At 39.4% G+C, this 104412-nt stretch overlaps 10 protein-coding genes across 20 annotated transcripts; 4 read left to right on the top strand and 6 right to left on the bottom strand.

Moving 5' to 3' along the window:
• Window positions 1-411: 411 nt before the first annotated feature.
• Window positions 412-4146, top strand: lhfpl5a (LHFPL tetraspan subfamily member 5a). Its single transcript, XM_042405793.1, has 3 exons — window positions 412-1216; window positions 3185-3421; window positions 3774-4146. The coding sequence occupies exons 1-3, from the start codon at window positions 814-816 to the stop codon at window positions 3782-3784; spliced, it is 651 nt and encodes a 216-aa protein (XP_042261727.1). The 5' UTR covers window positions 412-813; the 3' UTR covers window positions 3785-4146.
• A 262-nt stretch (window positions 4147-4408) lies between these two features.
• On the bottom strand, window positions 4409-28128 carry srpk1b (SRSF protein kinase 1b). Of its 4 annotated transcripts, none has more exons than XM_042405788.1 (16): window positions 28028-28128; window positions 27316-27370; window positions 13501-13628; window positions 13065-13173; window positions 12556-12643; window positions 12386-12473; window positions 11130-11236; window positions 10662-10827; window positions 9196-9221; window positions 8866-9094; window positions 8265-8696; window positions 7406-7500; window positions 7178-7285; window positions 6530-6599; window positions 6216-6308; window positions 4409-5935 (listed from the first exon to the last, which is right to left on the bottom strand). In XM_042405788.1, exons 1-16 carry the CDS (start codon window positions 28038-28040, stop codon window positions 5751-5753), a joined length of 1992 nt encoding a protein of 663 aa, XP_042261722.1. In that variant the 5' UTR covers window positions 28041-28128; the 3' UTR covers window positions 4409-5750. The 4 variants fall into 4 exon arrangements, with proteins under 4 accessions (XP_042261722.1, XP_042261720.1, XP_042261724.1 ...); XM_042405786.1 differs by lacking the exon at window positions 28028-28128 and adding an exon at window positions 27844-28014; XM_042405790.1 differs by lacking the exon at window positions 28028-28128 and adding an exon at window positions 27848-28014.
• Window positions 28129-29875: 1747 nt separating this feature from the next.
• On the bottom strand, window positions 29876-52417 carry mapk14b (mitogen-activated protein kinase 14b). 2 transcript variants are annotated; one of them, XM_042405792.1, is made up of 12 exons: window positions 51752-52417; window positions 44325-44454; window positions 38864-38922; window positions 37634-37745; window positions 36961-36990; window positions 36698-36745; window positions 36450-36564; window positions 35287-35358; window positions 33762-33841; window positions 32564-32642; window positions 32111-32284; window positions 29876-31993 (listed from the first exon to the last, which is right to left on the bottom strand). In XM_042405792.1, the coding sequence occupies exons 1-12, from the start codon at window positions 51868-51870 to the stop codon at window positions 31926-31928; spliced, it is 1086 nt and encodes a 361-aa protein (XP_042261726.1). In that variant the 5' UTR covers window positions 51871-52417; the 3' UTR covers window positions 29876-31925. The 2 variants fall into 2 exon arrangements, with proteins under 2 accessions (XP_042261726.1, XP_042261725.1); XM_042405791.1 differs by lacking the exon at window positions 33762-33841 and adding an exon at window positions 33217-33296 and having other exon boundaries at window positions 51752-52409.
• Window positions 52418-55624: 3207 nt separating this feature from the next.
• tmem167b (transmembrane protein 167B) lies at window positions 55625-59315 on the bottom strand. Its single transcript, XM_042406452.1, has 3 exons — window positions 59157-59315; window positions 57824-57955; window positions 55625-56858 (listed from the first exon to the last, which is right to left on the bottom strand). The coding sequence occupies exons 1-3, from the start codon at window positions 59164-59166 to the stop codon at window positions 56776-56778; spliced, it is 225 nt and encodes a 74-aa protein (XP_042262386.1). The 5' UTR covers window positions 59167-59315; the 3' UTR covers window positions 55625-56775.
• Window positions 59316-60741: 1426 nt separating this feature from the next.
• Window positions 60742-64390, top strand: LOC121894782 (protein FAM107B). Of its 3 annotated transcripts, none has more exons than XM_042407627.1 (6): window positions 60742-60862; window positions 61704-61840; window positions 62592-62625; window positions 62844-63000; window positions 63807-63951; window positions 64108-64390. In XM_042407627.1, exons 2-6 carry the CDS (start codon window positions 61739-61741, stop codon window positions 64207-64209), a joined length of 540 nt encoding a protein of 179 aa, XP_042263561.1. In that variant the 5' UTR covers window positions 60742-60862; window positions 61704-61738; the 3' UTR covers window positions 64210-64390. The 3 variants fall into 3 exon arrangements, with proteins under 3 accessions (XP_042263561.1, XP_042263559.1, XP_042263560.1); XM_042407625.1 differs by having other exon boundaries at window positions 60744-60862; window positions 61704-61924; XM_042407626.1 differs by having other exon boundaries at window positions 60752-60811; window positions 61704-61924.
• Window positions 64391-64634: 244 nt separating this feature from the next.
• On the bottom strand, window positions 64635-68457 carry b3galt6 (UDP-Gal:betaGal beta 1,3-galactosyltransferase polypeptide 6). Of its 2 annotated transcripts, none has more exons than XM_042407622.1 (2): window positions 68237-68457; window positions 64635-67266 (listed from the first exon to the last, which is right to left on the bottom strand). In XM_042407622.1, coding segments are annotated over exons 1-2 (1032 nt in total). In that variant the 5' UTR covers window positions 68239-68457; the 3' UTR covers window positions 64635-66236. The 2 variants fall into 2 exon arrangements, with proteins under 2 accessions (XP_042263556.1, XP_042263557.1); XM_042407623.1 differs by lacking the exon at window positions 68237-68457 and adding an exon at window positions 67837-68221.
• A 986-nt stretch (window positions 68458-69443) lies between these two features.
• dnajc16l (DnaJ (Hsp40) homolog, subfamily C, member 16 like) lies at window positions 69444-94080 on the top strand. 3 transcript variants are annotated; one of them, XM_042405710.1, is made up of 16 exons: window positions 69444-69719; window positions 84452-84555; window positions 84780-84846; window positions 85040-85185; window positions 85719-85894; window positions 87199-87383; window positions 87789-87893; window positions 88024-88182; window positions 88307-88437; window positions 88642-88819; window positions 89319-89501; window positions 89609-89685; window positions 90308-90388; window positions 91088-91177; window positions 91463-91633; window positions 91973-94080. In XM_042405710.1, exons 1-16 carry the CDS (start codon window positions 69648-69650, stop codon window positions 92469-92471), a joined length of 2424 nt encoding a protein of 807 aa, XP_042261644.1. In that variant the 5' UTR covers window positions 69444-69647; the 3' UTR covers window positions 92472-94080. The 3 variants fall into 3 exon arrangements, with proteins under 3 accessions (XP_042261644.1, XP_042261643.1, XP_042261642.1); XM_042405709.1 differs by lacking the exon at window positions 69444-69719 and having other exon boundaries at window positions 84063-84555; window positions 91973-92478; window positions 92638-94080; XM_042405708.1 differs by lacking the exon at window positions 69444-69719 and having other exon boundaries at window positions 84064-84555.
• LOC121893730 lies at window positions 77966-82646 on the top strand. 2 transcript variants are annotated; one of them, XM_042405712.1, is made up of 7 exons: window positions 77966-78132; window positions 78449-78635; window positions 79707-79767; window positions 80068-80196; window positions 80386-80451; window positions 81089-81151; window positions 81479-82646. In XM_042405712.1, exons 2-7 carry the CDS (start codon window positions 78633-78635, stop codon window positions 81826-81828), a joined length of 672 nt encoding a protein of 223 aa, XP_042261646.1. In that variant the 5' UTR covers window positions 77966-78132; window positions 78449-78632; the 3' UTR covers window positions 81829-82646. The 2 variants fall into 2 exon arrangements, with proteins under 2 accessions (XP_042261646.1, XP_042261645.1); XM_042405711.1 differs by having other exon boundaries at window positions 80050-80196.
• On the bottom strand, window positions 94068-97868 carry LOC121893731 (cytidine deaminase-like). The gene is made up of 4 exons (XM_042405713.1): window positions 97692-97868; window positions 95399-95510; window positions 94835-94892; window positions 94068-94544 (listed from the first exon to the last, which is right to left on the bottom strand). Exons 1-4 carry the CDS (start codon window positions 97858-97860, stop codon window positions 94422-94424), a joined length of 462 nt encoding a protein of 153 aa, XP_042261647.1. The 5' UTR covers window positions 97861-97868; the 3' UTR covers window positions 94068-94421.
• A 2549-nt stretch (window positions 97869-100417) lies between these two features.
• On the bottom strand, window positions 100418-104170 carry LOC121894337 (anionic trypsin-2-like). The gene is made up of 5 exons (XM_042406867.1): window positions 104110-104170; window positions 103740-103890; window positions 103360-103501; window positions 102369-102626; window positions 100418-100643 (listed from the first exon to the last, which is right to left on the bottom strand). The coding sequence occupies exons 1-5, from the start codon at window positions 104168-104170 to the stop codon at window positions 100494-100496; spliced, it is 762 nt and encodes a 253-aa protein (XP_042262801.1). The 3' UTR covers window positions 100418-100493.
• Between the last annotated feature and the right edge of the window lie 242 nt (window positions 104171-104412).

Here is a 104412-nt window from a genome sequence, read left to right as displayed (position 1 = left end):
ATATTCAGGGCCGGACCTGGATGAATGTAGATGTTTTGTTGTTGAGTTTTCTGATTTGTTAATGTGTTTTGTTTTTTCGTTTTCTAAAATGTGTTTTTGTTTTGTTGTTGTTTCTGACTTGTTAATGAGTTTCTGTTGTGTTTTGCACATCAGGGCCAATGTAGAATAGCCAACGTTTTATATCAAAGAGACAACAAAAAATAAAAGAAAGAAAAACAATAAAATCTCACTAAAACAAAAGAAAGTGATGAAGTCATCTATACCCTTACGAGTGAAAGGAGACCTGGTTGCCATCTGTCCAGGCTCGCACTGTGTCACTCTATTCTGCGGATCTTTTAACCATTAATCATTCATTATATGAGGACCGCAGCCTCCCCTGGAGAGAAAACACTCTGCCTGCTGATACAGAGGTTATAAATAACCATCCACTCCCCTGAACACTAGAGAAAAACATCAGTGCTGCTGGTATCCAACAGTTTATAGACTATTGGCTTCTGTGGGGCAGAGAAAGGGGAGCGCGCTTCTCTCACACAGGTGTGTTTTCAGGAGCTGTCCGTGGTTCTGAATACAACGAGACTTCAGAGAAACTTATTCAACGTCTCATTCGTATTTGATCCAGCACTCCACCACAGTAAAATGGCTTATTTTTAAATGACTACTAGGTAAACAGGGGGGTGAAAGGCTGTTTGGTCACTTTTTCACTCTTTAACAGGAAAGGAAGAGAGTAAATCCAGGCAAAGGAGTTTTTTTGTTCACTTCTTTAACTTTTTAGACTATCCAGGAGGTGACAGTTAAAGGTCCCTCTCTCTCGCCATGCTCCCTGCTCAGGAAGCAGCCAAAATCTACCACACCAACTACGTGCGCAACGCCCGGGCTGTGGGCGTGCTGTGGACGGTTTTCACCATCACCTTCGCCGTCATCACCGTGGTGGTGTTCATCCAGCCCTACTGGATCGGAGACAGCGTCAACACCCCGCAGGCCGGATACTTCGGCCTCTTCCACTACTGCATCGGGAACGCGCTCACCTCGGAGCTCACCTGCAAAGGGAGCGCGCTGGACTTCGGCTCCATCCCGTCCGGCGCCTTCAAGACTGCCATGTTCTTCGTGGGGATCTCTATGCTGCTGGTGGTGGGCAGCATCGTCTGCTTCAGCCTCTTCTTCTTCTGCAACGCGGGCAGCGTCTATAAGATCTGCGCCTGGATGCAGCTGGCCTCCAGTGAGCACAGTCTGACCAAAGTTTGGCAGCAGCTGCACATTAGGAAGTTACTGCAAGATGTGGCTTACATACCTTAGACCTATGAGAACATACTATGCTTGTGCATGTTATCTTACATTATGGCACCTTCTATAACATTATAACTAGGCATTATATGCTTATGCGTTATAATCCTACAGTATGCTGTGTTTTTGTACATAAAATGAATGGGAAATGTCAAATGCAAAACTTAAGTATGCAATTCACTAATTATAAACAAATACATAGCCTAAACGTTGTATATTCAAAAAACAAAGCATTATGACAATGGATAGGTTATAGGTTGTATCTGTGTCTGTTCTGCATGCCCAAAAAATTCCAGGACCCCAGCATACAATAATATATGTAATATCACACTAGGAGGAGGAGTTTTATTCCTAGACTACACTAGTTCATTTAACCTTTAACCTTTCCCAATATACCTAATTTTATTTTTTTTTAAAAGCATGGTCTCTCACTAAATTCAAATGACTTTATTGACCAAAAGCAAGTTTTAAAGGACTTCACATAGACAAAAAAGGTCTATTTTATTATAGGTCAAACCAATTACAAATCCTGCGGCAGAAAAATTAAAAGAGCATTATGCAGGAAAGATATAACGCCAAACAAAATCTAAGCAGGGTGAGGACACCAACACTAACCTTATACCCCAGCCTTAATTTGCTCTCCTTTCTATCTTCTTGAGGACACTTGAGAGGTGGGAAGAGGTGTGCAGTTGCATAATAAAAGTTGGACGGTGCACTGAAAAATCCAAGAAACACCAAGTCTAAATTAAGTAAAAAAGAAAGAAACATTTCAATGTTTTCCTCTAACAGACAGAAATGAAACTCTCATCGTGTGTACTGAGGAAACGTAGGGACCCAGAACACAATCCTCAAAAGGCTCCAGTTATTAGACCTGAAACATGAGGCAGCTTGTGAACAGATGTAGCTAGAAGTGAAAGGTCGAGCCTGTATGAAAGAAATAATGAGATTAACCTGGAGGTGTGCTGTTACACCTTCACTGTCCCTTCCTCCTCTTCGTACGCCTCACATCTGCTGTTCAGTGTGTGTCTGTATATTAAAGAAATACTTAAATACTCATTTTTGATCATGTACAGTTTGACCTATGCTTGACCTATATTTGTTTTTGGATGGTATCAACATTTTACTTGCTGATTTCTTAGTAAGCTCATGAGAAGCTGCAGTTTAATTATTTTCTATCTTGAAATGAGACTTGGAGAAAGTGAGCGTGAGAACTTTGGGAGTCAGTGAAGGTAAACCAGTGTGTGAGGCTCAGAAAGTGAAAGTGAGACGTGTGTGATTGTGTGTTAATGTTTCACCTTGTCACCTGATAGTTCACATGGCTCTAAACAGGGTGGCGGGATGGCACGAGGCCGGCTGTCAGTCTGAGGAGTCAATAATGGATGAACAAGTTAATCTCATGGAGTTGGGATGCTCTGGAGTTGCTAGGCAACACACTTGAATGAGTGCAGTGTGTAGACTTTATTTCTCTGGTGGCTCCTCTGTCTGTTTGGTTGGTTGTTTGTGATTTTACCCAAACAGAGCTGCAAGATGCTCTTTTCCCAGTTAACATGTCACTAATAAAAATCAAACACACAGTTTGACAGGTTTACCACATCAAAATTGTGGAGTTTGTGGATTTGAAAAAATCAAAGCCTAAAATGTTTTTAAAATGAATGACTGATGAAAGAAGTCCTTGATTTAAACTAAAATATAGCACCAGAAGTTCTTAGTGTGCCTCTATGACCTTCTCTCCACCCTACAATCAACATTTAATATCATAAAGAAAACATTGTGATAGAAATTTTAATTAAAATACATTTCACTACATCATCAGATATCTTATCCTTAAACACTTTAAAAAAAAAAAAAAGCCCTTAAATTTGAGCATCACCACCCTGTTCCTCTCTCTCTCTCCCTCTCTCAGGTACGTGCATGGTGATTGGCTGTATGATCTATCCTGACGGCTGGGACTCAGAGCCAGTGAAGCGCATGTGTGGCCAGCGGACAGACAAATACACGCTGGGCAACTGCACGGTGCGCTGGGCCTACATCCTAGCCATCATCAGCATCATGGACTCGCTCGTCCTCTCCTTCCTGGCCTTCAGCCTGGGCAACCGGCAGGACAAGCTGCTGCCCGAGGACTTCCAGGTGGAGGGAAAAGGTACCAGATTGGAGGGATGGTGGCAAAACGGTGGGACGTGGGAGGAGGAGACAGGCTGGACAATGATATTTAGATGGAGAGAAGTAAAAGAGATACAGATTCAGATGAGAGGTGGACAGCAGGGAGTTAGCAGGAGGAGAGTTAAAGGTTTCAGTGGGGGTGGTGTAAGAGTTGTCTGGGGGTAAAATGAGGTGAAGCAAAGACTGGGCAACCTTGAAATGTCAAGGACCTCTGTGTTGAAGCTCTGAGGTTTGAATAAACTAAGAGCAAAATGATCAAAAACATTGCCTGAGCTGATGATTACATCACCTCATCTTTTTTCTTAGTAATGCTGTTTTTCTCTCAACTACAGATAATGCCTAGACCCCCTGTGGACAGCAGAGGGAAGAGATGGATCAGACTTTAAGAGGACTGACAAGGCTTCAGGACGATTAATCAGAATCTACAAATAATTTACAAGAAGTTCATCCTGTTCTCAAAACATCTCCACCTCCAGCCTTAAGTCTTATCTAAATGTTATTTTGAATGAAAACAACTGGATTCATATTCTGTGGACTTTGGTTTCAGGCATTTTCTCATTAGAAGTTACCCATGCAGAGCAGAAGCACACTGTCCTAACTGACAGCATTACATTTTTTTTTTTAATAATCATGTCAATATTTGTATGTATTTGACAGGCAAATAAATAGTGTTGTGTTCAAGGACTATTGGAGAGCATTTTGGTGCAACATCCCAAAACATGATTTCATCAGCCCTCAAAATAACCTGATGAATCTGTTGCCTCTAAATATGAATAAAATCTTCCTGTCGAATATCTGACATCACTATTTTACTCCTACTGTATCTGCTTTCTGGATTTTCTTATAATGTATTAGGTAAATGATGTGTTAAAAAAAAAAAAAAAATCATCTCAGGGGATTTCTATCCAAACCTGTCCACGCTGAGTTGCTCCAACAATGATGATTCATGAGGCAAAAACAATCCAAATAGATTTTGAAAAATGTTTATTCTTGTTACCTACAGAAAAAAACAATCAAAGGAAGAGGGGGAGACATGGACAGAAAAGGAGACTTTATAGAAAAAGAGCTGGGCAACATTACTTTGAGAGGAATGAAAGCAGTATTACAGCATCCGTATTAATACAATCTATTATTTTCAAATCCAATGCCTTAATGTGCAGTAGAAACACCTGAAACAGAGCTTCAGCTTTCATACACCTGGAAATCACCTGAATATTCTTCAAGGAATTTCCAAAAAAAAAAAAAAAAGCCTTCAATCATTACTGACAGTCTCTTCTGGACACTGTACAAAGCTTATGCTGCAGAGAGGGAGAGATTAAAGGCCAACTCTTTGGTGCCAACTACTGTACACACTGGACCTGGATCCACATATAGTTTGACTGTTAATGCGAGAAATGATACATCAAGCCTTTCTTACTGGGCAAAAAGTAAACCAAGTATGAAACAGCAAGTTTTCTTTTGCCAGCTTGTGCATGAAGCAGAGAAGGAATCTGCATGTTGTTCACATTATCATGTTCCAAGTGCTTTTTTTCCCCAGGACAACATAAAACAATGTTGAAACGAAGAATACCTGTAATATGACAAATCTGCAATTTCTGAGTGTGATTTCAGATCAGTCTCCTTTCTTCCTGTCCAGCCTGTATACAAATGTACAAAAGTGTTTTTTTCCCCAAGGACAAAGCTTACTTAGTGCTAAGAATGATACTAGTTTCTCTTCATGCCTGTTAGCATTACACAGCTATTAATTCGAAGAATTAACAAAGCTAAAGGCATAAAAGCTGGCATGGCAAACTAGAGTACACACAGATTTGGCTTTATCAATGATCTAAAAGATAATGGTATGTGATTTTCATGGCAATGTTTGAGTTTTCATTGACATCTTGTCAACTTCCTTTTAAATCCATCCATTAACTATCTAAAAGTACCACAAGATCGGACAAAATAACGTGCTGCAGAGAAAGAGCTGGAAAAAGAAGAGAAATAACAAAAGGAAAAAAAAGTAGATAAGTATGCAGCCAGTAAAAAAGAGCCATAAATACAGGAAGAAGACGACCTTGGGTTCCCTCTATAACCAGTGTAATCCATCATTTTCTGGACAAAGACTCAGCAGCAGTCTCTCTCTTTATTATGTGTAGTTAAGTGTGTGTTGGAGCATCTGAGAGCCATGACAGGAGGATGCAGGCACGATGCAGTCACAGGCTCTTGCAGACATGAATGTGTTTTGTTTACTGTATGTTTTTGAGGCCAGAATCTTCAAACCAAATGGATCCTTTCACAATATTAGGGGTAAAGGTGTGCATGGGCGGCCTCTAGGATGTGAGCCATGGATGGGAGAGGCACTGGGCTGCTGTGGCCCTCCTTTCAGGCACCAGGTCCAGCATGGGCAGCAGGAAGCTGCTGAAGTTGTAGGCCTCCTCTTTAGACCACTCGTACTTTTCTACCAACACGTCGAGCAGACCCCACGGCTTCAGTTTGGTAATGTGACGCAGGTCGCCTGGGAGAAAAGGCATTCAAAATACATTTCAATAATTACAGCGATGAATGTTAGGGTATTATGTAGTATTTAAAGATAGTTATTGACTCTCTGGGATTGAAATAGCTGAACTGGATTTAATTTGCAAGTTCTGTCCTCAAACGGAGCAGGTGGTTGTTCCCTTGAGCCATCAGGTGCTCAGTCTGAAACAGTAACTTTTGCACTGAATACCTGAGTTTATTTTAAGGACACTCTGGATTTAGCGACAGCAGACAGCTGGTGGCGAGGCGGGTGTGTTTACCTTTCTTGGTGAAAAACTCCTTGGAGTATTTGCCTGACAAGATCAGCTTCCGAGGAACTTTACCCAGCAGCTCGATGATCAGCGCTATGTGATCTACAGGGAGACAAGACAAACACACAGAGGAAAATGAGAGAATTTAGTCCTTTCCGACTAATGTACTCAGTCACCATTGTCACAAGTATTTGGTCTTCGCTCTGTAGATTTTTCAGTCTATGATGCCTCAGATAAATGTGTCATTAACAATCACTTCAGCATGTCTAGTCATTATTATCCTGTAGTTAGAGCCTGTAATCTTACATTTTGATGGCACTAACCTTCATCTCTGGAGTAGTCTTCTCCAGAGTGGGGTTCAAACAGATAGTCTCCAGTGGCAAGTTCAAAGGCCTGAGGAAAAAAAACACACATGAACTCAACAAGAGGTAGATACAGAGTAGTATTTGAATAAACCTAAGTATGGATTTAAAGCATGTGTGTTTGTGCATCTTGTCATGATTCTTCAAAATCCTTTCAGAGGATTGTAGATTCAGTCTGAGGGTCAGTGACCATCTCCTCTCCATTAACAATGAAGGCTTCTCTGTCTTTTTATACTTCCCTCCAACAACAGCCATGTGTCTGTGTGTTTGAAGGCTGTTTTTAAGGAAAAGTTTTCCAACTCCTGATCTACAATCAGGCTTTAATTAATTCAAATATTCCTGTGTAGGCAGCAAGGTCAAACTTGAGGTCAAACTCAGTTAGTGGCGGTCAAGCTCCTCAAGAGGTACAAATGAGCCAATAAAGGAGGAGACGAAGAAACTCTTAAGGCTAGACACATTATGTTTTGGTGCAAGGTGTGAGGTGAACATGGTGTAACAGTTTAATTACTCCACAGGGTACCTTAAAAAGTTTAAAAGTTTCCAGCAGGTGTTTATGGCATCAGTTCCTTACAGTTCTGCAGGCATTTGTATGTGTTTGTATCTGTTTACCATGCAGGCTGTGCTCCAGATGTCTGCTGGTGTGCTGTAGCCGGATCCTATCAGCACCTCAAGCGAACGATACTGCCGTGTCTGGATGTCATCTGTGAAATGCTTATGCTGTGGAATGGAGGGAGGAAAAGGAAAAGGAGAGCCATTTTTTTTTTAATTGTTTTTTATTATTCAAATAGGTCATATTTAAAGCACAGGGAAAATTTGCTACTGTATATTTGTACTCACCACCCAACAGGCGTTGCCCAGGTCAGCAATTTTAACCTGCAGCTTGTCAGCATTGATAGGCTCCAGCGGGTTTACCAACATACTGCCTGATGCTCCTGTTAAAGAGAGGAGAGGAGGGAGACAGAGACAGAAGAGGATGATGTGGAAAAGAAGGGGGAAGGATGATGGAAACAATTAGACACATGGGAGAAAACAAAGACAGTATGAGCTAATTGGTTTTGTTTTGTTTTTTGTCCTTCCTGTTAAGGGAGATGCTTTTGTTTGTCTGAGTCACTGTCATTGTTTTTTGTTGGTGGTGTTCTACTTGGTTAACAAAAAACAAGCATAAATAACAAAACCCATCTTTGGGGTGGGCATTTTGTGAATCATAAATATAAACCAAAACTTGAGGCTGCTACTTTGCAAGTATGAGAGCTTACAGTTCACAGTAGAGGGTTTCTCCACCAAGTAATCGGTTAGCGAAAACAATGTATGTACTGCCTCTCTTAGCTTTACTAACAACCTTTGTTTTCTAATACAGCCTGCTCACCTCCGTCTCTTTCTGTAAACTGTACAGCTGGTTGGTGGGATACTACAGCTGAAGCTATACTGGATTTTTTTCCCCCTCAGTGTAATGGATATTGAACTGATGTGCATACTGAAACACATTATGATTTACACTGGACTGTATGTGCTGTTATACACCTTTAATAAACTCATGTTGTTGAATATGACATCAAATAATTCCTGAAGTATCCCTATCCGTAATTCTGCAGAATTCCTGGAGTGGCCACATATTAAAACAAGATTGTTAGTTAGGGGAAATGTGTAGAAACATGCATAAGACATCCAAAACCCAAAACATTGTCTTTAAACCAACCATTTTGGCCGTCTTCCTCATCATCCTTTCTTTTGTTTTCCCCTAGAGTATCCATCTCCTCCTCCTTCTTCTCTGCCTTGTCTCCCTCCTTTAGCTCTACAGTGACAGAGTCTGGGCTGAGAGAAGCTGGGAGCTGCGGTGGGTCGAGGTTGGGGTCCATGGATGAACCGTTACAGGTCTGGCGGTCTTCTTTGTTAGGTAATGTGTCGTCTGCCTCTGTTTTGGTTTCTGGTTGGTTTGCGTTCTGTTGGTCCTCCAGTTCCTCTGTGGACTTCTTGGTCCTGTGTACCTGGCTCTCCGGGCTGGCCTCGCTCTCCTGTGTGGAGGCGTGGCCATTGCAGTTCACTTCCATTCTGTTCTCCTCCTCGGCTGCATCCTCTCTCTGTTCATTTCCCTCAGACATCTGCTGGGGCTGCTCGTCGGGAGTCGAGTCTATAGCAGAGAGAAGCGTGGATTATTTAACTCAATTTCATTCTTTATCAAGACACACGTAATGATTATTGATTAGAGCTTATCCCAGATATTATCTGTTCTTTCTAAATGGTTTTTAATCCATAAATTCAATCAAAATCTTTAAATTAAATTGAATCCAGTCAATCACCTGTGATAGTATGGTTAACGATGTCCTGCAGTGTGGCAGACATAGAGAGGGTAGTAGAGGAAGTTGTATCTTCTGTGGTCTCTGTCGTCGTCTCCTCATCCTCCTCCTCCTCTCCTCCTTCGGGTGTTGCTCCTCCCTCCATCTCCTGGATCCTTTTCTCCAGCAGCTCCGCCTGCTTCTTCTGCTTTTTCTTCATCTTCTTCTTTTTGTTCTTTGACATTTTGGCCACCTTGGCAAAAAGAACAAGAGGAGAGAAGTTTTTATTCTGACCTGACTCGCAAATGTATTTTGCACAAAGTCCTTGTATCACTTGATGACAACATAACTTACTGGTTTGGGTGCTGGGGCTGTGCTCACTGTAGGAAACAGGAAAAACAAGAGGATTACATTAGTGAACGACATATGTGGCATATCCATTGCCTCTCTATAATTAGTATTCTGCTCGGGTGGCTGAGTTGATTCACACCAAGCTGTACTAATAGACTGTGTCTGCGGCGACACCGGGCTCAGCGGGAGTCACACACTCCTCTGAGCAAGCTGGTAATTTCCATAACCAATCTAGTGGTGACTCATAGCAACACACAGTGAACCGCTCCTCTTTTATTAGCAACTTAAACATGCTTTTAAGTCAGAATCCTCAAGTTTATGAACACTTACTATATATCACACACACAGGATTAGACCATAGAGCTGGAAAATCATCTTATTCCCAATTTATGGCCCATTTGTGCCTCTTGACAACACTATATTGAAAACATTTTAGGGCTGCCCCCTAAAAGTCGCTGAGACGATAAATCAGTTGATAAATCCCTGAGTCATCTGGCATTTTTTCAGTCGAGTCGCTGCCTTTTTTTTGACACGTCATTATACACAGAGTAACACAGCGTGACAGCATGACAGGCTGCAAACTTTTACAGATTCTTGTCACTAAATGACCTAAATACACAACTGTGATGGAAACAGAGAGAAATAATGGAGACAGAGGACAGTGTGATGCAGAGCGACTGTTTCCTGCTCCAAGCTCTCAGCTCCGGTGTTAAATGCAGTGATGTCGGCTAAACTCCTGTTTAAAAAGACATAACAAGCGTCTCTTCCGTCTCCTCCTCTACCATCCAGTGTGATTGACTCATCAGCTGACAGCGCTGTCAGCAGCCGGCAGGAGAGACACTCTGTGCTGCGCTTGGATTTTATAACTGCACTGATACCAGGACACACATGTTTTATTTCTCTGATTGGAAATCTGATGTTTTCACATCAGAGATGATGAACAACAGCATTAAAACACGAGTCTTACAGATAAAACATGAGACTCATGTTGGCTGTGTGCCTGATTGTACTGTAACTGCAGTAACTGGGCGGAGACATGAATAATATTCTCATAGGAGGCTGTATTGAAAAAAATAAATTTATAATGTAATGCTGTTTAGTATGTAGAAAAAAAATAACAGCTACAACAAGTATAGAGAAATATACACGTCACTGTCCCTCCTGCCTTCCGAGTCGATGCATTGGTCTAAAGTGCCGACTGTGAAAATCCTGAGATGGGGACAGCCCTAAAATATTTATTAATTAAATGAACAGTTTGAGTCATGTTTAAGTATGTTAACAATTATTGATGATAAGGGCTTATATTTGAGCAGTGAACCACTGAATAAGTAAAATGTCAATCAATCTATGGAAAGCACTGGACCAGCTGAAAAATCTAAACAGCAAACCTTGTCAGAAAGTTGTCAGAAAAATGCAGACGAAAGCACAAAACTTGCTTAGAGGAGCACTGAGAAGGGAAAGGTTGTGACCTGCAGAACCGGAGGGAGGTGCAGCGCCAGTCTTCTGCCACTGTGTCGCTTCGGCGGCCATTTTCTTGATGTAGGGCTCATTGACAGTCAGAAGAATATTCTCTGGTTTGATGTCTGTGTGGATGATCTTACACTTAGTGTGGAGGTAGTCTAAACCCTGAAGAACCTGCAGGGACAGACCATAAGAGTAAAGCATGTCATGACAACCGTAGAATTCCTCAACCCATCAGATGTGTTGTGGTTTTAGACTACACCCAAATAAGTGAAATACTTCTCAAGTGTTATTATTATAAAAATACAGTTAATACTGTCTCGCAAAGATGCACTCGTATTTTATTTTTGCCAGTGTTTGATAGCACTGACCTGTCTGACACTGCACCAAAACCAAAGCATGAAAAGACTATTTTCCCATTTGAAGGGTGATTAATGATTTAAGTGATAACTTGTTTTCGTGCAGCTTTACAGTACCTGTCGTATGATGCTTTTCACACAGGGCAGCGGCAGGCCTTGATAATTTGACTTGATGATCCACTTCAGTAGGTGGTATCCCAGCACCTCAAACACCATGCACACATCTGAGATCCAAAGTCAAGGACTAATGGAACAGGACTTCTAATCTGACTTTAAATCTGAGCAAATTAGAGTTTTCGCAACCAACAGTGGACCTAAGCCAGTAAAACTGATAAAGCACACACACACACACACACACAACATACACACAACATATACATATCTACATCATTTTTTGTTGGGCAGCTGATTTAAAGTACAAATGCTTGTATTTGATACACAGATAACTAGATTTTGCAGAAGCCAAGCTTGACATGGACTGTTTTCCAGGCACATACTTTGACTTTAATAACCTTTCATGGTTTTTCCATGACTGTGGTAACAATTTTTCTATATACGCCACAAAAGTTAACTTTGATTTCCAGAGGATGCTTGGGCGTACTGCCTGAACACACAGCTGTAGACTGGATGGCGTGGGAGAGAAAGGGATGGCACGAGTGTCAGTGCATCAGGGACTGTGACACTTAAGGACGTGCCAAAGCACACAGCTAGATGCACATCTGTGAACCACAAATAGCAGAGCAGGGTGTGAATCTGGGGGTGTACTAAAACTGAAGTAGACTTTAGAGAGCCAGATAGAGGACTCAATAATTCTGGCAGATCTTTGGCTCATCTTTTAAAGTAATGCGGACAAATGTTGCCCTCGAGGTGATGCAGTCTTACCCTTGGATACTCAACACTAAAGTAGCTATTTGGCCTGGAATGAGTGTAATCAGTATGTCCAAGCTGTCACATTAAGACAGCAACAGTGGGAAAGACAAAAATGGAAAGACGCCAAGCAATTAAGTTGCTATTGTTGCACTGTTTCCTTCCTTCACAGAATGACGGGTCACGACAGCTCCTGCAAACCCTCCACCATGTTAACTAACAGTTAGCAAACTGGTCAGTATGCACCATCTTAAAGGCACTCAATTTAGTGCATTTTGTATACAGTCATTTGTGTCAAATGTTATCTTTATTCAGTTTATGAACAAGATATCTCTTTGCAATAGCTGCAACTTAAAACTGTGGACAATAATATTGTATATATTACTGTATTGCTGTATGATTAGATGTGGTGAAGAATGTAATGCATGTTAGGAAAACTACATAGTAGATTTTTGTATTTTAGGAAGACGTGAGATGTCACTTTTTCACAAAACAACAGAGGATACGAGTGCCATTCATGCCAGAAATTTTGAAGTCGTCTAGAAGCTGCACCACTTTCTCTCTGCTGGGGTCACTGGGATCTGTGTTTCTCACCTGGAAAACACAGACACACATACACACAATTGTAGGAGTTGTGGGGTTTGAATATAGTAGTCTTGATGACTGAGTGTCTTACAGATTTGAGCAGCTTGATCTCATCCAGGGCCGTCTCTGTATAATGTTCAGCACTTTTCACAACCTTCATGGCCACAAAGCGCTTGTCCCTGAAAATTACACACAAACACACACAATCAGTAATTTCACTCATCACGACCACATAAGCTTCTTACAAGAAAGACGACACCAGGCATTTAGAAACCATTATACCATATATTATACCATCATTTCCTACAGGTGCATGATACTCAGTTGTTGCTGATCAAGTTTTATATAATTCTCATGCATATAATCTATAAATATTACATATGTAGGCGACAACATGGCTGAAATTCCTGGCTCTTTCTGTAACTTACTTATGAATACACACAGCAACCCTTAGCTCTACATGCTAGTCGGTCACTTCAACACTATTGAGAGAACACACTTCTTTGCTATCAGCAACTATGGCTTCATGAAGTCCACCAATTCTGTACATTTCTGTCCAACTTCCACATAGTTAAGCGGAGTCAAGAGGAGCCAACTTACTGGATGTCCCAGGCCAGCCACACAGTGGAGAAGTGCCCCCAGCCCAGTTTACGGATCACATGATATCTCCCGTTGAACAGATCTCCAATCTTCACATGATGATATCCACCTGTCCCAAGAAAGATATACACAGATCTGCTCATAAATGTTTTTTATTATTGTATATTGTGTGTGTGTGTGTGTGTGTGTTAAAATGAAGGTAGACTGCAGCAGGGTTTGAGTCCCACACATAAATATGCACACAGCTGTTTTGCAAGAGCATATTTCAGTCTTCTCATAATTTTAATCAGGTTTAGTCCAAGTTCATCTGTATATTATTACTAAAATATATTTCAATCCTGATAACAATGAACTATGTGAATCAATGCACTAAATGGACTCAAACATACACAAACACATTAGATATCTGAAGAGAAAACTGGAATGAGATTCGTACCCCTGCAGTAGTCGTTGGGGTCCTCCTGCTCATCGTCATCAGAGCCCAGGATCTCCTCGTCCTGCTCTGGGAGGGGAGAGTCTGCCTGACCCGGCTGAGAGCCGCCTCCACGACCATGAGGCTCTGGTCTGGGAGAGGAAGAGATATGGTGAGATTAAGAGAAAGAAATTGGAAAGGCAGGCGAGGAATGTAAAAGACAGGAAGGAAGGAGGGAAGTGCAAAGGGTGACAGTGGGACAAAGGGTTAAAGACGTTGTTGGAAAGGCCCAGAGAGGAAAAGAGTGATGCTGAGACGACAGAGTTACAGATTCGAGAACGTGGTTTCCATATCTCATTTTCAGAGGCAACGCACCCTACGCTTTAATCCAAAGAAACTCATAAGCGATATAGTAGATAAGGATCAATTCTAATTTCACCAAAATCACAAGCAAGCAAAGATCCCATTTGATATTTCTGTGAAAACAGAACAGTCGTGTAAGCACAAAAGGACCAAAACGAAGAGCAGTGAACATTGTATTTAAAAAAAAAAAGAGAAAAAAAAGTAAAAAAAGAGTACTGTAATGCTATGAGCTGCTACTCTGACTCTGAGATATCAATACTGAGAAGATCTGAAGATCAATCAGCATCTAGCATTGATACGGGAAAGTTTCTGTTACAAAACTATGTCCAGAAATCACAGCAGCCATGTCTGAACAAGACTAAAAGTCTACGGCCACACTAGCAGCTCTGTAAATGCTAACAAGCTGATGTTCAGCAGGTATAGTGTTTACCATGTTCACCATCTTATTAGCATATTAGCATGCTAACATTTGCTACACCAAATACAGCTGAGGCTGATGGGAATGTCATTAGTTCTGTAGGTTTCGGGCTAGCGTGGCTAAAAAATATGCATCAAGTTAAAGTGACACATTTTTTGGAAGTTATGATGGATGTTTAGATATTTCCAGCAGCTTCGAGAATATAACTGCAGATCATTTTAAATCGTGTCCGACTCTGTAAATGACACCAGTAACACCTTAATTGAAGTGGTGGCTTTAAGGGTATCTTACACAGCAGCTTTCTGTAAACATGTTTAAATACCAGAGCCATTTGTTGATGGTTTCAGCCCTAAGAAGGCCGACAGGAGCATCCCTATTATTTAGTCACTCTAAATTAGTCAGCATTTGGGGTAAACTGCTGAAAAATACTGATAAGTTTAGTTAGATGTGTGTTTTAAGAACAAATCAAAGTGTCAAAATGCATGTACATACAAGAAATGTATACATGAAGCTACAGTTTTCTTTTTGACTGGCTATTCACTACATTTTGTTGAAAACACTGACGTTATAAGGCTGCAGGTTTGCACACATAAACTCAGAAAGGTTCAGACAGAGACATCACGTCACCTGTGGAGGCCACAGAAACAGTGCAGTAGTAAAGTGGATCAGACCAGCTAAGTGACCTGGTTATGAGAGCTGCTGCAGCGCTGGACATTTTCAACTCATAAATCGTTTCTCACCTCTCCTGCTCTCTTCGGTCGAGAAAGTCATTTTAAGCTGTGGCAAAAATAGCAGACACTGGACTCGGGAACTGCATATTTTTCCCTCGAGCAGCTCCTTAATTGTAACAACAGTGAGCAATAAAAGCTTCATAACATTTTAGTACCACCAAATATTAGGAAATCTGAGGGGTTGTTTTCAAAATGTGTCTATATATTACTTTTGCTACATCACGCGATGTCATTTGATAGGTTGTTATAAAAACGATTATGGCCGCTTTGAATCCAGCTTGTAGTCCTTATGCTTTCAAGTATTAGTAAGAATGAATTAATATTTGGTCTAGAACTTCCGTCTGACACACATTATCATTATTAAAAAGTGAATTTTGAATGAAATTAAAACAAATCAGCTAACGATAAGCAACATTTTTTCTTTCAAACCCACCAACTGAGGCTGGAGCATCACCACAAAGAGTCCTTCGACCAAGACCTAATATCATTAAACATTAATTGCTGAATAACTGATGGTGATTCAACAATGCTTAAATGAGCAGATTGTGTTGTGTGAAACTGAACATGGTGGATTAAATTATTAAAGCTAATTCTCCAGTTGCTCATAGAGGACAGCTCACTGGAAGCTGACAGAGACTGTGTGTGTTTCCCTAAAAAAAAACCACAGGGTTGGAAATCAAACAAGTAAAACAAGCAGCCTGTGTAGATGGTGAAGGTGTAGCATGTCACTACTATCAGCACTCCAGAGGAAAGCATCCAGCTGCTCCAGCTGCACGTAGCTGCGTCAGTCAATAGAACATACCATGAAGGACTTGTACACAAGTCCAATTACTGTCCCACATAATCATCTTTAGAGCTCAAACAATTAATCTATGAATCAATTGATGCAAAATTAATTCACAACTATTGTGATAAATGATTAAGTCCTTTTTTTCAAGTAAACATTCACTGTTTCCAGCTTTTCACTGTTTTATATCATTGTAAACTGAGTGTATTTGTGTTTGAACTGCTGATTTCAAGACGTCACCCCAGGCAGGCAGGAAACTGCGATGTGCATTTTTCACCATTTTCTGACATTTTATGGAGCAACCAATAATTGAGAAAATAATGGCCAGACTACTTTATAATAAAATAATCATTAGTTGTCCTTGTTTTTGTGATGTGTTTGGCTGATTATTCACTTTTGGATCAACTGAACACTGTTTGGTGTGTTGAAGCAGCTGCACACTTGGTGCTGTCCATGGTGCTGAAGGAAGTGACTGAACTGTCACCAGACCTTCACCATCAAGTCACAAAGACACATGACCAATGAACAACACAGACACAGATCAACCAATCAGTAACAGCTATAGCCACACCCCCCCCCTCTTTAGGCCAACCAGTATGAAGCTATTACATGTATCATCTAAACCAAATGCAATTTCATACAAATTCCTCTTCATCTTTCAGCAAAATAAGCTCAACTTCTGCTTGGCTTGTTGCTTGCTGCTTAATGTTGTCTTAACACAAACAGCTGCACAAAAACTAAATTTAGATTTGATAAAAATGCTAAATCAGGAAACAAGACTAGGAATCTGGGCCAGCATTCCTGCACAGAAGGCATTATTATCCATTTCTTTATGTTTGAGTCCTAATAATGCTTTACTGTATTACTGCAGAGGATGGCTGTGCAGGTAAGAATGGCCAACAGCTTCCAGCAAGAAATCATGTTATGTCTATGCAGCATGAACAGATGTTGTCTTCACAGGAAACACTGTTTTTCTTAACAGCATTTCAATCCTCAAATGAACTCTCAGTGGTCTTCCATACAAACTGCATATGCACATTTGGACTTGAGTTATTGAGTCAAATGGAAAACACTGGAGATGGTGCTGAGGAGGATTTACAGCTAATTAAAGCAAGTTAGATATGATCTCTTAAGCTATGAGAGGGTCTAAGCAGCTGACTTTGCCGTACATCCAATCGAAGAAAACAGTTCACTGGGAACTGTCACTGCCTCTAAAACAGTAATTTAACGGTGGAGGCAACAAATTCAGTTTGATTATTTCGGTTGAGGGTACTTTGTTGTGATCTGCCTGCAAACAGTGTAAAAGTCATTAGGATTAGCATGGCTAGCTAATCAGTTCATTGGCTTAAGCCTGAGTAGAAGGACCACTTTGGATGCATCTTAGCAAAAACATGCTTACAAAGCTGCGTCATGTTCAGCTGCCTGCTGAACTCTACTGTTTGTGTTACTATTCCTGAGGGGAAACAGGGCAATTATGATGCTGAGATGAAGTCAGAGGTGTAGTGATTAATTAATAAATTAGGTTAGGCTTTGCTACGAGTTAAGCCCATCAGTAAATAATCAGTGTTTGTTAATTCTTCAGAGCAAGGTTTTTGTTTAGATAAGGATTTATGTTGTTATGCTGTGACCGATATGAAAGAAAATCTAAGAATGCAGTTAACATAGTTATGTCCTGCAACATACAAACCAATAATGATGTATCAGTGATAATCAAAATATCATCCAATAATATGGGCCTGCTGATATTGATTATCTGGTTCATGTGTGTAGGAGGCAACCAAAAAGATTCAGATTTATATTCATGCTTCTACATATTCACCCATCTGCTGTGAGATTTTTCTCTTGATTCTTCAAAAGAAAAAAAAAAGAAGGTGTCACTGATGTGGGAAAACTCACATTATTTGATTTGGTCAGAATATTTAAAAAAATGTTTGGGTCTTTTATTCAGTGTGTTTAGATTTGAAAAAGGTAGATCATGCTCTCATTATAGATCGTTGTTACAAAACACAACATTTGTGTGTTTACATTTACGCACACATGGTATACGAATTTATTCAAACACTACCTGGGTCAATCTCCTCCTTGTTTTTCACTTGCACTTAAAGTAAAAGACAATTTTCCATTTTCTCTCCTGCTTGCTGTCCCTCAAATCCTCAAACACAAAAGCGTTTGAGTAACAATAACTTCCTGATGAATATTAAAAAAAAGGACTAAAACTGCGCTTTGATGTGCTGGCTAATTTCTGTAATTAAAGCTGTGACCAAATGTATTTTCCAACAACCTTTTTTCTCCTGGCAGAGATGATGACAAGATGAAATTAATATTAGCCAACAAAAACTGACTAAATCTCTTCATGTTAAAGCTGTTGAAAACAGACATACGAGCGTTTTAAAAGACTGAAGATAAAACACACAAAATATCTTAACATTATTGATGAATGAGATTGACATATATTGTTTAAAATCTGGCTCACAAAGTTTTTATTAACTAATATATTGACCTAAAATAAGACATTTAAAATACAAACTGTTTTCATTGACTAAAAATAGATTTAAATGTTGGTGATTCTTCATGGCTATGACCAAAACATCCAGTTTTTTTCTGTTGAATTTATTAGTAAATATTTAAGATAAAGCAACATGAACATATGTACCTTCAAGGACTAGATCTAAAAACAGCTTCCAAAATTAACACTATGTTCAGTAAGTAGAGGGCAAAAAGACATGAAGAAGAAAGAGAGAGAAGAAGAAATACAGAGTTATGTATGACTTAAAAACAACATTTTGAATTCAACAGGAGCATTCCCACATTCAAAGCCAACACACTGTGCCTTTCAAGTTCGTGCAGGCGAGTGTTTTTTCTCACCGCGGTACACTGACAGTTAGACAGAGACAGTTCAATGCCCTCTGTCCACCAGATAACAACAACATGAACAATCAGGATACTTCAAGGACTACTGCAACAATCAAAACACCTGGACCTAGTGAGCAATATATCAATAAGACATCGATATCATGATATGAGACTGTTCCAGCTGTTCTATTATTTACCTTTTCCCACTTAGTCATTGTATCCACAGTACTGATGATCATTTATCAAAAATCTCATGGTGTAAATATTTTGAGAAAGCACAAATAGTCATCTCTACAATATTGTCGCAATATCAATATTGAGGTATTTGGTCCAACATATTGTGACATTTGATTTTGACCGTATCACCCAGCCCTTCCTGGATCAGGATGACCTGAAAACGTCTCTGGCTGTCACGACTGCCCACACACACCCACAGCACTCTTACCTGCAAGATGCACGGATGCCCATGGGACGTGATGAAAAGAGGACAGGAGAGGAGGAGAGGAGAAAGTGCAGGTGTTAAAAAAATCCTCTCACTCCATCCGCTGGGTGAAAAAAGAAAGAGGGCTCAGAAGAGGACCAGGAGAGTGAAAAGTAGAGTGGAGGAGGAGAGAGCGATCACTGGTGATAACTGAAAAAGCAGAGATTACAGAGGAAGGGGGGTGGCAAACAGAATGAGAAAAGGAGGGAAGAAAGATGAAAGAGAAAGAGGATGGAAAGGAGCAGAGAGTGGGGGAGTACAAGTGAAGAGGGGAGAGGAAGAGGAGACAGAGGAGGAGGAACGTAGAGGCTCTGCTGCAGGCTCTGAGTCCTGGAGCTCAGGGCAACACACTCGCCGACTCTCTCGCTCACTTTTTCCTCTCACAAACACTGCCTCTCTCTCTCTCTCTCTCTCTGTGTCTCTGACCGAGAACTCTCCTTGGCTGTCGTCAGCCTCTGGTCCGGCCCCCTTTACTGACAGCTGGGAGATGATTGGGTGATGCGGCACAGCACTGCATTGCAGGTGAGGGACGACATCAGCACCCCCCTCCTCCTCCTCTGACCAAAACAACACCATTCCTTCTTTCTCCTCTTCATCTGTCCATCATCGTCACCCTCCCAATCTTATATGCCAGCCACTGTTTCACTCCTTTTTTTTTTTTTTTTTGCACTGAAACAGCAATGCTACTGAGACAGTTTGTTGCACACTCATTATGCCCCAGCCTCTGCAGTTGTTGCTCTTCATACTGAAGTGCTAGAAGCCTGTGTGAGGTGTTTCAGCATTTCTCTGCATCTACTCAAAGTATTTTTAAGAAATGTGTGCCAGAATTTTTCTGTTTTTTCTATCTGTACACAACGCCTATCTAACAAATCAAGTTGCACACTGGAGAAGCTTCAGAGAACACCAGAGGCATGAGCCCAAATGTTTGACTGCCATTTCCACTGAATCACTGTCAAATAACTCTTTGGCTTTATCTATATAATGTTTTATAACATTTTTTCACTCTGAAATGTATTATTTGACCTTTTAACTCTTGGAAAGAGTTTGTCATGGCAGTATGTGACTTTCATCTCACCCTTATTTTTATTTTTTCCCATCTGTGACTTATTAATATAATCTTCTCTTTCACAGATTATGTTCCTTTATTTTTGCTGATTGTACAGTACTCAAGTTTTGGTTTGACAAATGATAAGTAACACATCTGTTCTCAGGTCTGAGCTGTCAAAGATTTACACAAACATGTCCTCATTCAGAGCCAATGACGAATAATGAAGTACTTCATTATGTGGATCAAGTACAGAAGTGAGTCCTTGTAAGTCATCCGTGCTTCCATCAGTAATGAATATTATCACTATGCAGCAGCAACGGATATCAGTATTGGTGCACCTCCAGATGTTGAGCTAATAGATTTTAACATCCCATTGCCAAATAATACTTTATTTAATTTTGTCAATAACAAAAAAAAATTCTACATTTTATTCAGTGAGTCAAACATCTCCACAGTTATCTTATATCAATGTTGTGTGTTTAACATATTTAGAAACAAAAAAAAGAGGCTTAAATAGCAATTACACATGTGAGGTATTTACTAACCACCCTGCTGGGCTCAGTGGTGACACGCAGCACCTCAGAGGCTCGCTCCTCCTCACAGCACAGTTGGCACAGTTTTGTAACTCTGAACAAATCCTGGTGATTCTTGCACGTATTAGTGGCTTGTTTCATATTTTCTAACAAAGATACAACATGTAACATATATCACATGTTAGACAATAGACCTTTTTCCACAGCAGACTTTTTTTGCATTGCATAGCACGAGAAGCACAGGTGTAATTAATAACATCAATAATGAGCTGCATCCCATTTCAGGGAAATGCTATTGTGCACGCCCTGTTACTGACATGACTTACTGGGAGCTTTAACAGAACTGAGCCATCGTTAACGTGATTAGTGACACCTGTGCTTTTCCTGCTATAATATAAAAAGGTCTTTTTGGTGGCTGTTGGAGGGCGTTTTTCTGCTGTCAGTGGATGAAAACTCTTATTATTTTTACAATTAGTCGACCAAGAAAAAATTAAACTGCAACTTGCAACTATTTTGATAATCGAATAAATAGTTTAATTATATTTTCAAGCAGAATTGCCAAGAGTTTTCTTTTTCCAGCTCCTTAAATGTAACAGTGTGCTAATATATTTGGATTTTGGACTGAAGATTAGACAAAAAGACATGTGAAGATGTCACCTTGAGCTCTGGGAAGCTGTGATTGACATTTTTTCACCATTTTCAAACATTTCATCAGATTCATCGCTAATGAAAATAATCATTAGCTGGAGCCTAAGTGACATCAAAAACGAATTAAATAACTACCTTTTTTCACAGGATCACAAGCTAATCCCTTATTTGAAGTGACTTTATCAGACATTAGATTAGATTCATTAGATTAGAGTTGATGGTCTCAGTTTTCATTTTATGATGAAGGAAACTTGTGAACTTCACTTCAAAATAGAAAAACACATGCAAGAAAGCTTCTGTCTCTCTCTAAAAGATGAACACTTGATGATAAAGTAACACAATGTGTACAATGACACTAATGAGAAAAATAAAGTCCAACAACAATCCCCAATCCAATATTTAACAAACTTGTACACCTCTTTAAACCTTTTCACATTAGCTGGTGCTGAAGCTGTCCTGCACAGAGTCTCTAACGGTCAGTTTTAGTGCGGCCTGGACCACATTTCCCTATGGGCCATAGTGATTGTGCCAATGAGGGCTGAAATCTAATACAGACCCACCACCACTTGACATCTCCATCACTCCTGTGCACACATCTGACGTGACAGCATGTGTCAGCGTCTCCTGGTTTCTCGACCCATCCAGCCCTATCAGATCTCCAGAGCAAAAAGAAACAGGGGCACAGAGGAAGAAAGAGTTCTTGGGGGATGGAATGTGGCCAAAACGTTATATCCTCTCCTCCTCCCCTCCTCACCAACCCTTCAGATATAATCAATGCCAAGTGCCTGGGCAGCAGAATGAAACAGCAGCACTAGGTGACTGTACTTAGGAGCTGAGGGTGCATTGCACAGAAATTGTGTATGTGTGCTGCAGTGTTTTCACTTCAGCACTCCAACACCTGCTTTTTAAGGCATACAAGTGTTTCTGTGTATAGAAATGATGCCTTTTCATTTTTTTTAGCTCCTGAAATGTTCTTAGGTAGCTTTTATTTTCATGTTTGATGCTACACCATTTACACATTGCAGAGCTATGTATGAAGGAAAGTATAATTTTAAGGAACACTATTAAAATGTTTCAGTGATTGCATGACTAATCATACTGAGAGAAAGACACACAGCTGTGTATACCACAAACCCAGTTAGACTAATGCAGGTTTTTCTTGTACTTCACAAAAATTAGTCTCTTTGCACAAAAACCTGAAAACCCATCATCTTCATGGCCTGAAGCCACCTGCGTCCCCTTTACATATTTTTTGCCACTGACTTGATGGTTAGTTAACCTGCAGGGTGAGGACAGAGAGCAAGAGAGAGAAATAGAGGGACACAGAGCTGTAGTGGGCTGCAGATGATAAAAGATTTGAAGGCTTATGTAATGAACTGCAGCTATGGCTGAGAGAAAACACAGAGAGAGAGAGAGAGAGAGAGTGAGAGATGAAAGCAAAATACAACAGAGAGCAGCAGTGCTGGTAAATACTCTGCAATACAGGCTACTCCTTTTCAGTCTCCTGAATGCACATTTAGTCCTAAAATTACATCTGAGGCACTGAAACAAGTGGTTTCATGTCTGAAGTGATGCAAAAAAAAAGATACTGTAAATCACACAAGTGAAAAGGATGAGCTCTTTCAACAGATGCCTGCAAAAATCCACCAGGGACATCATCAATCCCGTCCCTGCTCACACACACACACACACACACACACACACACACACACACACACACACACACACACACACACACACTAAGCAAAACACATGAGCAGGTAGTCAGGTACCTCATAGAGCGACAACAGTCAGCATCTGCTCCTTAATGAAAAATGGATCAGCCCATCAATAAGTCAGCCAAGCTCTGTTTAAACTGGCATCTTTAACACACACACATTCAAACTAAAACACTACTACCCTGACTCCCTACATCACACATTCAACCAGCGGTGCAGACATGAGCAAAGCCTCAAACTTGCTTTCTCTTTCAAGCACACACGCACAAGATTTGTTGTGCTACTCACTTGCATGTGAGACCACTGGCTAGCTTCACCACAGCTGTATTGATGGAGAAGATCCAGTCCAGGAGCCACATGACCCGGGTGACACTATGCTTACAGCTATGTTACAACCAGTCTATAAATGGGCTAAACTGGGTCGAGTGGCACATCAAAGCTAACCAAAGACTGCTGTGACCTGGGTCCAGGTCTGCGCTCAGCTCTCCTCTCCCCTGGCTGTTCAGCTCAACAGTAGCTGCTGCGTCCTCTCAGCACGGCAGCCACAACAGAGCGACTGACACGAAAGAGTGGGAGGGAAGGAACGTGATGGGTGCAAGGGCAAGAGAGAGCGAGACAGAGGAGCGAAGATATTGATTTATGCTTGGATGCTTGTCGCTTGCTTGATGGTAATCGACTGAAATGATGCATTTTCAACTGAACACTGTATGTAAAATTTGACGTGTAACATTTGGTAGTTTTGCGAAAATGTCAACTTGTCACACAGCGGTGTTTGTTGAGTAGGAGAATAATCCAAGTGGAGCCATACTGTCATCAAAAATTAACGTTAATTCACATTTTGAGTCAGAATGCTGTGAAGACTATGTTGGTGCCATTTTTGTTGTCCCAGAAATAAACTTAAAATTACCACAACAAGTAGGAGAAACCGTAGCCTAGTAACAACAGAAAAGATTAGTCCAGCTATGAGCATCAATTTAGGACGTGATGAGGCTGCTGTATTAAAGTCAAGCAATTATCTAAAAATGCTAAGTTTTTTTAGATGATTGCATGACCTTTGGTCAACCAAGTATGTTAGTCATTAATTACTGTAAAAAAAAAAAAAAAGGCAGGAGAGGAAATAAGAATGTTATTTATCATCAACATAGACATAACATTTAATATTCAGGGTTTGTGCCAGAGTGAACCATCTTAAAACATATACCAATACATAAGTAGACAACTATACAGCATTCACCACTAAATATAACTACTTTTACCTGTAATGATTAGAATAATTAAAAAGTAACTTCAGTTACTGAGTAATATGGCTATTATCACTAAATGTGAGCTAAAGTAAATTATTGTGGTTTTCTACATAATTCACAGATGAATTATCAAGTTCTTTGAAGTTGATTAAAATAAAGGGGTGCCCCTTTCTCGACTGTCCAATTTTTGCATCATATGATTTTATAATTTTCTATAAATTCTCTTCTGTAAATTCTCAGAGTAATCGAAAAACAAAACATGTCTGAAATATATCTAATATCAATTCTCATATCATTTTGTCACACTCACAGTATGAACAATTTTCATGGCATGTTTATTCATGGGTGAATGACCGGGTGGGAGTCGGGTTGAAAAGGTTAATAATGTGATGGCTTTATTTGGCCAGAGATAACTGTCAAGACTGCTGAGCGACTAAACATAAATGAATCTTTATAAAAAAAGAGGTAGGTGGACTGGCGTGTTGGCAGAGAGCAGGGAGATGGGTAACGGTGTGATTAGAGGGATAAGAGCACAGAGGTTCAGTATATTTATATAGCTCACCCAGGAGGAAGGAGATGAAAAGTGAGGTGAAGCCCAAACAGGTTGAAGGTTGAGTCTTCAGAGATGTGGAGAAGCGGGACGGAGGGCTGTCTTGCAAATTTACGAGATTATCAGTCGTTATTATTAGTGGTTGGTGATACTGTGGTCGGCAATGATGGAGAGAGTTGATGGAGACAGAGGGGTGAAATAGAGGACGAGGACTGATGAGGAGAATAGAAGAGATACTCTTATCTAACAAGACAAAAATCACATCATGATTTGCAGGTGCAGCGATCAAATATCTTTACTCAGGTAAAGCAAGTAGGTGACTTAAGCACAGAGAACACAGTGGCTTTATGTTAGACTGGCTCCTTTCAATTATCCACATCTTTATCTTTTTTTTTTGCTTCTTGTTTTTAGCAGTGTTGTCCTGCATGGGGATCTAATGGTGTTTGTTCATTTCAGCACACAACATTTTTTCAAAGGATGTTCATATGGAATAAATTTGCTGTTCTTACAAGCTGCTGGACAATCAGCATATTTCTGACAGCATTTAGCCTCAGGTAATGTCGACACATCGATAGTGACTAACTATACCTTCGAGTGTCATAAGATAAATAGTTTAACTAAATTTCTAAGTGACTAGGTGCCATTGCCATCAGCTCATGGACATTTTATTAATAACTCAATTTTCTTGTTGTTTTTTCGTTTAATAATTTAATCATCCATACTTCTTTGTTTAAACATTTATTTTTGAACAATAGCGAATTGTTTCGAAAGACATGGAAAGCTCCAAAAACGGAGTGGAGTATTTCTCTTCCCTGGGCATCGCCTGTAATGTGTAACCAATAAATGTTTATTCTAATTATCTAATTAGTTGAGAGAACGGTGAAATGCTGGCCTAAACAATGCAACAACTATTACAAAAGAAAACATAAAAAAATCCAAGCAGCTATTCCAAGCGAGGCCATTTAAGACATTCCTTACAGTTCTTCAATAACTGACATTTCAGTCAGATACACACAACAAACTGAGCTTCACAAATCTGATTTAGTGCAAGACATGTAACATTAAACATCTTACAGACATTGCTGAATTAACTCTCATTAGGTTGTTGGAGTGTTGAATTGATTTGGATCTCATCTCTCAGGTTTATTGATACTCTGTCAGCGTTCAGCATAAACAAACAACCTTTCCATTTTACATGTTGGGCTGAACATAACGAGGCTGGTCTGTTGTTTTTGCTGTTGATGTTATTAAAAGCTCAGTTGGCACAAATACACAGTTGGCTCTGTTACCTTTACAGTGTACTCCATGGTTTACACATTGTCATAATAACTTCAGCCACATGGAGTTGTTGTTGTGTGGTGCCTTGGGGTCGTTTGCATTTTTTTAAACATCATTCTTAGTTTAATTTGCATATAACAGAAATGCCCCCTACCATCCTGAAGTCAAAGCAGAATACACAACAACAGTTATTGAATGATTTGTCTAACCTCAGATACATTTCACAATACATCACGTGTACCTACAGTACCAGTCAAAAGTTTGGACACACTAATGGGGAGTATACATACCACAAAAACACACACACACACACACACACACACACACACACACACAAGTCTATATCAGGGTTCCTGTATCTTTCATGTTTTATATGTCAAGTCAAATCCACTTAAAGGGAATCATTAAAAGTACTGATTGGGATTAAATGACTGCCATAACCTAAATAATAAACTACTTCAGCACTTGAATGTCAAGATCATTTGTTTGTATTGATGTAGTTAATTTACTCGTCCTTTAAAGGACCAGTGTGTAGGATTTAGTGTCATCTAGTGGTGAGGTTGCAGATTGCCAACAAATGAATCACCCTCCCCTTCCAAGTGTGTAGGAGAACCTATGGTGGCGGTGAAACTTGCACAAAATGTGAAAGGCCCTCTCTAGACCCAGTGTTTGGTTTGTCCATTCTGGGCTACTTTAGAAACCTGGCGGTACAACATAGTGGCCTCCGTGGAAGGGAGGCCATTCCCTCTGTAGATATAAAGGGCTCATTCTAAGGTCACGGAACCACAATTATTCTTATTTTTGTGGGATTATACACTAATTAAAACACACTTATGAATATTATATCCCTATATTTCTGCCAGGTCTGTTCTGCAAGATGCCACTAAATTCAGACTGCACCTTTACATCATACAAAGTGTTGCAACTCACAAACTTGCTCATAGGTACACTGTGATGCTGCATCTCCCAAAACCTCCAACAACACGCACCTTCACCTGCATGCTGCAAGCAGGGCAACTGCATATCACATCATTTCATGTCAGCAAGTCATTACTAGGAGCAAAGTTTTTCAGCCAAGTGAGAAAAAGCAGTTTAGCAGTGCTCCTGAGTGAACCTCCTGCTGTGTGCTTTCTAGCCAGTAAGTAAACTGTGAGATGAAAACAAACAGGGAGAGCTTTACAACTTACTTTTTGCCAGGTTTTCTGGGCCTTATCCTCTTCTTCCTTGCTTGCATTGCGAGTACTGCAAAGTAGAGGCGAAAAAAATAATAAGGCTTAACACAACAACTCAACGCCCAACCTCACCCATATACCTCTGTTTCTCCACCTGCTTTAGCTATTTTGTGCTTTTAGAGAAACGTCCGGCCTGCAGGTGCAAAAAAACAACTCGTAGTTACGGGTTATATTAGCCACTATATGTCTGGCAGGTTACTGAGCTGAAATAAAAGCCTCTCAAACAGCTCAGTAAACCGGCCTCGGCGGTGTGTTGCCCCTTATAAGAAGGCATTTTAAGTTAGCTGCTAACAGTAACTTGGTGCTTTTCATTGTAAATACCACACATAGTTTGTCCAGTATCTTGTGGAGCACTGCTACATTTGTTAATAACGCTGAGGACCCTGTTTCTTATTTATTTCACCCAAACCTGTATGAAAGTTTTGGCGCAGACGATCACATGCTAGTCTGATGCTAGAGCTAGCATGCCGTTAACACACTCACTCACACACTCCGCAGAGCGCATGGTCCACTTTTACTTTTCATCAACTGTTACGTGGCTTGTTGAGACATTAGTTGTTACAATCCTTATGAGAATTAATCTGCCAGAGAAATGTCTAGGAAAACAGCGAATGTGTTACAAGTAGTGGGTGTAAAAAAAGCGATTCAGAGTTGTTAGCAACGTTACCTTTTCTTTCCATGCTGATAACAGGCAGGAGAAGAGTTGCGTTCACGGACTGTTGGAAATGTCGAAAGTCTGAAGTGCGCGAAAATGAACGACCCAACAAACAGAGTGGAATGAGCTACACGGGGCGGAGTGAATAGAAATATGCTGTATTTATTGCATGTATACTCTGTCTGTTGTATTTGTATAGTATCTTTTTGTGAACCGAATATTACCCATTTGGTCATATTGGTTATTTTATAGCTGCAGCACAGCAAACCTTTGAGACGTTCACTTCCTAGAAAGAGTTATGTAGTTAACTAGTTATATGCTGTCATATATTATTTCATCATGTATTATTTGCACTGCAAGTAAAAGGATTGAGTTCACAGTTTTTCACGTGTCCTAAAACAATAGTCAGGAGCCCAAATGAACACTGAAACAGGTTTTTCTTGCTGCAATCATTCCTCCTGTTCATACTGACCATTAGAAGATCCCTTCATAATGCACTTACAATGTTAGTGATAGAGGGGACAAAATCCACAGTCCTCATTCTGTGCAAAAATGTATGTAGTTTTTTTGAAGCTAATATGAAGCTTCAGCCATCCAAATTAGTCAAATCAAGTCGATATCTTTCAATCTTACAGTCTTTTTAGTGCTAAATTCTCTCTTTTTGTTACTGTACTTCCACTGCAGCTCAACAGGAAAACACTGTCCATTGAGACACTGAGGGCTTTTTTTCACTAAAAAGACTGTAACTGTGGGAGATATCCAGTTTATTTGACTAACTCCGATGGTTGAAGCCACATACTATCTTCAGATAAAATTTTAAATACATTTTTGCTCAAAATGAGAACTGTAGACTTTGTCCCATCACTTACATTGTAAGTGCATTTCGAGAGGATCTTCTAAGGGTCAATATTAACAGGATTGCAGTGAGCAAAACCTGTTTTATATGGACACCTGATTCTACGATAGACTTGAAAAATTTTGCATTTGTACTTTAAAGTAGTGGTTATATCTAGTCCATGGTGTTCAGGGAAGCCCAAAGGGCAAGATTTCTAAATGCAGAAGGGCCCCAGATCATCAAGTAACCAAATTATTAATATACATATGCATATATATAGCAGCCATATATATATAGCAATAACTGTCTAATTTCAATAAGATTATTTTCCCATGCAGATAACATTGAAATGACTCATAATTTCAACTCACTCAAAGTCTAAAATTGAATTTAGTGTCCCTTAATTTTGAGTATTTCATGCATTTTTATTCATAACTTTCATGGGCCTTCATAAATAAGACTCATTAGAGTGAGAGCCCATGAGGGCCCTGAAAGCATCAAAGCAGCCATCAGCCTGCATGTAGCATTCAGACAGCAATCTTTTTTACACTGTGAAGGAGTCTCACCTAAAGCAGGTGAAACATATTGAGAGCATGCACTCACTCAGTTTTCTTACTTTACGCATTTTTGTTACCTATATTTTTATCTATTTATTACCATTTACAGGCTCAATTGACCTCTACAGGGGTTAAAGTTCTCAGGTGGTAACTTTCATTCTGTTATTACTGTATATATAACAATGAGGATTCTGCCTGTGTTCATGTGAGTATCCATGTGTGTCTGATGTTTTATTTCATTTGTGAAGTGTGCACAGACTCCTTTGATGATTTACACTATAAATAAATAAAGCTTAAGTTTTATTTACATTTTAAATAAGTTTCTGTTTTGCTTCACCTTCCCTTTCTTACAGGTTTTGTCATCCACAGGAGGATCTACATGTTGACAGACTATTTGCTCTACTGATGCTATGCTGCCACCTACTGGTACCAGCAGGTTCAACTGTGCCACAATATAACTGTACACTGTTACAGATTTGAAAAATAGTAGTTTTTATTTTCTAATGGTGGTATTTACAGGTGGCGTGGCCTGCTGTCTTAGTACATGTGGTATAGAACATAGTAAAAAGATATGAACACATCTCAGGCAAAGAAAGCATAACCAATAACCAAATTAACTATTGACATTGGGATATGGACGAGATAAATATCCTATCAAATTGATGCGGTTGTTTTAATATTACAAAGAATGAGGCTTCAGCTTTGCCCTTCAGCATCCAGTGAGTAAACGTACACTCTTTCCCACAAACATGTGCCCTACTAAATTATTCAACTGAATGACAAATATGGTTCTAGCATTACTCAAAAAAAAAAAAAAACAATATTTCAGAATCACAGAATAACATCAAATCTTGATTCAACACACAAATAATAAAATAATACATTAGAAAAAGCACTACATGAGAACAAGCAGATGCCGATGAAATTGTGAAGACATTGATATTGTGTGATTGACATTAGCCAGAGCAACTGTGGATATAGCTTGTATGTCACATGTAACTGTGATTTGACTCCTAAAATGGTTCACATGGAAAACATTGATTGAAAAACAAAAACAAAAAAAAACAACAACATTTTTTTCCAATCAATGTTTGTACACATAAGAAATAGGAGTCTACAGAGTAGTGGTTTGTCAGCCAATGCAAGATGTACTTGGAGCACACAGTGTGTGTGAAACTGATGGGAAAGGATATGGTTGTCCACAACAACTTAACAACATTGTTGGCTCTGATACAAGCTGTAACTGCAGTCACAATGGCTCAACTGACATATGAGATTATTGATGATACATTTGGTTTCCGGTACTGTAAGCTCTCCATAAATAATAAAAAGAACCTTAAATTTTGACAAATAATATTCTCTTTTACATCGATATACAAACATGACAAAAGATCATAAATACAGGGCACACTGGTGCCCCCAACATTCAATAAACATTAATAGTACTGTGTTTTATAAATGCAATATGATTAAAGTACATTGTCAGATGATGTTGTGATGTAAAACATCAAATTTCAAGACTAACAAGCCACTTCTGGCTTTATCATGCTTGAGTGGTACTGTAGGTCGTGATAAGGGTGACTACGCTGAAACATTCCTCTGAAACAACAGTACAGAAGTGCTAAAAGAAGAATTCATACGGAGCAAAGGAGTTGACACTATAATCTAAAAGTTGAGTGAGTGAAATGAGCTAGTGGATACATACTTTTCCATACTCAGACTTTTGTTAAAAAAGGGACACTGTAACTCCTTGAATTCTACAAGAAAAACAAAGCCTTGAGTCTGTGCCATTGAGAGGTGAATATTTTACATATTTTTAGCCCATGCTATAATACACACTTGTATTAAATAACATATCTCTTTATATACCTTTTCTGACTAAACTCTGGTAATAAAATTCATACTGTGAAAGGGGTCAGCTATGACTGTTACACCAATGTGGTAACTGGTTTGACTGAAGTACTTCTGTACAAATACTGTTTGCTGTCATATTTACACAGATCTACGCACTGATAGAAATAACAGGAAATTCTAATGTGTGGAAGAAAGATACATTGTAGACACATCACTGTTCCAAACTTTTCAATCCAACTTGTTTTTCATTCAATGTTAATTCCTGCTAAGTTGTATAACTTTATAAAATACAGAATCCAATTCACTTTAAGATACTGAAATGTAATTACTTGTTTTCTGAATCAAAGAGGGGACACTAAAACAATAAATGTCTGAGGTAAAAACTCACTAAAAATATAAAGGAGAATTAAAGTCTGCCTCAGCGCGTTTGGCTGCAAGAGAAAGTAACAAAACCAGCAAAAAGTGAAGGACGGGATGAACGGGATGTTTTATCCCTGAAATCGCAACGTCCCCCGGAGATGAATGACGGCAGGCACTTGAATGTCGTGGTTGTGCGTGTGTGTGTGTGTGTGTGTGTGTGTGTGTGTGAGGAGAGTGGTGGATAGTCACATGAGACTGATAGTCCTTAAAGAGTGTTTCTTGGAAAACGATGGATGCCTCCTCCTCAGGATTCCATTTCGTCTCCGTCGAACGACGGCGGCTCAAAGCTGATTACCTCCTCATAGGTTAACCCTGACAGACAGAAAATGGGGATTTATATTTATTTACCAATTTACTGAATACATAACCTGTTTTTTTTTTTACCCAGCAGTTCAAGTCCTCTTTACCATCCCCAATGTCCCAACTTACTCTTCCATTGCTCAATTTCCAGCTCACGGCTTTCGAAGCTCTGGTCATACGGTTCTGCTTCAGGCTCGTCATCTGGATCGTGGTACTGGGCAAAGTAAGGGTGGGCCAGAGCCTCAGACGCTGTGATACGCTTGTCTGTGTCCAGCACCAGCATTTTCTCCAGCAAGTCCACCGCTAGAGCACGGCAACAATGAGAGTATAATGGTGAGTGTGAAAGTTGATAATAACAACCTGTGTTTAATCACATAAAAACAATCATCCAAACTCTCTTTCTTAATCTAACATGAAAACTGTTATTACGTAGCTATGGGAAGTATTGTTTTCTACTGGACAGACGTGCAGTAATTGAGAATAACCCTCAACATAAAAAAAGGGTCTTCATGATACCACTAGAGGGACTCAGTGAGCCAGGAGTGGTGTCAGCGTGGCACAGACGCTGAAAAGAGAACTTACCAAGGGGGTTGGCGCCAATAAACACATCAGCAAAGTTCCTCTTGGGCATGTGGGGAAGTGAGTTGATGTAGTTCCTTGCCTGAGAGGGAAGATGAACAAAACAGCTAAACTGTAAAAGACCATAAAGAAATACAATGGTGCTACGACTGAAAACTCAAAATCTTTTGACATACTTAACTTTGATTTACTAAATTTGCCTGGTACGAAAATGACTTCAACTCTACATCCTTCTAGTAACACATGCTTCGAGCACTGTTAATTTATTTAAAACCCAAATCTCACACATTAAAACAACATGCCCCAATTTTTAACACTCAAGATCTGTTTTCCAAGGACCAAGACAGATTGCTTATCAGAATACACTGGCTGCACTGGCAAAGCACTCTCGGAAGCCTCGCTGTGACAAGCATGGTGAGTCAGAGAGGAAACGGGAATAAGTGGAGTGAGAGCAGGGGCTAATATGCAGACAATGCAAAAAGGAATGGTAGGAAATACTTCCAAACAATACATCAAGTCTAACGGTACAGTATGTATCCCTCTTGGATGTAAACATAGGTATCGGCTGGTGGACGTCTGAGGCTCGACACCCAGATTCCAGCTGGGGAAGAGCCGGTGCGCATGGGAAGGCGGGAGGGGGGGGGCACGTGTCTCACCTCATGGCTGGGCATCCTGCTTATGAGGGAGGCTGGGGGCGTCCCCGTCAGGCGCATTATCTGCTGCAGCTGGTTTATATCTACAGCTTCTGAGTCAAGGGGCATCATAACATCAACAAGTCAAAGAGCATGGGGTGGTTAGGAGAAGTTGTGTATGAGGGGGTGGAAGAGGGGGAACACACACAGAAAGACAGTTTCTAAGCTTTGATATACCTAACCTATAATGGAGTATCCAAGTATTTACAGATTTTTATAGACACTGTAGCCCTGAGCTGCACTAGAGGCGTCTTACTCTGTCATATAAAGAGATTAGTAAGATGTATGAGCTCATAGTACATGCTAGAGAGAAGTAGGAATCAAAGCCTTGTGCTGAAGTGCAATAAAGCCATTAAGAAAACGCATTTTCAGAGCAAAAAAAAAAAAAAAAAGGTGCAGCGTAAAGTAGGAGACTGACTAACTCTTGCCAGGGCAACGCAGAGGCAACACAAACACAGGCAAGAGGAGTAGCGCAACAAAACCAGGTGGGGTGGGTGCTCAACACTCACAGACTCCGAAGAGATTTTCATCAAGAACTCGGGCCCTGGGGTTCCGACCAGCATCATTATAAGCTTCAACTGATCAATGTCTACCACACTCACATGAAGGAAAACAGGAAGGGATGGAGGGTGTTGGATAAGGAGAGAGGGGTGAGAGGTACAACAGTCAAAGCTGTCATCTGTGTCTGAAAAATCTTTCATTCATTCTGAAGTAAAAGGGAAAAGAAAAAAAAGTTAACCCAGGTAGTAGCAACAATGGATACTGAATAAAGACTGAAAGAACAAGAAATGTCCATTAACACCACACATTATCCGTTTTTTTAAAGAGTTATGGTGCTGATCAAGGAGGCAAAACATAAGGAAAGGCTTTTTCCTCTAATGTCATGTAATGTTAGGTAATTATGAAATTAATACAACATGGCATGCAGCCAACATGCTAAACTGAAGTTCAGAATTAGATGGTGGGAAGTTAGATGTTAGGTGGTGAGTAGTATCTGCTTCTCACATATTACTAGCACAAATTTAATAACCATTAAGAAAAGAAAGCGCTTTCTATCCTTAATGAACTGTAAAACCGCACTAAACGTCACAAATATAGCACAATGTTTTGGCAAAATAAGGCAGAAAGCCAAAAATAAGCCTCTCTACACTCTATCTAAATACACTGTAGTTATATGTGCAGGAGCTTTTAAGATGCAAGATCTTATTTGAATTGCGTTATTTGGTTCGATTTTCATTTTTCCTGCCACGCACGTGTAGCCTGTGTACACGTGTGCAAGGATCACCTTCATTGAGAAAGGTAAAAGGAGACAGACTACTCTGCCCTTTATATTCAGCTCAGCTCCGTAGGCAGGTAACTCCCCCACCTCTGCAGGTCATTTAGATTTTGTGAGAGCGCACACATCACCACACACACACACACACACACCCACAGAGCATGCAGTGAGGGAGTGGATGGCTTGATTGATCATTAAGAACACATTATACAACAGCCAGCCCATGCTATAGAGCTCAGCAAAATTCTGTATTTGAACATGTGTGTGTGTGTCAGCGTGTCCTGATTACAAAGCACCTCCCTGTGTGTGTTTTTCATATTAAAACATCTTTATTCTCTGCTACTGTGTATGGGTAGCTCTGTGGAAGGGAAACAGGAAGGTGTACTGTGGAGAAGCAGTAGAGACAACAGTGGGCAGCGCTGAGTCATAGACCGCAGGGGACTAACTCCTATCACACACACACACTTCCTTCACTATTATGGCATGCAGCTCACAAAAGTTAATAATCAGCAATGCTTTTGAGTGAGTTTGAAGGAGGTAACATTTTGAGTGTGTTTGAAACACTGAGGGAGAGTCCAGAATGCAGAGGACAATAAAACTCATGCAGCTAATCTATAAATCTAATCACAAGTCCAGCATATCCATACAAGAGCTTAATGCATCCATCTACTACCTCCTCGAAATTTACCGGAGACCTACAGGTTGGCTCCAAGGAGCCACTTTATTTTTGCATAGCATTGACATCGGTGGAAGGATACGGTCTGTGCCGGGGAAGAGTGTCCGTCCAGTAAGTAGTTCAGCCATGATGCAGCCCACCGACCAGATATCCACTATTACATGTAAACAATGAAAAGGAAACATGCAGGATAATGATGCTTTAGAACATGTTACAACTTGTCTGTTTAATATTCTTTATCAGTGACATTACATTCATTTGGTAATTACTTTTAGTGCAAAGTGACTTGCATTTTTTCACCAAACTCAAGCTTTTCAACAGTATGACAGACCAAAATGACTGCATCACCTTGCAATGATCAGTACAAGGTTCTTTAAAACTAAAAAAATTCAGCATTCTTTTTTTGCAGATTCTCTTAAACATACAGTACTGTACTGTTCATTTGTTGTAGAAGCAACTGTAAAAAAAAAAACAAAAAAAAACTTTTGTTGTATCAAATATCTGCTGAGAAACCACGAGCAGAATCCCTTTGTTTTATTTGAAAGTCTTAAATAGTATATCTTTTTATAAGGTTTAGTATTGCCAGAAATTGAGAAAGCATGAAAAAAACAAGTGTTTTGTGTGATTATGCATTTAAATTTAGTGCACAAGACAATACATTTATGAATTGTTGGTTAAAAAAAAACACTGCTGTTTGGAAGTATTTTGGTTTTTAAAAAAAAGAAGATGTGGACTAAACAGGCACTCTATCAACAGTGTCACACAACTTATTTGACAATTTACAACATCACAAAGCCACGTATGACAAGTGCAAAGTGGAATCAAATGCCACTTTGACAAGCGCTGCGCTGTATAAAAAACGTCATGTTGAATCAACCAGGAAATTGAACGTTGTCCTAGTTCCTTTATAATCACTATAATCATTTCTTGTGTAATACATTTGTAACAACTGTCACTACAAAAGAAAAAGCTACATATACCTGGTGAAATGGATTGTTTCTATTTTCAATCAGCAATTTATATTGAAAACAACAAAATAACTCCAAATTATTTTTTTCCCAATAGTTTTATGCCCTTATGTTATATTGAAAGGTGAACTTTGTGTCCAACTACAAAACACACAGATGTCAGTGAGCCATTTCAACAGAAATTCACATGATGTAACGCTACATTTACTCTCAGCCCAAAACATTATGACTCAATGTGTGTGTGTGTGTGTGTGTGTGTATGTGTGTGTGTGTGTACCTGTCATATTATAGTGCATCCAGTTGAGCATGATCTCTGGGGCTCGGTACCACCGGGTGGCTACGTAGCCCGTCATTTCATCGTCTGTGTGCCGTGCCAAACCAAAGTCCAGGATCTGTAGGATCAAGATGTTTGTGTGTAGAAGAAGTAGAGAGGCACAAAGGGAAAAGGAGATGAGGAGGTGGTATACTTCATTGAACACCTTCCAAAATCACATATTGTGAATCTTGTTTCAAGTTGAGACTCACCTTGAGCTCACAGTCTTCATTCACAGCCAGATTACTGGGCTTTAAATCCTGAGGAGAAAAAGGAAAGAAGGAAAACTCTAAGACAGGACAGAAGAGCAATACAAACAGCATATAGGACAGATGATGTGGAATTTATTGTTTTGGCCTTCTGATAACGAATGATAATGGGACTTTGTAACTGATCCCACTTTGATAAGTTTCACCAGACATGTATTCAGATGTCGGAGCTATTTATAAGCTCATGCAACTGTGTCACAACTTACTCTGTGGATGATGTCTGCAGAATGGATGTACTGTGGGAGTAAGGAAGAAAATATTTACGATTACATTTAAATTACACACTAAATTTGAACACATCACACCTTGAAGTGCATTTCATTTGCCATTTTTTGATAACAATGATAGCTCACTGTATTCTGTACTGTGTGTGTGCTACCATGTGTCACAAATACAGGAGTTAACAAAACTACTCCAGTTTCTGCTAACTATTTCCCTGCTACTCACTTCCTGTGTGCAGAAATCGAGCTCAGCAAGTGAAGCAATCACGGGGACTGACATCAGAGATGGAGCAAGCTCTTATGATTTACAGTAACTTCTGTCTTAGATACCTTGACCTTGGTCCTTCTTACTTTGTGGTTACTGTGTCAGATGTCAAAGTTCAACAGAGAATTCATTACCAGGGACCATAACTGGTTGCAGAAAAACTTCAAACCAAAACTTAGACTAAAGCCAACAACCATCTGTTTCTTAGTAAGTTTCCGGTATTGTTTCACATCTACTCAGTCAAATCTGAAAAAAAAGAACTGTATTTTCAATATACTGATGCAAAGCAGTTAGTAACTTCACCTTATCAGTTCGGTAAAGTTAACTGATAAGCAGGGTGAAGGAGGTCAGTGTCGAGCTGAGAAGTAGTGTTACGCTGGGAGCTTAACTGACCTTTAAGCCTCTGAGAATCTGATAGATGAGGAACTGGACGTGGTCATCAGTCAGCTTCTGACACTTGACGATGTTGTTGAGGTCTGCCCCCATTAGATGGGTCACCAAGTACCTGCAAATTATACAGCCAGTCAGATCTTCTTCTGGCATGTCTGTCTTCATCTGCTGCAGCTTACATTAATTCATTTTTCCTCTTACTATTATTACTTGTTGAGATATAAAGCTTTTTTTTTTACTTTATTATGAACTTTGACTAAGTTATTACAATTAACTGTATTACTATCTGTAAAAACTATTTAATAAAACATAAGTTTATATATACACAACTTGTCTGCATTACTATTCTGTGCAGCTACACCTATATTAAATAAAAGCCAGTGTTCATATATAATTCATGCACTTTAAAAAAAGAGAAAATGGGGAAGAAAGTGATATAAAAAGGGTGGAAAGAGCAACAGCAGGACAACAGATGCTGGATGCTTTTGTAGATACTGCAGTATTAATGGCATACAGCCAACAGATCAGCTGGAGAAGGCCAACGATTGTATATGTACAGACTGTATGTTATATCTGCTCCATCTGACCTCATTCTATAACAAGACGTCAGTTATAGGCTGGCGCTTGAGCGTTGTGTGTGTGCCACATGTGCTTCTCTGCCGTGCATTAGAGGGATTGATTTCACCGTGTTACTGGTCACAAGAAAGAAGGGTCATATCTTTCTTTTTCAGTTTCAGTGCAGCATGTGTGTGTGTTTGTGTGTGTGGGTTCATCTCACATTTCAACAAATGTGCAACATGCTGATGACGCCACACCATGCAGAGAATTCAAGGACGCTGATTGAGTATTCTGCACACATACACACACACACACACACACGCGTTGTACCCCCAGAGCCTGCCAGATGGCTGTTACCATGGAGACTGGCTGTTATATGCATAGTGCACGTGTTCACTCTACGTTCACCTTGATAAAACTCACCACATGCTGGACTTGTATGAAGTTATGCAGGATTATGGTGCATTTGTAACTCTAGCTTCACTCTTAATCTTAATCTTGCAGTCATCTGCTGATATGAATGGTTTCATTGTGTGAGAAGGAAGGCAACTAAAGCTATAGGAGAAGCTGAGGCAGAAGAGAGGAAGAGAAATAGATTGAAAGGAAAAGTAGGGAGTCGGAGACGGAGAAAAAACTAATAGACAGGAGTAAACAGACAGAAGAAGTCTGACTTACACATCATTGAACTCCTCTAAGCTCCTCCCTGGTGTAAAAACATCTAATAGACCAATCACCTGAAGACAAATAGAAAGGTCAAAGGTCAGAACACATCAGCAAAAGTTCGTTGTGTTACACATATTCATATTTAACAAAAAGACGGTTTTCATTAAGTTTCAGTGCCATGTTCATTATGTTTCATTTCCCCTTTGATACCAAAGACATACGTAAAGGTGTTCTGTGTCAATGAGGACAACAAAACCACAGCTTTAGTGTCATTTCTAAACTGCTTGACATTTCTACCGGGTGTTTACTGAATTAAAACCTTGAAATTATCCTGCATTATCTTAAGTTTCATTTTATTTAGTCAAACAAGCAGCCCAGTTTTGCTTTCTTACACTCCTCCAGTTTCAAGGATCTTTGCTTTTAAACTCAGTGACGTCAAGTAGATTATCCTTGCATTTTATTTTGGTTACCAAAAGGTTCAATCACATAAATGGGGCAGATAACCACAACAGATATGATTTTAGAGGAAGCAGTAAACATTATCTGGTTAAGTTTGTGCATCAAGCTGAAAGGACAGGCACCAGCAGTGCAATAATGGTGTGTCAAAGTGTGAACAAAGGAAAATATTTCAGTAATGTGTCATATTAGATTGAGTTACATCTGGTTTCATATGCTCAGAGCAACAATGGCCAGTTGTTCTGATACCATCTAACTTCTGAACGTGTTATACTTCACCGACATTTCAAAAGGTTTGGAGATTACATGTGTTAAAGTGTCACTTTGCAAGATCTTTTACTCTTTTCTACTTTTCAGGAGCTACAATGAATAACTGAGTAATAATCGGTTAGTCATTTAGGTCATTTTTTATAGTAGAAAATGCCAAATATTAAGTAAGTTCCAGCTTATCATCTGCTTACCATTTGTGATGGTTTGCTGTTATTCTTGGTCATGTGTGATAGTAAATTCAACATGTTTGGATTTTGGACAGTTGGTTGAACAAAACAGGCAATTTGGGGACATCACCTTAAGCTGTAAGAAGCTGTGATGAACTGTTTTCAGGCATTTTATAGACCAAACGATTAATTGATAATGAAAATAATCATTAGTTGCAACCCTACTGCATATAAGTAAGACTTAGATAATGAGTACATCTGCATAACAAACTTGTTTTTATGAGCCTCGGGTTTGAACATAGTGAAGGAAGGAAGAACAAAGAGGAAGGATGATCATATGTCTGTGTATGTCTGCCCACATTTACACTTGTACTCATGCATGCAAGCACACTGGCAGAGTGAAGCCAGGGGTGCCAGCCCTGCCCCCGTCCCCCCTGGAGAGAGACCGAGTCGGATAGGTATTGAAAAAAACACAGTAGCAGCTCGCCCACACAGGGCACAAACCTACAGCTCATTGGTGGACCGGAGCCACAACAAACAGCTGATTGGTCTGCTCAGGCTTTCCAAAATCAAAACCCGGGGAGTCTCCTGGCAACAGCGTGAGCAAAACACAGAATCCCTCTCTATGTAAAGCATAGGTAGCTATTAAAAACACTTTGATGATTTAGGAAGAAAAAAAACACAGCTTTATGCAATTTCCCCTGTTATAATGAAACGGAATCTGACAACAACATGCTCATTAATGATGACAAACGACATTATAACTCATTAAATAAGATATAATAAGTATCTGGATCACCACACTAAGAAAAAAAACTAATTATGTTTCCGTTTTGAAAAATATCAGACATTGTCAGACATATTTATCTGACATTTTTATACAAAGTCAGCATCTTGCAATAAGCACAGTGATGTACTGTAGGCATTGATTCTGTATAATCCCGAATAATCCTCGTCCTCTGTAAAACCTGTTTTTCAAATGAATGCGCTGAGGTATTTCACTAGCAGTACCAGTGCACCGTGCAACACTAATTCCACAACAGGAATGTTCAAGCAGCTACTGTAGTGAAAGAAGAGCCTGTATAAAAAACAGCATTCAGTACAAGTTGTGTTGTGTGAGCTGAGCGTGCACAGACTGAACCACAGCTAGTTTAAATTATGTTTTGGAACGAGATATGATTTCATATCTTGTGGGAACTTTTTTCAACTCGATGAGGCCTGGATTTTTTTTCTGAATGTGTTTGGTGTCATGTAATGTACTTTGTGTACATTCCTTCCTCTCAACCTTTCATCTAAAACACACGTGCATGCAAGCGAAAAACTGCGTGTTTCCCCTCCCATCTCATTTATATAACATTTAACTACTGTACTGCGGTAAAGCCACTTCTGCATGCTCCGACTATCAACAATCCCAAGTCATGTTGCTAATAACCTCCTTTCAGTCATTTCTTAGGCTGATGAGACACAAACATATGCTGTGATCACATTTAGAGTGTCTGAGGAGGCGATGCATGAATTCCAGGGTGTGAAACGGGTCCTTCAAGACAATTACGGGATGTAAAATAATATTCATATGAAATTAAACGAACTGTCAAGAGATGGGTTTTCATCTAACCACGAGATCTGCTGTACTGTTGGTCTTAAATTGCTGGTGGGTTTTCCCCTTTGAGATTTTCCATACTTCTTCAAGCTGCGAGGTCTTTTTTCCTCTGTGTGTGCGTCATTTAAAACTGCTTCACTTCGCTGTGCCTGCAGGTTGACGATAGCACAATTTCACCCTGTCACTCATCAGTAAGCACTGATAACAAGCTTTTTCTAACTATTACAATGGCTAACACAAAGGTACTGAGCAAACTCTTTACAATGTAAATTTCCTCCTTTTTTTCCCCTAAAAAGAAGCCAGCGCTAACAGAAACCTCTAGTCTTACTCACACATTCACCAATTGACTTGCTCCCACACAGAAACCCATCACCTGCACTTCAGCTTGACAAACCATACCCACTGCCATTATGTAATACATAAAAGCCACACTATTTGGTCAAAGTATTAGCTAGATGTACTGGCTAGCACACAGTGTTAGTACCTTTCTATAGCAGCAACTAGGAACTGTGTTTGCGTTTTATTTGTGGGCAAGTGTCTGCTTGCACACACACACACACAGAGACACAGAAAACCAAAACCAAAGCAGTGATTGCAGAAGAGGAACTAAAGCCACTGCCCTGAAGTAAAATGGCATGAATTGAAATTGCTGCAGCAACAACATGACATGAAAGGAGAATACACACTACACAAGGTGATGGGACTGCAGCTGTAAACCTGTTTGGTGACTCGCTGCTCGTAGAACGATACAGCACAACATGCTTTTATCAGTCGCGGGGAGAACCTTTTCTAACAGGACATCACATCAACCACAGCCCCCTTCGCATAAGGCCAGCGAGCTCATGCGTATGTTTACGCTGTCACACATGAAACTGACACTAGAAACCACTTAACGCTACATTTTGTTGCTATTACATAAATCCACTGATTGTGTTAAACTCCTGTTGTCGTGGCATAGCAGGTTAGCTGGAAGGAGAATGATGTGTTCAGTAACGCCCTCGGCTCTGCTCAGTAGTTTACCTGTTTGTTCTAGTCCTTGGACGTTCATAGAGTGAATGTCTGTGTGTTGATGCATGCGTGTACATACTGACGACTACATAGTGAATTAGGTGGCTGTAGATTGTTGAGAGTGTCAAAACCACTGTTTGTCAACAAATGCCTGTCCTGTGTACATTGCCTTTGAATGAGGTCGTTTACATTCTTCACAAAAGGAGCTCATGTGAATGAAAATTGGAACTTTTGAGACAAATCAAAGCTCAATTTTACACTTGCAATTTGAACCCTTTTCAAGTAATTTTACAACAGCTTAAACTTTCAAACACTGCTGTTACAAGTGTTTTCCTGTTTTACAGTTTCAGTTTCTAGTTTCCGTCCCATAGACAGATCTTAACAATGAGCTCAGTCATTATCTGCTACAACAACAAACATACAGACAGCGTAACAAGATAAGTAGTGGTGAGCAATGCAGACCTGCCAACCCTTGACGGATTTTTTGAGTAACACTTTGGTGACCTGGATGCATCAGATGCAAATCACTGCTGTTCGCACAATGAATTATTGTACATAATTTGCATACATAGGCATAACAGTATATAATTTGCATACATACAGCTATCAAACAAACAAAAAAGTGAAGGAAACACTGATATGAAAATTCTTGATACCAATAATTGATACCAATAATAGATTTGTTTACAAAAATATCTGCAGGCGCCAATAGTGTTAGTGGGTGATTCATGCCTATGTTTGCCTGTTTGTCTTTCACCTGCCTAAACATAGCTTACCAAGGAACACAATTTCACTTACACACTAACCTACCACTACTGTTGCATTTATATAAAGTCTATTGTTTACACCTCCACAATAATCAAACTTTTGAAAATATGATTTTCAGCTAATTTGAAAAGATGATGACAATGTAGCTGTAAAACCCAAACCAAACTGAACAGACTATTTTGTGGCTACGATGAAATAAATAAACAATTCTTTTCATTAAAGGTAGGTTATTACTTCATGTTATGATGACCTAATGACAATACAGGCTGAATATGAACGTGGCTTAGAAACTGTAGAAGCAATCACAAAGTTATAGACTACAGTACCAACACACACACCTAGCAGACCACAGGCCCATTCTGCCTTTTACACACACACACACACACACACACACACACACACACACCTCCGGGTAACTTTCTAGGTAACATTATTTTTGCGGCACGTGCAGTTGCTTTGTTTCATCGTGCCATGATCTGCTCCTCTCATTACAGTTATGAGTTTGGCTTCAATGATAATTATGAATACACACTATGTAAAGTGTAACTAACAATCTGCACCACAAAGACAATATAACTTAATGTTACTTTGCCAACTTAAATGCCTGGTGAACAAGCAAGTTAGCTTGCAAATTACGTAACATAAAATTACGTACTCTGCTTTGAATTATTACTTGTGTCTAATATGGGTTTTTTTCCACAAAGAAGTTCAATTACCTCATAAAAGTCCTTAAATTATATCTACTCCTTCTTCCTCATTGAATAATTCAGAATCTATGAGTGTGCAAATATTGTTCATTTCAAAAGTTTAACTGTAGGACACATAGACCTACAGGAAATAGGACCTATTTCACTGTAAAGTCATTCTCAGTGAATTCTTCACCACATCTGTCTAAGTTGCATACTGGACCCCAATTGGCTCCCAACTAGCTGTGATGTAACAAATTATGTTGGTTGCAGGTATACACATTGAAATCAGATTTAAAGTGAGCTCAGAGAAAGGTTCCCCCTTCAGCAGATGAATGAGTAAACAGCCCTCTAGCGTCAAACGCGGCACAGTGAAGCTCAAACATCCAACTGAAGTAACAATAAGGAAAACACTTTTGTGGAGGGGGGTGGACTTTAAGTACAGAGCAGTACATACATATAGGAGTCAGGAGATTTGAGGCTGTGGGTTGTGGTTGGGTCGGCTGCAGGTGACTTACATTCTCGTGCTTCATGTGTTTGAGCAGCCGTAGCTCTCTATAGGTTCTCTTTGCGTGGATGATGGATTGGAAGGGTCTGGACAACTTCTTTACTGCTACCTTCAGGCCTGACCCCACATCGAACGCTGAACTGAAAGACACACAAAGTGTTTGAAAACCGGTAAGATGTTATTACAAAAAGCAAGCACATTATATCAGGCCAGGAATAGTTGTCATATCAAAACCTAAAACATTTCCCTTTATTTAACTGAGAATGAGATATTCCACTAGACTGCGTAGGTGGCTGTAGCCCAGTAAACAAAGCAAATATTGCATAACACTGAGCTCTTGGTTTCGCTTCTTATTATACACTGCAGCTTGAGGCTGTATTGGGGAACACGACCTAACGTGTTGTCGGATATCAGCTGCATTGTGTACAATGGCACAAGAGTATGAAAATCCACTAATTATTTACAGCAAGAAGAATTTACAGGAAACATTGGATTCTGAACATTTGCATTAAAAAAAAGCAGAGTTACACCATCTTTTTTTCACAAAATGCTGTTTAGATGTTCCAGGGAGTTGGCACTATAAATATAGCCCAACCCTAACTGTCTGGCTTAGCATATGATGCCTAAGACTACTTGCCATTTGCTATTGAATGTGGGTTATTACAGCTTCATATAAGAATTTATTATTCTTAATTCATCCAAGAAATACCCTATTGACTACAGCATGTCTGTTTGTGGAGCCAATCCATCAAAACAGTATGAGTACTATTCTTATTATAAGAACACTGAGAACATAACAATGAAAGAAAAATATCTCCAATAATTAGGTATGTGACCCTATTTCCCAATTTTGTTACCTAATTTTGAACTCAGCACCTGCCCTTTAATTCTGCTGAAGCTGTCCACATGAGTGGGCAATGTGCATGTCCGTGTGTGCTTTGGTCCTCATTCATCCTTTCATTCATTGTATATTTCACTCACTGTAATGGTGTAACTGAATACCTCATTGTTACTGAAACAGGTGTGGCGAAAAAGGAAAAGAAAGTAACATACAAGCCAAAAGTGACGTGTGTTCTTGTTCTGTGGCTGTGAAATTAACAATAAGGGAACGCTGTTACTAAAATTTGTACAATTCGCTGTAAGGATAGACAGTGACTATTCTTCCGCTATGATCAAGAATTGATTAAATCCTATACAAACTGTAAAATCAAGACAACTGTCCACAGACAGACAAAGACAACATGAGGGTGGCAGAGATAAAGAGAGGCAGATGGGCCTAGCTTCCCCGAGAAGTGTGACATCACTGCATTTCCTGTATGTTTGAGGGAACACAACCCACTTACAATAAACCACATGCCTTCCAGGTCAATCACTAAAGCTGCACCACAAATGGATGATTGCAAAATCAGTCTCGAAGAAAAATCTGAGCTCAGTTTTGTGCAGACACATGCATGTTTTCCCTCACTGTGGCCAAACTGCTTTTGCAAACTAGATCATTTGCTGAAACTGAATCTGGAGTAACTGCAGGGAGTGGTTAAAAGACATCCATGCAGTCATGGGAGCAAGCAGCTAAAACCACCTGAACTACTGACCCAATCTTAAGCTGCACTGTAGCCTTTCAGTGAAGTTGAGCTGTCAACACTACTTATTAAGGGAGGAGAAGAGATTAATTTCCTCTGGAGACATTTTACAGACTGATTGAGAGATCTGAACTCACTTTTCATCTTTTATCCGCATATGACTGAGAATTCAACATGTTTTAGTTTATACTGTAGCTGTTAGTAGCGTTGAAAATAAATCTGCGTTGGTGATAAAGTTATGGTCCTGAGTGTTACGCATCCATAATAACAACATTAAGATAAGTGGTGTATTTTTTTCCAGTAAGAGATAATCTCCCACACTCAATGTACTCTATGTTCCAGTTTTGCAGAACAACTTGTATTTGTGTCACTTGTAAGGGAAAACCCATTTTCTGTAAACACAGACTAAATGAAAGCTACGTGACAAAACAAAGAGACATGCGTACAGTCTTTAAAAACTGCTGCTAATCTGCAGGACAAACAAAACAGGTCTAAGTATACACCATTCAATTAGTCTGTAATAAATGCAAGTGCAATAACAAATGACCATAAAAATGTGGGCTGTAAAGGGAACAACGTTCTGAGGCTGGCATCACAGGAAAGCAGTGATTGTCAGCAGTATGTTGACTGACAGACAAGCTGCCTGAGCATTCAGACAAACTTATGCTGTAAATCACAGAACACTGTCCTGTCCATCTTGTCATCAGTTCTCTTTATTTCAGATATAAGGTGCACAAGCGATTAAAGAGAAAAATGATAGACCATCGCATTAAACTGTCATCCATTACACATTCTTAAAGTGCATAAATAAACACCAGAGTCACCAAAACTGTGTGTGATCTATTTCTTTTGTAGATTTTAGTCAAATCAAACCACTGCATAAATTGTTATTCTCTATATGTCCAATCTGTACATACATGTATACATAAGACTCCTTATCAGAGCCTGACGTGTGGATTAGGGCTGCGATCATCAATTATTTTCATTATCCATTACTGTACCAATTAATTTTTTAATTAATTGATTAATTGCTTAGTCTATAAAATGTCAAAAAGTATGAAAAACTGTTCATTCATTTCCCAGAGCCCAAGATAACGTCTTCAAATATCATGTTTTGTCCGACCAACGGTCCAAAAACCAAAGATATTCAGCTTCTAATGATACAGAGAAAATCACTGCAGCTCTAGTGTGGATACATTTCTGCTGACAAACACTCACAATAGCAGCCTCATGACTGTAATTTAAAGTGTTACCTTAAAGTATATAACTTTGAACATTAACACAATACTGTACATCTCTGCCATCTATTATGTCATATGTAAAAGGATGACTAAGATGTTATAAGCATTTAAGTGCCACTTAACAGAACAGAGGAACTACAATTTTTCTAGCCTCTTTACATCTAGTTATCACCACTTCAGTCTTTTCAGCATTAAATCTGATATCAAAGTCATCACCAGGAGTGTATACTTAAAATGATTGGTAGTTAGATGACTAAAAACACAACCTGTGTTACAAGCGTTTAACAGCTGTGGCTGACACGTCACCCATACACAAGTCAAACAAGAATAGAGATAATAACCCACCCTGCCTAACCCCATTCACTGACAATAACATAAAAGTCAAATGCAGCAATACCCCATCTAACCTGTATGACGTGACCATGTGCACATACTGAATACTGGTGTACAAATCCTTTCAGCGCTCACTTGAAGTTTTTCATGGCTGATTTAGAGGCATGCAAATGGTCAATCATATTCAAATTGTAACTGTAATATCTGACAAAGTTTTACATCAAATATGAACATTTCTCAGGCGTGCTTGCTTTCAGAGCAACCTTGATAATAAACTACGAACATAAAAAATTCTTATCTGCCCATCCTAATTTTTTCTGTCATCATGGAAAGGACACTTAGCAGTTATATAAGTCTACAGTTATAAATACCAGTATTTTAATATGTTTATGGGTATGACTAACAAAACTAATCGGACGGAGTCAGGTATTTAAAAACCAGTAAAACTGAGTAGCGAGAAGCAGAACAAGTTGTTTTGAGTGTTGAGTGTATTTTCGATGTTCAGCAGTGATGTGATCAGTTCCACATTCCCTGACATACGGCTTTCCAGTAGCTAGTGACACATCATCAGATCTATATCTTTGTCAGTAAACACTTACCTATGCTCACAATGATTCATATAATCTGCAAGTAAAGGCTTTTTTACTGACCTCTTCACAATGTAGTCATGGAAAGCGCAATGACTTATTAATCCAGCTCTGTTAAAAAAAAAACTTGCTTACTCTGATTATGACCTCAGTGAAAGTAAGATAACCTGGTTATGATGTTTGCATGGCAGCTGCAATAATCTCAGTATTTCCATACTCCAGCTATAATCAAATTATTACCGGGCATTTAAACACACACTCATTTTCTGATTAGCTTTGCTCACAGATGATGGTAAACCATAGAGTCCACCTGATCTCATAGATCAAGTTATTTATGCCTCGACTTTCCTAACATGACTAAACCATGAAGTTCCTCTTTTTTTGTGACTAGTTCAGCAACTTTTAAACAATGATTAATTATGAATGAGTCTCTTAGTTTATCCACCTTGCATTGTTGAAATGTTTTATAGTCTGCTAGCTTATAGCCTTTGTAGGCAAACTGTTGGGCTATTTTTTCTGAGACATTCATCTTAAGGCTTTTAACTTCACTGTTATTTATTGAGAGCATTTGAGAGTATACTGTGCAAAAACATGTCATATACTCAAAGTCATTGGTCAGACGGAGTTCACACATTTCATTTCTTCTATACTGCCTGAAATACAGAGATTTACAAAATCAAACCACATGCTGCCCTTCACTTTACATGTCAAAAAGCAGCATCCCGGTCATGTTTTGGATGCCACTGACAGCTGAAAAGTTCTCTCTTTTGAGGTTTCTCAGCACCCACGATGTCAGCACGCCAAAATGTGTTCAGGCTCTAAACTCTGATCCATTACTTTATACTAAAATGAACAGTTTTACTCCTCTGACATCACACAAGCATTCGGTCAGGTACCTCACATGACCGAATGCTGGTGTTAAGTTGTGTAAAATTGCTGGTTTTACACTTGAGCCTCCTATTTGTTTGGAGACAAGTCAACGCACATTTTCTCTGAGGTTAAAACCAAGTGCGTCAGCCAGAACTTGCCACAAATATTGCACCTTGTCGCCACGTTTTTACAATATAATCTCAATCTGCAAAATATCTAAAGCTATACATTGTCTCTAAAGACAACACATAACATATTACAGGACGTGTGGGCAAGAGAACAAGAAAAAAAAAAGGCTTCAAAGGTGAGACAAACTAGTGAAGAAAAGCATGTCCTGCTAGATGCTGAAACCACGTGTGAAAGCTGGTGACTTCCTAGGCAGATAACAACAACAACAAAAAATAAAAATGAGAAATTAAAAGTAGACCAAGCTGCACTCAGATTTTTTTTTGCTCCAGATTTGTAGAAAACTCATGTTTCAACACATCAACAGCAACAGTTGCAAATCTTTCTAAAATTCTGTGCTGTTCATAAAGAAAAGTATGTTGTTGTAGAGCCATATTGAGCTGAGAATGAGCCGTTGCTTTAATATGCATACATGCCTAGTGGGCCTGTATGGTTTCATGCTTGTTTCTGCTCAGCTGAGAAACCTGGAGTGAAAAACACGAGGCACTCGGCACACAGTCCATACTGTAATCCCAGCCAGCAGCGTTTGCTGTGAACTCTCTCTTTGTACACTACAACCCTGGATCTCCTCCATGTAGGTCTTCTATCTGAGTGGCAGGTTGATGAGGAGAAATGATTAAAAAACTCCACGCAGTATATCCGCTTTCCATATTTATGAGTCGGGAGGAATTCAAGCTGAGAGCCTGAAGAAAGTCATGGCAGCAGCAACAAAGACTTTGCCGACTGACCGACTGAGCATGTATGTCCAGCTGATCGACAGCCGTGACATGCTGGAGGAAGTGTTGTGAGGTTATTTATACTTTTCAGATACCTTCCGAAGGGGTTTTATAACGCCCTGCTGTTTATACCACTTTTATTGTAAGCTATAGTATTCCAAAGGCTTGGTGACCATATGAAGAGATGAGTTTAAACATGACAGGACAACTACAGTGGAAAATTTTCTCAAAAGGCAACTGCATAGCAGCTGCAGGTAAGACAGAGAATGATGTGCTGTAGGGCTGCAATGATTGGTCAATCGAAAGAAAAAAAATAATAGACTATTTTGATAATCAAATAATCTTTTCAGGAATTTTAAAAGCAAAACTGTCAAACATTCCCCAGTTACAGCCAGTCATTTTTGAGGATTTGCTGCTTTTCTTAGTCTTATGTGAGAGTAAACTGAATATCTTTGGGTTTTGGACTGTTGAAGATGTCACCTTGGACTTAAGGAAATAATAATAATAACGATAATACATTTATAGACCCCTTTCACAAGTTAAAAAGATCTGAACTATTAAAACAAAACACAAGCACACTAAAACAACAAGGTAGCACAGGACGTTAATCACACATTAAAGTCATTATAGACCAAACAATGAAGCAATTAATTAAAGAAATAATTGCCAGATTAGTAGAAAATGAAAACAATCATTAGTTGCAGCTCTAGAATGATGCGTCTGCCTTTTTTGTACACAGTGTGGAGCACCAAGGGCAGACATAAAGATATTGATCAGAGATAACTGATTTAAGAGAAGATAAACTTTTCATTTGTAAGCACTTTTCAGACCTGGCATTGATGTATATTCTTGGCACATTTCACAGGAATACGTCTTATATAGATTTTTATCAAGAAACATATTGTGAACATGAACACCTTTCCTTTGCACTAGTAGTTTCTTGCCCGGTGATAGTGTTAGGTAAGAAATGAGGTCATGGTTTATCCTTTGTTCACCACTAATAACTGGACACATGGCTCAACAGTTCAAGTAAAATTAACAGTAAAGTTATAATTACGGGACGTTGCCGTCCACGGCCTGATGATGACTAAAAAGCGTCAGAGGCTGAGGCCACTACCTCACCTCGGGACCGTGAGTCATGGGTGCACCACAACGAGAGAAAGGGTGACATCATTCTAGAGTCATCATCGTCGTAGTCGGATGGGCTCCTATTCAAAGCTCTCACTATGCACGAGGGGGCCTACTTTCTGAAAACCACGTGACCTTCTGGCACTCTGCAGGCTGCACCCAACTGGAAAAATGCATAATGCATGCAATGTGCGGATGTACAAAGTACCAGGTTGTACATGCAGGACGACAATGCCATACTGGTGGAAGACGATTGTTTGTCTGGGTGTTGGTCAACCCTCGCTGTATAATGAGCTCTGATCGGATCTTTGGCAGATGATGCAAGCATGGACATGCCACTGATGAGCCCTTCTTCAGGAGACAGACTGATGTACGATTAAGGGCAGTTTGCCTGCACATTCAGACGCTTAAGAATCCAAATAAACTTGCTTGTGAAGGACTTATCGTGCTTACTGGAAATGTAACAGTACACACAGGTGTTTACGGGACAAGAGAAAAGTAGGACAGCAAAGCAAAATAATGTGCACAAAAACAAGAATAATCCCCACCCGCGGAGAATACGCGAGCCGCCCCGAAGCGTGCACGATGCGCTATCAAATCGTACAGTATGAAATGTAAACAAAAGGCACAAGTAACCCCCCCCCCCCCCCCTCCTCTCTCTCTTCCACTGGCACCCTCCACAGATTGATAGGCAGCCCCGTAGAGAGGTAGCTCTGATGGGCCTCTGTGGGTAGTGGGGACCCGTTGTGCAACCGTGCTGTGTGCTCTCGATAGTTACTCTGCAACAACTGCTTACCATACGGATCCGTAAGCACCGGAGCCGACGGGAGATAAGTGCTCGTAGCGCACCGGGACCTCCCACACGGTTTTGTTGAGCTCCTGTCGGTAGAAAGTGGGTCTATCCTCCTGCGACATTCCTGCGGATTTCACCAGCAGCCCCGCAGTGACAAAACAAGCCAGCGGAAACTTCTGCCCTCTCTCTCCTCTCTCCTCTCCTCCCCGTGTGGCACGACGTGGTGCGGTGCTGCTCTCCAGTGAAAACTCACAATCGAGACGCTCCTGAATCAAACAACAACTTCAGCCGCCCAGTTGTGCAAATAAGGTGCAGTTGTGCAAAGAAAAAAGACCTCTCCGTGCACGTCGGGGCTCCTGGAGACAACTTCCTCCACAAATCGCGCTCGGGTCAGGCTGGACTAGCTTTCGCTGGATTTTTCGCCCTACTCTCGCGCTCTCTGTTGGGCGCGCGGAAACGTGAACGCGTACGTCTCTCCGTGACAGCGCGTTCCCGACAGCAGCTATTGTATCGCGAGAATTTAGTCACTATTGGGAAACCAGGGGATATCCCGTCCCCACAGCTGCAGACATGATTGGGAATCTCCCTTTTTCAATCACTGTGTTTTACTACAATGTTTTACTAGTTCAAAGATAGATAGATAATGAAGCAATGTAAATTAACAATCACACTAGTGTTAAGGAACAGATTTATGAGATAAATTAATCAAGTCTTGACTAAACAACCTCAAAACTTTTACTAATGCAGCAATAACACTTGAAAATAAAAAAATCTATAACCTTGAACTTCATGTTTTTTCACTCACAGTGATACCCACCACATATAATACTCTTAGCTGTCAAAGTCAGAAATGTCAAATTAAGAACAAAAATGTAATACTATTTACTAAGGCACAGCTAAATATCATTATTGCAGCCATTTCTTTTCAAATGTTGCATAATTGGTTAAATAGAAATCACCTAATAATAATAATAATAATAATAATAATAATGCATTTAATTTGCACTGCACTTTTCAGTCACAGTCAATCTCAAGTGCTACAGTGTTATAAAAACATATAAAACATAAAGAAAATAACAAGAGTTAAGATGAAAAAGCCTTCCTGAATAAAAAGGTTTTTACATTACACTGGAAGGTTCAATAGCTGATTAGTCAATTTGTAAAATAAGGAGTACAAATGAACATTACAAACAAATTCTAAATAATGTTAGATAAGTGACACAAGAACATTTCCAAAGCAAGTCAAGTCAAAATTTACTTGTATAGCACATTTAAAACAACCATAGTTGATCAAAGTGCTGAACAGGCTAAAATATAAAAGTAAATAACAAATAGGAATAAAAGAAAACAATAAACATAATAATAATAATGAAACAATTGCAGCACAATAGAAGATGAAGTCAAGGTGTCAAGCTTAACTTGAATTGAATGCCAATGAAGAGAGGTGGGTCTTCAGCAGTGACTTATAAGTTTCTAGGGTCTGAGCAGTTCTTATATGAATGGGTAAGCCATTCCAGAAATTTGGGGTAGCCACCGCAAAGGTTCAGTCGCCTCTATTTTTGTGCCTGGATGATCCAAGAGCATGTAACTAGACTATGATGATGCAGGAGATATGCTAGATAAAGTGGTGCCAGCCCATTTAACACCTTAAAAGCCAGCAATAAAATCTTAGAATCAATCCTAAAATGGACAGGAAGCCAGTGGAGAGAGGCCAATACTGGTGTTATGTGATCATGCTTTCTTTTACCAGTTAGAAGACAAGCGGCTGCATTTTGTACCAACTGCAGATGACAAAGAGACGACTGTTCCACACCCACATACAGAGAATTACAATAGTCTAATCGAGAGGTAATAAAAGTATGAATAACGCTCTCTCAAAATCATTGGGAGAGAGATAGGCCTGAACTAACCCTGAACCAATCTGTCAAATTTGAATGAGCTATCAAAAATCACACCAAGGTTCTTCACAAAAGGTCTATTGTAAGAGGCTAAAGGGCCAAGAGTACCAGCAGAGTCATCCGATAACCGATAAGGTTATCCAAACATAACGTTCTCAGTCTTATTTTCATGAAGATTGAGAACCCATCCAAGTTTTGATATCTTTTAAGCAGTTCAGCAAAGGCTGCATTGAGTCTTTACTTTTTGTTTTCAAAGGCAGATAGATTTGTATATCATCGGCAAAACAATGAAAGGGAATATTATGTTTCTTAAAGATGGATCCCAAAGGCAGCATATACAATGAAAAGAGGATGGGGCCCAAAATGGAGCATTAAAGGACCCCACAAGTAAGTGAGGCTGTAGTCAAAGAATATTTGCTCAGGTAAACTGAGAAACTCCTATCTGTCAGGTATGACTGAAACTATTTGAGGGCAGGGACTTTGATGTCTACGCACTGTTCAACACGTGATAAAAGGTCCTCAGTGTCAAAGGCAGCAGTCAGGTCTAAAAGCATCAGAATAGCAGTTTCCTGAATCAACAGTTAAGATAAGATCATTTAAAACTCTTAAAAGAGCTGGTTCAGTACTATGATGTGGTTTAAAACCAGAATGAAACTTTTCATAAATGCATTGCTTATCTAAAAATGTTTGGAATTGAGTTAGAGAGAACAGAAGAGTCCAGATTTCTCTTTTTGATAAGAGGCTGCACTACAGCATGTTTAAAAACAGCTGGAACACACCCTGAAATTTAAAAAAAGGTGAACGAATACTTGACCCAACAGTATTAAAAACTTCTTTTAGTAGAAAAGAGGGAATACTGTCTAGCAGGCAATTTGTAGGCTGTAGATGCTGAACTAACTCTGATAATAAGGAAAATGACACAGACTCAAACTGATCAAAGACAGCTGGGCACAGAGTAGGAACCAAAGGGTCTAGGGCAAAGGAAGTGGGTGAAGACCTAAGAGCAGAAATCTGGTCAATAAAAATTTTTAGAAAGTTTTCACAGAGTGTAGGTGTTGGCACAATATGAGCTGTATCACAAGGATTTATGAGAGTTGAGAGCATTGAAGAGAACCAGAGGCCTATGACTGTTATTAGCAATTAGATCCCTCAGAGTACAGTGAGGTCGGCCATAAAAAATAGATATATGACACAGCTGTAAATCTATAAGGGAGTTGCAGATTTCCCTAGCTGAGACAGGAGACATTTGTGTATACAAAACTGCTGCCAGGGTGCTTGGCAGCTTTATGGTAGTGTGGAAACAAGAGAGTCACTACTGGAAAATAACTTGAATGATATCTTGGATAGTGTTTGACAGAAAGCATGTGGGAGTAACAAAATCTATGGTCTGATGATAACAAAATTTATCTTTTTGGCAATCATACTACAAGATATTTTTAGTGAAAGTCAAACACTGCACCATGCCCACCATGAAGAACAGTAGTGGCAGCAAAATGCTGTGTGGACGTTATCTCTGCAGCAGGTCCTGGAGGGCTTTTGAAGGCAAAATGAATGCAGCAAAATCCAGAGATATCTTGTAGAGAAACCTGTTGTGCAAGAGGACTGGGACTTCAGAGATGATTTATTTTCCATCAAGACAACAATCCCAAACATAAAGTCAAAACAACAACAGCTAAATCAGAGACCTCAATCTAATGCAGTTCGTGGCAGGCTGACAGTCCCCTTGTGCCTTGATAGAGCTTGAGTAGTTTTGCAAAGAGCAAGGAAAAAATGCAGCGTCAGATCTGCAAATCTGATACTGATCTATGCCACTACTGCCTCTATTAAATACAGATTTAATGGGTGTGAATACTTATTCAGCTATTTCAGATTGATTTGGGGAGATTTTTCTCGTCTTCATGTTCTAGTGTCAAAAAATCATAAACATCGACCGTGATTAAAGGTTATAAAACAAAACCTTAAAAAAATCCAAAGGGACTGGGGTAAATACTTTTTATAGGCACTGTATGTCACTTGAAACCTGACATTTGTTATATAAAGACAACATACACAGACATTGTGTGATGAACATTTTACTCAAAATTACATTGCATCCCTTCCCAAAACATTTTCTTCTTTCAATAATAAAAAATAAGGTGGCATTACTAAACTTAGAATAACAGCATGTAATGAAGATGGCATAAGAAGCACCATCACTATTTGGCATTGCATTTAAATCTTCAGGCAAGTCAGATACAGTTATGCAATGTTCATAATGTTGAGATATGCCTCTTTTTTAGGTTATTACTCTTCTCTCTGTGACACTACAATTGTGATAAAAAATCTTAAGTAACCTACAGGCCAATTTGTAACAATCTGTGACATTAAAAACATTGTTATCCAAATAAGATGCACTGAGTTGGAATAAGTACAGTATACACCTGTGCAAAAATGTGTATTTCAAACATGAAAAAAATTAAGAGATGCCCAACAGAACTGTTAAGAAAAGAGATGCCCCCCCCGTTCCAAAAAAAAAGAGAGTAAAATATAGTGTACACATAAACTACTTTATATATTAGCTTTGTTTATCTCCTCACCGTTGAAAGAAGACGGCATAGCTGGGAGCAAGCAGAATTGATTATTTTCAATTTGATCACACATAATCTCTGGCAAATCTTTATTGGTCATATTTTTTTCCAAATATATACAGCTAGGCTAATTTTAGGTTGTATACAGGTATAATGCAAAAATGTTACACCTTTCACACACTGCCCTTCCGTATTCTGCATCCTTCAATATAAACAATTACAGGGTGTGGATGGAGACAACAAACAGTATTACCCAACAACAGAATGATACCATGTGACCCATCAGGCTCTCTCCTCTGTAGTAACTGTGGAGTAGATTCAGGATGCTCTTCATGTCTTCATGACTGTAGTGTAGTGCACACACATTAAGGGAGGAGTTATGTACCCAGTCACCAGAAGGGGGCAGCACTGGCTTGTCTTTCACATAGGTCCACAGGGCAATGGGGCTTCATCGGTCACATAATCCAAGAGGTGTCCCTTGACAAGGATTATGACACAACCACTGAGATGAGTCCATCCCCAGCCCGCACCCATCCAGTCCTTTCATTCCGGTCTAATTCTATCATTTCAAGAAGACCACGTAGAAAGCCATGACCAGGCAGGAAGCCGCCACGGCAATGTGGAGCCGCGTCCCAATCACTGCAGCTGAGGAGAGAGATGAAGGATAAAGAGGATGAGTGAAGAAATATACAGGTGAGTGTTGATATGCAAATCAATAAAACCAAAAAAGCCTAAAGATGTGCAGTGCAGGCTGTAAATATTTGGACAGTGACACACTTTGTTGTTTTGGCTCTGGACTGCAGCTCATTGGATTTGTCTGAGATTAAAGTTATGACTGACATTTAAGTGTGTTTATGAGTGTTCACATTCATACTGGGGGTGCAGTGTGCAGAACTAGTTGCCCATTTGAAACATATTCCTCCCAATTTTAGAACAGTGTAGCAGAGCAATGAATACACCTTATTAATAAAACAACTGCAAAAGATTTCCAACCAAACAATAAATATAATACTTTTTATTACGTTATTAAAGTTTTATATTAAAGTATGTCAAATCACTTTTGGTCACCAAAAAACAAATAATGATAATCCAATTGTGAAACAGTCTGTTTTTGGCTAATCCAGTGACTTAAATACCTGAAATATCACAGTACTGCAACAAATTGATGCTAAATTCTTGTAATTCCAATTATTACCAGAAAGCAACATTGCCTGTAAAGTCCTGATACAATCAGATATATTAAAGAGATAGCTACTTTGGTATAGATGGTATAGTAATTATCTCTCTGTATATACTGTCACTGTCACTGTATCACCCACCTTACTCATAGTTTACTCAAAGGTTCAATTAAAATCCATTGTGCTGGCGTATCAGCTGCAGATGATATACTGCAGCTAATGTTAGAGAAATATAAAATGGTGAATGACTATTTGACTGACTGATTTGGATTCTTTCAGACAAGTCTAACATCTTCACGCTTTAAGATTTCATATTCTGAGGACACAACCTATTCAAGACTGAGTTTGTGGCATTCCCACATTCATTTTGTGTATTAATCACAGATGTGTCTTGAATCTGAATATTATTAATGTGTGATGTGCTGTACCTACCTTTGTAGAAGACTCCCCACACTCCTTTCTTCTCCGACAGCAGCCAGCTGTTGAGGCGAGGCACCTTTTTGAGGTACGCACACGTGCAGATGAACAGCAGTCCAAACACCAGGATGCCATCGAAAGAGTACACTACGAAGGAAGGGGAGGATGGTATCACACAGTCTGACTAACTGGACTTATTCAGAGAGTCCAGTTCATTACAAAACAAAACCTGTTGGCTGCATTAAATTAGACAAAACAAAGAAAAACTGAATAGAATAATCTTGACCATTGGAAAAAAAAGGTAAAAGTTTAAAATCACTGGTCTATGCCAAGGCTACACAGCATCAACAAATCTAACTTAGCGCAGCCAGTGATTTAAAGAAATAATCCATCCTGAAATATAACTCACATATTACTTCTGTTGTACAAGATAGTGTTAATCTGTGAATTTGAAAAAGCTTTCCTTAATTTGAAAAAGTAAAGAGACAGACTGAAGATGATAATGCCAACAAATCCTGTAGCTGCTCAATAAACATCTGATGCTAAGATGCAATAAAGCACACCCATGGTGATTTTTTTTTCACAAGACTATGGGTACATATCTTAACTTTAATCTAATATCCAAAAATACAAAAACTATGAGGCAAGAGAGTAAGTTCTGTTTCAATGAACAATGAAGTATCTGTTCATGAACCTGTCACCTAAAAGGCATCTTCAATTAATGTTCTGATCCTGACGTCCAGCTTTGGGAGACAGATATTTATTTCTACTACTGCTGCTTTGTGTCTGATATTGTGAATACTATTTTAAGTAATTAAAACACCACAATGATAATTCTGGGTTAAGGTGGATTTTTCCTGTAACCAATATGTGCAATCTGTGTTGTTGATAATGATGAAGTTGCAGCATCATAAGAAGTAAGTAATAATTTTCCTTTGCTGTACCTCCATCAGCAGTTAACGCCAGTTTCATGCTGATTCAAGAGATTTTTCTAGCCTTGTTCGTGTGTTATTGTGGTGTAATTAACTATGTGGCATTTTTAGCATTAGCCACCGATTTCCTAGTCGAAGCTAGTTAGCCAGTTACATTGTAGCCTGACAAAAATGCAATGTCATCAGCATTAACGGGTTTGAATTCACAATTTCACTAAGGACTGCCAGCCGTGCATTAAATTTGTAACTTTTTGACAGTTATAAAATGAGTAAAAGGTTAGTTCATGTGCTAACAGACTGACTGTTTTCAGGGCCACGTCTACAGCTAACCTCACGTTAGCTTCCACGTTAGCCTTCCGTCCAATAAGTAACTTACAAGACACTTCTTAGCTAGTTTCAGAATACAGTAAACCTACCATTTGTCATATTTGCAGTTTGCACTTTGAAGATGTTATATGACTGTTTCTTCCTTTAGGTTAGCAGTCCATCATGTATTTTAAAGTGGAGATGTAATGCAGTCTACTTCGCAGTCATTCGGCTGACATTTCCGGTTTCACTGGCTTACTGACTTCTTTTATGGTTTTGTGTTTGTTGTTATCCATCTAGCTTTACTGCCATCTACAGGAATTTATGATTTATAGCTCCATGTACCCGTCCTTGAAATTTGAATTTATCTATAAAATCAGTTTACTCATACATAATTAAATTGAACCCTAATCCCTTGATCCCATCCATTTGTCATACCTCATTTGTCATACATAACTAATAATGTTTTTAGAAGAAATAAGTAAACATTCTGCTATGATAGTTGTTTCTTACAGTTGTTTATTCTTGGGCTCCCCAGAGGGGTGAATGATGAGGGTTAAAGCTGAAGCATCTGATACTTTTATGTTATGCACTCTTCTCATAAAATTACTTTACTATTGAAACTTAGGACAACCATCTCTGTGTGAGTCACTGTACAGCATTTTGTTTTTTGCTGGGAACCATCTCATAAAATATTTTGCATACAACATAACCAAGGTGTCAAAAATGAGACATGTTTAGGAAAGGTAAAACTGAATTATTTTTAATAGACCTTGTATAACAGAGCATGCCTGTATATTATATTTCTCCAAGTAATTCATGAAAAAGCTCATCATATAAGTGAGGAAAGTGAAAAATTGTTACAGTGTCGGGAAAATGTATCACCAACAAATGGACAGGCCTGGTAATATACACACATACAAATTTGGGGCACTTAGGTCTTTCATGGCATACAACAACATTTCTTACAGGATGTGGCCAGCATGCTGCTCTTTACAGTAAAGTAACATCAGGCACCTACAGCAGGTGGAACACAAAAACAGGATTAGCAAACTGGTGAAAAAGGCTGGCTCTGCAGTTGCTCTGAACCTGGACACACCTTAGGCTGCAGCAGAGGGAAGGATGAGGATTAAACTGGGCTTCCACCAACACTACAATGAGCTGACACCATTATACAGCCAACTCATCTCCTGAGGTGCACCATGGAGCAATTTGCACTGACAATAATTAGCCTCTCTGCAGTGCTTTCTGTTGAAACAGCCCCAGCTTCAGCACGTCAGGGGGGTGCCGAGCAGGGCGCCTGCACTGTTTGTGCGGAGCTTTAACCATGAAAACTTCTTCGTGTCATTTTGCTATTTTTTTTTCCAGACCAAGCTATAAAGCATTCACTTATACAGTTTATTGTATGTTTTAATAAATATATCTGTATATTAGTATATCTATAACAACATACAGTGAACAATAATATTACAACATTGAGTCAAAGGCAAGTAAAGTTTATTTATATAACACATTTCATATACAAAGACATTCAAAGTACTCAGATATTGTGTCTTTTTTTAAACATTGATCAACCAAAAAAAAAAGAAAGAAAAATCTAGATGTAGATTAATAACAAATACTTGTTTACTCCCTTTGAGAGGACACACCTAAATCCCCCCTGCTGCAGCCACTTAATTAGTTAAATGGATATCACCTGTGTGTGGTCAAGGGGTCAGTTGATTGTAGAATAAACACAATTGAATCTGGCAGGAACTTTTACTAGGTTAGTATTATAGCAAATCACCATGTTGACGAAAGGACACCCTGTGAAAAGGTGATTGAAAAGCACAAGCCAGGTGATAGAGACTAGAAAATATCCAAGTCTGAACATCCCATTGAGCCCATTTAAATCAATCACTAAGAAATGAAAAGTGTATGGCACAGATATAAATCTGCTTAGAGATGGCTGTCTTCAAAAAATGCACATTTGAGTTAATGTTGCACCACAATAAAACATGAAAACTTCCACGGGATACTTCTCATACACAACCAATACATTCTACAACTATCATATATGTGTTAACTGTGAGTTTATTTAAGTGTACTTTTTTCATATGTCCATATATCACATATATACTGAGTGTTAACAATTGATCATTTTCACTTGCAGTCAAAGCTCTTTCTACTGCTGTTATTTTACATACCTTCTAATGACACTTGTTCTTTGTTTTTAGTTAATCATGCAGTTCTATTTAATATTGCAGCGGGGCTGTCAGTTGCTACTGCTACACTGATTTCTCCACTGGGTCAAGAAAATTTCATTTTGTCCTCTGTTTTGATTTAACAGATGTAGTTTCAGGGAGTTTTCTTTATATTTAAAATGTAAGGCAGTAGGTCAGTAAAGTGTAATTCTGATACTGCACAAATCCCAAACTTTTCACTCTTTTACATAGCAGCTTTGCATTTGTCCATACTGAAAATATTATTGCCAACAGAATTCATACAATGTGCTCAATAAAATAGTATTCCCACAGATTCAACATGAAAGTAGATTGTCTTTGGATCCACAAAGTAGTGATGAAAAAGCCATATTAGTTTTTGTTATAAGTATTTCATGTTGCATTACTCTAATCTTTACATTATCCTAATCCGTACGTATGCTGTTGCTGCCTCAGAGACAACAGAAGTATCTCTCCTGAAGGGAATAAGGATGGAACAACGGGACGTAAGAAAGTTAATAAGATTTGATGACAGGACAGCGTGGCGCACCTGTTCAGATCAGCCTCACTGTAACTGCAGCTTGCTGAGCGCTGTGAGTACAACACAGAGCTTCTGTTGCTTCACAGACTTTAGCACATCTTTCTTTTCAACAATGCGCCTCTACCAGAGCACACAGGTAAGATTGATTTGATCACTTTTATGCTGTTAGGTGGGGAAATGCTGATATTCAAATATGATGTATTTTCATTAATAGTGATTGAATTTAATTTGTGTTTGTATAATCACAAACAGAGTTTGGTTTGAGTTGCCTGTGCCTGTTTGGACAAGTGATGTTTGTTATGGGCTCAGGTTGTCAAAGAATGGAAGAACATTAGGAATTTAAACCATGATAAAGTTGGAAAAAAATATGATTAATAATATAATAATGATCAGAAACCATGCTGATGTTATTTTGCACAACTTGTTGCTTCTGACATGGATGTAGCTGAGAGAAACAGTCATTAAACTCATAGAAATCCTGGCTTGTGACCCAGTATCTCTGAAAAATATTAACTATAAAGTAGAGTTCTATGAATCTAATTCACAACACTTCACCACAACAAAATACTGAAAGCTCTATTACAACAATGATTACTTGTTTGTGTTGCTGTTTTGAGAAATGTTAATTCCTGGATGTTGCACCTTAATGGATATGCTGAGGAGTGATGAAGGGTCTGTGGGGGTTAAGCCATGTAAAAACTTTAAATGGCAACGCATGTGTGTAACCTTTAAAACTCAACATATCTTTACATCATTTAAGTTTATATTTTTCAAAAGGAATTGACTCTCCGGTGTTCACTCAGGTATCACAAAAAATGGACCTTCGAAATAGAAGAGGTGAGTGGAAAACAAGTTCATGAATCTAAAGAAACAAATATTGACTTTAACAACCAACAACTTGTATGATAACAATACAACTAGTTTGAGCATAACAGTATAGTTTTTGGTGCTGACTGAAGCTATATCCATACTGTGTGTACAGAAGTGTGCTGTATATAAAAGTGAAACTGACACTATGTGACTCTATGTGCTGCACCTGTGTTTATGTGTGTCAGAGAGACATCACTGTTGGATGGTCCCGCCTCGCCAGGTGATTGAGAGTCAACAACAGGAGGGTGGTGACCTCATCAAGCCCTGGAGGCTGCGAAATCCTGTCCTGGCTTCTCCCCAACACAAAGCCCTTCACCAAGAGCTGCTCTTCTGCCACAGACGGTGAGAAGACACTGAGCTCCGTACCTGCTACCTATGATCAGGTCACATACTGTAACAGGTCTGCACGCTGTACTGTGTACACACAAATGTAACACCAGTCAAGATGTATTCAGATGATTTTGTTTACCCGTATCTTAAGGTGGACTCTTTTTGTTAAGTTGTTTCTGCGTTCCCGGAGTTTCCTGCAGTGTCTGGGAGATAAGCAACATGCTTAGGTGGTGTTTAACACAGATCGAGTCAAAGGTATAACACCTCATTAGAGATCACTGCTAATCTCTCAACAGGGGACTGTGCTCTCACTCTCTTGTGTCTGAGAAAGCAAAATAATATATACTGTATTGGAGAAGGAGGTTGCGTTTCAACAATGGGGTTCTCAGTGGAGTGCTAAACCCAAAAACCAGTTAGCTTGTTCCAAAAATATAAAAAAGGTAGCACATCTCAAATGTCCTAGTCAAGGAGGACAGAATACTAACATTTCACTTGTTTATTTGGCTCACATCACATTAGAAAAACACTTACGCTCTGAAGAATGCGCAAAACACTCTGAAGAAGGCTCTGTGTAATAATAATTAACGAGTGAAATGTTAGTATTCTGTCCTCATTGACTAGAAAATTTGAGATTTGCACACCTTTTTAAAATATTTTTGGAACATGCCAAATGTATGTCATTCAGTTTCATTAAGAAGCACTCCAGGGAAGTTTCATAGTATTTTTTGGTTAAACTGGTCCTTTAATTACACTGTAATGAAACTCTTCATCTCTAGGGATCCACCTTCTTATCAGTCTTTTTGTTGGTGTGTCCTCAGAGGTCTGCTGCCCAGGAAAAGGCCGGAGCTGCAGTGTGTGCTGGAAAACAAACGGAGAGAGCAGCTCAAGCGCAGGGAGCTCGACCTCCTTCCTCCCTCTGACTTGGAAGTGAAGCTACGCAGGATACAGCACAGAATACAAGCTGTAAGTGAGCCTTGGGTTAAAACCACAAAACCTGGGCAATATTCCATTTACTTTTTAGGTATATGCGAGCCAGCATGCAGATACAGTTTAGTCTTGTTAAGGAATATATCCAAAAGTGTGCTGTATATAAAAGTGAAACTCTTGTCTGTCTTGCAGTATGAGCTGGAGGAGAAGAAGAGGAGTGAGAGTCTGCGGAACTTACCAGAGTTTGTCCGTGTGAGAGGAAACCTGAAGCATATCCAGACTTGTTTCTTATGATCACCAGTTCCTGTTCTTCATTTTTGATTGACAACCAAAGCCTTGACAGACACTGATTACTTTTTACATACTAAAAATTGTGATTTATAAAAGCTTTATATTTCAGATTGGAATATTCAAAATTCATGTACCATGTAAATTCAGATGGTGCTTTGGAGTTTTAAAATCCTCCTGTAACGTTCCACAATGTGAAATGTATTTCCTCTAAAATCTGAGTTTTGTAAAGACAACAACCTAAACGAGTGTATTTTTTACACTAGAAACCTTCCTAAATAGTCTGACTATAGAAAGTTAGGTTACTGTATTTTGTCGTATTATATAAAGATAATTTTGTCTTCTTGTCTTTTTGATGCAATTCTGCCCTCTGTAAAGCATGAAAAAGACTCTTGAAATAGTGTAAACAAAGTGAATATAGGCAACAAGAATACATTTAAAATTTTTAATAAAACATCCAGGGAGGCTGTACGTTAAAACAAACACTGAAACGTAAGACAAATCAGAATCTGCTAGTGACAACAGTGAGAAAATAGTCATGTCATCATTCACAAAAACTTAACAGCAGTCATAAAAATTACTTTTTTGCAGCATTCCTTAATTATTTAATCAGTACTCCAACATCATGTACCCGATAATCAAAGCTGCTGCACATATGTCAAAACTTTGGGACACAGCTACTGTCATCACAGGGTGAGTTTGAGTCAGAGAGTCCAACATCAGAAAAAAAACAATCACTGATGATTTATTAACTTCAAAATCATGTGTCTCGTTTAAAAAAAGTGACCAAGTGCCAGCTGGTAGTCTGTATCAAGTTTCTCAGTCTGAATCTGTGGTTTGCTGCAAACAGACACTCACAAATAACTTGAAATCTCTGCACAGTAAATGTACTGACCTCTGCTTTCAAGTGTGGCTGTTGCCTTGGAAAAGTAAATATCATCACAAACTCCCCACAAACAAGGAACAAGAAGGCCTGCTGCTGAATAAAACACATTCAACCATTTTCTCTTACACATTCTGTGCAACACATGAAACACCGTGTGTACCGTTGACCGTAAACAAAAGCTTTACATTTAAAAAGTGAACATTTCTTGTCCATTAATCCTGTGAATTATATGTCCCGACATGTTTTATAAATACAAATTCTACTCACAAGCAGCAACCACATCCACTGTAGCTCTATCCCAACCGAATACCAGTGTGTTGGGTTTGCTGCATAATAAATTAACAATAAATAAAATACAAAAAAAAAAGCTTTCACAAACAAAAGTAGACATCATGGCAGGGTAAGAATCTCCAGTCTGTGTTCGCCTGTACTATCTATTACACTGAAACAACCTTAAAACATATCTCATAGTGTTTGAACATATAAAGCAAGAGGTACAGCAGATGAAGCACAGACAGAGGAGAGAAGTAAGCCACCGATGTGGAAGGTTGGCAGGAAGGAGAGCACTGACATGATTGTGGGTCCAAATAACAAGGCCAAAGGAGCTCACAAGGACAAGGAGTTGGCTTCTGACTCGTATCTTGTGATTTGGGAGTTAAGGGATAATATTTCTCAGCCAAGTCTATGTTGTAACTTCGCTTAAAAGTTGTGAAACACAGCATTAAAAGCTCTAGTAATGTTTAAAACTCCACATAACTTTTTCTTTTATTTTGTTTTTCTCCATTCGAACCACATTAGACCAGATGTGGCTGAAAAACCATTCGACTTGTCGAACCCTGACTAAATTGACATGGAGACTCTGAAGATTGTTTAAACCCAGTTTTAGATTTGTAAAAACACAGAAACTATTGTGTCTAGTGGTTTTTCAGTTAGACCTGCTCTTACATGGTTTGGATGGAGAAACCAGTGAAATTACCCTTTTTTTCAGGTTTTTACAAATCTGAAACAGGATTCATGACAAGTAACTGTTTCGCAACTTTAAATGGTGTAACAACAGAACTGGCTGAGGAACATTGTCAGTTAACTTTCCCGAATGCAAACTTTAACTTTCCTGAAGCCAACTTCATCTTTGTGAAAAGGAGAAACATTAAGGAATGCCGTCCTTCCTTTGGCAGCACTGTGAGGGTGGCACACTCCAGTCATACACATAAGACAATCGCAGCTTGACTTCCTCCTTGCAGAGCCGGCCATCACGCTGCAGAGTCTGGTGCTTTTCCAACATGTCCTCCAAGCTCTGCTTGTGTGTCACCAGGTACTTGTTGTTGCAACCACGTGATTTATACTCTGTGTCAAAGCGTGGGTCATGCGTCCGTCGAACATCCACTGGTGCCAGCCAGGCGCCCAACGACACATCCTCACTCTGCCAGGTCTTGAAGTAGCCCGCGTTAAGATGAACATAACGTACCAGGTCAGCCGAGAGGATGTAGCCACCACCCAGCGCGTAGGGCAGGTAGTAGTCACAGAGCTCCCAAGAGCTCTCCCGCCACTTTCCAGCTGTTTTCACTCGCCCTCTCCCTGAGAAGAAGCCCCAGTACAACCGATTGGGTTCTTTCCCCTTCAGCTCCTCTTTCAGGAGGTCCAAGCGAGCAAATGTGTCATCATCTGCTTTGAGGACAAATTTGAACTCCACATTCTGGTCCAGCCAGGAGTACATGTGAAGCAGCTTGAGTGTTAAGTTCTCATAGGAATCTCGCAAGTCAGGCATTAAGAGCAGGTCCTTGTGCCGCCCTTGCTCTGTGTTAAGGTTCTGGAGGTCCTCGCTGGAAAGCCCTTGAGTTCCGACCACAAACATGGCCAGAACATCCGAGTCCCGCTTGGCCAGCCAGGTGCTGCGGATGATGCTCCTGCGCTCAGTGTACTTAGGTCCGGTCGTGATGAGGACCACGAGGAATGCTGACAAGTCTTTGGATGTGGAGGAGGGGTTATTCTGCTCTGGACGGGGTTGCAATACCATGGCATGGGGGGCTAAGCCTGGGGGATCTGCATGGCCCTGTTTCAGGGTTTCTGAGGTACATTTGGCCAAGAAGACAAGAACTACAGCAAAGCTGCACACAGTGCCAATGACCAGGGCTGTCTTATGGCGGCACACTAGACGTAACAAATTCATGGTGCTGAGCCTGAGGTAAAAAAAACAAAACACATACACAGAAGATTGTTAGTGTTAATGTAATTCAAAATATCAGGTGCCAGTAATATCAGCTATAGGCCTACATGTCCACAAACAGTACCAGAAAACTTGTATCAGGTTGCTGAAATGAACAAAGTATAATAATACTTCCCTAAGTCCATTCAGTATTTTTTACCATGTGATTTAAAGGTATAATCAGTTTGACTTATAAATGACAAATGTGGAATGAAGGTACAGACAGTAGCCTAAGTACATTTGTACATTCTAGCCTGTTACTGTTGTGTTTACAGACATTACAGATGTGCAGTCTGTACATCTCATGTGTTGCAGTGTATGTATTATTAAATCTGTCAATCAATTTGGTGGTGAAAACTCGATTGTTGCGTTTTCAGTTTTTAGTGGGCCACCGTTTTTTTACATTTAAATCACAAATTTGGCTACTGAACTAGTCAGCTGCACTTCCATGTTTCTATGGACTTAGCATTTGAGCTGTACAATGTATACACGTGTTACAACAGTGTGATAAGTTGCAATGACATCAAGATGATTTGTTGGTTACCTTAGCTGACAGAAACGTGTCTGTTCCGTGAATGAACGAGGCAGAGCGATCCAGAGACAGCAATTTTGCAGAGCTAGCGTTCACGTTAGCTACCGAGATAAGACCCTCTGCGCACTTTGTAAGCTCGCTGCACTCAAAGTTAACACACACACGCTACTCATATTGGTCTAAATAGGGAAGGGAAACCACTCCGTTTAGCGGCGTTGGTTATTCAGGTCACAATAAGCAGGTTTTATCGTGTGCTGCTGAGTGAGTTGAGCCGTCAGATACCGATGTGTTCATTTTTTTCCTCTCCTACAGTGAAGCTAGTCAGATTTATGTGGCCGTGACGAAGAGGAAACGGAAGTGAAGCCCCCCGAATTAAGAGAATGAGAAAAAATAACGTAAAATGAACACTTACATGGAGACAGATTGTGTTTTCGTCCAATAAATGTGACTAATAGGAATATCCTACACAAATTGAAAGGAACTAACGGACATTTTTTTATTTACATGTAACGCCATATAACAGTAAAGAAGCGGTAACTTTGATATTAGTCTGAAAAGACATTTCAAAAGGCAGAAGGAAGAAGGAGGCGAGAGACATCCATGGCAGCAGCAGAAGACTCGCCTGCTGACCTGAGCATGCGCATTACTGACGCTAGTGCTGCAGCGTCAAGTCCGGGAGAGACAGCAGGGACACGACCGGACATCACACATTTTAACTTCAATATCTAGTTCAACATATATCTATGTATGTTTTTTGACGACTGTGACAGCCTGTGATATAGATGTTACGATCATACAGTATGTTCCACATAAGTGTTGCGATTGTGCTTTTCTTTTTTCCTACTCAGCACCAAAAGAAACAAGCATAAGTGGATCAATTAAGCATATTAATATACAGCATAGAATTAATTATTCAAGAAATGTACCAGTGTATGAGGATTTTTAAACAACACCATTAGTTCTTTTCCATACTGTTATGATTTTCAGTTTATATTTTGATTGTAGATATACATTTATAAACTTTCACTTGCCATTGCTCACAAACTGTTGACGCAAATATGGGGCAACATCGGTATATTATTATGATACCGACATATATTTTATATTATTTAGTGTTTGTTTATTTGTTTTTCTTTCTTCTTATTCCCCCTTTTCAAGTGTTTTTTAATTGAATTACTTAATCTTCCTTCTTGCTTCTTTCTTTTCTTTCTGTAATGAACACCTTCTCTGTTATAAACACACACACACACACACACACACACACACACACACACACACACACACACACACACACACACACACACACACACACAGGTGACTGCTCTGGCAGGAATAACGGGCTTGCATTATTATAATAATTATTGTTATCAGTATTACCATTATATCTGGTGGGTGATGTTTGTTTGTTTGTATGTGTTTTGTTTTAAGGTTTTGTTTAGTTTTTATCATATTTTCTCACTGTATGTCTCTACCTCTGTCTTTACACTTTGTACTGATAAAAAAAAGAGAGAAAGTGATGGATATATGTTGTGTGAAACACTTTTTTATTTGTATTATTGAAGATGAATCTTAATTTATTATTTTCAGTTACTTCATTTATTTTGAAAATTGTAACCGGAAGCTTTGCATTTCCTTCATCATCATAGTAACATAGCAGTATGTCGTCTATATCTTAACTTAGCATTTGCAAAGTCAACAGAGCCAATAATGTATGCTCTTAGCTTGTCATATATATCCGTTATATAGCTTTATAGTATTACTTTACCGGGCAGCTCGGTAGCTAACTAGCATAAATTCCTTTTAACGTTGGACGAAGACAAGCGATGGTGGTTACAGGAAGCAGCCCACCTTGGACCCTGCTCACCATCTTCCTGCTCATTTTGAGTGAGCATTTGGTGAAAACAGCTTCTGAATATGACCCTTATAAAATCCTGGGTGTCAGCAGGAGTGCCAGTCAAGCAGAAATCAAAAGGGCATACAAGAACCTTGCCAAAGAGTGGTGAGTGACTGACATCAGAAGTCCCACAGCTAGGCCATCACGTATCAGCTGTGGCAGATCAACATTTAGTTACAGTGCACGTTTGACACCTGAACTGCAGCTTGTTATCACATAATCCATCTCCAGTTGGTCTAATGTAGACTATTTAACAGATAACCCCATTTTTTAAAACCCTGCATGACCCAGCAGTGATGTGTGGTGTCCTATATGGGCTTTTTCAGGCATCCAGAGAAGAACAAGGACCCAAACGCTGAGGACGTGTTCATCAAAGTCTCAAAGTCATATGAGGTGGGTGAAATGCACTCAGGCACACACAGTGCTCTGCATCACAACATATCATGTAGTACTGTAGCTCCGGCTGATGCCACTCACTTTCTATATGACAGTCAGTTTCACTTTCTTTATCATGGTTTCTCAGTGATTATTATAACATTTGATTGATAGCACAGTCCTCTCACCTTTTATTCTCTCTGGCATGCAGATTTTGTCTAATGAGGAGCGAAGATCCAACTTTGACCGCTATGGACAGATGGATGAAAACCAGCCCTTCGGCCAGTCACAGCATCACCGTTTCCGCAGCTTCCACAACAGCTTCTACTTTGATGAGTCTTTTTTCCATTTCCCCGAGTACGCCAATTTCAAATGTGTAGTCTATCACTTATATATAATACTTAGACAATACTTAGAATGAGAAAACACTGATGGGAGTCTCTGTTGTTTTGTCCGTTTCCCTTGCTTGAAAGGAATTGTCACAATGTCACATGTTTGTGAAGACACTATTGGTAGAGGTGTACATCATTAGCATGATTATTATGTTTTGGATTTCTGCCTGTCAGTCAGATAAAATAAGACATTTAAAGACACCTGATTGAGCTCTGCTAACCTAGGAGTGGAACTTGTCTTTTTGAAAAACTTAACTAAATGGTTAATTAAAAAAAATTTGATTGGTAATAATTATTGGCAACCGTGATGTGCTATGTTGTCCTAATGTCCAAATACATCGATTTTTAGAACTCATAACACTTATTAAAGGAGAGAAATTTGTTAGTTGTTAGTTTTCTAAAACTAACATGTTAGTAGAATTGTCCTCTTTATGTTGTTTTGAGAGAAGGAGCATGATGTAGAACCAGAGAACAAATTGGAGTTATAGGTCTTAAGTCTTAAAAACACTCACTGTCTGCTTCTGACCCTCCTCCAGGTCCACGGACTTTGAAAACAGCAAGTACCTGCTTCGCCATGCACAGTTTAACAGCAGTGTCCTTCCAGACAGCCACAAGAGGCCATACCTAATCAAAGTGACCTCTGAGAGGTGCACTGCATGCATCCACATTGAGCCTGTGTGGAGGGAGACGGTGCAGGAGCTGGAGCCGCTGGGTAAGGCTGCTGCCACTACACTCTCATCACTCTGCCCCCCTCCGTTTGCTTTACTATGCTAAAGACACCAGTCATAAGCTGTGGGATTTGGATTCAGTATCTATAAAAATTAATGTTTTTAGATTTTAACCAGATATATCCTGAAGCTCAGTACATAAAGGTAACAAGTTGAATGTCACACCTCATGAAGTGTTAGCAAACAGTTGCCTATTTACACTGCAGCTGATTTGAACAGCATCACCATTCATTTGCAATCGTGTTTCTGATGACTTGGCAAACGTAAGTCAGCCTGCCATTGAGCAATATTCACCCTCCTAACTCTGTTTTTGTTTTCACCAACTCCTGAGAAATACATTTGGATGCTTACCTACTGAATTCCACCATGCTCACTAACCAGTTGCTAACTTTGTCTGCCATTTGATGCTGGGCAGGTAGCTTATAGTCTGAGCTTTTTATGCTGAAGAAAGCTGCATGCTGCAGCTGGAAATGAGGTTGATGAGAGCAGTGAGAGTGAACCAAAACTGTAAAGTTGTGAGCCGTACGATCAAAACAATGAGCTGAAAGACACTAAAAAACTCTCGGGAAACTGCAGAGGTGATAAATATTTGTGGGTTTGTCACCATGAGTGACACCTCTCACATTACACATCATTTGACCCACTGTTCATATAAAAATATTGACAAATGCAGTTTTTGCCTACCTCGGATGCAAGGTTTAACAAAATATCCCTTTAAAGTTTAACAAAACTTGTTTGCTGAACTAAAGAAATGATCTTAAGATAGAATAGTTATTTGTGTAATATTTTATGGGTACAGTAGCATGTTTCTATTTTTACTTCTACACCAGGTGTGGGCATTGGCATTGTGGACCGGGGTTATGAGCGTCGTCTGGCCAACCAGCTGGGAGCTCACCGCGCTCCCTCCATCATCGGGCTGGTGAACGGCAGAGTGACCTTCTTCCATCAGGCCGTGGTACGAGAGCACCTGCGACAGTTCATTGAAGACCTGCTGCCCCAGAGGCTGGTGGAAAAGGTAACAACGTAAATGTAGTATGAGTGCATGTGTGCAGTCTTTTCATTAATTTTAAGTCGGATACTCTCAATGGAATTTATGTAAACCCGATCAGTGATTATTTTTAACCATATAAAGAAAATCCAGGCTTGATTTAAGTTTACAAATATATATAATATATATGATTCAGAAGTTGTTGTTTAGTTTTGGTTCATTTCATTCCCCATTTCAGGAAATGATCTGAATATTAGAATTCACTGAAAGCATGGTATATACTATATAATATAATGATGCAGGCTGTGTAGAAGAAGGTTTTTTAAGATTCTGGACGTTTTGTATTCAGTTTCAGTAATTATGATGTCCATAGACATTTACACAGAGCGACTTACGATGGTGAATGTGAATAATTCTGTTGTTTTTCTAGATCACAGATAACAACTATCTGGCTTTTCTGGATAACTGGCATGTGGAGAATAAACCCAGCGTTCTCTTGTTTGACCAAGTCCCTGTTGTTCCCCTACTCTACAAGGTAATTAATGTATTCAAACTCAGATATGCACCATACCTAGCATGCCACTTGCAATCTATTTGCTTTGAAATCTCCTCTTTTACACCTACTTGTCTTCTTTAATTTAATATATTTATAATATATTATCCAGTTAACAGCGTTTGCCTTCAGAGACTATGTTCGTTTCGGCTATGTGGACCAGGGCGAAACGCACAACATTCGACTCCTGCGGCAGTTCAACATAAACACATACGCCCCCACCATGCTGCTGTTTAAGGAGAACACAGAAAAGCCAGTTGACATCATCCAGGTACATTATACATTATACAGTTTTAAAATTTTACATTAATGTTGCTATTTTTCTAGCACACCCCTTCTCCTACTTCAACTTTTGCTTTACCACCCGTATATCCCCTGCCCTTCCTCTCTCACAGGCCAGAGGGATGAAGCGGCAGATCATGGATGAATTTGTCTCCAACAACAAGTTCCTGCAGGTGCCACGACTCGTCAACCAGCAGCTGTTTGATGAGCTGTGTCCTGTCAAGCAGTTGCGCAGACGGAGGAAGTAAGACATTACATGAGAATGATTGTAGTCCCTCACTTAAATTGACCTCCTGTGTATCAGAGGAGCCTTCTGTCATGCCTGTTCTTTGCTTGTCCACTACTGCAAAATTGATGTAGAAGGGAAAGCAAAACCAGGGAAGCCTGACTTTGAATTCTAACATTTTATGACAAATGTAAGGGGTTAACTGAGCTGAATGGTTTGCAGGTACTGTGTGCTGCTGATCACAGGTGAGGACCAGACCTTTCTTCCGGGCAATAAGGCCTTCCTGGACTTCGCCTCAGCTAACGCAAAAGAGGTGCTGCGGTTTGCATACGTCTATCAGCGTCATCAGCAGCCTCTTTGTCAGGCGCTGCTTCACAACCAGGCTGCACTCTCACCTCAGGTCAGTGGCAGAGGCGCATGTGCTAACGGCTGTTCCAAACATACAGGGAAGCAAACCGAATTTTGTTATAAAGGTCAGAAATAAACATTTTTATGGCAAAAATTTCACATTCATAAAACACCTCTCTAAACAGGGTTGTGGAAAATTAACATTAAATAAAAGTACAATTTTTAGGTCTATTTGCATTAATCATGTGTTTGTCTTGTACACAAACTCACCAACATGTTCCTAAACTCATGAGTATGGTACAAATTAAGCTATCTGGAAAAAAAATTAGAATTTTCTATCCTCCACTCTAAACAAACTTTGAGGACAAAGTTCATTTGCTGATAAACCTTTTTTTATCCAGAACAAACCAAAATGGAGGTTGTATCAGATGAACACAAAATGTTCAGAAAGTGATATGTGTCAGATTACTGATATGTGCATTTTGAAAGGCTGCATAGCCTCAATTTGCAGTAAAAAAAAAAATGAAAAAGTGTCTTTCAACACCACTGACAGGTGGTGATTCTGGAGAGGCAGAGTCAGGCTGGTAAGTTCCTGTCCTGTATGAGTGGTGGCTGGAATGGCAGTGAAGAAGACAAGTACCGCTTACATGAACAGCTGGAGGACCTTCAGAAGAAGCCCAACTACCTCAATGACTCAGACGCCACTCTGCCAGAACTCAACAACGAGATGGCCCCTGTAAGAGAGACCACAGACTCGTACACGTCAGTCTGGTTGTGAAGTTTGAACTAGAGCATTTTGTGGATTAATCTCAGTTTTCTGTTTCATTTTCAACCTCCCACCAGATGTTTCTCATTCAGTGGATGAATGTTGCGTACGATTACGTCCTTCAAATATACGATGACCTTCTCTACTCAAACTGGTAAGACAACACTCATCCAGGAAGTCTGCAGCATTTAGTGCATAAAGCAAAAGACAGACATGGTGGTGTACTTTTACTGATATTTTTGATATGTATGAAAAGCTGAGTCATGTTTCTGCATCAAGATATTGTCATACCCACCTGGTGGGGGCTCTATAGGTACCTACTCAGTGTGTCCCATCACAATTGAGATGCACATGTAGGCTAAACAGGCTACATGGAGACTTCAAGGATCAAGGTTATTGGTTCAGTGGACTGCTGTGGTTTTTCTCCTACATGTTTCTGCTGCCAGCAGTATTTATTAATAGTGAAGATAACATGGAGCATGTTAAAGAGAGTTTAATCATGTGCTTTTCAGTAATGATGAACAAATTAGTATTTTGTGATCTAGCAAAGCTATTTCCAGAGATCACTTTGGGTATGCTGTATAATAAATGCACATCGCTTCCTGTTAGTAATAATGCAAAACACATCTTTTGTTGAGACAGTCTGTAAAATTGCAACATTTGTTCAGAAGTTGTGGACATGAATAATAATATTACGATTTTAATGTGTCTTTCCTCAAGGAGAGAGATGATGCCCATCCTGTCGCTGATTTTCTCGGCTCTCTTCATTCTTTTCGGCACCGTCATCATCCAGGCCTTCAGGTGAGAGAGGCATGGTCCTTTTTCAGTCTGACACGTTGTAACCATATACTTTAAACCTGCGGCACGGAACTTTTACATATAAATGAACATCCGTTACATTCAAGCCCTTGTCAAATTAGTTCACACAATGCTGATTAAGCCTGTCACTTCCAGGTAAATCTCTGTATTTTACAGTATACAGAGTTTTTAATCTGGTGTCAGGTTTGACATTCCCACCCTGGCCAGATGAATGGATACTGCACATGCTCTTATGGGCAGAGTGTGTGCACCAGAGTCTTCCGCAAGCTGAACCGGCTAACTTCCAGTTAGCTCTCTGCTAACTTGAATGGGGATAAAATAATTGAATCGTGCGGTTCTTCTAGACTTTCCAAATGTTATTAGACTGAATGGATCAAATCCCGATAGTGAAACGAGTCTTTTTCTGGGGGTTGTGTGACACTCAAAACAATTTATCCCCCGTTTTACAGCTGCAACAGAAGTGACGGAGTAGGCTACAGTGGAGTCCATAACATAAGCGCATCAACAGTGTTTGTAATTACTCTCACTGCCATAGGGGGGAGACAAAAGTCCTGCACTCCAGCTTTAATTAAAAATGTCTACAATGTAGAAATTTGTTCATCATATTTGTTTTCTAATTCTACATATATGATTGTTTCTAGTTTTGACTTTTGATTCTCTTTTCTGTGCTGTATTTACAGTGGGCCAGGTGAGAGCAAACCTGCAGCATAAAAGCCAAAGGAGAAACCGCAAACTCAGGAAGACGCATCAAGTAGAGCTTCTACCTCAGGGTAATGTAGTGACATGAAGCAAACACAAGATGGATACAGAATACTTTGACTAAAGGTCACAGCAGAACTACCAAAATCCCATTTCACATGGAAAATCTACTTTACTTATCAAGTTAGGGGAACTGGAAAGAAAGCAAGAACACCAAAGAACATTATCTTCACACCTGCTGCCTGAATTGTGTTTCTTAAAACTTATTTTGCAGTTGAATGTCTGTTTGTCTAACTGGCTGGACCATCATGGTTTCTTCTAACTTCTAACATGGTTTGTGAATGTGTAATAAAGTTTTGCAGCTGTAGAAATATTTTGTGCATGTGTGAAAAAGTTCAACAGAAGGTCATAACATATCATCACTAACAAGAGTACATTAAATTGAGCACATAAATAGACATTTTCATACATGAGACATGATCATATAAAAATTACAATATTGATAGCACATTACAATCATTCAGCATGTGTTGCGTATGTGTATGTGTGCACGTGTGTATGGTCCTTAATTCATGGCAGTGTATGTACATAATATTTATGGGTGTGTGTGACCATTTGCATGCATGTTCACCATGTCACATAAATGTTTCACAGACTTGCAATAAAAAAATTAACATGTTCCGAGTCTTTGCTTTAAAAAATGATTTGGTAGTAGTCTATTTTAATAGCTGGTATTACATGAAGAGTAAATTTTAATCAGTAACGCAACATGTAATGATGTTGTAATGATGTAATGAATTTAAAATGTAATTTTTAAATTATTATTATTGTTTAGAACCGTGTCAACGTTATAACCTTCATGGTGAGTGATGGGGACCTCTGCTGGTGACTTAATGCCACTCAACTAAAATAATATCTATATATCACACTAACTAGCTAACTTTAGCTTAATCTGATGCTACCGGCAACCAATTCATTCATAAAGTGCCCGCGGTTGCGTTCTGAGGCACAAACACACCCACACCTCTGCTCAACCCTGCAGCTGTACGCCGCACCGACTGATTTGGTCTGAATAGGGGCTAACACAAAAACGGCAGCCCCCTGTCCCGCCATGCCGGCTGTCCTGTTTACACACACAGTCGATCGGGCTCTGTGACTACCTCGGTAGCCGGCTTAGTGGCGAAGCAACTCCGCCCCCTACTCAATGTTTGTACTATTATACAGAACAGCGAGGCGGGGTACGGGCGCAGTATTCCCGCCTTGAACGGGCTGTGTGAAAGGGGCTATAGTTGGTTTGCCTTCAGTTTGAAAAGTTCTTGCCAGCGTTGACGCTGCTACTTTGGTAACGCTTGCGGACATTTGCAAACAAAAAGCTACATTACTGTTCAATTCTGGGAACATTAAGCAGCTTTCCTGAACATGAAAATATACATTTGGACTACTGCGTTGCCTTACAATAATAGCGAACTAACTACAAGCTAAATGCACATTACATCTAATGTTTACCGTTAATATTTAAAGCATCTTCAAGTACAATTAAATCCACTTAGGTTATGGAAGGGGGATGAACGCAATGGAAGAATCTGCTCTCTGATTGAACAGATTGCCACGCGTTTGTCCAATCGGATTCACATGTCAAACAGGGTCAAACTTCGTACTCATAACTTGCAATTTGTAGTTGTAACGTCGGTGTCGCACGCAAAGGTAGGGAATCTGTGTCGGTCCCTCCGACTTTCTGAAACCTCAGTGTTAAAAAAAATCCTGCACAAATTTTAATTACACACACACAAAATATTTCTACAGCTACAAAAACGTTTTACACGTGCAAATTATATATGTGCACAAATTTTTTCACACATGCACAAAATATTTCTACAGCTGCAAAATTTAATTACACCTAAACCATTTCACAAGCTCACAATATTTATGACTATTATTTGATTCCATACACTGTAAAAAAAAAAAAAAAAAAAAAAAAGGGAAAAAAAATAGAGGACTGAATCTATAATCTCTATAATCTCCACAGAAATAATAGTAATAATTCCTGCTTGTCATTGGTCCATACAGCCGTCCTCCCAAGAAGGACTTTGTGGAGGTGACAGAGCTGACAGACATCACGTACACCAGTAACCTGGTGAAGCTGAGGCCTGGCCACATCAATATCGTATTGGTGCTCACCAACGCCTCCAAGAATGCCCTGCTCAGGAAATTTGCTAAGGAGGTTTTCTCGTTCTCTGGGTAAGTTTCAGCAATGCACATGTTAGGAAATTAAAGGCCTTAATAAGAACTGTGCATCAGTATTGTGGAGGTTTTAATTAATAGTTTTAAAGTTTTATTTGTTGTTCAGAGCGTATTAATCTTTGTAATTTTGTGTCTAGTCACTTTAGTGATATTGTAATAACTTGCATTTAAATCACAGAACTAAGGCTAAATGATGGAGTTATATAAACATCATTTACTTAAGTATGTATCTGGTCCACTAAGATGATTGCATATTTTTCATTGAGCATTTGCTTGTTCTACCTATTAATCCCAAACCCCTCTGCCACTACAGGACTCAGACCCTCCACTTCTCCTTCCTCAACACTGATAAGCACCGCCACTGGCTCAACCTCTGACGTTGCGCAGAGCGAGGGCCATTCAGATGACGATGAGGAATCTTCAGACTACACCAGCCACGTCTATCATTTTTCCAAGCCAGTTTAGCTATTTTCAATTGGTCTCCACTTCAATCCGAAATGGTAAATCGTAAATGGTATTTGAAATAGGTGTGACCAGCCATTTTGCTGTGTTGTCAATGCAGAAAAAGCTAAACTTCCAACGTGTCTTCTTTGGAATGTAGTCAAAAAACTATTTATGAACAAAATCAAAACTATAGTGGAAGTTACTCATCAATAGTTAATCTTTCAATATGCGTTGTCATTTTGTCTGTATCTCTATCCTATGGTGTGCTGTTGGCATTTGAAATTGGCCAAAATTTCTGGTCCAGACAGCTGGTTCAAAGTGTAGATGTTTCTGAAGACTGACTGCCTGAAAGAAAAACAGTTTGCAGGCTGAATACTAATGTATTCATGTAAATAATTAGTTATACTCATTTATATCCACCCCAGACAGTGGGTAAAAATATTAATTAAAAAATAAATAAAGATAAACATATACATTTATTATCTATTTAACAGTATAATAATATAAACTGCATACAAAAATGTAAACTATACATGCTTATCATGCTTTATGTCATTGCAATGAACCATACTATGCAGCTACTGTATTGATGCAGCATGTGGTCTGTTTGCCAGCATGCTAAAACTCATATTTTGATTTCAAAAGAAACAATATTTGTAATTCAATTCATATTCTAACATATGTCTTAATTAAAACACTAATCACTTAAATTTTGATAACAATTGAGTATTTACCAAAAACAGTAGTAGTAGAAATATGCAAAAAATGTTATCTTCTGAGGGTACCAAAATCACCAGTTTTTTTGTAACTTCTTCTGGATCAGCAGGCACATGTCACACATGTGCTTTGATAACTCAGTATTGACAAATCTGATTGGCTTACAACAAAAAAGTGTAGTTTAAGTAACAAGCAGCTTCATTGGAAGAAACATCACTCAGCAAAAAATATATATATTTTTTTTCATTTGACTCAGAAGTTGCAAGTGGGCTTATATGGTAAGTGGGCTTAATAGGGACGTTTACCCTACGTTAGCTGGGTATTGTTCGTAACTAATGAATTAGTGATGTAGCTAAGTTAGGCCTGCCGTATTGTGATGGTTTCGTAAATGTTTTTTGCTTTTATTTCAGACCTGGTTTTCGTGTGTGCTCAGCAAAACAAGACAACATAGAGGAGTACCCGCAGTTGAAGGTATCTGACAATATCTGTCACTCAGTAACTTAGTATGAGGAATATCATTCATTACAATCGTTGTGTTAGCTTACAGTATTAGATCATTTAGCCTACGTATCACCCAGATGCTTTATTTTTCCTAATAATGTCATAGTCATTCTCCATAATAGTGACTGTGTTGATATGGTAGTTGATAGTGTTACAGTATCACTTTTCTTAAATATCAGATATCTAAGATATGGGTATGAGATATGTGAAGGCAGACAATTTTATTATGTTTTGGATTTTAATTAATAGTAGTTTGTTTCCTACTTGTAGGTTTTGGTTACCAAGTCAATTCAGGTACCATGTCTGCCATTATGAAGAGGTGGCTTCATTGGGAGACCACACTGGTTTTGATGCCACTGTGCGGGTGGATATCTGCACTGCTCAAACTAACATTGGGAGGTAAAGCCAATATTTTCACAATAACTGGTATAGTAAAACTCCCAACATTTTCAGTTTAAATTACACAATAAGGGAGAGACGCTTAATTTTATTTCAAGTGGCCAATCAGGCCACCAAGCCACTGAATTTGGTAGCCAGTGCAAGTAATGTCATGCCATAGTTAATGTTGATCCCTCTTATGTTTTATAGAAACAATCTCTTTGGACTTCTTACAACCCCTGAGGCTTACTCAGCCAGCATATCAGTCATTTAAGGGTAAGTAATAAACAATAGTGACATCAAAAATAGTAAAAAAAATGAGGAAATATATTTTATATCAAGATTCTGTTTTATCCAAACAGCACCTGTGGCCCTTGTCGTAATTTCCATACATTTTGTAAGAACTGAATAGTGGACTGCAGTAAAATTACTGATTAACAAAGTAGTTCTATTCAATTACTGTCCATCCCTGATAGCATGTGAGATACATAGAATGGATATATCTCTTTGTATCAATAAGAGCCACCCCTGAACCAAGTACTACACCTCAGGAGCAACAGCAACTGCAGGAATCTTGTTAGTTATGAACATTTCAACTGACCAGCAAACATGCACACACACACACACACACACTCCACAAACATTATATATACATGAGACATTTTATTTTGTGGATTTCAACTCTCACGGACTTCACTGTTACTTAATACGTGTTCTACATATGTAACACAAGAGTACAGTATTTTGTTGTATTATTCTCATAAAGCCTTAAACCTGTTACAGTAACCAACATGTCTGACTTATCAAGTCTCTAACTAGACTTTTCTCTGCCTCTCACCATTACATCAGAAAAGGGGCAGTTTTGAGAAATGTTAATAATTGATTTAATATTAGCATCTACTACTCTTCACAGGTGCACTGACAGAACAACAGGCCCATCCCTCCACAAGTGCCGCTGCTGACAGGCCACAAGAAGGTGAGTTGTGAATGTGCAAGTTTATGTTCACATGTGATTTGGTACTTTTGACAACAAAGATGTCTATTTAAACAGTAAGATTGTTTCAAATAACTTCTCCTATCTAGAACAAGCAGTTCATATGAAGGATGTGCAGCCTAGAAGCAGAGTTGTTCAAACCATCTGACTACCATACAGACAGACCATATTCTAGCACTCATAGCTTCAACAGAGAGCAACATGCATAATGGCAATTTTTACTTTTGAGGACTGTTCCTTTATGTACAATGCCAACTTAAAATTTAAAAATAAACATATCATTCAAACTTATTTCCTTCACACATTCAGGTGATATCTCTCTTGTGGAGGACATGATGGAGAATTTGAAAAGACGTGGCCAGGATCTCCTCTTCACTGCTGGGCTAGTGGCAATGGCTAAGCAGTATCACCTCCCGAAGACTAAACCCTCAAAACTAATGTCAGCCATTCACACTTTCGGGAAATCCAGCAGCCTGATCAGCAAAAGGGCTGCCACATTAAGGCAGGCTGCCAGATGTCAAGGCCTGATGATTGGCTGCCAGCCTACTGCTGTGGCACACAGGAAGTCAGGTTCTGGCTCAAAGAGGCATTTTTCAGCTGGGCGTCACAGCTTTAGTTCGTCAGTGGCTTTGAACACCACCCTTGCCAAAAAACACTGAGGAACTCTACCCCCTTTCCTTGGAGGCAGGATGTTGGGTTTCGACGCCACTTTATCCCTCTCACCCCTCTCTCAACGTCCTGCCTCTAAGGAGAGGAGTGAGAGGGGGTAGAGGAGCATTGAAAGTCAACTTTCACTCATATTAACAGCTTAAAAGTTTAAAAACTGAGTAAAATTGGTATTAACTGCAAAGTGCACAGTATGTTTGTAAAGGAGGATTGATTAGTTAGCTTAGTTACCTTTTGGCTTTTATATTTTTCTAAATTTTTGTGTCGTCTATTTGTCTATTTGTTTATTCGGCCACTATAGACTGAATAAAACAGAGGGAAATCACTGACAGACAAGGTCAGTTGAGGATAAGTAGGATAAACACAATTAATGCTAATTATAATTATTACAACCCCTCCCACTCTGCTTGTGGTCCCTTGTGTGTGTTTTTTCTTTTCCTGTGTAGGAGGCAGAGTGGCAGAGGTGTGTCAGGAGGATGACCTGAATCAACTCATCCTGATTGATATATAAGAGGGCTGGATATATCAGTCTGCTCTCTCTTTGCCACGCTGCTGCTGCTACTGCTGCTGCTGAGGCAGCCCTCTCTCACCTTTTCTCTATAGGCACCCGTTTTAGGTTTGGTTCAGTTATGCTGTCCTAGTTATCCTTATACCTTGTTTCACACTTTACAATACACACACACCCACATTCATAGCTCATGCACACTTACACCACTGACCATACTGACATCCATACCCCATATCTCATTAATCCTTAATTGCCATGTTAATTTACTTTGGTTTAATAAAATATCTTTTTGTTAAAACTTTATCATAGTGTGTCTCCAGTTTGTTGTGGCCAAAGAGCTAGGTCATGACAAAAATACTCAATCTTTATCATATATTAGATTGTGATAAGCATATATAGATATATAACAGTTTGAGTTTTTATTATAGCTAATTTACTGCATCTCTCTGTCAATAAGATTATTTTTTGTGAGAAAAAAAGTGTTAGTGGAGCTATCAAGTAAAAATAAATAAGAAGAGACTTGACGAACACCACGAGATAATTGAAAACGGGGTGAGGTACCATGTTTGAGTTTAATTGAAGCATTACCATTTGAGTAAAGCGTTTTGATAGATTTACAAAAACAGTCACCAAAACCAAATTTGTAAAGTGACTGATAAATAAATTAGTGTTCCGGGGAATCAAATGCCTTATAAAAATCCAAAACAGGATAACTCCATTTTCATTAATAAATTAAGAATAATCCAATAAATAGAAAAACAATCCAATATTGTTTGCAATATGCCTGTTTGACATAAAACCAGATTGTGATTCGTCAATTATAGTTGCTAAGGATTTCTTAATTCTATTAGCAAGAATAAGCCAGTACTTTGTAGTTATTATTGAGTAAACAGATAGGGCGCCAGTTGTCTATCAAATGCAAATCTTTTTTGGGTTTTGGAATGAGGGTAATAAGGCCTTGTGTTAGTGTAGGTGGTAATACTCCAAGTTCAATACTTTCAGAAAAGACATTAAAAAGAAAGGATGCCAGTTCATTAGAAAATGTCATAAAATTCTGTAGTGAGTCCGTCATTGCCCGGATATTTGTTGTTTTTAAGGCTTAGAATAGCATCCAGAACTTCATCATGAGTTATTTTGCTGTCACAAAGTGCTTTATAATCTTAAGAAATTACTTTGCAGTTTTTAATGGAGTTTAGAAGTTGAGATGGTTTTTCTTCTAAAAAAAAATTGTAGTATAAACTTTGCTGTAAAATTCATACTGAACAAAAGGAAGCTATCATTTTGTGATCATTAACAAGTTTACCATTCATTTTCAAAGCATCTATGGATATTTTTTTCAGTTTGGATTCCTCTAAACAAAAGAAATAATATGAGTTTTGCTCACTTCCTCCAATGGTTTCATTTAAACTGCATCCATGGGAAAAACGATAGACGCACCCGGCTACATCCCACGTCCTGGCCCTCAGTGGCTACTAGAAATGCTTTTGCCTTATTAGACCCACTCCAGGTCCAGTTCCAGCTTCCAGTCTCGATCCCGCTCCCATTCCAGGGAGGACGGACCAACCCCAAGAGAGGCTCCAGCAGGGCCACCAGCATAGAAGTCCACCACAAGCGTGACAGGCTTGGATTGTGGATAGAGAGGCTAATGGAGAGTGATGGATATATGTTGTGTGAAACACTTTTTTTAATTTGTATTATTAGACATGAATCTTGTTAATTTATTATTTTCAGTTACTTCATCATTTATTTTGAAAATCGTAACCGGAAGCTGTATTTCCTTGTAGACATGACTGACGGTTTGTTAATGCCCAGCATTAGCTAGACAAATAATGGCCTCATCATTGTAGTAAAATAGCAGTATGTCGTCTATATCTAAACTTACCATTCTTTAAGTCAACAGAGCCGATAATGTATGCTCTTAGCTTATCATATATATCCGTTATATAGCTTTATAGTATTACTTTACCGGGCAGCTCGGTAGCTAACTAGCATAAATTCCTTTTAACGTTGGACGAAGACAAGCGATGACGGTTAGAAGAAGCAGTCGACATCCTCGGACATGTCCAGCTCTGCTCGCCATCTTCTTGCTCATTTTGAGTGAGCATTTGGTGAAAACAGCTTCTGAATATGACCCTTATAAAATCCTGGGTGTCAGCAGGAGTGCCAGTCAAGCAGAAATCAAAAGGGCATACAAGAACCTTGCCAAAGAGTGGTGAGTGACTGACATCAAAAGTCCCACAGCTAGGCCATCACGTATCAGCTGTGGCAGATCAACATCATTTAGTTGCAGTACACGTTTGACACCCGAACAATTGCTTGTTATAACGTATCCCATCTCAAGCTGGTCTAATGTAGACTATTTAACAGATAACCCCATTTTTTAAAACCCTGCATGACCCAGCGCTGATGTGTGGTGTCCTATATGGGCTTTTTCAGGCATCCAGATAAGAACAAGGACCCAAACGCTGAGGACATGTTCATCAAAGTCTCAAAGTCATATGAGGTGGGTGAAATGCACTCAGGCACACACAGTGCTCTGCATCACAACATATCATGTAGTACTGTAGCTCCAGCTGATGCCACTCACTTTCTATATGACAGTCAGTTTCACTTTCTTCATCATGGTCTCTCAGTGATTATTATAACATTTGATTAATAGCACTGTCCTCTCACCTTTTATTCTCTCTGGCATGCAGATTTTGTCTAATGAGGAGCGAAGATCCAACTTTGACCGCTATGGACAGATGGATGAAAACCAGCCCTTCGGCCAGTCACAGCATCATGGTTTCCGCAGCTTCCACAACAGCTTCTACTTTGATGAGTCTTTTTTCCATTTCCCCAGGTACACCAAGTTCAGATGTGTAGTCTATCACTTATATACTTAGTTAGACAATACTTAGAATGAGAAAACACTGATGAGAGTCTCTTTTATTTTGTCAGAATCCCTAGGTTGAAGGGAATTGTCCCAGTGTTACATGTTTGTGAAGACACTATTGGTAGAGGTGTACATCATTAGCATGATTATTATGTTTTGGATTTCTGCCTGTCAGTCAGATAAAATAAGACATTTAAAGACACCTGATTGAGCTCTGCTAACCTAAGAGTGGAACTTGTCTTTTTGAAACATTTTACTAAATGGTTACTTAAAAAAAGATTGATTGGTAATAATCATTGGTAACCTTGATGTGCTATGTTATGTGCTATCTTAATAAAAGGAGAGAAAATTTGTTAGTTTTCTAAAACTAACATGTTAGTAGAATTGTCTTTTATAAGTTGTTTTGAGAGAAGGAGCATGATGTAGAACCAGAGAACAAATTGGAGTTATAGGTCTTAAGTCTTAAAAACGCTCACTGTCTGGTTCCGACCTTCCTCCAGGTCCAGGGACTTTGCAGACAGCAAGTACCTGCTTCACCATGCACAGTTTAACAGTGACGTCCTTCCAGACAGCCACAAGAGGCCATACCTAATCAAAGTGACCTCTGAGTGGTGCTTTGCATGCATCCACATTGAGCCTGTGTGGAAGGAGACGGTGCAGGAGCTGGAGCCACTGGGTAAGGCTGCTGTCACTACACTCCCATCACTCTGCCCCTCCCCCCGCCCACACTTCCCACAAGGAATGATGCTTTTCCTAAAAGGAATGGCTTACAAATAGCGGGCCATTTCTTTTAATTATTTGTAAGGGTTTATTTGTTCTTCTTGGTTCCCTGGAACAGAGAGTGAAGCCGTTGGGAGGCATTCAGCTCTATGTAACTATTGTCTGGCACTGGAGATGAATTTAAAGTTAATTTTGCTAATTAGCAGTGTTCCCAGTGCCCTTCAGACTAAGGCTGATGTTTAGTCTATAATAGCTAAGTGGCGGGCAACTGGAAATATATCTTGTATACTAATGTAACCCATTGCTTTACTATGCTAAAGACACCAGTCATAAGCTGTGGGATTTGGATTCTGTATCTATAAAAATTGACGTTTTTAGATTTTAACCAGATATATCCTGAAGCTCAGTACATAAAGCTAAAAAATACTCTAGTTGAGTTGTAGCTTTTGCTTTAAACAGCATGTATCCTCATAATGTTTCCATAATGGGGTAACAAGCTGAATGTCACACCTTATGAAGTGTTAGCAAACAGTTGCCTATTTACACATGCAGCTGACATGAACAGCATCACCATTCATTTGCAATCGTGTTTCTGATGACTTGGCAAATGTAAGTCACCCTGCAGTTGAGAAATGTTCACTCTCCTAACTCTGTTTTCGTCTTCACTAACTCCCGAGAAAGCCATTTTGATGCTTACTTGCTGAATTCCCCCCCATATTCAACAACTAGTTGCTAACTTTGTCTGCCATTTGATGGCAGGCAGGTAGCTAAGAGTCTGATTATGCTGCATGCTGCAGCTGGAAATGAGGTTGAGGAGAGCAGTGAGAGTGAACCAAAACTGTAACGGTGTGAGCCTTAAAATCAAAACAATGAGCAGAAAGATGCTGAAAATTCTATATTGACAAATGCAGCTTTTGCCTAACTCAGATGCAAAGTGTTTAACAAAATATCCCTTTAAAATTTAACAAAACTTGTTTCAAAGCCTTTCTTTTTGGTTGTCTCAAAGCCAGCTATGGCTTGTTTTCTCTGTCACTGTCACACATAATTTATGAACCTGATCCATTAGGCAGTCCCTCACTAATTTCAAAGACTGATAAAAAATCCCACAGCATGGAGTGATTCTTTCCAGAGATTTTCTCTTGTCCCAGAGCTGCACAGTGGTTATTTGCTGAACTAAATAAATGATCTTAAGATAGAATAGTTATTTGTGTAATATTTTACGGGTACAGTAGCATGTTTCCCTTTTTACTTCTACACCAGGTGTGGGCATTGGCATTGTGGACCTGGGTTATGAGCGTCGTCTGGCCAACCAGCTGGGAGCTCACCGCGCTCCTTCCATCATCGGGCTGGTGAACGGCAGAGTGACCTTCTTCCATCAGGCCGTGGTACGAGAGCACCTGCGACAGTTCATTGAAGACCTGCTGCCCCAGAGGCTGGTGGAAAAGGTAACAACGTAAATGTAGTATGACTGCATGTGTGCAGTCTTTTCATTAATTTTAAGTCGGATACTCTCAATGGAATTTATGTAAACCCGATCAGTGATTATTTTTAACCATATAAAGAAAATCCAGGCTTGATTTAAGTTTACAAATATATATATAATATGTATGATTCAGAAGTTGTTGTTTAGTTTTGGTTCATTTCATTCCCCATTTCAGGAAATGATCTGAATATTAGAATTTACTGAAAGCATGGTATATACTATATAATATAATGATGAATGCTGTGTAGAAGAAGGTTTTTTAAGATTCTGGACGTTTTGTATTCAGTTTCAGTAATTATGATGTCCATAGACATTTACACGGAGCGACTTATGATGGTGAATGTGAATAATTCTGTTGTTTTTCTAGATCACAGATAACAACTATCTGGCTTTTCTGGATAACTGGCATGTGGAGAATAAACCCAGCGTTCTCTTGTTTGACCAAGTCCCTGTTGTTCCCCTACTCTACAAGGTAATTAATGTATTCAAACTCAGATATGCACCATACCAAGCATGCCACTTGCAATCTATTTGCTTTGAAATTTCCTCTTTTACACCTACTTGTCTTCTTTAATTTAATATATTTATAATATATTATCCAGTTAACAGCGTTTGCCTTCAGAGACTATGTTCGTTTCGGCTATGTGGACCAGGGCGAAACGCACAACATTCGGCTCCTGCAGCAGTTCAACATAAACACATACGCCCCCACCATGCTGCTGTTTAAGGAGGACACAGAAAAGCCAGTTGACATCATCCAGGTACATTATACATTATACAATTTTAAAATTTTACATTAATGTTGCTATTTTTCTAGCACACCCCTTCTCCTACTTCAACTTTTGCTTTACCACCCGTATATCCCCTGCCCTTCCTCTCTCACAGGCCAGAGGGATGAAGCGGCAGATCATGGATGAATTTGTCTCCAACAACAAGTTCCTGCAGGTGCCACGACTCGTCAACCAGCAGCTGTTTGATGAGCTGTGTCCTGTCAAGCAGTTCCACAGACGGAGGAAGTAAGACATTACATGAGAATGATTGTAGTCCCTCACTTAAATTGACCTCCTGTGTATCAGAGGAGCCTTCTGTCATGCCTGTTCTTTGCTTGTCCACTCCTGCAAAATTGATGTAGAAGGGAAAGCAAAACCAGGGAAGCCTGACTTTGAATTCTAACATTTTATGACAAATGTAAGGGGTTAACTGAGCTGAATGGTTTGCAGGTACTGTGTGCTGCTGATCACAGGTGAGGACCAGACCTTTCTTCCGGGCAATAAGGCCTTCCTGGACTTCGCCTCAGCTAACGCAAAAGAGGTGCTGCGGTTTGCATACGTCTATCAGCGTCATCAGCAGCCTCTTTGTCAGGCGCTGCTTCACAACCAGGCTGCACTCTCACCTCAGGTCAGTGGCAGAGGCGCATGTGCTAACGGCTGTTCCAAACATACAGGGAAGCAAACCGAATTTTGTTATAAAGGTCACAAATAAACATTTTTATGGCAAAAATTTCACATTCATAAAACACCTCTCTAAACAGGGTTGTGGAAAATTAACATTAAATAAAAGTACAATTTTTAGTTCTATTTGCATTAATCATGTGTTTGTCTTGTACACAAACTCACCAACATATTCCTAAAATCATGAGTATGGTACAAATTAAGCTATCTGGGAAAAAAAATAGAATTTTCTATCCTCCACTCTAAACAAACTTTGAGGACAAAGTTCATTTGCTGATAAACCTTTTTTTATCCAGAACAAACCAAAATGGAGGTTGTATCAGATGAACACAAAATGTTCAGAAAGTGATATGTGTCAGATTACTGATATGTGCATTCTGAAAGGCTGCATAGCCTCAATTTGCAGTAAAAAAAAATGAAAAAGTGTTTTTCAACACCACTGACAGGTGGTGATTCTGGAGAGGCGGAGTCAGGCTGGTAAGGTCCTGTACCGCTCTATGAGTGGTGGCTGGAATGGCAGTGAAGAAGACAAGTACCGCTTACATGAACAGCTGGAGCTACTTCAGAAAGATCCCACCTACCTGAGCTCAGACGCCACTCTGCCAGAACTCAACAACGAGATGGCCCCTGTAAGAGAGACCACAGACTCGTACACGTCAGTCTGACTGTGAAGTTTGAACTAGAGCATTTTGTGGATTAATCTCAGTTTTCTGTTTCATTTTTGACCTCCCACCAGATGTTTCTCATTCAGTGGATGAATGCTGCGTACGATTACATCCTTCAAATATACGATGACCTTCTCTACTCAAACTGGTAAGACAACACTCATCCAGGAAGTCTGCAGCATTTAGTGCAAAAAAGCGAAAGACAGACATGGTGGTGTACTTTTACTGATATTTTTGATATGTATGAAAAGCTGAGTCATGTTTCTGCATCAAGATATTGTCATACCCACCTGGTGGGGGCTCTGTAGGTACCTACTCAGTGTGTCCCATCACAATTGAGATGCACATGTAGGCTAAACAGGCTACATGGAGACTTCAAGGATCAAGGTTATTGGTTCAGTGGGCTGCTGTGGTTTTTCTCCTACATGTTTCTGCTGCCAGCAGTATTTATTAATAGTGAAGATAACATGGAGCATGTTAAAGAGAGTTTAATCATGTGCTTTTCAGTAATGATGAACAAATTAGTATTTTGTGATCTAGCAAAGCTATTTCCAGAGATCACTTTGGGTATGCTGTATAATAAATGCACATCGCTTCCTGTTAGTAATAATGCAAAACACATCTTTTGTTGAGACAGTCTGTAAAATTGTAACATTTGTTAGGGCACATAACTTTTTATTTAATCTTTTCACTGTCTAATGTGTTCCCAGTTGTTTAGAAGTCGTGGACATGAACAATAATATTACGATTTTAATGTGTCTTTCCTCAAGGAGAGAGATGATGCCCATCCTGTCGCTGATTTTCTCGGCTCTCTTCATTCTTTTCGGCACCGTCATCATCCAGGCCTTCAGGTGAGAGAGGCATGGTCCTTTTTCAGTCTGACACGTTGTAACCATATACTTTAAACCTGCAGCACGGAACTTTTACATATAAATGAACATCCGTTACATTCAAGCCCTTGTCAAATTAGTTCACACAATGCTGATTAAGCCTGTCACTTCCAGGTAAATCTCTGTATTTTACAGTATACAGAGTTTTTAATCTGGTGTCAGGTTTGACATTCCCACCCTGGCCAGATGAATGGATACTGCACATGCTCTTATGGGCAGAGTGTGTGCACCAGAGTCTTCCGCAAGCTGAACCGGCTAACTTCCAGTTAGCTCTCTGCTAACTTGAATGGGGATAAAATAATTGAATCGAGTGGCTCTTCTAGACTTTCCAAATGTTATTGGACTGAATGAATCAAATCCCGATAGTGAAACGAGTCTTTTTTTGGGGGGTTGTGTGACACTCAAAACAATTCATCTACTGTTTTACAGCTGCAACAGAAGTGACGGAGTAGGCTACAGCAGAGTCCATAACATAAGCGCATCAACAGTGTTTGTAATTACTCTCACTGCCATAGGGGGGAGACAAAAGTCCTGCACTCCAGCTTTAATTAAAAATGTCTACAATGTAGAGATTTATTCATCTTATTTGTTTTCTAATTCTACGTATATGATTGTTTCTAGTTTTGACTTTTGATTCTCTTTTCTGTGGTGTATTTTCAGCGAGCCAGGTGAGAGCAAACCCCGGGCGTCAAAGCCAAAGGAAAAACCGCAAACTCAGGAAGAAGCATCAAGTAGAGCTTCTACCTCAGGGTAATGTAGTGACATGAAGCAAACACAAGATGGATACAGAATACTTTCAATAAAGGTCACAGCAGAACCACCAAAATCCCATTTCACATGGAAAATCTGCTTTACTCATCAAGTTAGGGGAATTGGAAAGAAAGCAAGAACACCAAAGAACATTATCTTCACAGCTGCTGCATGAATAGTGTTCATTGAATTACTGTTTGTGTACATTTGCCAGGGATTTTCCAGGATCAGTAGAGTAAAGAAGAAATAATTGTAATAATTCCCGCTTGTCATTGGTCCATACAGCCGTCCTCCCAAGAAGGACTTTGTGGAGGTGACAGAGCTGACAGACATCACGTACACTAGTAACCTGGTGAAGCTGAGGCCTGGCCATATCAATGTCGTACTGGTGCTCACCAACGCCTCCAAGAATGCCCTGCTCAGGAAATTTGCCAAGGAGGTTTTCTCGTTCTCTGGGTAAGTCTCAGCAATGCACATGTTAGGAAATTAAAGGCCTTAATAAGAACTGTGCATCAGTATTGTGGAGGTTTTAATTAATAGTTTTAAGTTTTGTTTGTTGTTCAGAGCTTGTTAATCTTTGTAATTTTGTGTCTATTCGCTTTAGTGATATTGTAATAACTTGCATTTAAATCACAGAACTAAGGCTAAATAATGGAGTTATTATAAACATCATTTACTAAGTATTATTATTATTATTAAGTATGTATCTGGTCCACTAAGATGCCCTGATTGCATATTTTTCATTGAGCATTTGCTCGTTCTACCTATTAATCCCAAACCCCTCTGCCACTACAGGACTCAGACCCTCCACTTCTCCTTCCTCAACGCTGATAAGCACCGCCACTGGATGCCGTCACTCCTTCGCTCAACCTCTGACGTTGCGCAGAGCGAGGGCCATTCAGATGACGATGAGGAGTCTTCAGACTACACTGGCCACGTCCTGGCCCTCAATGGCTACAAGAAATACTTTTGCCTCTTTAGACCCGTCTTCACAGGGGATGATCCCAGCGACGCCTCTTCCTCATCCGAGACTTCGTTCTCCTCTGACAGCAGGAGAAAGTCCCGCTCCAGGTCCAGGTCCAGCTCCCACTCTCGATCTCGCTCCCATTCCAGGGAGGACGGGTCCGCAGCCAAGAGAGGCTCCAGCAGGGCCACTAGCATAGAAGTCCACCATAAGCTTGACAGGCTTGGACTGTGGATGGAGAGGCTAATGGAGGGTACCCTACTTAGATTGCAGGTCCCTGCCTGGCCCTCTCTCGGTGAAGCTGCTAACAACTCTTCCACAGAGAGCTGAGGTCAAAGTAAGAACTGTGTACGATTGGTAGCTATTACACTACATGGTCTTGCCTCCTGATTAAGTTCTTTAGCAAGAAAACTGCAGTTAGTTCTCTTTGGCACAGGTAGGTTTCTGCACTGAACTGTTGCAACCTGTTTACAGATTGTCTCATTTTATCTTTTAGATAGCGTGGTCACATGAAAATTGATGGCTTCAAGTAGTGTGCTGCCAGTAACCTGATGAATGAACCTAATGAATCTGTGTGCATGTTAAATATCTGAGATGAACACTTATTGAGGCAAAGGCAAAGTCTGAGCTGCATGACGCCGCTTCATGAATGTGCCGAGACAGAAGGAGGAAAACAGCAAAGACAGATGAAGTTTCTCCTGATGCACATACACACTCTGTGCTCTGATTGCAGGGCAAGTAAATCTTTACTTTTTACACACATGTGACTGCTGGGGTGTTTTCACAGCCAACAGACATGACATGATAGTACAAACATTAGCTGTAGTTAGTGTGTGTGTGTGGAGTAATTCCCTGTATGTGTGTGCTGCAGCTCAACACCGGTACTTGTGTTAATTCCCTCACTCTCGTCTTAACGATTATGAAATGAACTCATGCAACTCGAGATAAGCGCACATTTTCTTGCTCAACTTTAGCAGACACGTCATCAAAGTCATTTGAACCACTTGGAGCCTCTGAAATAGTTTAGAGCCTGAACACATCTTTACACTTGACAGTCTTCTATCATTGAGTTTGACCATCATCATTGTTTCCTTCTGTTGGAGAATTCTGCTTTATGTCATCAGATCTCCACATGGGCTTTCTTTGGAAGCAGGTTAATAAGAATAAAGGCTAGAAAACTGAGCTTTTTGCACTGAATCTATAGATAAATTATGTTATTTTAAGGACCTTTCTTTACAGTTAGATCTGACACTACTTTTTTAAAATTCCAGGCTTAAAGGCATACAGAATTTCACAGCATGGTAAGCAGCAATAATAGACTTATTTCATATACAGTAATAAAACTCACATTTCAGAACATTTTTAAAGGATTAATGAATAAAGAGGGTTCTCCCTAATGTTTTCCAGTGCAGCTCAGACCAAGTTGCCATGTATTTGCTGCTGTTTTGTTTTAGGGAATTTTGAACTGTGATGACATGAAATATCATTTTGGGTAAATGGGACCTAGAATGTTGAAATCTGCCTTTTTTTGTTTTGTGGTTGCTTCTTTTTTTGGGGGCATATTTCACATATTTTTAAGTTCTTGTCATTATTGTCTGAATCAGGGAGAAACGATACATCCACCATGTCGTACTTGCCCTTTTAAGCCCTTAAACCACTGTAAATATTAATGCATGGAATAAGTAGACCTAAAATCTCTAATAAATGTATAGTGAATTTGCACTGGCAACTTAAATGTTTCACCTACTCTGTTTTGTCCTTCGTCTGTAATTGAATCATTTCCTGCTCAACAAATAATATTTGCAGTACACTGTAATAATGATTTTTTTTATGGCATTTGAACTTCATTTATATCCATATCCAACTGTAAGAGATGAAACATTTGGAAAGAATCTCCTTTTAAAACAGTTTATTTATTAAAATGTGTGACCTGCTTGGATATTTGTCATTTCCATTCTTTAAACTAATACATATTTTTAACTACAACAATACAGCATTCAATATGTTAATGCAAATGAATAGATCACTAAGGTACAATGAATTTTCCAGCTAATAGTATGGGCATTATCTTGATGTCTTATTAATATTAAAGTAGACGTAAAGTAAGGTTAAATGTGACATTTTTTCCAATCAGCAGATAATACAACAAACATTTGCCATAAAACAAACTACTGCTAAACACAATGTTCAGCACGTGCATTAAGCACAGTACTTGACAAGTTCAAATTATGGTATTAACACTTGTGTGTTTTTTGAACTAGAATACAGGTTCAGCACTAATTATGGCACGTTCTTCATGGACAAATCATCAGGGCCGAACGAGACTGGCAACAACTCGTTCACAGTCTTCTTCTGGTAGGTGCCGTCAGGCTTTGACAGGTATACGTCCCAACATAATCCAAACTGTGAGGGGATAAAAAAGAAAATATAACAAATAGCTAAATCCTCTTCTAAAAACATTCCTTCTCATTGCTTGTGTGTGGCCATGACAAATCTGAAGACTGTTATTAAGAAACTAGCATGTGATATTCATTACTCACACAAGTGCTGGTGGGTGTAATTAAACATTTACCACCAGTTTCTCGGAAACCAAACCTCCAACTTAAAACTACATTGGTCTAAAACTGTATTAGTTTAGAAGTTTATTATTATATAAACATTACAGAATGAAAAGCTACACCAAGCCAGAATACCTCTCTCATGAACTGCCTGCAGCCACCACACGGGGAGATGAACTGGTCATTCAAGTCACTGCAAAGACAATATGAAAATAATGTAGCAGAGAAACAATATCTGCAGTTTGATTTTGAAACAAACTAAATGTGCAATAGTTCATAAAGATAAAAAAAAGAGGTCTGTCTTTTAAAATAGGATATGAATAGTGATTATGTGGCTGGAGGTGTACATCAGGAGAAATCTCTTAATGTTGAACACGAAGACCTTGTAGCCTCTGTTGAGTGTTTTAGACTGATGTCGTTGTAATTATATTGTAGATTTTCTCATTCTTATGGAAAATTTTCTGTTTTCACAACATGTCTTCACCCTGTGTTATATTTGGCAAACTTTTGATGAACAGATCGAAGCAAAAACATGAGCAAAAATGGTTTCAGTTTTCAGTTTTCCTATGAGTCCATTTTTTCTGTCTGGTGATGTGCAAACGGAAACCACAAAGAGTCATGGTTTGTTAATACAGGAATTATGACTGTGACAGGGTGGGGCAGACAGGTCTGGCATCTTACAAGAAAAACAGAACTAACCTGGCAATGGCAATGGCCTTGAAACTTCTGTAGCCTTCTGACACTGCCTTCGAAATAGCGTTCCTCTCAGCACAGATCCCCAGGTTGTAACACGCATTCTCCACATTGCAACCTGCCCAGTGTTGAAGAAAATACACTCAGTCCTTGTTCAAAGTTTGCTGTGGTGGAAGTGGTTTAATAGCATTCCGGAAATGCGGTGAGCTTACTGACACAGAGCTGGTCTGATACAGTAGACTGACCCAGGGCAGAAGAAATGGAGAGACTTTATACAGTAAAGATCAAAGCACAAAATGGTGAACAAAAGCTATAGTAAGGATCAAAGTAGTGACCAACAATTGGTGAACCAAAGATAGGAGGGGGGGGCATTTACATACAAGATCAAGGTTTGCCAGGTTCAAGTCGGGAGGGGTCAGATCAGTAGAGGTCAGGAGGGTGACCAACAAATGGTAACAAGAGATAGGAGGGGAGGGCATTTACATACAAGATCCAGGTTTTCCAGGGGAAAGTCGGGAGGGGTCAGATCAGTAGAGGTCAGGAGGTGGAAAGGACACAAAATTGGCATATGTTTGATCGAAGAGTTGTCTCAGACGTCATTTGATTATCAAGTCTCCAAACCAAATGTGTGTTCTCTATTGATGATTAAGTCTGCTCCTAAAAGGTATTCTTCTTCACCAGGAAACATTTATTTATAGTCAACGGCTCTTTGTAGTGCATTTGCTACCGTAAAATTAAATCATCACATTAGAAAAATGATCATATTTGATTTAAAAAATTGATTTAGAATAAAGATTATATCTGAAAAAAGAAAAGAGGCCTTTTCACCACGACAGAAGTTGTCTATTTACTCCTCTCCTGGTCAAACAGTTACTAAACGGGTCTTTGTACTTGCAGCTATTTGCCAGGCATTTGGCCCCCACACATTTCTTCTGAGGGACACGTGACTCGCTAAACTTTGTAGATTCCAGCAACACGGAGAGGAAAGTTATGTCTTTGCCTAAAAATAGAGAATGATTTGACGTCCCTGGCATTGTGTACAGTGCCAGTGATGCAACGAGAAAAGTATTTTTTCCGATCTCAAACAGTCTTGCCGCTTGTTTAAGAAGAACCAAAGTGTCAGTAACAGTTGAGCTTAGTTAATAAACTGTTCTGTAATCAATCCAAACATTAATCTTTTAAATTAGAGGGAGACATAACTACTATTTAATACCATCTCTCTGTTTTTCTATGAGTATATCAAGAGCAGAGTTATTATTGCATATGTGTCATCAAGACATGAACATTATTTATAAGCTAAATTAGCCACAGCTTGTCCAACTGATCTGTTTGTGACTGTCAGGCATCATTTTATTACAAAAATCCTGTCAGCAGCAGCCTGAGCAGCACACAGACACACAGACAGGTGAGCTGCAGCCTCTCAGGTGAACTCTGATGTCATAGTGAAAGATCCAGCCATGAGGTCAGGAGTTGAATGAAAAATAATACAAATAGAGGTTTTTGAGATGATTTAAAGATTTGAGCATCACTGTGGCTCTGTCATGAAACTCTTGAGTTGGGTCGCCTAAATACACAAACTGAAAGAAGGACAGGATCTCAGGTGAGGTTTGAAAACCTTCCAGCAGCGAGTTACAGAGCAGCACATTACCTACAGGTTTCTATACATTTATTTTATTATGACAGTCTATGATATGTTATTTTTAAATATTAATTTTGGTCTCAGATTTATAGTTAAGTAGTTTATTGGTTCAAAAAAAAGTAGAAGTCAGGAAAAAAAGGAAAAATAAGTCCAAAAAATAAGGCATGTCAACAAATCCAGTAAACAGTAAACACACAAGAGTCAGGCTCTTTATGTGTGTATAACTATATACTGTTATACACATATATATACTGATCATTGTCCTCTTACTTTAAAAAAATCTAAAATATCAGATTACAGTCAATTCTGTTACTTCCCCCGCATCTCAGATTATCTCAAATGATAACCTGTTCTTGTCAGTGACATGACAAGAACAGGCTTGTCATGTCACTGGTTATTTGTTGCTGCTGTTAGTGAACAATTTAATTAACTTTTACAGCACTTCTTTTTGGATTTACATGACTCTTTCAAGTCTAATTGCTGATGATGACAAACAACTTGATATAGTAGTTTGCATAAGAATTTAAAGAATTTAGAAAAAGCATATTAAGTAAAACTTGATTTCCTGTTCACCCTAAACCAAATTTTAAACCTCACACCAAATATTTACTCTAACCCAGACCCTAACAGTCTGTGGGTTAAGTCTCACATGAGCCTTACCTGTAAACATGTGGTCATCGAGGGTCAGGAGAGCAGCTCCCACTCTGAATTTGCTGTAGGGGCAGTAGGCTTGCTCCTTTGCATGCTGGGACTGGTTGATCAGCTTTTTAACTGTTTCCTGGGGGTCATTAAAATGCATCACCTTTCCACTGGTCTGCACTTTATCCATATTTGCGCTCTGGGTTTCGAAGGCTTCTTTTGAGTCAGTGAATGAGTTCATGGTAGTCCAGCTTCAAATGTGAAAGAAACAGAGAGGAGGGAGGGGGAGAGGGTGCAGTCACAGCCAATCACTCACTGGGATGTCAACACTGTACTGTCATGAGGCAATGTGGGGCAGTTTTGTTGAAACCGTTACTCATGTATAATTGTTGAGCAGGTGAGATATTAAAGGGGAGGTTTAGGAAGGTTGTATACATTTAACTGTAAATGTCTGACTGAAATACAGACTATGGGAAATTATTTTCCTAATTACTTTTGTTCAAAGCCATCAAATACACAATGGATAAGATCCCATCAATAGATAAGATCCTATCAATAAGGTCCTAGGTAGATGACCAATAAAAGAGGAGACAGTTTGAGAAAATAAATATCTTTATTAAGTTCAGCCTCTCTTTGAGCTCTGAAATGAAAGCTTCGAAACATATGTTCACTGATGGGTATGGTCCAAAATCTGTGACATGGTTTTACATAGCTTTTGGAAAACACTAAAAACACTAAAAATACAAAGTGCATTTAGTTGCATATATATGTCAGACTTGGTCTATTATTTTTTTGCCCACAAAGCCCATTAAGTCACTTAACCCTTGTGCCTCACTAGGGACCTAAAAGGCCCTTTAACGTTTTTTTTGTTGAATATTTTGGCTGTGATTATGATGTAGCCATGATTTTTGGCAAAAGTATGTATTTTTTTATCCAATTTTGGAAATCTAACCACATATCCTATATTAAGTCTATAATATGCTGTGTAGAAACAATACTAACTGTGTGTGTGTGTGTGTGTGTGTGTGTGTGTGTGTGTGTGTGTGTGTGTGTGTGTGTGTGTGTGTGTGTGTGTGTCTTTTTTGATTCCATGGACACAATATTGCATAAGCATGCATTCTATTTGATTAGACTTTCAAACTGAAGCCCTGGCTTCAAAATTGTAGTTTTTACTATTTTCCAGCCGATTGAGCAATTTTCTCCTGTTTGCCCAGAAGAACAAATACATACCATTAGAATTTCTCTCCACTAGGGGCTAAGCTGGGGGAATTCATGCATTATCAAGTTTTGCAGGATATCGTAGCAAATTTATTAATCTGAAAATGGTTTGTTTGTATTGATATGGATGTGCAAGGGTGGTGTATGTGTGTGTATGAAAAAACTAGTGTCTGTGTGTGTGTGTGTGTGTGTGCATGTGTGTGTGCGTGCATGCATACGTGTGTGTGTGTGAGTGTGTGTGTGTGTGTGTGTGTGTGTGTGTGTGTGTGTAGCTAAAAATAGGTCATTTATATGGTCTGCAGGTCACATTACACCTCTCTCCTTCTCTCTCTTGCAGACACACACATACACATACCTTCACCCTCCTGCACAGACTTGTACACACATGCACACACATGCACATGCACGTGCAGGCCTTCTGACTGAATAAAATGTAAGATATTATACCTGATACAGATGCCTACGTGAGTTACAGTACAGTATATGCTATTGAGCTTTGAAGGTGTGTGTGTGTGTGTGTTTGTGTGTGTGTGTGTGTGTGTGTGTGTGTGTGTGTGTGGTGTGGTGTGGTGTTTTTTTTTCATTTGTTCTTATGTATGTGTCTTTTCAACACTGATTCATATGTTTTTGAAATACAGAGATAAAAGTACGTTCAAAGCCCCCCAATTACATAGATGCCCATACACACCCATACATGCGCTCCTTCCAGACATAGAAACCCGCAGCACCGCAAAGGCTCAGCGGGGCAAAAACCAAACAAGGCACCCTAAACCATTACTTTGTTTATGTAGCTGCAGTCGTAGGTAAACTTATAGATACAGCCATAAATTGAGCTATGCATTTATCTGTGACACACACACACAAACACATATGCACAAACGCACACACAGACACAGACCCACTCACTCACTCACAAATTCACTCACTCACTCACAAACTCACCTCTGTTCTGATTTTTTATATGTTAAATGTTGAATTTTGTTATTATGTCTATTAGAAAGTAAAAACAGATCAGATTACCTATACCTATACCTTAATCTTATACTGCACAAAACATAATAATGCATAAATTTCAATGTTGTTGCTAATCATTGACATATCCCAGCCTGTGATAATCAAATTCCCACTTGCCTTTAATATATTGAAAATCTTTCAATTTTTGTGTTTTTTCTTTTATAAAAATTAGGGGTATCATCACAAAATCTGGCATTGAAAGGGTAAAATTCTGAAAATGAATGAATATTTGGTAGTTATGATCAAGACTGAAGTTAGTTTAAAAATTAATGGAAAAAAATAATGGAAAAATAATATAATAATATTATATAATATTTTTATGGCAGTCTTTGATGGGGACCTTTAAGTTCCCTAATATGCTCTATTGATACTATTTTAAAGCAAGGCCCAAGGGTTAATATGTATTTTACCTATGTGTGCTTTAATTAGTTCACACTCATGGGATGTACACTTTCTTTATATCAAATATATTTATTTTCCTACCTACAGTATTGCATATTTATATAAAAGATAACAACAACAAAAATATCCATTTAGGCCTTTGGTTCCATTAGGATCCGTTCAACTCTTCACTCGCTATAAAGAGTCTCATCAGCTGTTCTGGATGACCCAGTTGATCCATCCGAGGTAGTTTCTAACCTTGGTGTAGACGCCAGGGTAGTAAGCATAGGCACAGCCGATGCCCCAAGATACAATGCCCTCAAATTTACCATCACAGAGAAGAGGCCCTCCTGAGTCACCCTGGAAATGGAAAAGTCAAGCGTTAAAAGTCTTTTTGTTCAGGAAGTGTGACAAGTTAATGTAAAACAAGTGTTTGACAGATGAAAAATCAGCATTTTATGTATTGCACAACTGATTGTGATTGAAAATATGGGCTTGTTTTCCTGCTGTAGTTACAAAGGTAACTAAACATTTAAGGCTGCACTAATCAATATTTCTGTATTAACAGTAGATCAAATAAAGCCCACAACTCTCTCATCAGTTTTGTTTCCAGTGATAGAAGGCAGCAGATGGACAAAAGTAGCGAGAGCCTTCGAGAATAAGTGCCGCAACATTCAGTTCCATGTTCCACCTGATGTAACACATAAGTGCAAGCAAATGACAATTTATATTTTTGGAGAGAGATATATAAGGAAAGTAAGAGTAAGAAAGTAAGTAAGTTATCTCGGAAGATGTAGGTCTTCAATTAATTTTTGAAGACAAAGAGAGATTCTACTGACCAAATTAAGTTTAGTAACTTATTCCACCACTGAGGGACCACACACAAGAAGAGATTGAAATTTCCTGCCTCACAGTGTATAACTAGCCATTGTTCATTTTCAGATTGTAATTAACGATAAGGTGCATAAACCTGAAAGATGGCATTCATTTAGGTGAGTATCATCAGTGACTTGGCCTGAATGCGAGCAGTGACACAGAGCCAGTGGAATGTAATGAAAAGTGGAGTGACATGAGCTTTTTGTGGGCTGGCACTGATTTATATGGGTAGGGTTGTTGGGCAGGAGGGACAGGTAGAGGTGGGTATCATCAGTGACTTGGCCTGAATGCGAGCAGTGACACAGAGCCAGTGGAATGTAATGAAAAGTGGAGTGACATGAGCTTTTTGTGGGCTGGCACTGATTTATATGGGTAGGGTTGTTGGGCAGGAGGGACAGGTAGAGGTGGGTATCATCAGCATAGTGGTAAAAAGTTAAGAGAATCCATTGGATAATCGTTCCATGGAGTGCCAAGATGCAGGAAAAAAATTCCAATAAGGCAGCTTTAACAATTTCAGAAAAATGCATTTTTTCCTACTTAGTTCAAGACTTATATTGCATTTTGATGTGTAAGTAAGAGTAAGAAAGTAAGTAAGTTATCTCGGAAGATGTAGGTCTTCAATTAATTTTTGAAGACAAAGAGAGATTCTACTGACCAAATTAAGTTTAGTAACTTATTCCACCACTGAGGGACCACACACAAGAAGAGATTGAAATTTCCTGCCTCACAGTGTATAACTAGCCATTGTTCATTTTCAGATTGTAATTAACGATAAGGTGCATAAACCTGAAAGATGGCATTCATTTAGGTGAGTATCATCAGTGACTTGGCCTGAATGCGAGCAGTGACACAGAGCCAGTGGAATGTAATGAAAAGTGGAGTGACATGAGCTTTTTGTGGGCTGGCACTGATTTATATGGGTAGGGTTGTTGGGCAGGAGGGACAGGTAGAGGTGGGTATCATCAGCATAGTGGTAAAAAGTTAAGAGAATCCATTGGATAATCGTTCCATGGAGTGCCAAGATGCAGGAAAAAAATTCCGAGAAGGCAGCTTTAACAATTTCAGAAAAATGCATTTTTTCCTACTTAGTTCAAGACTTATATTGCATTTTGATGTGTGATTACTTTACCTGGCAGTATTTGATTATCAGTTGCTGTGACAGTCAAAAGTAATCACATACTTTCTCTGTTAGATGGCTTCGTTCCTCACCTGACAGGAGTCTTTCCCCCCCAGGTAGGAGCCAGCACAGATCATGTTCTCCGTGATCCTGAAGTAGTAGTAGTACCAGCAGCTGGGGAAGATGTCCACATCCACAGACCTCAGCACAGATGACAGTCTGTAGCTGTTGACCCAAGTCACACCCCAGCCACTGACTGTGCACCGGGTACGGCCAGTCAAGGGGGGCGAATCGGGGGCTGGCAAAGGGGCTGGCTCGACCCTGGCATTGATGGTAGCTGGCCGGTCCAACTGAGCCACAGAGAACATGTCCTTCAGTCAGTCAGTATAAAAAGCTAGTACTGAAGGTGGCATTTTATTTAGTTGCATTACAAAAGAGTTTCTTTACTGTTAGTAAAGAAGGTAACTGTGTCACTGATTTTACACATAAAGGTCAGATTACTCATGGGTCAGTTGTGTACTTTCCTCTGTTGCGCTGGAGCGGCTTTTCCAAGTCGGTCAAAATAACTCTGATGACATCATCAGGTTTATTTCAGCTATGACTGAATTAAAAATGTGCAAGTAGAGTCTGAAAGACATGGGCATTTACCAGGCAGAGAGGGGCCAACAAAAATATTCTATCGGTTGCATTATGAGAAATGTAGGATTGAGTTTTTTTGGAATTTGACCCTATTATGGAGTAAAAGTCAAGATATCTTGGCCTCCACTGCACTGACCATGTTGTCCCTTTTTAGCCCCCAACTTGGAAGTGGAACATGGAAGTGCAATACTGTTGTATCATATCATTGAAGCATGTAAATATTGGTGCAGCTACATATTAAACAGTTTATATAGTTTATGATTTATTTAACATGACATTTTTCAATAGTCTGCCTCAGAATTGTGACTCATCAACATCTGGAATAGGTGACCTGATCAGTGCCTCACATTGATTTCATCTCACACCCATACTTCCAGGATCTGTATCTAACCAATATTTGTATCAAAGCACAGCACAATGTCATATACCACAGTCATCCCTTACCTTAAGTAGCATGATGTCGTTATCAAACGTCCAGTGTTGGTATTTGTAATGCTTGACGACTAAGGAGACATTGAACAGCTGCTCAAAGCCATCTTCACTGCTGATGCTGTGCTCACTCAGGACCACTTGGATCAGGTGATTCCTACAAGAGCAAAGTAAGAAAGTCAGGATTTTTAAGGTGCTTGTCTGTGGACAATAAAAACAATCCAACACCACAAAAAAGTTTGAGCAGATCATTTGAATGTTTGTCCTTGAAACTTAGACAGCTTTGAGATCACAAGCTGTGAGCCCAAATCAAATGTAAGGTGCAGCATGTGTTTCCAAAAGTAAATCTGACAGCTCAGTGTTAATGCCACAAGTGTAAAACTGCAGTAACTCACGGTCTCCAGCAGTGGGCAGCAGACACCACCCACTGCGGGTGAATGAGGGTGCCTCCACAGAAGTGGTAGTCCATATAGAGGAGGGAGGCTTGATACTTGATGGAGTAGGGGTACACCACTGCACCCCCGATGATTCTGTTCCCTTTCACACCTAAGAGTTAGACATGGAGAGACATGAAGAGACTTCTGCTAAAATATTATGTTGTATTCATGAGTGAAACATTTCTCTATTATAAACATAATACATAATAAAATAATCTCACAGCTTTTAGTTTTTACTTGGGTAGAGTTACATTAAGTCAGTCGTATGTCTGTGGGTTTGAAACAGTATGTAAATATATTGTCAGTAGTAGATGCCACTGTTCCTCACCTGTTTGGTTTACAACAAGCAGCAGGAGCAGTGAGAGGTGACAGGATGCAGCCAAGTTCATCTTAGTTGCTACCAAACAAAAAATAATTAAATAAAAGACAGATGTGGTCAGTATCACGGGCTATAAACTGGTAAACATGAAGAAAAGATTTTAATAGTGCTGGCTTGTCTCACATTTTTCATTCGATTGATTGCACGCTTGATAGTTAATAGGGTAAGTATCACTTTGTTTGGAATGTCCAAATTTTGTTTGTTTGAAATGTGAAAATTCAAAAGTATCTTGCATCTCAGATCATTTTTATA

Source organism: Thunnus maccoyii, chromosome 3, assembly GCF_910596095.1.
Source record: "Thunnus maccoyii chromosome 3, fThuMac1.1, whole genome shotgun sequence".
Lineage (NCBI taxonomy): Eukaryota > Metazoa > Chordata > Actinopteri > Scombriformes > Scombridae > Thunnus > Thunnus maccoyii.
Note: the sequence above shows the minus strand (reverse complement) of the source record. Positions and strands in the feature narration are given on the sequence as shown.

What these genes read in the sequence shown, in the direction of transcription:
- lhfpl5a (XM_042405793.1), top strand. Translation starts at nt 814, where the DNA reads ATGCTCCCTGCTCAGGAAGCAGCCAAAATCTACCACACCAACTACGTG. An exon ending in CTGGATGCAGCTGGCCTCCA is followed by an intron (nt 1,217 to 3,184) that starts GTGAGCACAGTC and finishes TCCCTCTCTCAG; the next exon opens with GTACGTGCATGGTGATTGGC.
- srpk1b (XM_042405786.1), bottom strand. Translation starts at nt 27,865, where the DNA reads ATGCGCTCTGCGGAGTGTGTGA. An exon ending in AGATCAAGCTGCTCAAATCT is followed by an intron (nt 12,474 to 12,555) that starts GTAAGACACTCA and finishes TGTGTTTTCCAG; the next exon opens with GTGAGAAACACAGATCCCAG. An exon ending in TGAGGAAGACGGCCAAAATG is followed by an intron (nt 7,501 to 8,264) that starts GTTGGTTTAAAG and finishes TCTCTTTAACAG; the next exon opens with GAGCATCAGGCAGTATGTTG.
- mapk14b (XM_042405792.1), bottom strand. Translation starts at nt 51,870, where the DNA reads ATGTCGCAGGAGGATAGACCCACTTTCTACCGACAGGAGCTCAACAAA. An exon ending in AACACATGAAGCACGAGAAT is followed by an intron (nt 38,923 to 44,324) that starts GTAAGTCACCTG and finishes ATTTGTCTTCAG; the next exon opens with GTGATTGGTCTATTAGATGT. An exon ending in ACTCTTCCCCGGCACAGACC is followed by an intron (nt 33,842 to 35,286) that starts GTATCCTTCCAC and finishes TGAGTGTGGTAG; the next exon opens with ACATTGATCAGTTGAAGCTT.
- tmem167b (XM_042406452.1), bottom strand. An exon ending in GTGGGGAGTCTTCTACAAAG is followed by an intron (nt 56,859 to 57,823) that starts GTAGGTACAGCA and finishes CTCTCTCCTCAG; the next exon opens with CTGCAGTGATTGGGACGCGG.
- LOC121894782 (XM_042407625.1), top strand. Translation starts at nt 61,739, where the DNA reads ATGGAACAACGGGACGTAAGAAAGTTAATAAGATTTGATGACAGGACA. An exon ending in GCCTCTACCAGAGCACACAG is followed by an intron (nt 61,925 to 62,591) that starts GTAAGATTGATT and finishes GTGTTCACTCAG; the next exon opens with GTATCACAAAAAATGGACCT. An exon ending in TACAGCACAGAATACAAGCT is followed by an intron (nt 63,952 to 64,107) that starts GTAAGTGAGCCT and finishes TCTGTCTTGCAG; the next exon opens with TATGAGCTGGAGGAGAAGAA.
- LOC121893730 (XM_042405711.1), top strand. An exon ending in AGGAGTACCCGCAGTTGAAG is followed by an intron (nt 79,768 to 80,049) that starts GTATCTGACAAT and finishes AATTAATAGTAG; the next exon opens with TTTGTTTCCTACTTGTAGGT. An exon ending in GCTCAAACTAACATTGGGAG is followed by an intron (nt 80,197 to 80,385) that starts GTAAAGCCAATA and finishes TATGTTTTATAG; the next exon opens with AAACAATCTCTTTGGACTTC.
- dnajc16l (XM_042405709.1), top strand. Translation starts at nt 84,368, where the DNA reads ATGACGGTTAGAAGAAGCAGTCGACATCCTCGGACATGTCCAGCTCTG. An exon ending in GCAGGAGCTGGAGCCACTGG is followed by an intron (nt 85,895 to 87,198) that starts GTAAGGCTGCTG and finishes CTTCTACACCAG; the next exon opens with GTGTGGGCATTGGCATTGTG. An exon ending in GAGGTTTTCTCGTTCTCTGG is followed by an intron (nt 91,634 to 91,972) that starts GTAAGTCTCAGC and finishes CTGCCACTACAG; the next exon opens with GACTCAGACCCTCCACTTCT.
- LOC121893731 (XM_042405713.1), bottom strand. Translation starts at nt 97,860, where the DNA reads ATGGATAAAGTGCAGACCAGTGGAAAGGTGATGCATTTTAATGACCCC. An exon ending in CGATGACCACATGTTTACAG is followed by an intron (nt 95,511 to 97,691) that starts GTAAGGCTCATG and finishes AACACTGGGCAG; the next exon opens with GTTGCAATGTGGAGAATGCG. An exon ending in AAGGCCATTGCCATTGCCAG is followed by an intron (nt 94,893 to 95,398) that starts GTTAGTTCTGTT and finishes TTGTCTTTGCAG; the next exon opens with TGACTTGAATGACCAGTTCA.
- LOC121894337 (XM_042406867.1), bottom strand. Translation starts at nt 104,170, where the DNA reads ATGAACTTGGCTGCATCCTGTCACCTCTCACTGCTCCTGCTGCTTGTT. An exon ending in GCTGCCCACTGCTGGAGACC is followed by an intron (nt 103,502 to 103,739) that starts GTGAGTTACTGC and finishes TTGCTCTTGTAG; the next exon opens with GAATCACCTGATCCAAGTGG. An exon ending in GGGGGAAAGACTCCTGTCAG is followed by an intron (nt 100,644 to 102,368) that starts GTGAGGAACGAA and finishes TTCCATTTCCAG; the next exon opens with GGTGACTCAGGAGGGCCTCT.